The sequence below is a fragment of the Nilaparvata lugens genome, chromosome 5 (assembly GCF_014356525.2).
Source record: "Nilaparvata lugens isolate BPH chromosome 5, ASM1435652v1, whole genome shotgun sequence".
Taxonomy (NCBI): Eukaryota; Metazoa; Arthropoda; class Insecta; order Hemiptera; family Delphacidae; genus Nilaparvata; species Nilaparvata lugens.
In genome coordinates, this window is record NC_052508.1 from 10,946,193 (window position 1) to 11,090,371 (window position 144,179).

The 144,179-nt window shown below is 34.9% G+C and overlaps 5 protein-coding genes and 1 long non-coding RNA gene across 6 annotated transcripts; 3 read left to right on the top strand and 3 right to left on the bottom strand.

The window, feature by feature from the left end:
- The first annotated feature begins 1,659 nt into the window (after positions 1–1,659).
- LOC111050360 lies at positions 1,660–12,600 on the top strand. The gene is made up of 4 exons (XM_022336672.2): positions 1,660–2,030; positions 5,397–5,700; positions 8,213–8,400; positions 12,406–12,600. The coding sequence occupies exons 1-4, from the start codon at positions 1,884–1,886 to the stop codon at positions 12,508–12,510; spliced, it is 744 nt and encodes a 247-aa protein (XP_022192364.2). The 5' UTR covers positions 1,660–1,883; the 3' UTR covers positions 12,511–12,600.
- A 9,500-nt stretch (positions 12,601–22,100) lies between these two features.
- LOC111050366 (nuclear pore glycoprotein p62) lies at positions 22,101–27,633 on the bottom strand. Its single transcript, XM_039427658.1, has 3 exons — positions 27,501–27,633; positions 25,624–26,187; positions 22,101–23,311 (listed from the first exon to the last, which is right to left on the bottom strand). Exons 2-3 carry the CDS (start codon positions 26,099–26,101, stop codon positions 22,998–23,000), a joined length of 792 nt encoding a protein of 263 aa, XP_039283592.1. The 5' UTR covers positions 26,102–26,187; positions 27,501–27,633; the 3' UTR covers positions 22,101–22,997.
- A 9,002-nt stretch (positions 27,634–36,635) lies between these two features.
- Positions 36,636–38,288, top strand: LOC111046501 (sperm-associated antigen 7 homolog). Its single transcript, XM_039427660.1, has one exon. The coding sequence runs from the start codon at positions 37,293–37,295 to the stop codon at positions 37,959–37,961; it is 669 nt and encodes a 222-aa protein (XP_039283594.1). The 5' UTR covers positions 36,636–37,292; the 3' UTR covers positions 37,962–38,288.
- A 3,423-nt stretch (positions 38,289–41,711) lies between these two features.
- Positions 41,712–90,597, bottom strand: LOC111046500 (exocyst complex component 7). The gene is made up of 14 exons (XM_039427661.1): positions 90,313–90,597; positions 89,982–90,147; positions 83,857–84,050; positions 71,987–72,104; positions 65,762–66,024; positions 60,388–60,452; positions 59,132–59,232; positions 56,535–56,719; positions 54,437–54,616; positions 52,122–52,371; positions 50,689–50,905; positions 47,936–48,038; positions 45,373–45,506; positions 41,712–41,965 (listed from the first exon to the last, which is right to left on the bottom strand). Exons 1-14 carry the CDS (start codon positions 90,376–90,378, stop codon positions 41,863–41,865), a joined length of 2,145 nt encoding a protein of 714 aa, XP_039283595.1. The 5' UTR covers positions 90,379–90,597; the 3' UTR covers positions 41,712–41,862.
- Positions 90,598–90,696: 99 nt separating this feature from the next.
- LOC111046499 (enoyl-CoA delta isomerase 1, mitochondrial) lies at positions 90,697–104,465 on the top strand. The gene is made up of 7 exons (XM_022332060.2): positions 90,697–90,925; positions 91,358–91,484; positions 92,431–92,556; positions 94,613–94,759; positions 97,229–97,347; positions 99,523–99,704; positions 103,243–104,465. The coding sequence occupies exons 3-7, from the start codon at positions 92,467–92,469 to the stop codon at positions 103,410–103,412; spliced, it is 708 nt and encodes a 235-aa protein (XP_022187752.2). The 5' UTR covers positions 90,697–90,925; positions 91,358–91,484; positions 92,431–92,466; the 3' UTR covers positions 103,413–104,465.
- Positions 104,466–119,593: 15,128 nt separating this feature from the next.
- LOC120351237 lies at positions 119,594–125,746 on the bottom strand. The gene is made up of 3 exons (XR_005571252.1): positions 125,666–125,746; positions 123,830–124,824; positions 119,594–121,657 (listed from the first exon to the last, which is right to left on the bottom strand). It is a non-coding gene; the product is annotated as an uncharacterized LOC120351237 (long non-coding RNA).
- Between the last annotated feature and the right edge of the window lie 18,433 nt (positions 125,747–144,179).

Genomic DNA, 144,179 nt, shown 5'->3' on the forward strand with positions numbered 1-144,179 from the left:
GCCAGTAGAGCGAACTGCAAAGGATCAGATAATTTTCAAAGTTATTGGAAAAATTGTGTGCTTTCTACAACCCGGTGATTGGTGCACTGGCTACCTACTTTCAAACTATAATAAAACACCATAGGATAATAAAACACCAAAGAAGAAGGAGAAGAAGAAGAAGCAGGAGGTGGAAGAAGATGAGGCGAAGAAGGAAAAGACAGAGAATATGAAGAATATAAAGGAGAAAAATTATAAACTCTTAGAAAAAGAAGACAGAGAATATGAAGCAAATGGAGAAGAAGAGGAAACTAGTAGAAGATGGAAAAGAAGAAGAAGAAACTCGAAGAAAAACAAGAAGGAGGAGGAGAAGAAGAAGAAGAAGAAGAAGAATGAGAAGCAGGAGTGGAAGAAGAAAGAGAATAATATGACAGGAGACAAAGAAGACGAAAAATATCTTAAAGAAGAAGAAGAAAAAGAATGCAGGAAAAGATGCGTTAGAATTAGAAAATAGAGAGGACGAAAAAGAAGAAGAATAAGACGACGAATAATGAAGAGAAGAAAGAAAAAGAATATTGACTGATTTCCTTTATTAAGGGCGGAGTTAGGACTCCAGGTCTTCTCTACAACACAACCCTTTACATTTCATACAAATAGATACTATCGTTAACAAAATCAAGATGAAGAAGGAGATGCAGAAGTAGAAGAAAAATGAGAAGGGGGAAATAAAGAAGTTGAAATAAGAAAAAGAATAAGGAGGCGAAAGTGAAGGAGAAGAAGGAATGAGAAGATGAGGAAAAGGTTAAGAAAAGGAAGAATAAGAAGCAGAAGAATCCGTGGTAGTAGAAGCAAAATAAGAATAGAAAGAGAAGTAGAAGAAGAATTAGGAGGAAGAAGAGAAGAAGAAGCAGTGGAAGAGAAAAAATAGAAGGATGAGAAGAAGAAGGAGGATCAGGATATAAGGAAGATGAGAAGGAGAAGAAAATGGTCGAAAATTAATAAGAAGGATAAGGGTAAGAAAAAGGGAGAGGAGAAGAAGAAGAATTTGGAGGAAAAGAAGAGAAAGGAAGAGAAGAAAAAGCAGTGGAAGAGAAAAAATAGAAGGATGAGAAGAAGAAGAAGGATTAGAAAATAAGAAGGATGATGAGAAGGAGAAAAAATGGTAGACAAATAATAAGAAGGATAAGCATAAGAAAAAGGGGGAGGAGAAAGGAAAGAAGAGAAAGGAAGAAAAGAAGAAGCAGTCGAAGAGAAGAAATAGAAGGATGAGAAGAGGAAGGAGGATGAGAAGGAGAAAAAAATGGAAAATAATAAGAAGGTTAAGAAAAAGGGAGAGAAGAAAAATAGATGGAGGTGTTGATGGAGAGGAATCGAAGTAATAGAAGAAGGCAGCAAATAAAAATGAGGTGAAGGAAGAGAAGAAGAGGGAGAAGAATTGGTTGCTGTAAGAACCAGGATAAGAAGGAAAAATGAGAAAGAAAGTAAGAATACTTTCTTACTTCTGTAATAAAACTTTGACATTGCTATAAATGTGGCAGATGATGTGAAAAATTGTTCAGTTGCTGGAGGATATTTGAACAGATCTTTTCTCTACAAGGAAGATCTTCACTAGATTTTTGAAAATTTAATTTCTAAACATTTCCGACTAAGTCATTCTGACTTTTAGAACAGATACTTGCATTCAGGGTTGATTTGTAGATATTTGATATATTTATTAATAATAATCACTTTCAAAATCATAGATAGTATATTTTTGTACAAATGTTATCAAGAAGGAGCTCTGTAGGCTTCTAGGAATTTCAGAAATAATAATTTGAAACGTTATACAGGATATTTTAACAGATTTTTGCAGGATTGATAATATATCGGTTTTTTAGAAATTGGTTATTGATTATTTGAAAACCATGAGCGAGTTGTTAAGTTTTGTTTGTGTGTCACTTGCATTTATGTTTGGTATTAGACCCACTGATTGCAGCCAACATTTGACAGCGGTTGATGAGAATGATTTGAATTTGTCGAATAATCACACTGATGTCGATTTGGAAAAAATGGTGAGTGAAAAATATTATTTTCTCAATTATGGTTAGATTTGATCATTTTATTTGTGTGATGATTTTTAAATCGTTTATTCAATTCTATTTGTTAATAAAAATACGTTTATTCAATTCTATTTATTAATAAAAAGAACAATGGATGAAATGTTTCTTATTGATCTTTGTTATGACAATAACTCAACTGAGTTCTTAATAACAACAATTCCATTTGAATAAAAAAACTTGATATAGTTTACCAGCGATCTATTAAAAATCGAAATTTCGGTTTTGGCACACCAAACTGTTTACCAGAGATTAATAATCTAATAATGGTGTAGAAACTAAAACTGATATTTCGCTTTTTAATAATTAATCTGATTTGACAATATCCAGTATTTTTATTGAATGTGGATATTTACCACAATATTACCTTCACAGCTATTCAGAAACCAATGTCAGTGATAAAATGTTTGCTTGGAAAATGCTGTTACAGTATTTTTATTTCATTATTTGATAAAATGATCAACTATTTGAAGTATTTCTTCCATATTAATAAATTTTCTTTCTCATTCTGCTTTACAAAATTGTAGGTCTTAATGAATTTATTGTGAACCTGCCGTCTGGGGATTTTAAAGAATGATGATTATTTTGTTACCTATTTATAGAGTTTCCGCTTGCACATTATTGGGGATGTCATTATTATTTTTTGTCGAGGGTGATGCTCACGTGAGATTTAGGCTTGTGCATGGATTATGAGACTGATGTTTCCTTTTTTAATTCCAATTTATTATTTTTCCATAAATACTTCTGACCTGCTCCTCACAGGTTTTCTTAATTTTCGAAAATCAAGGAAGTATCAAAAACCTATTTGTAAGATGCTTGAGAATTGTCCATTGATCCTAAAACTCTTTTCAATTGCTTCTCTTTTGTTTGCTTATTAAACAAAAAAAAAATTAAACATACCGTGTAACCTATCTATATCACTAACAGTAGAAATAAATCATACACTCTTCATTATGTCAATTTCCATTACTGGTATTTCTTTTTTTTAATTTCATTTATATGTATCCTTATTTCAACTACCATTCACCTACGGCCTTCCTAACTTCTTTATAACATCAAGATAAAAGTTGGTGACGTTCACTAATATTAGTGAATGATACTAACCATAGAAAATAATCACAATATTAATTCCTCTAATATTTTTATTTTTATCAAAATTAGGCTGAGAAACAGTTTTGGGTTTATCCTGTTGGTTCTCTTTAAATCATTAACCTGATATTGCGATTGTGGAATGTAATAAAAAGATAAATAATATTCATCATTCCTTTATTTTTGAATGCTTATTTTATTTATTTCATTCTTGTTCCAGCTACCATTCACCTGTCTCTAAAACTTTTCTATAAAATATCAACTTCACTAACAATAATAGATTGAACAACATAGTGAAGTTGTGTTTCTTTTCTGGTTCAAAATTTTGTAGAATTACTCAAAAATTTCCAATTTGTAGAGAATTAAGTGAGATATTTTTGTTGTTAATTAGTTTTAAAATATCAAAATTTGAAATTTCTAGTTTAGTCATTAGTTTTGAAGTGTAAATTGGACTTTTTGAAGTGAAAAGTGAAATCTAACCTCATTATTTTTTGCAACTTTTATTTGTAAAAATTTGGGAGAAGACAGTTTTGGGCTATGCCTGTTGTCTTCTCCCAATCATATTTTAATTATGATTTGTGATTGTGAATAAAATAAATAAATAAAGAGCAAATCAAACACAATAAGGGTATAATCACATTGGATGCACGTAAATGCAAGTGCACGCGTGGTCATGTATGACCAAGCGCTCAGGTGAGAAACAAAATCTGGAAAGATCCTTCGAAACACGTTGTGACTTGCCTGTAGCTGCTCTCACAGAACGCCACCAGAAAGTACACGCGTTCAGTGAGTGTTCCTATATGGCTCTTTCCAGATTTTGTCTCTCATCTGAACGCTTGGTCATGTATGACCACACTTGCACTAGCTCACGTTTCTTTATTACATCCAATGTGATCATACTCCAAGTTATTATTTTTTACTATTGTATTTTGATAACTTTTAAGTGAAAAAACTCTCACATTCTTTTGGTGTGGCGATGTCCGTTTCGTGCTGGTGTTGCATATTCTCAAGCCAAACAGTAAATCATTATTTTTCTCCTTACTCCCACCATTTATTTATTTTCAAATTATTTTTTCCATTTTCTGAAGTAGCTAAAAATTGCCTGCTTCTCAAACTTCTTTGTTGAAACATCACTAACAATACTAACAATAATCACTAACTGTTTTATTCTCTTCTGACCTACGGTATCATATTTTGGGGGAACTCTAGTCAAGTGATAGACATATTCCGTATGCAGAAGTGGGCAATACGAGTGATTGTTGGAGAATCCATACGTTCAAGCTGCAGACCATACTTCAAAGAGATGAAAATTCTCCCTCTTCCAATCTTGTACATCCTAGAGACCGTATGTTTCATAGATAGGAACAAGAATAAATTCAGAACTGGCGCACATTTCCACAATTATAGAACAAGGCATAGGGAAGAGTTGCGAGATGATGCACACAGGACCACCATGTATGAGAGAGGAGTAAAGAGTGCTGGGATTCGACTGTACAATAAATTACCAGCTAACATAAGAGAAAATACAGGACGTAAATTCAGAGTATTGATGGAGGAGCAGCTTTTGAGCATTTGTGCATACACAATTGATGAATTTGAAGCACATTACGAGATGAGTTAGGCTGCTCAGTATTACTATGTAGCCTATATATTTTTATGTAATTTTGCTATCTAAAATAATTGAAATATGACTTTATTTGAATACATAATATCGACAAATCCAAATACCCCTACCGTGGGTGGTAAATTGGACGAATAAATAATAATAATATAAATAACAAATAAAATATCAAACACAATAAAGCTGCGTTTACACCAAAGTTTTTAACCAGATCACTCCCGTGTTATCGGATGGGCACGTTAAACTGTCGGTCCCGGCTGAAGTATGACAGTTTTAAGGCCCATTGACGGCTTGAATCATTATATTCAGGCGGTGTGACCTTCCCGCAAGGGACTCCCCACCAACAAAACCATACGAATTTACTTTTTTTACACCAAAGTTATTAACAAAATGTTCATTTTTCCGTCCTTATAGATTCTATTAGATTGAACGGAACTTGTCAAACACATGTGTTCATCATGTGTATGATGTGTTATGTTCAATCTAATAGAATCTATAAAGACGGAAAAATAAACATTTCGTTAATAACTTTGGTGTAAACGCAGCTTTAGTTATTCATTTTCCTTACTTCCATTTTTTTTTTTTAATTTTCAAGTTTATTATTATTGCAGCTACCATTCACCTGCCTTTCGAACAGCACTCTCGATTGTCTAAAATCGGGAATCACCAGAATGATGGCCCGTATCGAGAGTCGAACCCCGCTCGAGATAGTTCCCGGGCTGTCTCTCAGCTGGGACCTTCCCGCCTCTCACAAGCTCACCTCCCTGGATGTATTCAACTTTGACACCCTAGTGAAGGCCGTCAACACCTATTTGGGATCAATTTCGCTTAAAATACAACTGCTGGATGAGGCCGTACTGTCTAAGGGAGCCAGATCACTGGAGCAGATCTTCAGTGCTGATAACAATGTCGAAGGTTAGAATAGTAGAATATAATATTCTAGTTTAGTAAAATTACAAATTGTGAGATAATTATGCACATTCAGTGATTAACTAAAGTACAGAAGTCCCATCACGTCTTAGGAACAAAGGTCTACTGCAATAGGTTGCCAGAATCTATAAAAAATTATCCAGTCTCTTTGTTCAGCAAATCACTATTTCTTCTGCGTGCAAACCCCTTCTATTCTTTGGAGGAGTTTTTCACACATTCTTTTTAATTAAGTGTTAAGTGCTATGAATATTCTACTGACGTTGCTGATGACTGTATGGTCCGATAGCAAAAGAATTAAATCTATCTATTCAACTGCACATTTTGTTGAGTGGTATACAGGACTAGAAAGTCCCAACTCCGCCAAATAAAGAATTTTTTCATTCAATCTAATTTAATCAAATCAAGCACACCAGAATGAACGAATGTGTTATCAAATAATTAATAATTTATGAATCAGTTACACGAGTATTTAGAATTTAGTTCTAAAAAGTCTCAACTCCGCCAAATAAGGATTTTTTCATTCCATTTAATTTAACAAAATCAAACACACTAGAATAAATGAATGTGTTTATAATTATTTAATAAACGATTAGTAATTTATAGATCAGTTACATGAGAATTTAGAATTCTTGAAAATTTATAAGGGGAGACAAAAAATTGAACTAGAAAATATGACAGTTTATAGAATTAGAGGTGTTGAATTCTATAGAGAAAATGAAAATGAAAAAATTCATTATTAGGCGGAGTTAGGACTTTTAAGTCCTCTCTACCACTCAACCTCAACGAGAGAAAGATACGCTCTTGTTTGCTTATCCAATGGTATTAATTACTGTGCCGCATTAATAATTTATTGTCATCTCTGATAAAATTTATATAGAATGAATTAGGATTTAGTCTCATGAGAATTATAGCCTGTATGGAAAAAATAGAAATTGGACTAGAAAATAAGCTTATAACAGTCAGTTATGTGCTAGGTAGATTGCCTTATTATTTCTTATCCAATTATATTCAGATTGCAAATGTAAATAAGATAATAAAATTAAGTTTGTTCAAATAAATAGAATGCTCAAAATTAGGTTGAATCCTGTCCCACTTTTAATCTAAGATGGTGAGTGAGATTTTGGATTCGCAGTTGAAAATGGAGTACCGTACCAACTTAATCAATATAATGAATATCTTGATTTATTACTTATGCAACAAAAATGAACTTCTACATCAAGGTATGTTTTGTTAAAACTCCTATAATGACCGGGACACACATATCCGCACCGAGCCCGTGCCGCGATACGGCCGAGTGTCGAATGTACTACGGCGAGTGAGAAAACAAATGCTTTCAGACGTGTAGGGACACATACCACCGCACCGCGTCAGCACCGTCACCGTATTTGTTGCCCGCGCCGTCACCGACTAGTTCAGTTTAATTTTTGACGGAGACGGTGCGGGCTCGTTTAACATAGAGAGTGGAAAACTTATTGAAGAGATACGGAATTTTCCAATTTCTACGATCAAAGTGATGAAAAATATGGTTGAACTGAAAATAAGTTAAACCAAAAGTAAAAGTATAACCAAATAATAAGTCAATATGCCAAAGGTATAGATGTAATAAAATAAACAACAAAAAGTATAAAAGGAGGAAACCGTGACTGTGTCTTAAATTTTAAATTTAAAACTAATTACGTTTAAATACATAAGATAGAAGCTAACAATTTTATTGCTTATAATATTCCCGATACATGACTGATTGTGGTATTGTTATGCACCGAAATATTTACCAGAACTATGATTTTCATCGTCTACAGGTAATTAGTTTAAAATTGAAAAATTTAAATTTAATTCGGATGTAACAAGCTTTAATAGTGTTATATTATTACCAATAGTTTAACACATTCCGAAATCAGACGACAGTAGCACTACAGAACTGAGACACTGCTGCCGCTCGGCTGTCGCACGGATATGTGTGTTCTCCTACCACCATCACCGTGTCGCGGACGTAGCTCGGCCGTACCTCGGCACGGGCTCGGTGCGGATATATGTATCCCGAGCTTAAGTTGTGCTTATATTGAAAATCGAACAATATTATAAAATCATTAAAATATTCATATTAAATTGATTTATTCACCTGGAAACTGTTTTCACATAGTTCATTAGTGTATTCATTATTTTCAAAATAAATCCTGATTAAATTAGACTTCATTTCTCACCCTTATCTCGACCAGTTAGAAAAAAAAAGTAAATTCACACAATATATTTACAAAGCATGTGTATGAAGAATGCAAATTTGAATTTTTTTTGAACGCAAGAGAGAAGCTCTGCTGGATCTATCAAGTCTTCTGCAATTGATATTCGACTTACTTTCTGAACAGAAAAAGGACCAACTTACAGTAATCAATGAAACATTTAGAATTACACAACTCCAGGAAAGTTAACTTTCGTTGAACCCACAAGCAATGCGAAACATTTGTATGATGAAAGAAAATCTTGAAATTTTTTCCTTCAGGTCGTAAGAGAAAAGACCAGAGCGGTCTGATGGGTCTAGCGATGGCAATGAAGGCATCCATGTTGTCTATGGTGATGGCGGGCGTAGCGGCCATGAGTGGAAAGGCTCTTATGGTGTCCATGATGGCATTGGCATTTGCAGCACTGTCTGCCCTCAAGGGATCCGGAGAGAAGAGTACCACTTATGAGGCGAGTACTGTGTTTAGTCATTGCGAATACTTGTAATTTGTTTAGTCATTGACCGAGCGAAGTGAGGTCTAAGATTCTCTTTATTTATGTTTATATGTTCAAATGTTTATATGTTGCGCATTTACGGCGAAACGCAGCAATAAATTTTCATGAAATTTGTTTGACAGGTATGCTCCTTTTTTAATTTCGCATCGACGTATATGCAAGGTTTTTTGAAATTTTGCATTTCATGGATAATATAAAAGGAAAAGGAGCCTCCTTCATACGCCAATATTAGAGTAAAAATCAGACTATAGAATTATTCATCATAAATCAGCTGTCGAGTGGATTATAAATTGCATGCAATGCAATATCTCAATGTAACTTATTGAAAACACTGCTTTTTATCTTATCTTATTTATCACAGTTTATTTATGTGTACAAAAAAATACTTTACATGAGGAAAGGCACAACAGACTCATGCCCAAAACTGTTCCATTTCCAATTTATACTGTACTGTCCAAATCAAAATGTTGGTTATGTCACTTTCACTTTTCAAAATGCAATTTACGCTCTTCAATATTTAGATAAACGAGCAAATTTTGAATCAAATAGATAATATTAGAGTCTAGAATCAAAAAATCTAGAACAGTAACTTAATAATTATTCAAAAAGTCTAAATTTTGAATGAAACTAGAAATTTTTGATCTAAAAACTATACAGAAAACCACAGTCTGTTGTGTGGACTATTAATCGCATGCAGTGAGGCATGCAATTGATAACTTGAAATAGCATAGTATTTTCTCCCGACTTTTCTCTGCTTTCAACTCGGTAAGCTTTTGATGATAGCAGCATAGCTGTTTACATCAAATTATTAGCATTGTCGATACAACAACCTAAACAGCCATTAGTCGCGTCTATACACTGATATCTCGCCAACAGGACAGAATTTACTCTGATGGACAGTATTAGAGGACAAGGCTGTAGTTTATAACTGCGCAAGGTTTACTGGTCACACAACTACTAGTAAGTAGCTGTACTGTGTTTAGTGGTTACTATGTACGGTACTTCTAACTAAAAGAAATGACGCTGATGGTCTCTCATACTGTGCCGCTCTTACACTCTCACCCGGCCAAAACAGTAATATAGGATAGTAGTCGATAGTAATCGGTTTGAGTTGACAAAAATCGGTTTGAAATTTGGAACATAAATGACCTATACAATGAGATATTTTCTTATGCTATATTCTCTCTATGCGTGTACTGTTTTAAAACACTGTGATAATCATTACTTTTACTGTGTCCAGTCAGCAAGGAACCCATTACATGATATCACTAGCAAATGTAGGTAGGAGAAGTATGTTGTAGAAAGCACTTTGATGAAGATCTCAACTATTAATAATTAGATTCACAATATAAAGTCACTTGAAATGCATTGTTGCCACCGCCTTATATATAGTAGCCTACATAGCTGTGATTAAATTTTATTGTGGTATAGAAATATTAAATGTTGATTATTGTTAATAACACTCAATTCGATCTTAAATAATTATATTCTACACCTTTTCCAATTTTATTTGAGAAACTATCAAGTTAATTTGAGAAAGTACCTATATCATTTGTATTTGAGAATAATCACTTGTAATTGAGAGAATGTCAGATGTAGATGAGTATAGTCAATTGTATTTGAGAAGTCATCACATGTAATTGAAAATAGCGAGTGAATTGTATTTGAGAAATTGTCAAATGTAAATGATAAGATATCAATTGAAAATGGGAACATTTTCCAATTGACATGCCGTGACTTTTCTGTAGCCTATATTACAGGTTTTATTCCACAATCAATTTATAAAACTAATAATATTACAAACGTACACATAATTTAAGAAATGTCAAGTTAAAAAAAATGACAGTATATGTTTACATTATTATAATTTTTCAATTTTTGCTGGCAGAAGTTTTGAAATTTTCCTTTTATTGTCACTGCCGCCTGCCTCAACGATAAAAATGTACTATTACTTGTGTAAAAAAATTTTTCCCTTTTCCTTATTATTTCATTCCTTTCTAATAAATTTTCATTTTTCCATTTTTTTATTAATTCTGTATCAAAATCTGATGTATATTTCTTATTTTATTTTTTCATTTTGCATTAGTTTTCTTTCATTTTTTACTTAAAATCTTTGAAGGGTAATATTTTTTTTTGTCTAAGTTCATTTATCTTTTGTAACTCATTTTTTTCCTGTAACTGGGCACCCGCCGAAAAACCATTGGGTTTGGCAGGACCCTCAACTGTTTGTATTGTGAATAAAAAATTTTGATTTTTTTTTTGAGCAGGAAAAGATACTGTACTACGTACACAGAATTCCAATTACTATCATAGGCTTTGCATGAGTGAAAATTAATATTTTCAATGGTGAAAGTATTTCCCCTGTACTGTTTACGAATGATTAATCTATATATATATAAAAGCGAAATGGCACTCACTCACTGACTGACTCACTCACTCACTCACTCACTCACTCACTGGCATAACTAAAAATCTACCGGACCAAAAACGTTCAAATTTGGTAGGTATGTTCAGTTGGCCCTTTAGAGGCGCACTAAGAAATCTTTTGGCGATATTTTAACTCTAAGGGTGGTTTTTAAGGGTTTAAAGTTCGTCTTTTAGCATGTATATTCTTCTTCTCCCAATCTCTCAATCATAATTGAAATTTCCATATCATATGCTACTATAGAACTATAATCTAGATAGAGTACCTCTTCGAAACAGTTGTTAACTGGCAACTAAATTAATAATTTTGTCAGGTTGGCATTAAGTTGAGTTGACTTTGTTAGGTTGGCACCAAGTTGAAGATTTAAATGCATTTATCGCGGAAAAATTGATTGGGCACTGCTACTTCAATCCTGGAAATATTATATTACTAGCCGTCAGGCTCGCTTCGCTCGCCATATCCGTTTAGCCAGACGCTTAGTCTGGACCCCCGACTGAATTGTCCTAACATATGATAAAAATGCAGGCGAGCGAAGCGAGCCTGCTGATCTCATTCTTGGACGATCCAGTCGGGGGTCCAGGGGGCGGAGCCCCCTGGCTAGACGGATATGGCGAGCGAAGCGAGCCTGACGGCTAGTCAGTATATATTATTCTTTTTATGTATTGGCAACGCGGCTTTTGTCTCCAAACATTTTGAAACATTGCACTTGATGAAGATCAAATTCTCTGTTTACGGCGCAATTGAACTTCATCATCAATCAATTGAATCTCTCGATCAAACAATTCGGCAATCCTTCAATGGATTTTGGGGCTTGAAAATAATGTTTTATTCAAAAATTTAACGTTTTATTGCAATATTAAATATATTATCATATTATTTTCTATGAGTACAGTTATGAAAAATGGTATGAGTACGGTACTGGAAGTACTGGTTTTTAAAATCATTTCCCAATTACAGCTGACAACTTCTCGATTTCAAATCGTATGTTCCCAAATTGAAATTATACTTTCTCAAATAAAATTCACTATTCTCAATTACATGTGATGTTTTCTCAAATACAAATGATCATTCTCAATTACAATTGATACTTTCTCAAATACAGTGTAAAGGTGTAGTCATCAAGGAAATTTATCTTTCATGATTTAGGCTAACAATGTATTTCAATACGGTACGGTAATTAAGAATACTGGTAACATCAATTTGTTAGTCCTTTATATTTCTCCATAGCGAACGTTTTAGCTGCGTTGGAAAAAGATAGAGATACCGTATCTGCTTTGTCTAATGACACAAGGATAGCAAACTAATGTCAATCAGGTTTGCTGGATTTATAAAATGAATCTCACTGTAATACAATTTTACACTAATGAATCTATCAGATAATCTATGAATGAATAGTGTAATGAATCAAAATTCGGGGTAGAAACAGTTTTGGGCTGTGCCTGTTGGTCCTCCCCCAATCATTTAAATGGATTATTGTGTTTTGTGTATCATTGAATAGATAGATAAATAATGTTTTGATTTACATTTTTTTACAGATAAAACATGAACCCTCTCATCACGGTCATTATAAGCGCAGCTTGGAAGAACTGAATCATTATGAAGCAAATGCTTTCAATGCCTACAAAAAGGATACAAAATAGTGCGTTTAAGTGATTTCAATTTAACTTACTAAACTTCAAGAAGAATACAGAATAGTGCAACTGAGTGATTTTAATTGAATCCTTTAAACTTCATGGAGAGTACAGAATTATTGAAAGTCGATGATTTCAATTGAATTCACACCATGTAGAAAACACAATTAGTGCAACTGAGTGATTTCAATTGAATTTAATAAACTTTACGGATCATAGAAGACTTCTTGGACTTGTGCTTGAGTTCAATATGGTATTTATAACATAATAATTTGTATAAATTGATTGTTAATTTGTTTGTTTACCTTGTGATTTAGGAAAGTTCCTAGCCACCGTAAAGCTGCGTTTACACCAAAGTTATTAACAAATTGTTTAGTTTATTTTGTTGATTCTATTAGATAAATCGGAGCTTGACAAACACATATGCACATCATGTGTATAATAAGTGATGTTCAATCTAATAGAATCTATAAGGACGGAAAAATAAACATTTTGTTAATAACTTTGGTGTAAATGCAGCTAAAGGGTAGGCTACTGTATTGTGATTTTAGAAGATACATTCTATAATATAGTCCAGTCATTATATACATTAGTGCATGCAATTTATATTGTAGTTCTGATTTTTTACAATAAATATTTTGTTTTAAAAAATTTTGATCTTTGAGATGTCCTTCAGCGCGCCTCTCCACTAGGAAATACTGAAATGAAGTGCATCTAACGGGTGATTCTCATAGAACATAATCTCATGAACTTATGTCATTGTGCGAAATATCAATGTGAGGACAATGTAGTTGGTGATGATAGTTGAAGCTGAAAATGAGGTGTTTTTTACAATACAAGGAGCATTGTTGTCAGGTGTACCTGAAAATGTATATGAGATAGAGCGCTCTACCTGATCTCATATTGTAGAGCACAAAAATACGCCCAGAGGGATTTTGAATTATACATCTAAATGGTAACAATCGGAAGATATTGTTTATCACAAACTAAAATTAATCAAAATTGATTTTTTTCTTCAAATTTCACTCATTTTTGAAAAATGATAGCTCAGTACTCATTGGAGATAGAGAGTTCCGAATGATCTCATTTTATTCAGAATTTTATAATCTATAAAAAAGACGAGAGCAAATGTTTCTGTCCGATTACGAGATTTGGCAGAAATAGCTGAAAACTGGAAAATGAGCCGAAAATACGAGGTTTTTGAGCCATTCTGTATTTAGCAGAAGGAAATTTTGCATGAAGAAATTGGTTCTGGACTTCTCTTATGCACCCAAATAATATATTAAAAAATCAGAACTACGATATAAATTGCAAGCACAGCTCCTGTCTATATTGAGTCGACTAATATGCAATATTGCAAATATGCAATATTTATTGTTAAAGTTTAAGGCTGCATATTTTCTAGTAATTTACATTAATATAAGTTTTTACTTGTCTACTATTAATCGAATAGCATTGGAAAATGTAATTAATTTATAAACAGTTTTATCATTATCAACGTGATTCATAAAAGAGAACATTTTTCAACTATATATTGAAAATATCTACCCCCCCCCCCCCCTTTGAACTGGTAAACCAGAAATTTCAACAGTGTTTCTTCTCTGGTATTGTAGGGAAAGATTATAGTCATTTAATTCAGATTTTAGTTTATTAACGCTGCACTTCAGGATTCACATTCTCGTTTTTCAAATCCTCTAAGAAATTGGAGTTTTCAGACAATTTCGCTTCTTGAGAGTTCAGATCCTGTCGAAAGGCAGCAACAGAATCATGAATTTCCTTGATACTTGTTATCTTATACTGGTATACTGGTTATCATATACTTTGATATCTTATCACAATACTCTTCTGCTCTTATACTGGAGAATCAAATTTCGTTTCAACTATTTGTAATAGTTGGTAGAAAATACCAATTGACAATAGTCGTCATAGACAACAATTACTATTCTAAGATCTCTGTAGCCCTAAATAAAACTCTGTTGACTCTAAATTGATCAGCCTTCAAACAGTCTGTGATGATCTTTTTTCTTTAGGGCTACGTTTAGCACAAATAAAAATATTAATCTGAGATTATAATAGATTATTGGGCATTTTCTAGCAAGGCGTTGAGGATTTTGTTTCCAATATATTTAGGATTCAGCTTATAATAGTTTGTCCTTTGCAGTTCAGTACGAATTTCATTTCTGTGCCTTGTGTTATTATTAATTAATATAATTGTGTTATTATTAGGAATATACAACCACATGGTAAACGTAATAAGACTTGGGACTGTGAGTATTGTATACCTTGAAGAATACTCTATACCATAGTGAGGTCCACGTTATAATGGCAGTGTTTAATTAGCAATGGTATTGCTATATCCTTGTCTATCATTCAACAAAGCGGATAGCGCTATCTCTTTCTCTATCTCTCTATCTTTCTCTCTCTCTCTCTATCTTTCTCTCTCTCTTTCTATCTCTTTCTCGCTTTGCTCTGCTGCCAGATCGTCTTTTAACAATGTAGAATAAATTGATAACTAATTCACAAAATATTTCATCTTAATTTATTATGAAAATTTAGTATGAAATTATTGAAAAATGTAATTTCTTGCTTAATAAAATATAATTGATGTGAGATGTGAACAACTCAGAACAAAAATTAACAAAATCGATAAAAACTCCAATTTACAGCCGAATATGAACATGAAAACACCCTCAATTTCCTAGATTCAAGTATCACAAAACACAACCAACAACACTCCTTCAACATATTCAGGAAGCCAACCATGACAGATACCCTTATTCACAACTCCTCAAATCATCCGGTTCAACATAAACACTCAGCTTTCCTATCTATGCTACACAGACTTCAAACTATCCCCCTCTCACCTGAACACTACAAAGCAAAACTCAATACCATAAAATATTTAGCACAACAGAATGGATACCAACACAACCTAATCGACAAACTACTCCAAAAAATCAAAAATAAAAAACAAGAGAAGGACAAAACTGAGAAGTTCATAACACTGGCATACATAAACAACAAATCCAACAGAACAGGAAGTATGTTTGGAAAATCTGGGTATAAAGTGGCATTTAGAACAAAAAATAAAATCTACAAGCAAATCAATAAAAGAGAAAAAATTCAAGACAACAAAAAACTCAAACTCCCAGGAGTATACAAGCTAAAATGCTCTGAATGTGATAAATTCTATATAGGACAGACTGGCCGTTCTTTCAATCAAAGATACAAGGAACATATACAGGGACTAAAAACAAAAACAGAATCTACATTTGCCGACCACCTAATTCAAGAAAATCACAAACACACAAACATAAATACTGATCTACAAATCATACACATAAAAAACAAAGGACCAGAATTGGACACAATAGAACAGTTTGAGATATACACCCAATTTAAAAGCAATAGACAATGTATATTAAACGAACAAACCAACTTCAAATCCCACATCCTTTTTGATTACCTTCTCAGCCACAACAAACCCAATAGACACCAACTGGCACTAATCCAATAGACACCAACAGCACACTAAAAATTGCCATTCTATCCTTCTACTTGTCTATGAGTACAACCAAGAAGATGGCGAACCTGCCGAAAGATCTCGTTGTCAAAGTGAGTGATTAATTCATTTATTGTAAAATATCGGACTGCTAGTCATTTTTTGACAAGAATGAACAGTTAATATTACATCAATAAACCTGTATCAGGGTGACCTACTGTATCAGGTGACCTGTATCTTTAGACCTACCGTCTAAAGAAGGCATTGACAAGACAGAGGATCTGCAACGTTTTTCTCTCATCTTTCTCCACTGCCATTATAAAGTAAATAATAATACTGAGGGTGAAGCCCACATAAGCTAGGTGGGTAATGAGTGAGAGGGATGTTGATGAGAGATGACAACTACTTTTTAGGTAGTCAGGACCGACGGCTTATCTTCTCCTCCGAAAGACGAGGTGGCCATATCTATGTGATTGTGCTGTGGTCAAAAACTCTTGCCCCGGTCGAGATTCGAACTCGGGTTCTCTAGATCATCAGACCGGCACGTTATCACTTACTCCAACGAGCCACCAAAAGCAGACCTCACTATATGAATACAAGAATGATGGAATACTAGAGAAGCGTGGAGGCGTTTGAACATGAGCCTCAGGAGTTTATTCTGGGAACGAAAAAACAGGCAATGCATGCCTTGATCCTCCCCACAACAGAATGCCATGCGAGCAATAAATGGTAAAATCCATGGTAAGCCACATAATCACAACATCCAACATCAAGACCCTTGAAATTTTTGTCAGGACAAAGGCTGCTAAGTTTCAGAAGAGAGTCAGCATGACATCACCGTGATAGACTACGATCATAGAGAAACAATAGCGTAAGGTATTATTTCTCTATGCTACGATCCATGGTAACTCCCAATTTACAGAGTGTTTCAGAGCAACGGGAAATATTGAAAGTTAAATAATTTCAAGAAAAACAAATCTTTAAATAAAGTTGATCATATCATTCAATAGTAAAAATGATGCCATTTTAGAATAAATAATACCGTAACAATCATTTTTTTGAAGATGACATCTTGCCGGTGTATTCCTTTTCTACGCAAACATTCATGTTCATCTTGGCTTTCAATTCTACAACAACGGAAGAATTTGAAGCCAGGATTCGAGAAGCGATTTAAAATTCCAGTTGTAATGTTACGTCAAACCATGGACAATGTGATGAAGAAACTACAAGAATATTTGCGTAGAAAAGGAATACACCGGCAAGATGTCATCTTCAAAAGATAAATGTTAAGATATTATTTATTCTAAAATGGCATTATTTTTACTATTGAATGATATGAAAAACTTTATTTAAAGATTTGTTTTTCTTGAAATTATTCAACTTTCAAAATTTCCCGTTCCTCTGAAACACCCTGTATTATGTTAGGTATATTAATATTCCCCTGGCACTTTCAGCTACACAAACTACTATTTTGACCTCAATAATTCTCAAAGTAAAAAATATCTTTAGATCTCAATTTATTCTCGAAGTAAAATGCATAAAAATCTGGTGTGGCGCACTCACACAACTTTCCTTGCCGTTATGAAAATTGATCACCTGACGCTAGTGTTCCCGCGCATCTCAAGTCTACTATTCAAAGATTTGAGCCAGCTGGTAACAGGGCAATAACGCTGGAGACACACATGAGGTCTGCTATCTCTTCATAGTGAATGATTTAATAGAATCAACAATAATTTGCAATTGAATAATCACATTTTCTCGAATTTAAAGCTTATTTTCAATTTTAGGTGAAAATGTTACTGAACATTAATTGTAGAGATTTTCATGCTCAATCTACTCCACTTGATTTTTTTTATTCCAATTGTATCTGAAGCCTGATAATTGGGAATCTATCTGCATTGATGGGGCGGAGCTCCTGAAATTTTTACAGATATGGGACTTGTGGCAGTTGATAGAGCTTATCGATGACTATTTTAGGTATGAATTTGATCAAAATCGTTGGAGCCGTTTCCGAGAAAATCACGAAAAACCCAGTTTTTGACAACATTTTCGCCATTTTAGCCGCCAGATATCGTGTACACAGACGCACATACACTCATACACACACACACACATACAGACCAATACCCAAAAACCAGTTTTTTGGACTCAGGGGACCTTGAAACGATTAGATATTTAGAATTTGGGGTACCTTAATTTTTTTCGGAAAGCAATACTTTCCTTACCTATGGTAATAGGGCAAGGAAAGTAAAAATAAAGGATATTATGGGAGAAATTAAAAAAATCAAGGATACTTGAAATAAACAATATGTTTATATTATCATATGAAATAATCTTAGGTTAACATTTAAAAATATATATTTCTTAAACATGAGATTGGAATAAATCGTTGAAAAGAAACTAATAAAATTATCACTATACCTCAATACAACTGAAAGAAACACATAATTATATTAGAATTATTACAGAAATGAAGATACATTCAATGAATTGAATGTGTATTATTGAATACAATTATATTATATTATTGATGATCATATTCAACATAGAAGACTTGCGTAACCTTGTCTAATATCGATACAGTCTTTCATTCTTAAAATTATTTTCATTTTAACAGTAGATAATTATTTACAAAGTTCGATTCATTTTTTTAGATTCATTGTACTGTAATTTGAAAGAAATCGAAACTCAGTCTATAGAAAACTAGACTGGTATATTTGAAAATAATGAGTGTTACAGGATTCTTGTATATATTATCCTGTAGTAATCATTATTTTAAGGAATATAAAAGATACTTACGTAGCAATCACAAGCTATTATACATACATTAAAACACGTAATGCATAATATTACAATTCCTAAAACGGAATTATGAGAAATTATGACAAAAATACAAACATAATCCCTAGAACGGTATTAGGTGTGGAAGTTTTCTAAAAGCTGCAATGTTAGTTTTACAATAATTGTCTCCTTAGTTGGAGTATTTTCAAACTCTAAGGGCCGGTTTCCGAGCTCGAGATTTAGCTAAGTTCTAGACTTTAAACAGCTGGAGTCAGAAAATTAGCTTTCCAAAACGGGGCGTAGAACTAAGTCTAGAACTTAGCCAAATCCCGAGCTCGGAAACCGGCCCTAAAATTTCTTAGAAAACCATCACAATTCTAGAAATTATCTCTTTTTCAGAATTCTAAAAAGAGAACTGTTAACTTTAAAAAGACCTGCTTTTCCATGAATTTTAGCTCAGCTGAGGAGAATTAAAATACCACTTTTCTTATGGGTTTGTTTACACATTTGCAGTCAATGTGTGAAAAGTCCCATTTGAACCAATTGTATTATTCTTCTGCTCAGTAGAACAATGGAAGCAGAACTTCAGAATATTAAACTTTGAGAAATAAAGCAAATTTTTAATAACGATTTCAACACAGATAAAATATATAGGCCTATTAGGATTGTTGAATGACTAATAGCTTTGTCAGGAATTCAATTCCGCTATTTTCATACACATAATAGGATAAAAATAGAGACATTTTTGGATTACAGTTTGTAAATTAATTAAAACATGATCAATTATTCAAATTGAATTATCAATCTACATGATAAAAAACACTCACACACCGGACAACTACAAAGTAACTAATTTTGCAATCAAGTATGGATGGAAAATTTTAGAAAATTATTATAATACTGTACTTAAAATTAGATCAGCACCATGCATTAATGATTAAAAGCGATTTGAGAAACTGATGGATATCAATTAAAATTGGTAACAACTCCATCCATCGCTTACCTTACGCTTATTTTTGCATTAATGAAAATTAACTAGGCTAAAACTTAGCTATAAATTGTAAAAAAACACAAAAAGCTGTAGTATACTGGTACTAACAAATCAATCTAAAACTCGAATCAATCGGGATTCTATGTTGATTCTGGATTCTATCCAGGAACTATGTTGAAAACTAGTAATTTGCAACTATTCAAGAAAAATCACCATATTATAAAAACAAATAGCATTAACTTCATGTAATTATAATCGAGATCGAGGATATCCTACCAAATATTCAGGAATTTTCATGACAAAATTGATTCAGGAACTTAATAGTAAATTATTTCAAACGTATAACTTGTAAAGAAATATACAAAAACATATTTGTTCATTGGTAAGAGATGTTGATAAAAACGCTAAGAATTGTCAAAAACCACAAATTTTATTAAAAGTAGATAAACTGAAAAAAACTTGATTTGATTTGATAAACTGAGAGTTTATCAGAGATTGACAATGGTGTAACAACCGAAACCGGTCTTTCTACTTTTAATAAAATCTGTGGTTTTTGACATTTTTCTATTATTTTTATTTAATATGAATAATTACCACAATATCAACTTCTCAACTACACAAAAACTTAAGAGATGTGTTCCTATATGTGTTAGACATCTCATTCGTATCAGATGTAAACTATGATAAGACAAAACATGTATGCACATGTATCTGTTCATACATTTTGAATGATCGACAATAACAGGTCAGTGGTTCAACATATTTATCAGTAAAACAATAGTTTTTGGAAGAACTTGTCAATATTTACGCGCAACACACTTGTCCTTAACCTTCCGGCAGTCGCGCTGTTGTAAAAAGTACAACAATGTCTGTTTTTTTGCTGCACAAAACTATTGAATGGGGTGGTGTCAGTGAATGAGTCACCTATGCATTCCAAAACTTTCCCCCCATCACTCCACTGAGTTGCAGCATAGAGAAACAATAGCGTAAGTAGATATCCCATGGTATAGGGAATTTATGTCGCAACTTTTGCTGTTATATCAAGCCACACACATCACACACCTTTTTGGGAAAGAAAAACGTGAACTATCGGCTTGGGATAACAGTAAAAGTTGCGACATAAACGCCCTATACCATGGGATATCTACTTACGCTATTGTTTCTCCATGGTTGCAGTATCAACCGAGCAATAGTTCAGTCTTTAGGTGCCATTTAGTAGCGACAGTGTATAAGTCGCACTGTGCATAAGATAGGGAAAGACTGTATACGGGGACTGTAAACGGACCAATAACACAGAGTTGATGGCTCTGCATGATGTACCTTATTGGGCTATGAAATGGTAATCATCCAAATGTTCATAGGCGTAAAATAATCCAAGAAGATGGAAAAAGTAATTATACAATCAATTAATATGCTTTGACAGTAAACAGAGTACATAACACTTGGAAAATGGGATGTTGTAAAAAATACAACACGCGACTGTTCGTGTGATTGAGTAGGGCGCGACTACCGGAAGGTTAAGGTTTGCTTTCCAATGAGATTCTGCTGTAATGGACAGAAAAAATATTAAAAAAAAACTCAAATAGTTTCTAGAATAATTATAAAGCTGGATTCGCAAACAACAGTCAACAGTAGACAGACATATAATTCCCATTTGGACTGTTGTATAAATTAGAATTTGAACCGTTTTGGGCGTAAGCCTGTGGTACTCTTCTGAAACTTCTGTAATTCTGAATAATTAAATAAGTTCTAATGTGAGGCTAGGCGCACACCAGTTAGTCAAGTCAAGACAATACATGATCAGAAAAAACGTTTAGTCAAAATACTTCACATAGCTGCTTATGACGCAACTCAAACTGATTAGTCATTGCAATTAGACATGTCTTCATAAGCAACTATGTGAAGTATTGAGACTAAACGTGTCTGATCATGTCTTGTCTTGTCTTGACTAACTGGTGTGCACCCCGCCTTATTATTCATACTCACTCGGCCGGGCTATAATTTAATATAATTGGAATATAATATAATATAATATAACCGAATATAATCGGAACTTATATTGGAACTTATGGGAATTATATTTTTTCTGGCACTGTTGTGTGCGTAGTTTAAAAAAGCTTTCAAGTTTTAAAAATTATGTTACAGATTGTTGATAACAGTTAATAAATATTGACTAGTTACATCTCAAATATTAAGGCCGGTTTCCGTGCTCGGGATTTGGCTAAGTTCTAAACTTAAAAAGCTGGAGTAAGAAAATTGGCTTTCCGAAACGGGGCGTAGTCGTAGTCATTGGCATAGTCACGTTTGAATTAAATTTCAAAAAACTGGTAAATTGAACCTAAAATAAAAATAAAAGAAAATAGTGTAAAATTTCAGCTATTTTGAATTATTTAGAAATGTTTAATTTGGTCAAGGAAAAACGTTTCTAATTATAGAAATGAGAAAATAGAAACTGCGACTACTATTATAAAAACTGCCCCGTTTTGGAAAGCTAATTTTCTGACTCCAGCTGTTTAAAGTCTATAACTTAGCTAAATCCCGAGCTCGGAAACCGGCCCTAAGTGTATTCAACATAATAATACCTGTATACATTCACCAATCATGCATCTCCATAATAAATTAAACTGTAAAATAATAGTCACATTTTTCGCAAGAAGATATGAATTTGAAACAGCGTTCAGAGAAAATGTAAAAAATTGAAATTTACAACTTATGGCAATATCATTAGTTTTCAATTCAAAGTTCAATTAATAATAAAATAGCCACTACAGACAGATCCTCTTAAATCACACCTCTTAAAACAATCAATCTCTCAAACAATTAAATCAATCTCTTAAAAAACCTCTTAAATCACAACAGTTTCGGTAAACATTCAATTATAGTTTCTTTAGTTTATCCGGTTTTACCCACGATGATTCCGAGAGAAAAAATTTAAAATGTTGAAATAAAGTGGACTACATTTTAAACATTCTGGCGGGTTTGGAAAATAAAATTAAAGCGCGTTTTTTTCACATTGTAAACATTGTGACAGTTTCGGTAAACATTCAATTATATTTTTTATAGTTTATCCACGCTGGTTCCGAGAGGAAAAATAAAAAAATGTTGAAATAAAAGTGGAGTACATTTTAAACATTCTGGCGGGTTTGGAAAATAAAATTAGAATGCGTTTTTTCATATTGTAAACATCTGACAGTTTTGGTGACGCGGACAGAGCGCGGCATCCTAGTCGTTATCAAGGTTGATGACGCCGTTTTCCTGCGACTGACCGCTAGCGTCCAACAGCCGCTTGGCGAGCAAAGCGACTGCGTCCGGATCGGCAGTCGCCTGTCGCTTGCGGCGTGTGGGTGTGACGCTAGCGGAGGCAGCGGGAGAGGAGGCGGTAGCGGGAGCGGCAGCGGAAGGAGGCGGATCGTCGTCGTCCGAAAGGTCGATCACTGCCCCCGCGGAGGTGGTAGCGGCCGCGGAGGCGGCAGCGGCTGGAGGCGGTGCGGCGGAGGCGGTACAAGGTGCGGTCAGGAGTGTCAGGCCGGATTGTGCTGCAAAAACGAGATTATGGTATTTAGCCATTTTTTAGAATAAATGATTTAATAACTGTCTCGTTCATATTACATACAATAGTGTATTTATAACTTCAACCACAGCTGTTAAGCTATTAAATTTATTTTCTTTTTTTCCATCATGATACTGTTTTCCCGAATAATTGCATTGTAAAAACATTTGTAAAACATGTTGTGAATAAATTTCAAATTCAAATAGTAATAGGTAGATTGATTATTAATAAATGGATAAATAAAGCAATCAACTGTCACAAACATCCACGTAAGTTTAAATATTAATTAATTTGTGAATACCATTATTACAGACTTGCAGGTAACCCGTGCTCCGCAAGGGTCTAATTAAAAACTTGACGAAATGAAATCTTCAAGAATTGGAAATAGGCATATAACCATGCTCGGTAAATCAAGAATCTATATGCAAAAAGTTATGAGTCCAGTAGTTCAGACGTGATGATGCGACATTCGTGAATTTCCTATCCCATACGTGTATTAGCCGATTCTTTCTTTAGATAAATATGATTGGGACAGAACAATAGGCTTGGCCCAAAACTATTCTTCTCCCTTATTAATTATTCCCTTAGGTTGGCCAGTAACGGTAGACATGCATGCTTCACATTTCATCATACATTGCTATCTCATCACAGCAGAATGTTTGCTCATTGAAATAATAATTAACTCTTGTCAATCAAACTAAGAGCTTTAATTAAATCGAAATTCGTGTACATTACATAACAGAATAGACTTACTGAATAAGGCTAATAACATTTAAACTGTTTATTATTATAGCTTGTCTCCATAGAGACTGATTGGTCATGTGATATTTATCATAATCACTCATCAATTATTCAAGATGAACATGTGTATGTGCATGATAAACATGTTCATGTCCAAACGTTAGTGGCCAGCCTTATACTTATTATTGTTTAGTATACGAATGTGAATACACATTCCCTTAAAATTATTCAACTGTACATATTTGAAAAGTATTTTGATAAACTATAGTGAGGTCCACGTTATAATGGCAGTATTTGACTAATATTGGTGTTGCTATCATTGTATATAAATCAGTAAAGCAGAAAGCGCTATCCTTTTCTAGCTCCGCAACGATGCCACATCGTTTTTACAATGTAGAAATATAATTAATTAACAAAATACTTAATCTCAATTATGAGAATTTTATTGAAACATTTAAAAATATATTTTCTTGAAAAATCAAATATTAGGCTATTGATTAAATCAAAGAAGAATAAACAGTTAATCAGATATACCGGCATCAGTTATTTTCTATGAAGACACTTTGAAGTGTCATATTTATTTTGTCTAAGTTTGATTATCTTTTGTAACTCGTTTTTTGTAACTGGGCACCCGCCGAAAAACCCTCGGGTTTGGCAGGACCCTCAATTGTTTGGATTGTGAATAAAAATTTTGATTTGATTTGAAGGCCTAAAAAGCAGTCGTTAGGTCATGTCGGAGGCCCTGAAATTGACCAGTTGAGACCTGAAAACTCTGACACCAAACCTAAGCCAGCCAGGTCACTCGATATAATAATAATACACTGTCGCGATCTAGAATTCCTTTATAACTTGGACCTCACAATAACTCAAATTATTGTTTTGTGGCACTTGACAAATTGTAACATGATCTAATTGATTCAGACCCGGTTTCTAGGATACTGATTTAATTTAATAAACCATTAAACCTATAGATTTAATGGTCCATTAGACTATTTAATATGTGTCCTAGAAACTGGTCCTGGATAATTTAGATACAATGGTCCATTGGATTTAAAAAGTTTCCTAGAAGCTGGCCAGTGAACCATTTAAACCATGGCTAATAAACCACTAAACCTATAGATTAAGGCTAGGGCCACACGAGCGCACAAAGTGCGTCCGTTGCAACTTACTTTTTTATGTCCGTTGAAGAAATACATAGAAGTGAATTGGTGACAGCACACAAGGTACATGCGTACCAAGTAACGGACGGTGATTTTTGAACTGCGCAGAAATGCTACAACGCACGTCGATACATGCAAAAGTTATTGCTTCGTCTGGTTCAATTGCGTAAAGCCAACTGACGTTGACGCACCACACTCAACGCTCGTGTGGTGTCATTGGCGACGGCCGTCAAAAAGTAAGTTGCAACGGACGGACTTTTTGCACTCGTGTGGCCCTAGCCTTAATGGTCCATTAGATTCAATGTGTCCTAGAAACTGGTTGTGGATCATTTGAATTTAATGTTCCATTAGGTTTGATAATCTAATTTGATAAATGTGTCCTATGAGGTGAAATTACCTGCATTATTGGCATTGCATGCAAACAGCTGCATTGATCCATCAGGCTGCATTTGACCTCCCGGCGTTAGGTTGGCAAGCGCCACCAATCCTCCCCCACCCACCACACCAGTCAGGTTGGTAGCACTGGTCAACTGTTGCAAATCCAACGCTGTGATTGGCACCACTTGCAACAGCTGTTGATTACCCGCCGCCTGCGCGACAAAGGTTTTGTTCGGCGACAAGGCGACACCGTTTACGGACTGTGCCAGAGTGGCACCGTTCATGGACTGGGCCAGAGTGGCACCGTTCATGGACTGGGCCAGAGTGGCACCGTTCACGGACTGGGTCAAAGTGTTACCAAATTGCGTCAAACCGTTGGCTGACTGTGTCGAAGTGGACGGTTCCACAGTGTTGGTGCTGACGTTTTTCGAGGGAGAGTTGTTGTTGTCGTTGTTAGCAACAGCTGTGCTGCTGTTTGACGACATCCTCTTACGCATGATAGCTTCTGGATTCTGACTGAAGGAGCTGACCACATAGGGGCCATTTGTTGCGGCAGCCGAATCATTGGATTGTGGTGGAGGATCTGAAAATGAACAAAATCAAACAAGGTAAGTAGAGAAATACAAGTATTTATTTATTTTCAAAAGCAATTCTTCACGAGTATTTAGAACAAGCAGATATATTAGAATATGGCTCAACTCACAATGGCTAGACTAAAATCGTCGAGGAGAGTCTAGTCTCTCGACCTTACGACTTACTTGCTCATTGTCACTACTTCAGTTCTATGCCACTCCATTTTCTAACCTTATTTTATTTAAATATAAGATCTAATTTGTCACTACTTAGCATATAAAAAAATATAATAATAATTATTTATTTAATCATTCATTATGAATATTACTGTCTTATTCAACTCTTATTATTGTCTTATCTAAAATGATAAAACATCACGTTCATAAAATAGACAAAATCTGTTAAGCTCTCTATTTTTCATGCGTTTTGTATGTAATTAAGGATTATTTTTCCAAGGTTGCGTTTGTCTATTATAGACTTATTCTACATCTTTCTCTTTAAAATTAAATTTTCTACAAGTTTTGTAAGAAAATATTTTGTGTTTACTGTACATTTAACACAGTAAATCTGCTTCAAACCTTAAAGGAACTTGTTTTTCGAGATCAAGTTTCGCGTATTTTGTCACATATCTTAAAAAATACTGTAGCTAACAGTCTGGAAACTGTTTTATTCAATTTCTCAGTTCATTTTACATAAAGTACGCTGAATTTAACATATTAATTTATTCATTTATTGCACAAAACACTATAACCTTAATACAATTATGACATTGGTGGAAAAACTAGGCTGAGCCTGTACTATTTCTCTCCAAAGATTTTGATAAAATGTTAATGTTGCCATAAGCCAACAAATACCCGTAGGGCAGGGAACTGGAATTCAGACGAAATCTTTCACTCTGTATAACTTGGTAAGTAACCAAGCATTTGGACCCATGTTAATTAGAACTCTTTTTCTTCTTTTGATGTGAGGAATCACCCCCTGGCTTATGAGCATTTTTTTCAGAACACCCTGTATAAGCACTTTAGTTCCAGGATCAGAAAGACTTCTATTTTTTAAAGGAAAAAATGAACGACTACTTTTTAACCCGTAGGAAGTTTGGCGACGTTAGGTTCCACTTTGAGACCCTATTAGCACTTATGTAATATTGAATGAAAAAGACTAAGAAATTGTCAAAAAACCACAGATTTATTGATACTTGGAAAGACCGGTTACGGTTATTACACCATTGTCTATCTCTGATAAACTGATGTAATGTTAATATAATTACATACGTATTATGTTAATGTATGTTTATAATTATAAAAATTATAAGAAATCACTCACCATGATTGACCACCGATGGTTTTGCCGGTTCAGGTTCGTTCTGTAAATTTCAAATTTAATTTATTTTATTTATTCATATACAATAATAAATTTCAAATTTTATTTATTTCATTCATAATTTATATATTTTTCATTTCATTCATATATATAATATAAATCAATAATTGAAAAAAAAACAAAAACAATTTCATTCAATTTAGTAGAATATATTTTAGACTGAAAGAAAATCAAAAAAAAAAAAAAAAAAGTTAGAAAATAGAGTTATAGGAAATTTTTTTAATTTTTAAGCAAGAAACAAGAAAATTTCACGCAAACACACACCTTCCACACAAGCAAACACACCACGCATACACACCTCCTCATCCTATGCCCCGATCGCCCTCCCTCAGCCACGCCAAGACCTCCGCGCCGAACAGTGTCCGCCTCTCCACACTCCTCAAAGATGCGGGTAAGCTATTCCACAGTCTGCAAGCGGTCACACAGAACGACCTATTATATGTCACAGTGCGATGGATGGGAATGCTCAACAGGCTCGCACCATGCCTCGTATCTCTTCTGTTGATTCCTGCGAGGAATTGAAATTTCTGACTCAAGTAGAGAGGAGACCCAGTTGCCAGAACCTTGTGGAGGAGCATCAGCACATGATAAATTCTGCTGTCTCGAAGCTTCAAAATACCCATCTGAGTGATGTAAGGGCTTATGTGGACGTCCCTTTCAAGGCCAAAGACGAATCTCACGCAGTAGTTCTGAGCCCTTTGCAGTCTTTCAGAAAGAGTCACTGTCATGTCCTGTATGACCACATCTCCATAATGGAAATGCGGAAATATCAAGGTCTTCACAAGCATTATTCTCTCCCGTAAGGGGATAACAGCTCCAATTCTCTTCAGTGAGTGAATGCCTGCAAAGACCCTGTTGCAAGTCTTTGTCACTTGTTCAGTCCAGTCTAGATGTCTGTTAAATGTAAGTCCTAAGTTTGTAATGTTTTCACTATAATCCAGTCTATGAGAGTTAATTTCAATGAAAGGTCCATGGTTAAAGTCAAGTTGGTTCAAAAGTCTTCTATTACCTATAACGATTGTTTTGGATTTTGATTCATTAATTTTCAATCCATGTTGTGCTGTCCAGAGTGAGACAGCAGTCAGGTCCTCATTCATAAGAGTAACTGCTTCACCAAAGTTATCAGTCTTGAAATGTCTATAAATCTGTAGGTCGTCTGCATAAAGATGATATCTGGAGTGTCTGAGTCGGTCAGTTACGTCATTTACATACAAACTAAACAGTAGTGGTCCCAAAACTGAACCCTGAGGTACCCCCCTGTTGACCACCCTCCATCGAGACGTGCTGTCCAATCGAACACACTGCTGTCTGTCAAGAAGGTATGACCTCACCCATGCCACACTACTCTCAGAAAAACCATAATTTTTCAGTTTTTTCAAAAGCAGCGGGTGATAGATACAATCGAATGCCTTGCTCAAGTCAATCAACACCATCAGTGTAGACTGTCTCCTATCCATAGCCATTCGAATGTCATCTGAGACACAGAGCAAAGCTGATGTGGTGCTGTGTCCTCCTCGGAATCCAGACTGATGTTCGCTGATGATTCCTTTCCGAGTAATATAGCCACTTATTTGCTTATGAGCAAGCCTCTCCTGACCCTTAGACAAGACAGACAGTATGCCGACCGGCCGATAATCAGAAGGAGAAGTGGGATCAGGAACTTTGTTGAATGGAATGATCATGGAAAATTTGAATGCAGATGGGAAGCTGGAGGTCATAAATGAAGTATTGTATAAATGTGTGATAAACGGAGAAATGAGAGGCAGAATTAGTTTGATGAATCTCACTGGAAGTGCATCGGCGCCGACAGCATTACTCTTAATATCACAGATTGATCCAATGACATCCATCTGCGTTACTGCTGCCAAGTGAAACTCATCATCACACCGTAACACCTCATAATTATTGGAATACTCGTAGGCCAAATCCAAACTCACCGGAACCTGAGAGAAGTGACAGTTCAATTCTTCAACAGTATGTCTGACCACCAACTTGGACTTATCCTTGCCTGCCCCGAGAGACTTTAAAGCGCGCCATTTGGAAGCCATTGATCTATTAGAGTTTAACAAATTTTTGAAATATTGACTTTTGGAATTTCTAATTAACTGTTTACATCTATTTCTTTTTGCTTTGTATTCGTCAAAAGTATTTGTATTCTGAGTTCGTCTGGCCAGTGTACATAGTCTATCTCGTTCTTTCATCAATTGTTTAATATCCTGGGTAATCCATGGAGCTGGTGTCCTGGTGACACGTCTTTTCCTTAAGGGAACATATTTATTGAAGAGATATTGTAGATTATTGACTATTATTAAAAGGATGTTATTGATATTATTAGTGTAGTAAATTCCTTCCCAGGGCATGTGAATTGTCTCTTGGAATAATGCTGTACTATCTATATTTTTGTAGTCATAATACTTGATTATTTTTGGCTTCATTTTGGGGGGCTTAATGGTGTACACGCAATATATTAGATCATGTCCAGAAAGTCCGGGAGCTGGGATCTGTCCATGAGTTCTTACCAATTTGGGATTAGAGACTACTATTAGATCAAGGAGGGTATGGGATGTAGCCGTATGGTGGGTGGCCTCCAGAGGGAGCAGAGTCAGGTTGCATGAGTCAAATATTGTCGTCAGTTGTGTTCTGTCAAAAGTAGCCGGTCCTAACAAGTCTGTGTTGAAGTCTCCCATAACAATAACATGGTTATAATTGGCCATACACTGCGTAAGACCCTCTTCAAACTCGTCCATAAAGCCTATGTGAGGCGGTCTATAACAGACAGCTAACAAAATTTTCTGTCTTGAAACAGTTATTTCTAAGAACAAATATTCTGGCTTATTAGCTCTAGATGTATCAGATTTGAACTTCGAGACTGGCTTCAATTCGCTTCTAACATATGCCGCCACCCCTCCTCCACCCTTATGCAATCGGTCGTTCCTAACAAGAGTACGAATGAAAATACAGATTGATTCCAATCGTACCAAATGAGTTAGACGAATCAACAGCTCTCATAAATATCTAGCATAAAATCTCGTACATCTCATAATCTCTCCCACACAAATCTCTCTCACTCATTCACAAACATGACTCAGACGCACCTTTCATACCAATCATTAATGCAAATTCTCATCATTGTGAAAAAAAAAATGTTTTTATGCCATATGCGTATGATATTTTGAATCATACGAAGAAAAACAATATCAGAAAATAAATAAGACGAAAAATATCCTACAATTATAAAGAAAAATAAAATGAGTTTAACCTACATGATCATTGTCCATCAATCACCAAATTATTCAGAGCACTTCAATGCTATGCTTATAATTATTTATTGTTTTAGTGTGCTTATACTATGTCAGTTAAGTCCATCAAGTGTCTGCTCCCATCCGCCAGACATGACATTACCATTCTCCCTCCAGATCACGCGTCCATCAACGGTCCATACATTTCGCACTCCAACTCTCCTGGCTACGCTGCGATAGAAGTCGTTTCGTCTCTGTGTCAGGTCCTCGCGTATCGTCAATCCCGTCCCTTTCAATTTGCGCCGATCGTTCAGGACAGCTCTTTTCGTCTGGTAACTGATGAATTTCACGAGTACTGCTCTCGGTCGTGGTTGTTGTTGAGTATCAGTCACCATACGTCGGCCAACGCAATGACATCTGTCGATTGACGCAACGTCTATCTCCTTATTGAGCCTGGTGCGGAAGAAGTCCATAACAATGTCTGAAACGTTTTCACCTCTCTCCTCTGGCAACCCAAAAATTTGCACGCTATTTCTTTGTTGATACTGCTCCAACTCGTCAACTTGTACTGCAGACAATTTTTTCATATTGTCCACTTGAGCGGTTAATGTGGCAATCTTCTTCTCTGCCTCCGCAAACCTGGTTTCGAATTTAACACTAATAGCTGCTGTCACTGATTCCTCCAGCCTGGCAGAAAACTTTTCAAACAATCGTTCAACAATATTGTCGAGTTGATTGTCCTCTGCAAGAAATTCAGATATTGTGTCCTGAATCAGCTGTTTTCCGCAAGCCGGCCCCTCACTGGTGGATGACGAGGAGGAGCGGGGTTGAGGAGCTCCGGCCGGGCTGTTGTTGCCTTGAGCCCTATCTTTGCCGGTTAGCTGCTTGCTATGCGTTCCTTGAGAAATCATGTCGAACAAGAAAATTATATTCACAGGATCTCTCAACAAAGAAAGGAATAGATGCTCGGCCATTGCAATAGGCCGTGCACGGCCGTCTTTGGCCAATAAATTGCCATGCACGGCTGTCTTTGGCCGATCAATTTATCGATCCAAATTGAATGGGATTTTCCAGCTCTATCCTGCCGAACTAACTAGTCAAGCTGACACAACAAAGAGTTTCTAACCTAAAATTGTTTCACAGTCTTGTTTGTTTTTTTTTTTTTTTTTTGAAGTTGATCTGTTTCATGAAGTTGTATCTATGGACAATGAAAAGTTGATAAGTTTGGTTCCATTGTGGGATATGGGAGACAAAAGATATCATCGTCGTTATGTTCATAACTAGCAAATATGTTCAATTTGTAAACAAAGTAAGATGGCCAGGGTTCTATTCCCAGATTAGCGGGAGAGAGTATTCTGTTTAGAATCAGAACCATTTCTGCAAAAAAACCTGAATCCTTTATGGACACCACAGCTGCCCATTGTGCTGTTGATGGCCCAGTATAAGCACGACACTAGAGTGTCATTTGGGCGAGCCGCCAGGCTTTGACTTCATCTCCAATTCCATATACCAACTATAATAGTTCTCTCATTAAATAATTCCATAAGTCCAATAGACTTATAGTGACTGTGATGGCAATGAGTAATGTTATTCATGTCTCCCTCCTCAGACTTTTCTTTCCTAGGTTCTCTTGACCTTCTTTCCTAGTGGGAGGACGTCTGTACCTGTTGAATGCTGTCTCTTGTCTTTTTCATGAAACTTTTATTAGCAAAGGGAGGTTTTTCCTATTAAACATCCTAGAAACAATTCAAGGGAATGGGGCTAATTATTTGTTTGAAGAGATGTGAAGACATTTATTCTCTTTTCTGGATTTATTCTATGAATCAGATTCAGATAATGAACTGTTTCTAATAACATTGAATTGAACAAATTTTTAAGATTTATTGAATGATAAAATTGAAAGATCAACCCGAAAAGAAATAATTCTTTCAAGGAAAAGTCTTTTATTGGACGGCTTTTTGTGTTTTTGTCACATTGATCAGATGTTTCTCTCCAATGCCTGAGAAATGTGTGTTGCAATCGAAATGGTTTGCAGTGTGTTGTGGACTATCTGTCTCCATGATCAAAGACTGTCATGCACATCAATTCATTGTCTTCTAAAAACCAAAAATCCAATCATTAACATTATTATCAAGTTCATTTACATGTAAATATCCTTCTCCACATTGCATGTAATACTTATTTTTTGTTATCAAATGAGAAACTTTTTAGTATCACTTACACATATAAAAGAGTAGTCTGGCAATAAAAAATTGGTAGTTGACCAGTCATACAAGTTCAGTAATAAATGACCTTGACCTTTTTGGGTTATTGGAGTGCTCCACCACCCCTTCAGCCTCTCGCACAGCCCTGAAACGAGCTGCAAAATCAGCTTCCTGGTTCGGTATACTATCCATTGGAGGACTAAATGGGTCCAGTAACCTTGTTCAATCTTTCCATCTTGTAAAATTCGAATACTTTCTGAGATTCTCTAATATCTTTTCTAGAAACAGCCACCATGTTATCTTGTTTTAAAAAATCTTTTTTGAAATGATTTATTGTTATCTTGCTCTCCCTACCACAGAATATGATAAATATGATGAATCAATATTGAATACATATGTCCATCTTGCGAGAATGAGTAAACATTTTTGACAACTTGATGTCCATAACTGGCAAATATGTTCAATTTATAATACAACAAAGTACAATGGTCATGTCCTGTTTCCAGATTTGCAGGTGATAATTTTTTGTTGAGAATCAGATATTTTACTGCAAAAAACCTAAATCCTATTTGGAGACCGCAGCTGCCCATTGTGCTGTTGATGGCCCTGTATAAGCACAAATTTAGAGCGCAATCTGGGTTGGCCGCCAGGCTCTCAGGTCATTCCCTATGCCGTGACCTATTAGAATAATTGTTCTCTCATTGAAAAATTTCATCAAGTCTTATTAAACTCATAGTGACTGTGATGGCAATGAATATGTTATCTTGCTCACCCTACCACAGAATATGATGGATTTGATGAATCATTATTGAATACATATGTCCATCTTGCAATAATGAACATGAACATTTTTGACAACTTGTGATAGTGTCCATAACTGGAATATGTTAAATTTATAATACAACAAAGTACTATGGTCATATTCAAGTTAATCAGTCCAGCAGTTCAGACGTGATGATGCATCATTTGTGGATTTCCTATCCCCTACATGTATAAGCCAATTATTTCCTTTATTATTATTATAGACTAGCAGATAACCCGTGCTCAGCAAGGGTCTAATTAAAAACTTGACAAACTGCAAACTTGACCTACTAAAATCTTGAAGAATTGAAAATAGGTCTATAATCATCCTCGGTAAATTAAGAAATCCATATGAAAAATTTCAAGTTAATCAGGTGAATAGATCAGACGTGATGATGCATCATTCGTGAATTTCCTATCCCCTATATTTATATATTTTAAGCCAATTCTTTCCTTTATTGACCGAAGCAAAGCTGAGGTCTTAGTTTCGACTCGATTGGCTTTTGTCTGTTTGTAGCGCAGTTACAGTCGCAGTTATTGTCCGATTTGGATAAAATTTGGTATACAAGTACTTTGAAACAAGGCGCGTCGACATATACAAATGGTGTCTTGAAATTTTGCATTTTAAGGATAATATAAAAGAACAGGAGTCTCCTTCGAACGCCAATATTACCGTAAAAATTAGACTATAGAATTATTGATCAAAAATCAGCTGTCGAGTGGATTATTAATTGCATGCAATGACGCATGCAAATAATATCTCAATGTAATTTAGTAAAAAATCAGCTGTTGTGTGTACTATTAGTTGCAAGCAACTAATAACTAAAAGCAACATGGTACCTTCTCTCGACTTTTCTCTGCTTTCAACTCAGGCTGACCTGTTGCCAGTAGGCTAGACGCACACCAGTTAGTCAAGACAAGTCAAGACATAATCAGACACGTTTAGTTACAATACTTCACATTGTTGATTATGACGCAACTCACACTGATTAGTCATTGCAATTAGAAATATCTTCATAATCAACTATGTGAATTATTGTGACTAAACGTGTCTTGTCTTGACTAAATGATGTGTGCGTAGCCTTATGAAGCAACACACACCGATTAGTTATTGCAATTGGACATGTCTTAATAAGCATTTATGTGAAGTATTGTGACTAAACGTGTCTTGTCTTGACTAACTAGTGTGTGCCTAGCCTAAGTCTTGAAGGAGATTAGCTTTTGATGTCAGCATTTTTGATACACCAGCCTCAACAGCCATTAGTCGTTTTCACACCGATATCTCGCCGACACGACAGAATTCACTCTGATGGACAGTATATGGACTGACGAGGCTGTGGTTTATAACTGCGCGAGGTATACTGTTCACAGAACTACTAGTTATATTACAGATTATTTGGTAGAAATAGTAAGTTACTTACCGTAGCCAGCAAAGGACTGACAGAGCCCAGAACAAGTTTGTGCGCGTAGACTTTGCGTCCACCCTTGGCTATCAGCCGTACATCCGTGAAAGTTTCCGATATGGAGAAGTCTCGAAAAAGTTTCATTAGTTCGGCCTTGTGGAACTGGTTGGTGATTGCGAAGCTCATCCTGATGCTTTCCAAAAAGTAGTTCCTCTTGATCTAGTTCTAGAAAAACATTAATTATAATTATTTATTTCATTCCACAATCACAATATCATACTAATGATTGAGTGAAAATCAACAGGACAAACCCAAAACTGTCTCTCTCCCTAATTTTGATAAAAAATGGTCCAAATGAGTTTATAATTATTGTATAATTTCATAAACTTTGGACAACATCAACTTTTTCTCAAAATTTCGCAGAGAAATGGAAACATATATATAAGCTAATGTAATGCATTTACATTCATGATATACATGTGTTTTGGATGGACACGTTAATTGGTCGGTCCCAGCTGCCTGTAGCAGTCGTTAGATCATAACTGATGTGGTCCTGAAATAGATCAGATGCGACCTGAAACACTGATACCAGACCTGAGCCAGCCAGGTTACACTGTCAATTTGTGAATTTCAGAGTGTCTTGGCGAATAATTAAGTTGGTAAAATTCAAGTACGGTAGCTACTATTTTTATGTTTAGTACAATTTTTAAGCAGCAGGTAAGCTACTATGTTAACTGCTACCTGCTAGTGAAGTAGCCTACCCAGCCTTACCTAGCTTAGTTTTAGCATTCAGCTCCAACTTGGGAATCACACACATGTGCTTAATTGGTGTAGGAATAACAACGTGTAGAAGAAAACTACCTATACGACTTTCCAGTCAATTAAAAACAGCGAAAACTCCTGTCTTAAGTCTTAAAAATAAACTCCAACAAACAACAAGAGAGCATCAATATATTTCTAGGTTAGCTTCTGTGCTGATACTTGACTCAAAAGATTTAGATTTTGTAGTTTGCAATTTATAAAATTCAAAATGTGCTATTTTGAATGATTCCTTATTTAAAAAACAAGAATCATAAATGTAGTAAGGTACACATCTATTTCACATCGATTTGCATTAGGAAAGCACTTGGAATAGAATAAAATCATATCTACTCACCTGGCGACAAGCGTCTGCCAAGAGATTCACCAATAATTTCGGCAATATATTCACAATTCACTCAAAAACGTGAATAATCCTTCAAGACACCGTGAACTTTACGAATTGGCTATGTAGAATGTAACAAAGTAAGGTTAAAACTCCCACCTATTGTAGCTTGTAGCTGTTCTCGATTTCTATATTATGAAACATGGAAGATAAAATGTCTGCTCAAACTCTCTACGCAGGTTTTGTTGTTTCTCTTGTCTACAGCGCTACTGATGAATAGAAGTCTATTCAAGAAACGAATAGTAAACAAATACCTCTATCATTATCTAGTACTCTATGCTTGATTGTACAGTTCAGGTTCACAGTTCTCAGCTGTAGCAGCGAATAGACCGCAGTATTCCATTGTACCTCTCTATTCAGTTGTAGCGTCGAAGCTACTATTCAAAATGTTCAGGTTATCAGCTGAGTCAAATGTCATTCATGTTTCATGTTCAGTTAGCTCGTCTGTAACCTAACCTATGGCAGGTCAATTCAATTAATTAGGAAAGTTGTTTACAATAATTAATTATTCATCTTGCTACACAAATTACAAAACTGTAATAATTACATCTATAAACTCTTGGCACGAGTAAAGAGCTAATCTGATTTATTGGTCGTCCAAGTTGATTTGAGTGAAGAGAAATTTATTCTCTCTCTTGCTCTTGGAACAAGTTCAGCAAAAGTGATTGTTTGTGTGTTGTGTGTGAATGTTGTGCTTCTAACCTCCAACTCCAATTTTCTCTAAATTAACATCCTCAACTAATATTTTTCATCAATATAATTCTACTTTGAAGGTAACTTGCGTTATTATACTATGATTTTTGTGCTGTAAGCAGTAGTTTCAGAGGTTATATTTGTTAATTTGAACACTTATTCTTGGCCAAGTATCTTGCAATTCGAACATCATGGATTTACTCAGTTCTATTTTAAACTCAATGGATAAACCTCCGTCGGCCAGTGATGGACAAAAAGAACAAATGAAGAAACAGAGAGAAGCAATGTTACGTAAACAGAATGAAGAGAGAGAAAAGTTTCACAAATTTCGTAAGAGCGTCGAGGATAAGGTGAATAAGTTTCAGCAAAAAATTGAAGAGAGGCGACTAATATTTGAACCGATGGATCAAGTTTTTCGAGGAATTATTCACGATGTAGCAGAAATTGCGGGTATGACTGCGTATTCTTTCGGGGAGGAAGGTTACGATCGATACACTATTGTTTACAAAAAAGACTTTCCGCCCAGTGAAGATGAGATTACAACACTCCGAAACGGCGAAGAATGGAACGAGGAAAAGGCAAAAGAAATTGCACAAAAGCGAAAACTTGAGAAAGATGAGGAAGAGTACGTGAAAAAGAAGCCTGATAAAATTGTGCCGAAATCGAACTACCAGGAAAAGTATCAACATTTGATTGGGACCGAAGTTGCTAAGGATGCCGCGCGAGTCACTCAGACCAACAAGAGCTACGGTTTTGTTCCCAGTGAAAATAAGAAGGATGTTAGGTCGATTGAACAGACTTTGGCCGACATACAATCAAAGAAACGGCAGAAGCTTGAACACAAGACTGACTCCACTTAAATAATATTTCATTAATCTAAGACATTTTCCGTCGAACCGTACAATCAACGATTCAAGTTACTTTTTTAGTTTATTTGTCTTTAAATCTGGGACATCCTTGACAATTATGATTACCGTACTTATTTATTGATTCAACTCGCATGCTGTGGTTCACAACACTACAAAAACTCGATATTATTTTTTACCTAGAAGGGTTTATCATTCTACAACTAATTTATTGTTATTAAATCTTAGAATAAATAATCAATGATATTTCATTGCTAGAAAGATTGTTAATTTTTATCTGTGGAAAAAATCAATATTAAAGTGCATCAGTATTGATCTCAATGCAGGCTTTTACTTTCTAGATTAGTAGAGACCTTGGTACAGATTTCTATTACAGCTCAAACTCATATTACTTATCAGGACACCAAGCTGGGACACTGGTGGGACATCCAAGTGTCCCCATTCCCTGAGTTCTCATATATATTCTTATACTAGGATATGTAATATCATATTAATATTCTTGTATTCAATACACTAGGTGTAAGTACACCAGATTCTGGCGGCCCGCTGGTGTCTCAAGCCGGGGTCACATCTGTCATGCATCGTTCCGATCCTACTCCAATCATACAGGCGGACGACTGTATGACAGCGGAATAGGCAAAGGATTGAATGCGGCAAGCCTTACCTGTCCATCGTATGACCTTTGCTACATCCACTCCACAGAAAAAACGGACATGAGTCGGATCGGACGCTGCATGAGAGGTGAGTCCCGTCCTTCACTCGGGAAGCCAACATTAGTTGGACACTACAAGTCTTAATGCTGGGAGACCAATGGTGTCCTACTGCTTGAAAAATCGGGCATGAGTCGATCAGAACGCTGCATGAGAGGTGAGTCTCGACCTTCACTCGGGTAGCCAACATTTTTGGGATACCAATGGTGTCCTGCTAGTACACTAATGGTACTAATGATACACTAATGGTACGATAATCTCACAGTATCTATAGTGAGGTCTAAGTTAGTTATAAATCGCAGTGGAGATAGATAGGAAAATAACGTTTCCGATCCTCTGTCTTGTCAATGCTTTCTATAGACGGTAGCTGATACAGATTTATTGATGTAATATTAACTGTTCATTCTCGTTTAAAATAATCAAGTATGTTTTATTAAGCAAGAAATTATATTTTTCATAATGAATTTACATAATCAAGATGAAAGATCTTGTTAATTAATTATTAATTCTACATTGTTAAAAGACGATCTGGCAACAGAGCAAAGCGAGAAAGAGATAGCGCTATCCACTTTGTTGAATGATAGACAAGGATAGCAATACCATTGCTAATCAAACAGCCATTATAACTTGGACCTCACTATACAGACTCATTTCCAATATGTTAGGGTGGAAACATGTTGGAGCGGTGGAGGTAACTTTAAGCTAGAGAGTGTTAAAATTTAACCGGCTTTTGTGCAACCGGGCCTAAATCTTCCGCTTCACCATGTTTTCACCCTAAATGAATGAAACATCAGTTGCATTGCCGGTGTGCTCCTTACATATTGGAGGCCATGAGGCAAGTGGATGAATGAATTAAACTACTATAACCTTGAAAATAGTGTATCAAAATTTCATTTAATGAATATTAGTAAGCAAATCATTAGTTTTATGGAACAAACCTCTAGAGGTATAGTGAGGTCCACGTTATAATGGGTGAGGAGAAAGATAGGAGAACAACGTTGCCGATACTGTCTTGTCAATGCCTCCTAGGGACAGTAGCTGATACAGGTTTATTGATATAATATTTATTTATATACATATAAATATAGAGGCTCACAGACAATATTAACTATACATTCTCGTTCAAAATAACCAACTATATTTAAGCAAGAATGACTTAATAATAAATTTTCACAAGATGAAATATTTTGTTAATTATTAATTCTACATTGTTAAAAGACGATCTGGCAACAGAGCAAAGCGAGAAAGAGACAGCAGAGAGAGCTATCAGTTTTGTTGAATGATAGACAAGGATAGCAATACCATTGCTAATCAAACACTGCCATTATAACGTGGACCGCACTATAGTCTCTTTTGACAAGGGATGATAAAGATAACATTATTTATTATAATAGTTTATTGACTGATACATAAATAAATATACATTTTCAAATATACTAATATTATTAACAGATCAATTTTATTAATGATAAAAGCCAACTCATAATAGACATAATCAATAATTCAAATTATATATTTTTTAATATGCTACGATAATTAACAGATCAATATACTCAATGAGAACATATTAATGTTCTTTGAACATCAACTTGTAATGGATATAATATAATAATATTATTTGATGAAATAATAAAGATGATGCATCACAATAGAGTTTCTTATAAGATACGTTGCAACCCTCTCATTCATGAAGAATCTCAATGTTTAGGAAGCTTCCTCTATCTAGGAATGTAGGTACTCTGGAGCCTACTTGGAACAACTCCATGAACCATAGGGCTCAACTCACACTTACGCGACTCAGGTCGAGAAGAGACTCGACTCTAGTCGAGAGCATGTGTTTTCAAATGGTAACGTCGCGGAGACTAGAATCGACTGGTCTGAGTGTCACAACTTGGAAACACATGCTCTCGACTAGAGTCGATTCTCTTCTCGACCTAAGTCGCGTAAGTGTGAGTTGAGACTAAATTCTATCATAGAGAAAATCTGATAGCATAAGAAGATATCCCATGGTTTGTAGAAATCATTGAAAGTTTGGAAGTTTTGTATGCTCTCGACTAGAGTCGATTCTCTTCTCGATCTGAGTCACGTAAGTGTTAGTTGAGCCTTATGCGACTCAGGTCGAGAAGAGACTCGACTCTAGTCGAGAGCATGTGTTTTCAAATGGTGACGTCGCGGCGAGACTAGAATCGACTGGTCTGAGTGTCACCATTTGATAACACATGCTCTCGGCTAGAGTCAAGTCTCTTCTCGACCTGAGTCGCGTAAGGCTCAACTCACACCAACGCGACTCAGGTCAGTTGAGCCTTACGGTTGAGTTGACTCAACGGTCAGTTGAGACGCGTTAGTGTGAGTTGAGCCTACCTTGCCCTTATGCCATTTCAAAGTCAACACGCTGCTCACAGGGACATTAGTAGCAACCTTTAGCTACTATGGAACACGGAATTGAAAATGTCCGGAACTCAAATAAGTACAAGACATTTACAATTCAATTTTCCCGTAGTAGCTAGTGGACATTAGTAGCGCTGACTTGTTGATATCAGTAGCGGCCACTAGCTAATACGGGAACACGGAATTTGAAATGTCTGGAACTCAAAAGTACATGACATTTCCAATTCCGCTTTCCCATAGTAGCTAGTGGATGTCTAGTTGACGCTTTAGTAGCGTTGACTTGTTGACATCAGTAGCGGCCACTAGGTATTACGGGAACACGGAATTTGAAATGTCTGGAACTCAAAAGTACATGACATTTCCAATTCCGCTTTCCCATAGTAGCTAGTGGATGTCTAGTTGACGCTTTAGTAGCGTTGACTTGTTGACATCAGTAGCGGCCACTAGCTACTACGGGAACACGGAATTGAAAATGTCTGGAACTCAAATGTACATGACATTCCCGATTCCGCTCTCCCTTAGTAGCTAGAAGAAGTCTAGTTGACGCTATCAATGTCTCTGTGCGCAGCAAGTTTTACACTAATTGAGATCTTCAGCTATGACCACACTTGTTCAACTTCCAATCATGTGAGATATGCAACTGGTTGCAAGTCTTGAAACCAAAGATAAAAGTATTATTTTAGATATTATTATAGATGAATATTCATGTATTCAAGGATGGATAGAAGAAGAACAGAACTAACTAATTATTGTCTAATTAAAAATGATAAAATATGGAATAAATAGTTGATGATAATTCAGGCAGCAACATCAAAAAACCGTTCAATAAGGGCAGCCACTTGCTCCGGCGTATATTTCACATACTTCTCAGGGTTTTTGGTGAACGGTAAGTTGGAATACCTGAAACAAACAAGGTAAAGGTGAGTTAGTAATTGAAAAACAGTTCAAAACAAATATATCAAGTTTAAGTTGACGTTATGTGAAGGTATATCTATCTATATAAATAAAAATCGAGCCTCAAATTTTGACATTCAATAACTTTTTTTATGTGAGCAACAAATTTGATGATTTTTTAAAGTTGTGTTCGTCATGTTCAGGACCAGGTTTATGGCCTATAAAACTTATAATCCGACTTCAGGACTCTTTCCTACGGTCCTTCAAAGTTTACAAGTGTAATCCTTATAGGAGAAGATTTGTGAGCTGGCCACACACAGAAATAAAAATCTGCTGTTATAATCATTGCGTCATACAACAGCCGTAGGTAAATAGACAAGAGTGTATGCTGCTCCATAACAGCTTTCACTTTTCTCAGTCAGAACATAACCTATTTTTTCGGACATTTTATTATATCAAAATTTGGGAACAGAATAGTTTTGGGCTATGCCTGTTGTTCTATCCCGATCATATTCATATGATTTGTAATTATATCAATAAATAAATAACCGCCCATGTATTTTATTCTAAACGCCCCGACTAAAAACAAAATGACTTTTCTGTGTGTAACCATCCAGCAGTGCGGCCTCAGGTTAAAGACTTACATGATCTAAAGACATTGCTTTGTTTCGAATAATTGTGCTGTCTTCGGTGTTCAGAATTAACTGATTTTTAGTAAATTATTTATTTTTCAGTTGGAAAATTATCTATACAAATAAAATGCCGCATCGCACCTCCTTAGGTGTGCATCAAGCTGAAGTTTGTCATGAGATGCATTAAACTATTTGGCGGTACGAAGTTCGCCGGGCCAGCTAGTAATATAATATAGAAAAGAATTGTCTTATACACGGATAGTAAATTCACGAATGACGCATCATCACGTCTGAACTACCGGACTAAATAACTTGAGATTTTGCATACAAATTCTTAATTTACCGAGGATGGTTACAGGCATATTTTTAATTCTTCAAGTTTTTAATTAGACCTTTGCGGAGCACAGGTTGCCTGCTAGTTTATAATATTCACTTTGAAAATACCGTACAGTGAAATACTAAGCAACTTCTATGCTTCAAAAATAAACAAAATTTAGCCCGTATTACATTAGGAAACAAGGCTGGGTACCCAGTGGGACACCAGTGAGATACAAGCGGTGTCCGTGCGTTTAACAAGCTGGGACACCAGGAATGGTGACCGGACTGGTGACAAGAGTGAGACACCAGCTGGCTTTCGAAACCTGGTGTCCCTACAGAGAGGTCCAAGTTATAATGGCAGTGGAGAAAGATAGGAGAACAACGTTGCCGAACCTCTGTCTTGTCAATGCCTTCTATAGACGGTCGCAGATAGAGGTTTATTGATGTAATATTAACTGTTCATTCTCGTTTAAAATGAACAAATTCCATTCTATTAGGCAATAAATTATATTTTTTAATAATTTCATAATGAATTTACATAATAAAAATGAAATAATTTGTTGTTTGATAATTAATTCTTCATTGTTAAGAGATGATCCGGCAACAGAGCAAAGCAAGAAAGAGATAGTGCTATCCGCTTTGTTAAGTGAAAGACAAGGATAGCAATACCATTACTAATAAACCTGGTGACTAATACCACGGAATAAGCATTTAGTGTTTCTAAAAGTAGTGTTTCACAAAGTAGTGTTTCTTTCCTCTGTGCTAATACTATCGACAATCGATACGAAGGCCGTTCCTCATAGGTCGATATTGTTGGTATCGTATTATGTTAGTTTCTATACAATGAATGGGTTGTAGGAACGCTACAACCATGCGTTCCTCAAAATGCCTTCCGTTGTCATAGCAACCAACTGGTTTGCCAGCACTTTATAGCTTCCAATGTTAGTATCCCATATAAGCGACGCGTCATAGGTGGTTGCAAATGCTATGCGTTCCTTCTTCGGACCGCGCAAATTCAAAATGTTGAACTATCTGTTCTGGCTTTCTGTTGTATGAATTTTGTCGGGATTGAGAAAATAATTTCTAATTATATGACCATCAAATCGAGGTGTTATTAAGACAATTTAAAGGTATATTTCTATTGCCTGATTTGTTGGGGTTGTGCAACCTTAAGAGGAGCCGCCACTGACTCAAGTACTGTTGTAAACAGCTCATAGTGATATTCGTTTCAAACTGTTGGAGTTCCTTATAAATAACATAAGATTAGTGGGACATTGAGACCAACAGAGACTGAGTGGTTGCCTGTGCTTAGTAACATCATGCCTCCAGATCTCAGAAGGTTGGAGAAGAAGAACAAGTTCATTTCCCAGTTGCAACACATTCATGAGGATCTCCCAGTCTCTAGAGATTTGGCTAACCCTCCACCAAGGCGCCTCAAGTCAAGAAGATACTTGAGACTTGACGAGCAATAGGAAATTAGAATTGCAAGGGAGTTATGGAGACAGAGATGGTTGCAGGGAGAGGTCAGGAACAAAGGCCTTGTGGATGACCCTAATGACATTGTTCCTGGCACCCAGCTGAGACGTAGAGAGTGGTGTGGCCTTAACCGGTTCAGGACGCAGGTGGGAAGGTGTGCTGAGCTGATGACAGCATGGGGATACACATCTGATCCTCTGTGCCAATTTGGACAAATCCAATCAATGAACCACCTAATATCTGAGTGTCCACAACACTCCTATCATGGAGGGCTGTCGGCCCTCCATGATGCTGGAGAAGATGCGAGTCAGTGGCTCCAGAACGTTCAAAATTCTATTGGTATTTGAAATATTAAGTGTAAAATTATGTTTTTTTTTAATTTTGGCCTATGTATGCATATATATATATATATATATATAATATATATATATATATATATATATATTATATATATATATATAAACAATATATATATATATATAACATCAATGCTCACATTCAACAAATTCTAGCAGTTGAAAATTATTCCACTACAACACTTGTTAGTTTCAACAGAGAATAGAGATAGGCTACCGTAAAATAATGTTACTGTATGTACCGTACATTTAATTTAAATGTTGAATACCGTCATAGAGAAACAACAGCATAAGTAGATATCCCATGGTATAGGGCGTTTATGTCGCAACTTTAACTATTATCTCAAGCCCATAGTTCATGTAATTCTTTCCAGTGAGGCTGTGTGACACTGGTAGTCTCTCATATTGTACCTTTCATACACCCTCACCCCAACAAAATAGTAAAATTTGACAATAATTAACAGTAATCGGCTTGAGATAACAGTAAAAGTTGCGACATAAACGCCCTATACCATGGGATATCTACTTACGCTATTGTTTCTCTATGATACCGTATAACTACTATGGGTATCTGGTTTCAATAATGATAGTAGCTTACAAATAGTTCCAGTTCCTTTCAGTTTGTACTTACTTGTCATAGAAAGCGTTATATTTGGGCAGAATGTACTCTTTGTTGTCTCTCTTCAAGCTCTCTCTCAGTTCCACATCAGGGATCGAGTATCCGCGCTGCAGCTTTGCCATATCCTCCATTTCTTTGTTGAATCCCTGCAAAATGTATCATTATCACCATCTTTGAAAATTAGCTGTTTCGAAATTGTACTGTACATTAGTTGTAGTGAACGATTCCATACATGTTTTAGTTTGGGAGAGAAATAGTACAAGGTATCCTTAATATTTTTCTCTCCTGATCTGTCCTTTTTTGTAAAAAAAAATTAATAAATTGAAAACTGTATAATAAATTATAAAATTGAGTGATCCGTGGTCTAGTAGATAGAGTGCTTGCGTAGCAACCTAGAGATCCCGGGTTCAAACCCACTCGGAGCCAAAAGTTTTTGAACAGGAAACTCCCGTGTTATCGGATGGGCACGTTAAACTGTCGGTCCCCGCTGAAGTATGACAGTCGTAAGGCCCATTGACGGCTCAAATGATATATTCAGGCGAGGTGGAACTTTCGTCAGGAACTCTCCACCAATAAAAGGCATACGAATATTATAAAATAGCTTCAACTATCAAGTTTGTTCCATGAAAGGATCGCTTCAACAATACAAAAGACCACTCATGAAAATCGTGAATTATTGTGTTTAATCCACAATATGTTAGGGCCAAGCCACACGAAGCGTCTTTCAGACGAGTCTGCAAGGCAGGAAACTCTCCGATTGGCTGATTGGAGTGGCGTTGGGAATCAGCTGATAATATAATCAGCCAATCGGAGAGTTTCCTGCCTTGCAGACTCGTCTGAAAGACGCTTCGTGTGGCTTGGCCCTAAATTGTAAACTTGTGAATCAAGAAAAGCTAGAAGATGCCCACACACACACACACACACACACACACACACACACACACACACACACACACACACACACACACCACACACACACACACAGGGCAAGCACAGCAGTTATAGGACTTATGTGGAACTTTGAAAATAAGTTCTACATAGAAGTAGAACCAAGGTATCTATATTACATTCTAGGTATATTGAGTAGAACTTGATATTTATCTATATAATACTTTACTTTTGTACAAATTTTAACTTGAAAATGACCTGTGGTCGAAACTAGTCGTTAAAATATTTTTAAGTTTTTAATAATAAAGGGTACTACAAGTTTTTATATTGTTTTTATTTATTTATCCATCTATCTACATCTCTAATTTTTCATAGACCTATTATGTAGAACTTAGTGCATTGGTATGAGTGTTAGTATAGCTAATGCTGAGCTAGATCTATATAGAGGTCATGTAGAACTTAGTGCAATGGTATGAGTGTTAGTATAGCTACTGCTGAGCTAGATCTATATATAGAGGTCATGACACCAATGTAAATTTTGGAGCGAGACTCAATATGTCTATTCCCTAATATACCATTATATAAAAATACACTACACTATTTTTACTATAATAGAATACTACTAGACTATATTGTGTACGTTCTGTGTACAGTAAATTGTTCCATCACGTGACTAGTGCAAAATGTTCCCATGGAACGCCATTTCAAAATCGTTGGTCCAAGCTTTTGGCGTGCAAATATAAAGTTGATTTACACTAAAATGTGTAAATGTTTACTAGCTGCGTGAATGAAGAAAGGCTGTTTTACAAACCTACCGTCTAGAAAAGTGTAAATTTCTTTTATTCCATTACTCTCAAATTTTCTATCGAGAAAAATTCATTTAATGAATGGTTATCAAACATCATATTGTTGGTTATGTATTCTATGGCTATGATATGGTAAACAAACTATCAGCGCATGCGCAGAGAAGCAAGCATACTACAATAATCGACCAATGAGAGCTCAGATAGTTGGAACTGTACCAGGTCGGACAATTTACCACGCTTCGACTGTGGGGCAGGAATTTGGAACTGGAACTGGTTTCTGGTACAGAATCTGTCAAAACTCTTCCCATGGAACGCGGAACTTTTTACCTGGTAAATTGTAAATCGGACAATTTACCACATTCCATGTACACAGAACGGGCCCATTCATTCTATAGACCTTACTGCAGAGGTATAATCACAGAATACAATTCAGAATGGAAAGTCGGCTAGTACTCTTACGCCAAAATCCGCCAGCTTGAAAGAAAGTTCAGCATTGTAATAGTAGTAGAGATGGGAAGTTCGGATCACTTTACTGATCTGGGTCAATCGGTCTCGTTCACTGCCGCGACCCGTTCAAAAGACCTGGATAGCGGTAATTTTATTTTTTAACAAGATGGCGCAGTCACGTGACGTAGTCTTGGTGCACTCAAGTCTTGGCGTCATGTAAAATGCATTGTTTAGATTGATACTTTCCATTCTGTATGTATTCTGTGCTATGATAGCTTGAGTATTCGTTGGAATGTTGATCAATAGCTGTAGATTACAACTTGAAACAACACTATATCTATTGAGAGTTCGAAACCTCATAATCAAAATACAATTTCAATTCGCGACATGTGATGAATTAACACAAAATATTGACAAGACAAAATATTACTTACAGCAAATTTCTCCTTAATAACGCTTCTATCCTTTTCCTTGAGTTTGCCAGCAACCAAGGTGGCGTCATCAGTACAAGATATGTGAACCAATACTCGATTCCAGCTGAAACAACAATAATCATCTCATTAGAAATATATAAACACTAGAATGAGTTCTAATTACTAAAGAGACTAAATTCAATATAATTGGATAGGGATTTTGAAAGATACAGTACTTAAAACCAGTCTTCCTATTTCTGTTACTTCAAGCTGTGATGTACAAGAGCATCGCCGTTCAAATACAAACATTTTTCAAGCGCTAATCCAGTGGTACCACAGAGCTCTTTACAGATGAACGGTTCAAGATAACTGATTATTATTAACAGTTCCAAATCTTTCAAAGTCAATCAATTGTAACAGTTCGAAATGATTCTGCCTCAGTCTTTGACATGGCGAAAAACCTAAGCAGTCTGCACACAGTAGCTGTCGCGGGACCGCGAAATCAGAAATTTTCGGTTACAACTCAAATGTGCATGGCATTTCCGATTCGGTGTTCCCGCAACAGCTATTGGAAGCATTGTGACTGCATTGTGCCCAGGTTTAGCATGCTTATTCTAAGACATGAGACTATTTCTGAAAGTGTTGAAAATGATAAATGCTTTCATATCCTTATTCTAAAACATGAGACTATTTCTGAAAGTATTGAAAATGATGAATGAATGAACCTTCCTTCTACGCTCTACTATGTTCCGACACATTTGAATAAATGCATTATGCATTGCATAACACAACGCAATTGCATTTGAATAAGTGCATAAAGGCACTTTTCCACACTCTCAGCTACCATCTCTGAATCCCCCTCTATGATGGGGCCCTAAGGCCGGCCACTAACGATACGATTCTCTGTTGTTTATTTTTTCTTTGCTGCTCTATTTTTGAGGTTATACTAGTAGTTCTGCGAACAGTGGACCTCACTCATGAATAGCCTACAACTTTCAAACTAATGAGAAGGGCCATTAAGAAAGTACAGTATATTGTGAAGATTTATCCATGTCATCTATTATTTTCTCCATTGAAAGTGTTAAAGTCATTGTTTCCAGGGACACCGGACTTAATGTCTCTCAAGGAGGTACCTTTACATCGTCCCCATATTTACAATATTAACATATATTACAAATTTTCTAACAATTAATTATAAGAAATCGGTCAAATGACAGAAAAATGGAATATGCAGTAGGCAATTTAGACGATGAATCGTCTCACAGACGATAGTAGTGAGACGGAAAATGATTCTAAATAAGATGGGTTTGTTGGTGACAATGACAGAAGGTTGCTAATAATGTTTTTCATGGAAAGTGGATTCAGTGTTATGGCGGCTTGTTATGCCTATGCAGAATGTTTATGCTCACATACCGGTTTCCGATCTCATACTAGAACGAAAACAAGAGCTAACTAAGCTGTGATGTCTCCGGCCGGATCGGTAGGTCTAGAAACTATTCATCTATGAAACAGGGAAATAAATATCGTGTTGAAAAGGGAAGAAATAGTGCAATCAAGTGAGAAGTTTTCTTCAATTAATAAATACAGTATGATTAGGAGCGGCTCAGACGTTTCAAGGTTCACCGCTGACAACTCTTGTCCTCTATCAATAGCATTCCAACGATACCATCCATTCAATACAGCACATTTTAGAGCGGCACAATATTTATATTCAATTTATATTGAAACCGGAGGTCTTATCAAAAATCGTTACACATACGTTTCTGCGCCTTGTTTCAAAGAACTTGTATACCAAATTTCATCCAAATCGGAAAATAACTGCGACTGTAACTGCGGTACAAACAAACAAACAGACAAAAGCCGATCGAGTCGAAACTAAGACCTCAGCTTCGCTTCGGTCAATTATTTTTGTATCATTATTATACGTAATTTTCGAGTGGTTAATTCATTGTTATCGGTGGTTTATTTTATGTTAGAGGCTGCTTTCAAACAGCTGTTTTTCGCTTGAAGCTTTTTGCTGAAGACTCAAAAAGCGTGAATAGATAGATAAATATAGATGTATTGCCATAACATTCATAGAATTAAAGACCCAAAGCGATTTCTCCTATTCTACGGTTTTTAGCGTAACCATTCCGGTTCATTCCGGTTCATTGCGGACGACTACTCTACCTAATCTTCGCTACCTAACCTACCCTACCTAACCTACCCCCAACACCCCTAACCTAATTAACCTGCCTTCCCTCGTACAGTCGTAAAAGGCAATTGTGCGGGCGAAGCCCGCCTCCCAGCCGGACCGCAAAGCGTGGAGGCTGCTATCCAACCCAATACAATCATAAAAGACGATCAGGCGGGCGAAGCGCGGAGGCTGCTATCCATCCCGATTCAGTCATAAAAGGCGATTAGGCGGGCGAAGCCTGCCTCCCAGCCAGAGCGCAGAGGCTGCTATCCAACACTATACAGTCATAAAAAACGATTGGGCGGGCGATGCTACCTAACACTTTACAGTCATATAAAACGACTGGGCCGACGAAGCCCGACTCCCAGCCGGAGCGCGAAGCGCAGAGGCTGCTAACCCACCTTTCCGGGGGTGCAGGGGGCGAAGCGCGATTTGTTAGATAAATATAATTGTATTGCCATAACATTCATATAATTAAAGACAACGTCAATACACAATTTCATGTACGTCGAATGACATACACACATGTACGTCGTTTACAGACATATTTGACATGCCTGCAGTATCGTTAGTAGCCGGCCTAAGGAGTGATAAATACCTCTTCTGGTAGGCCTCCTTATGACCGCCAATCATCTGTTGGTAGGAGTGCTGGCAGTCAGGCTCGCTCAGTGTTACTAACTCTAGCAGAGTGGACCGTTGCAGCGTGTTGAGCACGTGGTTGCAGTTGTTCAGCCTGAACAGTGCCTTCACTCCTGGCTCCGTGTAGGCCTCACTCTTAGACACCAGTGCGCAGTTCAGTTGAGAGATCACTTTCTCTGAAAAAAAATAGAAAATTACAGTCCGGGTCCTGAAGGTTTGCCTATTGGCGGAGTGCCACTAAACTACATTTCTACCCGTTCAAAAACATGGAACATTTTTGAAAATGTATCTTTCCATAAGCAACAGTTGTTCGTTTGTATCTTCTCAAAAGCAACTTGATGCATCCGAAAAGATACACAAGGAGCTTTAGGGTAACCGTCTACTGGAACCGTATTCAACCGATCCGTTCGGCCGCTGGATTGGACGAATCTCCCGGCCATTAATTCGGCCGAACACGGTCGTCCATTGGAAACGTTTTTGTCAGTCTAGTTCAGTAGTTGGCTGGTTGCCAGAAAGTGAAGTGGCAAGCTAGTTAGTAGGGAAAGTCATTCTTCTGTGTGTGTTTACTCACAAAGATAATAAAAAAAAACAAAAACAGACAAGACTGAAACAATTTTGAGGTTAGGATGATGTTGTCTCAGCTCGACTTCGGACGGATAGAGCCGGAAAATCCCATTCAATTCGGATCGAAAACTTGATCGGCCGGAGACGGCCATGCATGGACGTATGAACCTTTTACAATGGACGAGCATCTTTAGCTTTCTTTGTTGGGGGATCGTTCGGACGAGTTCGGTAGTTTTCGGCCGATGCTAGTTTGGACGAAATCGGTTCCAGTGGACGGCCCACCTAAAATTTATCTTTCCATAAGCAACAAAAACTTAAATGAGAACGACTTGATATTGTCAAAATATTGATACTGCTATAGTATAAGTAATTTTTTCAAGATATGAAGATTTTAAAGCTGATTGATGTGTATCATTTGTTTTCTTTGTACAGGTACGCTATTATTCAAGTCATGTGACAATTTACAATATAATTGGATTATGAAAGTCACTGACTAGATTTAATATACAGAATTTGTAAAGAATGAAAGAATATTGAAAGAGCAAAAAGAAATGGTAGAGGAGGAGGAGGAGGAGAAGAAGACAGGTGGAGGAGGAGTAGGAGGAGGAAGAGCAAAATGAAATGGTAGAGGAGGAGGAGGAGGAGGAGGAGGAGGGGTGAGGAGGAGGTGGAAAAGGACGAAGAAGAGAACAGAAAGAGGACTAGGAGAAGGTGAAGAGAGAGGAGGATATGGAATCACCTACAACACTATAATATCAAGAGTGACAATACAATAATTTAAGAAGTATTTACTATTACAATTGTGTTGTTTTCAAGTATTTTACTAACTTATGTAAATGCCAAGCAACGCCTTGTTCTTATCCAACTGCGGGCGACTTGCGATCAGCTGATTGAGCTGAGGCGTGTAGTCGGGCGCCGTGGCCAGCACTCGAGCCACCGTTTCCACGTACTCCATCAGCTGTTCGAGGAACACGAGTGTGTTGGAGGTCAACTCGTGCACGGTGCCGTCGCGAGGCAGGCCGTGGCTCGACGAGTCGCCTCGAATGTGCTCGATGAACTCCTCCAGTGCTTGGGCGCCCTAACAAGTTGATAAAATAAAATTACTCAAAGAAAAGACTACCGATTCTCTCCCAAGTTCTCAAAAACAGTTAGTGCTACGGCAATCAGAAATTAACGTTCAGACGGGAAAGATAATGATTAAAGTAATACATATGCTATTAGTTTAATAAAATTAATTAATAGTAATAGTATCAATAATAATATCAATATTAATTAGTAGTTTAATAATTTTAACATAATAGGGCCGGTTTCCGAGCTTGTGATTGAGGTAAGTTCTAGACTTTCAACAACTGTAGTCGGAAAATTGGCTTTCCGAAACGGGGCGTAGTCGCAGTAAATAGTTGCAGCAAAATAAATCTTTATTTTCTCATTTCTATAATTGGAAACGTTTTCCCTTGACGAAATAAAACATTCCTAAATAATTCAAAATAGCTGAAACTTTACATTATTTTCTCTTCATGTTATTTTGTGATCAATTTTCTAGTTTTTCGAAATTTAATTTAAACGTAACTTTGACTTTGACTACGACTACGCCCCGTTTCGGAAAGCCAATTTTCTGAAATCCAAAAGTCTAGAACTTGGCTAAATCCCGAGCTCGGAAACCGGCCCTTAGTGTAATATGCTATTCTTCACAAAATAAGTTCTTATCCGAATAGCAATATAAGAAAATAAACACATATTATCTTTATCATAAGTCACAATTATAAAAATTCGAGAGATAAACATGTTTGGATTTAATCATGTTGATTCTTTTCCAACCATTGATTTGATTTTGTAAATGTATAAAGGGATGGAATTAATAAATTCAATATCCAGATTCACAGTAATCGTCAGCTTTGATAAACACGATGTAATTACACGACTCGATAGCGTCAATCAAGCGTCCACTAGCTGTCGCGGGAACACGGAATTGGAAATTCCATGTATATTCGAGTCGCGGACATTTTCAATTCCGCGTTCCCCTAACAACTAGTAGCCGCTGTCCCTGTGCAAAGGTGCGTACAGATATACGCGCTTCGAACACGCTCCAAACATGCTCTGATTATGAACGTTATGCGAGATGTTACGCAAGGGTTCGCTAGAGGTTTGAAGGATGATGATAAATAAATAAATAAATGATCGCGCGCTCGTCTTATAGTTGACTTCGCTACAACCTAACCTCACTATTGTGAAACGTTAAATCCAGCTGATCGGGTGACAAAACTGAATAAAATATTCTGACCAGGGGATTGCTGGGTAGCCTAATAATACATTATTTTTACATAATAAATTGATGATAATATTTTTATGTTTATTGCATTTATTATGTTGATGTTTTATTACAAAAAAGGTTATGTCTGTCAATGTTTTGAAGGGTGAAAGGCTTGGTTAGGAGTTTGGCTTCTTTCTTCTAAATTCTAATATGCTGGTACCTATTATTAAAAAATATGTTTTTCTAATTTAACATTATTCAATTTTGATAATTTTATATGCCAACAAAGATATCGTAACTGATTCAACAAAAACGTTGACCGCGAATGCGCAACTATTGGTTAGTTCGCCCTAGGAACTTGCCAAGCTCGAGCTTTGTTACACGCTCTGATCGCGTTCCGCTCTTGCTCGACCTGCGATCATCTTGTGATCTGCTCGAGTATCGTTCGTTTGCGGAGCAGAGCGTAAGTCTGTTCGCACCTTAACACATGTCCCTGTGTGAAACGTGCTTGTGTAAACAATTTGACTGCATATCGACAATAAAATGAAAAATCTCGGGTGTATACAACACAGTTCTTCAAGGATCAAGGAGTTGTCATCCTTAATATAACTGTGTGATCACATTGGATGCGTATATGTACAAATGCAAGCTTGGTTAAGCATGACCAAGCGTGCAGATAAGAAACAAAATGTGGAAAGAGCAATAGGAACACTCACACTGAACGCATGCACTTGCTGGTTGCGTTCAGTGTGAGCAGCTACATGCAAGTCACAACATGTTTCAATGGCACTTTTCAAATTTTGTTTTTCGGCTCATGCATGATCTGACGTGTAGTTGCACATTCCATGTGATCTCACCCTTTATATAAAACTATATAGTGGTTCGGAATTACCGTGCTATGCAGTGTGTTGAGAATAGACGTGAACTGGGATCTCACGTTGTAGTCACACCCCTCCACCGTTCGCTCAAACTCAGGCTTCATGTTGAGTAGATGCTTCACTATGGGAAACACAACCAACACGGCACCAAAGTCCTGCCGGCTTATGCAGCGTTTCGCTCGCGTTGCTATGTTCTGAAAACACAATTCATATTAAAAAAATGTTGCACTTGATTTATTCTATTCAAGTATACTTTGAAAAATATACAAAAATCATACAAGATAGATAAATTTGTGGCTCTACCAGCAAACGGTGATTTCAGTTTTCCATTGCCTTCTATAGTGGACTTAGTGAGGTCCACGTTATGATGACAGTATCTTACCAGTAGTTCTGTGAACAGTAGACCTCGCGCTCAGTAAGTTACATTGACCTGTTGTTATGTTTTCTCAAAAATTAATAAATAATTTATCAATTTAAAATGTCTAGAAAAAATCTTAAATAAACATAGAGCTTTCTGTCCTATCGTACCGTGACGTGTCGTCCCGGAATGTGAGTGTGAGCGCTGTTATCAGGTCTGGCTGCAACTGTCTACCACGTTGATGGAAATATACATTTTCAAGATGTTCGATGTTTTTGAACGGGTAGTATTATAGTCAACTGTCTACAACGTTGATGAAAAGATACATTTTCAAGATGTTCGATGTTTTTGAACGGGTAGTATTATAGTCCACTAGACAGCTGATTTATGATGAATAATTCTATAGTCTGATTTTTATGGTAATATTGACGTATGAAGGAGGCTCCTTTTTCCTTTTATATTATCCTTGAAATGCAAAATTTCCAAAAACCTTGTATATACGTCGACGCGCAATTAAAAGAGGAACATACCTGTCAAATTTCATGAAAATCTATTACCGCGTTTCGCCGTAAATGTGCAACATATAAACATTTAAACATTAAGAGAAATGCCAAACCGTCGACTTGAATCTTAGACCTCACTTCGCTCGGTCAATTAACATTGATGTTGCTATCCTTGTCTATCATTCGACAAAGCAGATAGCATCATCCTTTTCAAACTCTGCAATGTTGCCAGATCGTTTTCAACTATGTAGAAATATAATTAATCAGCAAAATAATCAATCTCAAATATAAAAAAAACTCATTATTCAATCATTGAAAAATATTTGTTCTTGGCGAATAAGATAAAATTGATTATTCTAAACAAGAATTAACAGTTAATTTCACTTCATAAATACCGGTATCAGCTATCCTCTATAGAGGGCAGTGGCTAGGCAGAGAATCGGCAACGCTGTGCTCCTATTTTCCTCTACTACCATTATAACGTGGTATCCCTAACTAATGTGCAACGGTGTAGCTGACAGTGTATCAGCTTGCAACGAAAACTTGACGAGCTGAATGGCTCAACTTCCCATTTGTTTCAGTATCTCAGGAAAATGGTCACAATAGGTACGTGATGAGCTGAGAACTTGACGAACTGATACACTCCTGTATCAACCTCAGAAAATGTATCAATATTCAGTAAGCGAACCTGAATATTATCATAGAGAGAAGATACCATTTATTATATCCCATGGTATAGGTCGTTATGTAATGTCAAGCTCATTTTTTGTTTAACTCAAGCCGATTACTGTCGACTCTAGTCTATTACTACTTTTTTGTTGGGGTGAGAGTGACAGAACTGCCAGTATGAGAGACTACCAGCGTCACATATCTTCACAAAAATAATTATAAGGACTACAAAGTGGAACATTTTACAATTAACAATGAAATGTTGGACATAAACGCCCTATACTATGTATATCTCAATATGCTACCTTTTCTCTATGATATTGATGTAGCCTAACCCTGTATAATGTGAGCATGGTTTGTCAAAGTGACTATTTTGGCAACGAACTGTTATCTATGAATAGATAACAAGTTCAAAGAGTTTTGTGATGAACGTTCCAAATTGATGTAATATTTTATTTTTATCTTGTTCATGAATGTAAACTTTTAAATGAATAAAGTGCTAATTACAAAATCACATTTACAACAATATTATTGAGTTGATCGAATTTGAAAAGTTCAGAGGATTGAATACCGATAACTCACCTCTCCATCCTGTACAATGACGTCCATGGAGTCCTTGATGATTTTCTGGAAGACGTAACTCTGTTGCGAGAGTGGAATGATGCCCGCCATCAGATGTCGCTCGTTCTGCATCAGTCGCTGTAGCGCCATCACACACACCAAATAGTTCTCCATCTCGTGTTCGTCCACTACGTCTTCTCTGTTCTCTACAAAACAAATAGAATATGATGCATTTTCATCAATAATATTATAAATAAAGGAAGGAATTGACGTATACAGGGTACAGCAGCAAAACTGAACGCCATTCAGTTAGCTGATGTCGTAGTAGAGCAAATTATTGGTCTCATTAGAGAGGCCAGACCATAAAGTTTTCTTCCCGACATGTTCAGTCGCCATCAGGCATTGGAACAATGAGAAGCATGCATCGGCCTTGAAACTTATTTTTCGAGCGATTTTTCTGAGATCACAACCCAGCGCGCATTTCAAAATCGTTTTAATTTAGCCGCTTTGGTTACTGTCCCGGACCGGAAATCAATTGCTACGCGAGTCACTAGGTTCAGACAAGCTGCAAGTGCGACAAGACGAAGAACTGAAGTCCTGCGGCCCATTAGGTCACCTGAGAACATTGAAGCAGTGAGAGTTTCAATGTTGCGATCACCACAGCATTCTGCGCGCATACATGCGTCTGCTCTTCGACTTTAAGATCGTTCTGTGAGACGAATTCTTCATGATGATCTTCATTTCCATCCATACAAGATGGCAATTGTACAGGAACTCTCTGAACGTGATTCCAATTGAAGGGGTTATAATACAAGGGGTCCAAGTGACATATTGTTAGTTTCGAGAAAATTGAGTCTAAAGTTTACTTACATTAATTAATTCTTCATTCATGAAATGAATATAGAAATTATATTCACCTATTCCTATAACTATTCAGTATAGTTTTACCAAATCAAACGTACAGTTTCATGTCTCAAATTGCTTTCCTTTCTCAGTTATCAGCTACATAGTGATAAGAAGTATCATTTTTTACCAAACAAAACTCTATTGTCCAGCTACACATAAATCTATCAAATTTACCAGAAATTGAACAATGATTAATGACCTCATTGCATTATTATCTGATTCTCTAATTTGTTCTTGAGGTATATTTTGCTTGGTGACATGGCTTAATCAAGGTTAAATTTAATTTAATGGATACGAGCAATCGTTGTTCTGTAAACAAGGGATCCAAGTCACTTGGACCCCTTGTTTAATCAAATAAACAGCTGTTTGAAAATGTAGTTTAAACATTTTACACCAGATGTCAGCACTGATTAGACTTACGCCTATGCCTCTTGTATACTAGATTTTTACCATTTTCAGCTATCTATTACTGTAGATAACTCAAAAAAATGAAAAATGTCACTTGGACCCCTTGTATTCTGACCCCTTAATTGAGGTAACACCAGGAAGCCTCATCTGAATTAGGAGCGATTTGGAGTGGCCAGCCCGATCTCTTATGATTTTTTCTATGGGGGTTTTTGAAATTTCTTATTTATGTGAACCTTCCAAGAATCCTACAAGATTCGAGGACCAATCAGGGGATAAATTGCTAACATAACAATTGTAATGCTGGCAGGAGTCATGACAAACGCCAGAAATCGGTTTACACAGTGTATGATGAAGGGGGGACGTTACCTACCTGATTTGATATACAAACCTAATTGAAACAAAACTTTATGCATGTGTCTACATTACAAAAAATAAATACAACCTATCTGATCCAAGAGTTTTATTTACTTTGAAAAAGGAAGTTTCGCTGCCGCACCCTATACATGTACGGGATAGGAAATTCACGTTTGACGCGTAATCAAGTACGAACTAATGAACTGATTAACTTGCAATTTTACATTAAGATTCTGAATTAACCGAGGATGGTTATAGACCTATTTTCATTCTTATTAATCAATTAATATAAATTAAATGATCAAAACAAATTTGTTCAATTTGTGATTTAAAATATATGTAACTATAGAAACCCAACCAAACAGAGCTTTCTCCAAGTTATTCCTCAACTTAATTGGTAGCACACGCGACTCATGAATTTGAGACCAATAACACTTTTGCTGAGAATTTTCAACTGTAATGAAGATTATCCACGTAATTTGGACAAAATAATAAATAACTATTCTATTTTTTATGTTTCCAAGACATAAGGAGATTGCATTTTAAAACACATAATTTTCCACGGTGCAAAGTACGTGTTACCTGTTAGTACTGTATGAAGTTTGAAGCTTTGGACAACAAGTTTAGGACGCGGGCATATAATTGATTAAGTTGCTACAAAAAAGCTGGTCACGAAATGAAACACAAGCTTTGCTTTAGTGTGCCAAAGCCCCAATTTGGAATCCATTCTACCACCTAACCACGTCGCAATACATACACAATCAAATACAAAGATGAGTAAGCAATTAGAAACAAAAATAACAAACCATACTTCAAATATGAGAGTCCACTATGGGTGAACAAAAATAAAGAGTCTTTCAATGAATTATTTCACTCCTGAAACAGAAGGCGAGAATTAAAGAATCATATCAGTAATAATTGGCAATACAACATGAATTTGAATCACTCACCCAGATGCAAGACTCCTCTGCGATTGCCCAGTGTAAGTCCAGTTGATTGCTCCAAAGTCTGTGAGGCTTTCATCATTAGTTTGTTTGCTTTCTTCTCGAATCTGTAACATAAATTAAGCACTGTTTAAATATGGAATTTGTTGGATACATTAATTGATGTAGTGGAACTTGTCCATAATTGAGAACACGGTTTTAGTTGTCAAATTTACTTTTAATCTAATTACAAGACTGCATTTTCGTTTTGAAATCCACCCAATTCAGATGTGTAGGCCTATAGATGTGTTGGTTTCAACATGTAACTACAGTCCTGTAATTAGATTAATAAGAGTGTATTGTACCACTAAAACAGTTTCTGCAATTGTATAGAGTTGTGTCATAACAAAATACAAACACAGTATGTTGTCTCTTTCTACTTAGTTGTACCATAATTATATGGAAGACTTGTACAGATTACATCAACATAAGTCGTATGTAATATATAAATAATTGCATGTCACGAGTTTATTTGCTTCCACGAAGAGTGTTTCAGGTAAAGTAGAAGTGAATTAATTTCAGTATATGTACTAGAAAAATTACGTATTATTTTTATAATACGTAATTCATGTATAATTTTTAATTCACGTATAATTTACTACCGACATGTATAATTTACTACCGAACCTTAAGGTGCGTACAGACTTTCGCTCTGCTCCAAGACCGAACGTCACTCCAGCAGAGCGATTGATGATCGACCGGGGAGCAACAGTGTTTCGACCGGGGAACGCGAGAAGATCTAACATCTTCCGTAACGTTCATGATGGGTGCGGGGGAGGAGCGACTGTGGTTCGATGATGGTACGAGGGCGGAACGAGGGCGGTACGAGGGAGGAGCGTGCTCGGTGCGGGTTGGAAGCGCGAATATGTGTACGCAGCTTTACGGTACAAACTCAAAAGTCAGTGCAAACCTTAGTTTGCAGAGCAGGGCTTTACGGCCAATGTTATTTCCATACAACAATAGGAGCACACTGTTGCCGATTTTATAGTAATTCTATCAAAAAGGCTCCATTTTAGCTCTTTCTCTCACACAATTATTTCACAGGCTCTCTGGATTCAGTGAAATCTGGCAGCGCTGTACTCCCTAAGAGCAATGTTGCAAATTAAGGTTTTTACAGACTATAGTAACATAACTGGATATAAGAATCACTGGAATTGTTGAAAGAGTAATAACGGGATTGTATAAAGAAATAAGCAAGCTTGAAAGATGCAATGTCTACTCACACATGCTGAAGCCGTTTTGAAGCTCTACGCCCAGCAGCCTCGTGCTTTTGGGGGTACTTGGTTCTCTAAAAAAATTTAAAAACATTTGTAAATAAAAATACATATGATAAATATATTGCAATAGATAAAGATGGTTGCAAGGTTGCAACTCAATAATATATCTCTATAGATCTTGTCTCAACCAAATTTGAACTTTCTAAATTTGTAAAGTATTGAAATTTAATCACAAATCTATTTACATATTAAATTTAATTAAAAATTTCAATAGGCCTACGACAATTGAAAAATATACTGTTATCAGTGTTCATATAAAACGCAGTACATTTGAATGCAGGTCTCTTATGACTACCAATGCAAAGATTTTTGTCAGTAAGAATTCAAGACATTGCTACCCATGATCGTTTCAAAGAAAGCTTTAAATAATTATAGTCTCTTGAATATTTGCCCATAACTTGAAAAATTGAGGAACTTTTGAAAAAATCTCACTGAAACTTAATGCTATAAATATCCTAATCCTATTATATTAAGCGAGCAATTTCTGTATTTATCTCGTATATCTGGTTATTTTTATATCTGGTTATTTATGTTTTACGGGTCTCGAAAACGGCTCTAACGATTTTTACGAAATTTGGAACATAGTAGGTTTATGATATAAAGATTCGATTGCACTAGGACTCATTCTTTGGAAAACTCGCTGAACGACATTAAAGGGATAATTCATCCTTGGAAAACAGATGATAATTTCGTCGTCTCTCGATAACAGACGATGCGTGTGCCTGTATGGGAGAGAGACAGAATTATTTCCAGCTGTGTAATCATAATCAATTTGATCAACATAATCTGATTTGTTGACATGACATGATAATCCTCCTAAACTAGAGTATATCATAATTTTCAAAGTTGATCATTATTTGACAATTTCAAGTGTTAGTGAGTGTTATTCAATTTGGTTTGTATATAATCTAAATTATAATTTTTTTGTTTTCAAATGTTTTGAACAGAAAATTGAACTTGAATTTAAGTGTATGGAACATAACCTACTTTCTGGACTATTTATAGTGTATAAATCAAAATTCGGGAAAGAAACAGTTTTGGGCTGTGCCTGTTAGTACTTCCCCAATCATTTCAAAGAATTTGTGTTCGGTTTATCAAAAGTCAATAAATAAAACGAGCGAAGCTTTGTGCCCCGATATTATTTAGTAATAATATTTAATACAAGTTTTCATATTGTTTTTATTAATTTGTAAAAAGTAGCCCATATGAGTGGAGTGTTTTAATATCTTAATATGTATCATCCATTCATCTATTCATAAATTCTTCATTGTTTCCATTTATATTAACCCTTTAATGCATGGTGATGCAGATCTGCATCATACCATATCTTTCCATTCAGATACTACAGAAAGCAGCGTATATCTATAGATTCATTCTTCTAGCACTCTTCTATATATACTCTATCAATGTAGTTCCTTCCTTTGCCACAAGATAGCATACAAACCTCGAAATTGAATGAACCAGATGCCTCTTTCACCATTCAGAGCTCTACGTAAATTGTCATTTTGAACAATTTTTAAAAAATACTTGGAATTAAAATTATTGGCCAGTAAATTATTTTTCAATTTTCAAATATCATCAATATATTTTCAATTTTAATTTGAGATTTAGAATGAACCTCACAGCTGTTTCAGTAAAAACATGTGTGATGCAGATATGCATCACCATGCAGTTGGGAGCTAGGTTAGGAGTTTGTTTACAAATGTCTACAGGATTGTTGTGATTTCAGTTTCCCAGTGATTTCAGTTTTATTGTGAGTTTGGTGCTGATATTCCGTTATTTGTGAGTTTCAATTCAACTTGACTGTGTTATTCATGAACAATAAATAATATGAATGAAATAATTAGGATAGATACCGAGAACTATGATGATGATAGACTTGTACAGCTAGACTTATTGTGATTTCAGTTTCTCAATGCTTTGAACTGTTTTATTGTGAATTTGGTGCTGATATTCAGTTATTTTATGAGTTTCAATTCAACTTGACTGTGTTATTCATGAACAATAAATAATATGGATGAAATAATAAGGATAGATACCGAGAACTATGATGATGATAGACTTGTGCAGCTGATTTTAGACACCGAGTTTGAGATTCCGATTGACAGTGAATTAGATACAGATGAAGAGGATAACTATGCCACAGACGATAGACAAGTTATCTCTGTGACTAAGTGTCGTGAATTAGCAGAGAACAGTTTAGTTTTTTGTGAACCCACATCTTCTCAGAGCTCAACAACTAAACCCACAAGTGATGCCTCAAATGAACCTCAACCTGGGCCTTCAGGAGTGGTAAGCAGCAACACAGGTAAGAGAAATGTCTCTACAAATAGTAAAAGTGGTCCAGTGAAAACTCTGTGGAAGTGCAAGAAGTTTCAAGCTCCAAAAGACATTGATTTTTCGGGAAGTACAGATCTGCCTTCAAGTATTGCAGAACTACAAACACCCACACAATTTTTCTCTTATTTTGTAAATGATGAATTCCTAGAGTTAGTTGTAGCAGAGACAATAAAATATAGTGTACAAAAAGATCCCAACCGGCCCTTTCATGTTACTGTCCCAATGATAAGAAAGTACATTGGAATTCTCATCATGATGTCAATTGTAAAACTCAACAACATCAGAGACTACTGGAATGGTAATATAGGGAATCCTGTCATTTCTAATACCATGTCAGTGAATGACTTCGAAAATATAAGAAGATATCTTCATTTCAACGACCAGACCTTATGTAAACCCAGAAATCATCCTGAGCATGACCGGCTGTTCAAACTTAGGCCTGTAATAGACCATCTTTGTAAAAAATTTCAATCTGTCCCTTTGGAAGCCCAACTTTCCGTCGATGAACAAGTGTGTGCTACAAAAGCACATCACTATATGAAACAGTACAACCCAATGAAGCCCCATAAATGGGGCTACAAGCTTTTTGTATTGAGTGGCATAACAGGATTTGCTTACAATTTTGAAATTTATTCTGGCCAGGAAAATTCAAAAATGCTGCCCAATGAGCCTGATCTTGGGGCTTCAGCAAATGTTGTTCTGCGGCTGTCTCGGATTGTTCCAGAAAACCAACATTATCAAATTTATTTCGATAATTACTATACAACCCTTCCTCTACTGCTTCATTTGGAAACTAAGAAAATTCATTCTCTGGGGACCATAAGAAGAAATCGCTTTCCTGGCCTCAAACTTCCAGAAGACAAGCTGCTGAAAAAGAAACCACGGGGGACATCTTATGAAAATACAGCTACGATTGATGGGACTGAAGTTTCAGTTGTGACCTGGATAGATAACAAGGTTGTCAATTTAGCCTCCACATTCACTGGGGAAAACCCAATTGGAAGATGCTCTCGATATGATAGGAAGCTGAAACAGAGAATTGAGGTGAGACGCCCACAGGCAGTGGAAGATTACATCAAATTCATGGGAGGCGTAGATCTTTTGGATATGATGATGGCCACACACAAAATTAGTATGAAGTCAAAAAAATGGTATTTTCGAATATTCCACCATTTGATCGATCTGACATGTGTGAATGCATGGCTGCTGTACCGAAGAGTTCATGGCAACACCATGATCCAAACAAAGTTCAGAGAAGAAGTGGCAGTGACCCTGTGCAAAATTGGCCACAAGGATATTCCTAAGAGAGGCAGACCCTCCTCATCAGATGTACAGGCAGGCATGGATAAGAAGAGGAAGAAAGGACCAGCAGCTCCTCAACCAACTATAGATGTCCGCAAAGATGGGGTGGATCATCGGATTGCCTACAACAATGAAAGTCGACTTCGATGCAAACTTCCAGGTTGTCCAGGCTTCTCCTACTTCAAATGCAGAAAGTGCAATGTAAACTTGTGCATCAATCAAGAGAGAAACTGTTTTGACCAATACCACTATGGCTAAAACAGCACATTGCCATAATAAAATCATTCATAAATTTAGTTTTTTTATTATCTGTAAATAATTTTTATTTCACATAATATAGGAAATATTTGAAATTTATTGTTTTTTTTTAATCACACATCATACAGTATTGAACATCTGAATCTTGTATATAAAGTAAAAATTAGGTTTCATAAGTGGAAAAACTAGTGAATGAAACTATAGATCTTCACTCCATGATGATGCAGATGTGCATCATACCAAAAAATGATCTATAAAATATGTTATGGTAAGTGGGATTTTTTTAATATTTTTCCCTTGATATAACTGATATACTAGAGATGAAAATAATTATTTCAGATGAAAGTGGAAAATCATGCATTTAAGGGTTAAGTTGACGTTTCATACATCACTAAGATTTGCTCTTACAAGTGATTTCATGTGAATAATTGTGTTATAAATAGAAATAAAAGATATGTCGCTGGCTACCGCTGGCCTTGATGAGGCACTGGTCACATTGCAGTGTAGATGGCAAGACAAACGCGGCCAAGCTTACCAACATGGTCAATTTACTGGGGCAACGTGTGGACTGGGTATTATAATTTATAATTCAATCGCTAATTTTTACTTTTCTTGCCCTATTACTATAGGTAAGGAAAGTATTGCTTTCCGAAAAAAATTAAGGTACCCCAATTTCTAAATTTCTATACGTTTCAAGGTGGTTTTATGTGTAGGTGTGTGTGTATGTGCGTCTGTGTAGACGATATCTCATCTCCCAATAAACGGAATGAGTTGAAATTCGGAACTTGAGGTCCTTACAATATAAGGATCCGACACGAACAATTTCGATTAAATGCAATTCGAGATGGCGGCTAAAATGGCAAAAATGTTGCCAAAAATAGGGTTTTTCGCGATTTTTTCAAAAACGGCACCAACGATTTTGATCAAATTTATACCTAAAATTTTCATTGATAAGCTCTATTAACTGCCACAAGTCCCATATCTGTAAAAATTTCAGGAGCTCCGCCCAATCTATGCAAAGTTTAATTTCAGATTCTCAATTATCAGGCTTCAGATGCAATTTCAACAAAAAATTTCAAGTGGAAAAGATTAAGCAAAATATCTCTACAATTTATGTTCTGTAACATTTTCACCTAAAATTGAAAATAAGCTCGAAATTCGAGAAAATGTGATTATTCAATTGCAAACTGTTGGCAACTGTTGATTCTATTAAATCATTCACTATGAAGAGATAGCACACATCGTGCTTCTCCAGCTTTATTGTCCTGCCACCAGCTGGCTCATATCTTTGATTAGTAGACTTGAGATGCGCGTGAACACTAGCGTCTGGTGATCAATTTTCATAACGGCAAGGAAAGTTGTGTGAGTGAGCCACACCAGATTTTTAAACTATAATTCAATTCCTAGTTTTTATTCTTACCATGATAGGGGACGAGGCACCCCCCACCCCCTGCACGCTTCCACCACTACCCGTTCGCTGCTGTTCCTTGAGAAGTTGCAGCGATTTGAGCATAACAGTGGCGCGCACACGCGCATACACCGACATGTACTCGCCCCCCTCCACTCCAACGCCTCCTCCGCCCTGCGTCACCAGCCAATCAGCGATGGCCGTCAGCTGACTGCTAACCGCGTCAGGGAACTGGGTATAAGACGAAACTGACGAAGTATCGTCTGCTAACAGCTCTGCAAAATCAAATCAAATTAAAGTTTGAATGACGAAAACACAAATCAAAGAGAAATCAATACAGGATGTCGTCCCACTATAGTTAAAACGGCAGGAGACCATAGATTCTACATGAAATTTGCAACGAAAAACGTTTAGTAAAATTTTCTCAAATCCACCTTAGATACAACATCGTTTTTACAATATTTTTGAAAAACGTCACTAACTAGAAAATTTTCAGTCAGAATCTAATTCTAAGAATATGGTTGGAAAGAGGAAGGAATTTTCAATAAGATTCATATGATTTGTTCCTTGGTTTGACACGTTTTTGAACTTTTTAAGAGCTTCAAACTGTTTGAAAGTATGCTTTGAGCTCGACGAATGTACATTTTTTAATGAACCAAGTTAATGAATTATCGGCCGTGCTGAGTAGGAATATTCCAATCATGAACTCATGGAATAGTTATTTGTATATCTAGAGTGATAAGTATGACTTTTTCTCCCTGTGGGAAAAATTTTGAAGCCCGAGGCAAAGCCGAGGGCAACAATTTTCCTGAGGGAGAAAAAGTATTTTTCGCTCGTGATGTACACAACATTTTTCCTCCATCTACATTATTTTATAGAAACTGCAAATAAAATCATTTAAATAACATACGTATTGGTGACAATGTTTCCTAACAACATAACCTAAAATCTAAAACCTAAAAACCGGTCGTCTGATTGGCACTGCTGATTGCGCTATTCATCGGCAGTAAAATTGTAACAATTATATCAGCTGGGTGGCTACCAAAAATGGCTGACTCCAGATCACGCGTTTCTGATTTGAATTGCAGATCAAAAATATTTGTTGGCTGGTATTTTGAATGGAATAAAATATTTTTTAAATTGTATAAATTTGTATCGTCTACTAATATTAAAAATATAATATCATAGAAATATATATTTTACGAGTTGATCAAATTTCTGGTTGTGGTATTGAATTCAGTTGACTCAATGACAGACACCTCTATTATGCTTTCTCCAGTTCAGTTCAGTTCAGTTCAGTTTCAGTTCTTCGCCACAGTCAATTGAACGGGGAATTGTCAAGTTTTATTATTAATCTCAATATCAAAATTTGATATAAATAAAAAAAATATTTATTTATTTTTAATATAAATAATCTAATTGTCAAATCTTAATAGTTTATTTTCGCAAGTGCTGGAAAGTATGTTCCTCTGTGTATTCAGAAACTGCATAATATGGCCTTATACAATCAAGTATTTTTTTAATTCTGAGAAAAATAATTTTTTGCTCTCAATAGTTTTGAGATGTAGCGGGAGAAGGTTGAAGAATCGTGGTCTTATTTCTTGTGTTGCAGCTATGTTGATTGCCTCTTAAAGGTGGATTTGAGTTTTTTGCTAGTATTATAGTTTCCAAGATGTATATAGATATTACTGTAAAAATTTTGTTTTCCAGAAACAGAGGCCTGCAGTGCTCAATTACATTCGTTTGAAAAATTGTTCTTATTGCCTTTTTTGTATTCTAAGTATTTGGTCAAGACAGTTTTGGGGTGCAGCTCCCCAGGCAACAATCCCATATCGCAGGTGCGAAGTAAACAGCGAATAGTAAGCAGTTAGAGCCGTTTTTTCATCCGTAGTATTTCTTATTCGTCGTATCACATAAAGTGCTGAGGATAATTTCTTAGATAAGTAGTCGCAATGCTGTTTCCAGCTCAAGTTCTTATCGACCATCACACCAAGAAACTTAGTAGAGCCCACCGCCAGCATGCTGTCCTCTCTCAACTCCTCATCCTCTCTATTGCAGTTGTTTGGTGTGAAGTTGATGAGCGTTGTCTTTTTCTTGTTGATATTGAGTTTCAGACTATTGCAGATTGATGTGGCTTCTTCAAATGCTAGGCTAACTCCACTATTGTTTGCTTTCTGATTGGTAGGTAAAATAATGGTAGTATCGTCAGCAAAAAGGATGCACGTTTTGTTTTCTGTGAGTAGCTCTGGGAAATCATTAATATAAATAAGGAAAAAAAGGTCCTAAGATTGACCCCTGAGGTACTCCCCTAGTGACTTTCTTCATAGATGAGTGGATGTTTTGTAAGCTTGTTTCGTTCTGGTATAATATGTCCACGTATTGAAATCTCTCAGAGAAATAATTCTGGATCCAACGTAAGGCCAGTTCGCTTATGTTGAGCTGTCTGAGCTTAGAAATCAGTATATTTTGGTCAAGATTATCGAAAGCTTTTTGGAGGTCCAGAAATAGTCCTGATGCTATCCTTTTATCCTCCCAGATCTCATTTATTGTGCTGCATAAGTCGGCTATAGCTGTGTTAGTACTCCGCCCCTTCCTAAACCCATGTTGGAAACTTGTTATCAGTTTATTATTCTCCAGATGGTTGACTAACTGATCGTAAACTGTTCGTTCCAGAAGTTTTGATACAATGGGCAGGTTGGCTATCGTCCTATAATTGTTAGGATCTTGTTTGTCTCCCTTTTTGTGTGTGAGATGTACCTTGGCTATCTTTAATTTCGTGGGTAAGGCTGCTTGACTAAGAGAAGAATTTATAATATGTAATATGGGCTTGATTATTTCTTTTTTACAGTATCTTATCATCCTTCCCGATAGCTCGTCAAATCCAGTTGAGTTATTTGATTTGAGTCTATTGAAAAGAATGTCCAAATGAGACTGTGTAATTCTTTTGAATGTTAAGAGAGCTGGTATGTTTTTGTTTGGAACTATTTGAGTACTATTCTGTTGGTTAGGATGAGGGTTTGGTGTTGTAAACTGTCCATTGAAAATACTATTGATCAAGTGTGGATCCATAATTTGATTGCCCTTGTCAACAAGGCTGATGTTTTTGGAATGACTGCACTGCTTGTTCCGCTCTTTATTTACATGTTTCCAAATTGCTTTTATTATCAGACTGCATGATTTTGGTTATGGCATGTTGTTTTCTTCTCTTTTTCACTTCCATATCATAGATTTGTTTAGATTCTTGGTACTTTATTTTATCATTAGTTGATCCTGTAAGTGTATATCTGCCTTGGTCTTGTTTTAAATGGGCTTTCAATTGGATAATTTTGCTGTCCCAAAATATGGCTTTCTTAGTTGTATTAATCTTTTTTGATATCCTGGGCATAATCTGGTCAAGAGAATTGCGCATTATCCTTAAAAAGTTGTTATATTTCATCTCAACAGAGGCTGGTGTGTATACTGATTCCCAGTTCGTTGATTTTAGTAGATTTTTTAAATCAGACAGTTTTGCATTTGAAGAATTTCGAGAGTATTGAAATGTTGGTTCCTGAGCTCTGTTCTTATTTTTTATTTTACATATTAAATGGTGATGATCGGATATAGCTGAGCTTTCTGCTAGAACGTGTATGTCTTCCTTCTGTATGTTTGTGTAGCAGCCATCAATACTGGATGCTGTGCTCTGAGTTTTCCTTGTTATAGGAATGTCACAAATCCGGCACCCATATTCAATCAGTAAATTTTGCAGGTATTTTACTCCTTGGTTGCCTGTTTTTAAAATATCAAAATTCGCATCTCCCAAAATAACAATATGATTATTATTTCTTGCTTGGTGCTGTAGAAGATGGGCTAATTTTTCTAAGAATATAGCTGTTGTGTTAGCACTTGGGGACCGATAAGTTCCTATCAGAATGAGGTTACGAGATCCATATTTCAACTTCATTGCTACAGTTTCAAAGATTTGTTCAGCTGGCTCACTTATATCACCTAGTTGAGTCTTTTCAATCTCCAAAGATATGTCATTTTTTACGAATAGTGCAATGCCACCCCACATTTTTTCTGACCGGCAGTACTCACTTAACAGTCTATATCCTTCAATATTTGTTATATTAATTGCTCAAATCTCAAACCATGTTCCGAAATGATCAATATGTCTGGAGAATATTTGTCTATCTCGATAAGCAGTCTGTCTAGTTTACTTTGCAGTCCTCTTTGGATGTTGAGATGGAATATTGTTAATGGTCTATTATATCTAGGTGAGTTTTTTGTTATTCTATCATTCCTATTCTTATGGTCCTGCTTATTGTTTCTATGAGGATGAGTCTTTTGTCTGTCTATTGTATTTGCTTGATAATCTGCACAAGATTCACTGGCACTTATAAAAAATTATTTGATCTGCTATTATATGAATCCAAATTTGAAACTCCAAAGCAGCCAATTTCTACACTATTTACTCTATTTACATGTGATTTACTAAGCCCAGTAACATCCTTATTGGTTCTTTTGCCAATAACGTGTCTTGTAATAAGTTTCCTCAACTTCTCTTTTCCACTACTCTTGTTCAAATGTAGGCCATGCCGAGTATAATCTCCTCTTTCGAATTTCGCTAGGTCCAATATATCTATATCATCAGTACGAGATATTGCCCTGGTCAGCCATTCATTAAATTTCGTGACGTGAAAGTTCATTTGTGGTCTGTCATATCTACAGGGTACAGTACATATTGATAGATTCGTTCGTTTTGCAGTTTCAAAAACAGGTTGCAGGTCAATTTGAGTTTTATGTCTCGTGCACTCGTCGTCCATATCATTGGTTCCGGCCATTACCCGAGTGTTTCTTTCTCATTTTTCAAAGTGGAGTTCTCAGCTTCCAGCACCTCTATTTAATCTTCATGCGATCAGTTACCTCCCTGCACTCTATTAGCTGCTTGTCCACCTCAATGCAATGGTTCAACGCATCATTCCATTGCTGTCTCAATACAGCCATCTGTTCAATCAAGTCTAGATTTCCTTTTTTCAATGAATCAATGCATGTGTTATTGTTTAAATTCAATTCATTCGATTCATTTGGACCAGGATGGAGGGAAGAATTTAAATTTATCGGAGTGCTGCAATCAGTATCCGTCGGCACACCAGAAACGGAGGACAGAACATTATCCGTATCGTTGAGAGAGTCGAGGTCGTCAACAATAGTTGTCTCTTCATTAAGAGAGTCTTCGCCGATATAATCGGATCTGTTGTCAGGAGGGGGGTGATTATGTGAGATTGACTGACTCATTTCTACTATCTTTGTTATTTCCCTGTCTGTTTTCAAAGCAGCCTTACATTTTTTGTTTAAGCAACGCCATTGGCGTAAACCAGCAGCATTAATATTTGTAAGATGAGTTAGAGATATAACTTTTAAAGATACCCAATAACAGAAAGTTATATTCAAGTTATAATGTATACGTAAGTTATATTAAAGTCCAATTTTTTTCTGTCTATGTAACAGAAAGTTATATTTAAGTACAATGTATTCTGTCTATGTAACAGAAAGTTACATCAAAGTTATATTAAATATTACAGAAAGTAATATTCTGATACAGAAAGTGATATTCTGTGATAAAAACGTTTGAGAATTTATTCTGTCTGGTCAATAATAGTGAAAGTTACAACTGATATCAGTCTGCACGGCGTCAGGAATCAAGATAGCAAGTTAAAGTTACGATTTTTTATAGAGGTTAGAGATGCCGGTTTATCTCTTGTTTTGGGACTCTATCATTCAATCTTCTCATCTGAGCTTAGACCTTCTAACCTATTACAATGTAAGTTTTTAAAATAGAGATGCTTCCCATTTTATTTTAATGGAGTCACTTTTCCTCCCTAGGAAGTTTTTCTGTTTTTTACTACCGAGAGCGAAAAAGTGACACTTTAGTATTATGTTTCAGGGAGTAAAGTAAGTACTTGAGACAGTAGGTGGAGGAAAATTACATTTTCACTGCGCCGGTAACTTTTACTGATACTGATATGTGGGATTGTGTTATGTGGTTCTATTATTGTGTAGGTTTTATTATGTAGGTTTTTGAGGGCAGGTTATATGTTAAATAAGTGTTGATTTTATTTAATTAATTTAATTATTTATTCAATCATTAAGAATTACACAACTTACAGAAAAGTACCACAGGCTTATAAGCCCAAAACGGTTCAAATTCTAATTTATACAACAGTCCAAATTTTATTGTTATTGTAAATGTTAATTTACCGTCATCAGTGGCCACCAAATCGAGAAGAGTCATCGGTGGGATCGGCTTGCTATGTTTCAGTAGCAGCTCTTTCAGTTCTCGGTTCAATGAATCTCCTCCGGTATTGAAAAGAGTGGACTGTAACAAAAAAAAAGTATAATTATGATAAACAGGATTTTGAATTTATTCACTTTTGACTATAGCGAGGTCCACGTTATAATGGGAGTGGAGAAAGATAGGAAAACAACGTTGCGCTATCCTCTGTCTTGTCAATGCCTTCTATAGACGGTAGCTGATACAGGTTTATTGATATAATATCAACTGTTCATTCTCGTTTAAAATAATCAATTATATTTCATTAAGCAAGAAATTATATTTTTCAATAATTGAATAATGAATTCTCATAATAAGATGAAATATTTTGTTCAATAATTATTAATTCTACATGGTTAAAAACGATCTGGAAACAGAGCATAGCGAGAAAGAGATAGCGCTATCCGCTTTGTTGAATGATAGACAAGGATAGCAATACCATTGCTAATATTAAATACTGCCATTATAATATGGACCTCACAATAGCAGAGTATTCTCATAATACATATACAGTATGAAAAAATAATCCATTATATTTTATTGAAAAAGAAATTATATTTTTCAATAATTGAATAATGAATTATCATAATAAGATGAAATATTTTGTTAGTTAATTATTAATTCTACATGGTTAAAAGACGATCTGGCAACAGAGCATAGCGATAAAAAGATAGCGCTAACCGCTTTATTGAATGATAGACAAGGATAACAATACCATTGCTAATCAAACACTGCCATTATGGCTTGGACCTCACTAAAGAAGAGTATACTCATAAAATAAATGCATGTAAAAAATAATCAATTATGTTTAATTAAGCAAGAAATTTAATTTTTCAATAATTTCATAATGAATTTCCATATAATATGAAATATTTTGTTAAAAGACGATTTGGCAACAGAGCATAGCGAGAAAGAGATAGCGCTAACCGCTTTGATGAATGATAGACAAGGATAGCAATACCATTGCTAATCAAACACTGCCATTATAACATGGACCTCACTAAAGCAGGGTATACTCATAATACATATATGTAACTTTGTGCTTGATTCCCTCAAATTACTGTCGTTTATGGTTCCTATTTTGACGATTAAATAGGAAAATGTTTCTCAATTTATTAATCACTTACTGTAATCTTCCCGTGTCACTGAATATCTCTTATTGCGCATCAATGAGTTCATCTGCCGAATTTTGTGTTATTGATAAAAACCAAGCAATAAATAAATGATATTTATTACCTTTAACCTTCTGGCAGTCGCGCTGTTGAAAAAAGTACAACAGTGTCAGTTTTTTTACTGCACAAAACTATTGGATGGGGTGATGTAAGTGAATGAGTGACCAATGCATTCCAAAACTTTCTCCCCATCACTCCACTGAGTTGCAGTATCAACCGAGCAATTGTTCAATCTTTGGGTGCCATTTAGTCGTGACAGTGCATGAGTCGCACTGTGCATAAGATAGGGAAAGACTGTATATGGGGACTGTAAACGAACCAATAACACAGAATTGATGGCTTTGCTTGGTGTACCTTATTGGGCTATGAAATGGTAATCATCCAAATGTTCATAGGCGTAAAATAATCCAAGAAGATGGAAAAAGTAATTATACAATTAATGAATATGTTTTGACAGTAAACAGAGTACATAACACTTGGAAAATTGGATGTTGTAAAAAGTACAACATGCGATTGCTCGTGTGACAGAGAAGGGGCGCGACTACCGGAATGTAAAGCTTACATTGTAGCGATTGGTTCGTCAAAAACAAGTACATGAGAACATATAACAAAATGATAATTTATACTGCATTAAGCAAAATAAAGTCGTTGGTGCAAAGCACTACATCACATAAACAAGACAGTATCACAAGCCGCAAGCAACAAGCCGTTGCAATTAATTGAAACTTGTTATTTACAAGATTTACAAATAATATACCCACATGGGAAGAAATTTTCACATATCAGTATCATATCAGTGAACGTGTCCAGTATTATTCCCATATAAGTTCTATTAATGAGACTATTAATGAAAAGATAACACACAGTATCTTAACCTATAGTGAGGTCCACGTTATAATGGCAGCGTTCGATTAGCAATGGTATTGCTATCCTTGTATATCATTCAACAAAGCAGATAGCGCTATCTCTTTCTCTCTCGCTTTGCTCTGTTGCCAAATCGTATTTCAACAATGTAGAATCGATAATTAATTAACAAAATATTTCATCTTAGTTATTGAAATTATTCAAATTTAAATTTATATTATTTCTCCCCATTTTAAAATACCTACAGTTCAATGATCATCCTTTGCATTTCTCATATAGTTGTTATATGAATATCATTCTCTCATATCTCATTACAATATCAAATCAAATGAAACCCATCAGGGCGTATTTCACACAAAATAATGTAAATAAATTATTATAAGATTGAGTTTTTTTTCAATTTCTGCAATTGATTTAGATAATTTTCACCCAATAAATGATCTCAATTCAGTGATTCACTTCTCCATTCCTTTTCGATTTCTACTAATTTAATGTGTAGCAGTGAGCATTTTTATTGTCTCTTATTTATAAAAAAAACATTCGTATTCAATGATCACGACGAAAATGTGAATGGATGTAAGAATCTATCTATATAAGAAACAAATACGAATTTTATGAATTTATAGAGTTTATCTTGATAGTATTGTATATGATGAACATTTTTTATATAATGTATATAATTGTATAGTACTTGGTAGTTTGTATGGATTGATATTGATTCACATGGTAAACATGAAAATACTTGACAAACTTGTACCTATTTGAAAACTAACATCATATTGTTATGAAGATGAATGATAAGGTTTAAGGAAGTATCATTTCAAAAGATCATGAATTATACTGTAACAAAAAGCAAATATACCGTATATATTATTTTATGGCGAGAATAATAAATTATGTTTGAATAGGTGATTTTTCATTTGGAATCCTGAAATTTTTATCTCTATTCCATAACCATCGCAACGGTGAGGGGTTGATTCAATTGTTTACTAAAAGTGATATATATACATACTCAGGGGGTCACCAAACAAAAACGGTTGTGAACCACCGAGTTAGTATTATACCATAGAGTAAAGATACAGTTTCATTAGATTTTTTGTCTCTGATTATACTCAATTGAGTACCACCGTAGAAGAATAGAAACTACAACTATCCTCTTTGGAACTACTTTGTCTGATTAATTGAAATTGGAAATTATCGTTTTCAATGTCATTTTCAATTTTAGAATTGAATTATCATTCTCCATAGGGATAACATAATTGCATCATTAACTTTTCCATGCGAATCCCTAAGGGAAAGACATGCTCCAAATTGCAAAGTGCATGTAATTTTCCAGTATCATTAGAGCAAGCGATACAGAAGCAGCAAAGATATCAACAACGTAGCAGTGATGAGTTTTTAGCTTTAGTTGAGCTTTTTACTACTTCTGAAAGTAACTGATTATCAGTCTAGTAGTACAGTAAAGTATTCAATGCATTCGTCAGTTGTTTTATGAAGATTTACAACATTGTAGCAGGCAGAAATCAATGTTAAAGTGAAATTCAAGAATGAGCGTGTCTACTCCCGAAATTTTTGCACATCCTAGACTGAAAAGAAGAAGAAACGTGAACCCTCATTTCAAGGCATTTCGTCAGAATACATCGTTGCATGGCGTGAAATACATATGTGATCCTTCCCGTCACTGGATAGAGCGATGTTTTTGGTGTTTAGTTTTAACTAGCTGCATCATCTCGTTGTATGCAATCTACCAAATGAAGATGTCCCAATGGAGAGAAACGCCTATGACCATTGAAGTGTCAAAAACTCCTCAACACATAACGACCCTTTCGTTCCCCGCTCTCACAGTGTGTGGTGCATTATCTATATCAAACGAAACAGTTAAATCTTTCCTCAATAATACTGGAAATGATTTTAATTTTTTGAAAACTATAGCGGATACTTTAGGTATGACTATTGAAGCGTCTGATAAAGAATACAACATGACTTCCGATCGTGGAAAGAGATTCCTTATACCCGATTCAATCCTAGAGACCATTTTCCACTCTTACGATTTTAAATTGAGCTTAGTCAGAATTATAGATTATGCTGAAGCTATGCTCTGTTTTCCAACGTACACCTTCAAAGGGTTGTGCATGTCTTGCAAAATGGCTCCGCCCTCTGAAATCTACAGAGTCAACACAGTGCGAAATTTTTTCCGTAGAGATAATGATGTACTACAGTTGGATAATGAATACAAGTTCCAAATGAACACTGATGCGATACACGGCTTCCCTTCGTTTCAAGTGAATAGGACAGATTCACTAAATATTTATTCCTGGCAAAGATCGAAATATCCACCCACAGTCAATCATCGAAGTATCGTATATTCTGTTCATATAAATATGAGATCGACTTATATGAAAAGGGACAGTGTAAAACCCATGTTTACAATCCACAATGCTTGGGACATCCCCAGCCCGTTTATGAGATGGCATCACCTTGACAAATTTAAACATTTTCAGTTAAATATAGAGCCGGAAATGATACTACACTATCCAAAAGACGATGGAGATTTCCTATACAATGTTGAACCCATCCGTCAATGCTATACTGCAACCGAAAAATCTCTGGACTACTTTCAATATTACACTTATCAGAACTGTTTGATCGAGTGCTCCACAAAAAGAGCTTTGCGAGAATGCGGTTGTGTTTTGTTTTACATGCCACACAATGAGACAACATACATCTGCTCACATGAGGACAGTTCTTGTGCTTTGAATATTGCTTCAAACAGTTTTTACAACACAAATAACGGAAGAGACTCATGCAACTGCCTGCCATCCTGCAACTTCACTGAATACAAGGTGATATCAGTTGACACAAAATCTGGCCTGGGGCCTATTTTTTGGACAGAATATAATATAATGACCAGGCTTAAAATTCTATTTAGGGACGATTATTTCCAACCGAAAATTCGGGCATACACGTACAACAACTATAAGATGATCGATGCCACAGTTGTCTACTTGGACGTGTTTTTAGGGATAAGTTTAATGACTATGACTGAAATATTCTACTATTTCTTGTTATATGTTATTGACTATTTGAAAGAAAAATTGGGCAAACAATTGTAGAAATGTGGCAAAATAATGAATGATAACTATAGAACACTTGAGTCTAACTATAGTGAGGTCCACGTTATACTGGCATTGTTTGATTAGCAATGGTATTGCTATTATACTAGTCTTTCATTCAACAAAGCGGACAGCGCTATCTCTTTCTCGCTTTGCTTTGTTGCCAGATCGTCTCTTAACAATGAAGAATTAATTATTAATCAACAAATTATTTCATTTTAATTATGTAAATGCATTATGAATTATTAGAAATATTATTTCTTGCTTGATTGAATAAATATTACTTATTTTAAACGAGAATGAACAGTTAATATTACATCAATGAACATGTATCAGCTACCGTCTATAGAAGGCATTGACAAGACAGACGTTCGGCAACGTTTTTATCCTATCTATCTTCAGTGACATTTTAACGTGGACCTCACTATTAGCATGTAGGAAAAAAGGGCGATGATTGTAATAGAATGAATTTGATGACGTGGCGGAGTTTGGATTCCATTCTACCAATTTAACAAAAATAATTATTAATTGATTTGATTAATTACAATATCTCAGTAATTTCCATCTGTACAAATAATATGGTTGTATGGAAAGTCATTTTCTAGAAGTATTTATTGGATGATGTAAAATTTCAGTTGTTTCTAGCTGGAAGCTCTTGAGAATGTTTGTCAAGTTTCATTTTGATAGTGGAAGTATGTAACTTTCCTGTTATTTTGAGAACTGCCCTAAGAACATTCTACTACTTAAAGAATATTTGCCATGTAAATGTATTAAGGTTGATCTATTTTTCCATTATTGAAAGTAAGCTACAATATGGGATCACTTGTTGGGGAGGTATTTATTTCACAAATATCAATACACTTTTAGTTGCACAAAAGAAAATTATCAGAATAATGGCGCGTGTACCTAGAACGGAACATGCAATGGTTTTTTTTTAAACATTTCATATTTTGCCATTAAGATATTTATATGTCTTTAGAGTTTTAAGAATATTTTTCATTAGAGGAGGAAATGTTCAAAGTAATGCTAGAGTTTACTCTAGTCGTTTGAGATTTCAAAATAAGGTCATTCTGTTGAAGGCTAATGTTGAAGCTTTTCGTAGGTTTTTTACTTTTTGTGCTTTAAAGTTTTATAATTATCTACCTTTCCATGTGTCCTCTAGTTTAAATTTAAGAATTTTTCTCAAGGAATTGAAATCTTGGTTGTTTTCACTAGAAGATGTTGAGTTCTGTTTAGATAGTATAGTTACTTTTATATTGTATTTTTGATATTATCATATTGCAGTGAATGATACATTATGAAGGGACAGTTTATCTCTTAGTACTCTTCAACATATTTTTTTTCTCTTTATTATAAACATTTATCAAGTTTTTATATAATTTTAGCTAGGCTCTAAGCTACTCTTTCTTTATTTTCAGTGTGATGGTGCCTCAACACGTTTTTTCAAATGAGGTTACCTAACCACTTTATATTATTGTTTTGTAATGTTTTGTGTATTATTTATTATTGTAAATTGTAAAGTGTGTCAATAAATGAACTTGAAATGAACTTGAACTTTTATGAAGATTTACAACATTGTAGCAGGCAGAAGTCAGTGTTAAAGTAAGATTCAAGAATGAGCGTGTCTACTCCCGACATTTTCGCACATCCTAGACTGAAAAGAAGAAACGCGAACCCTCATTTCAAGGCTTTTCGTCAGAATACATCGTTGCATGGCGTGAAATACATATGTGATCCTTCCCGTCACTGGATTGAGCGATGTTTTTGGTGTATAGTTTTGACAAGCTGCATCATCTCGTTGTATGCAATCTACCAAATGAAGATGTCCCAATGGAGAGAAACGCCTATGACCATTGAAGTGTCAAAAACTCCTCAACACATAACGACCCTTCCGTTCCCCGCTCTCACAGTGTGTGGTGCATTATCTATATCAAACGAAACAGTTAAATCTTTCCTCAATAATACTGGAAATGATTTTAATTTTTTGAAAACTATAGCGGATACTTTAGGTATGACTATTGAAGCATCTGATAAAGAATACAACATGACTTCCGATCGTGGAAAGAGATTCCTTATACCCGACTCAATCCTAGAGACCATTTTCCACTCTTACGATTTTAAATTGAGCTTAGTCAGAATTATAGATTATGCTGAAGCTATGCTCTGTTTTCCAACGTACACCTTCAAAGGGTTGTGCATGTCTTGCAAAATGGCTCCGCCCTCTGAAATCTACAAAGTCAACACAGTGCGAAATTTTTTCCGTAGAGATAATGATGTATTACAGTTGGATAATGAATACAAGTTCCAAATGAACACTGATGCGATACACGGCTTCCCTTCGTTTCAAGTGAATAGGACAGATTACCAAAATATTTATTCCTGGCAAAGATCGAAATATCCACCCACAGTCAATCATCGAAGTATCGTATATTCTGTTCATATAAATATGAGATCGACTTATATGAAAAGGGACAGTGTAAAACCCATGTTTACAATCCACAATGCTTGGGACATCCCCAGCCCGTTTATGAGATGGCATCACCTTGACAAATTTAAACATTTTCAGTTAAATATAGAGCCGGAAATGATACTACACTATCCAAAAGACGATGGAGATTTCCTATACAATGTTGAACCCATCCGTCAATGCTATACTGCAACCGAAAAATCTCTGGACTACTTTCAATATTACACTTATCAAAACTGTTTGATCGAGTGCTCCACTAAAAGAGCATTGCGAGAATGCGGTTGTGTTCTGTTTTACATGCCACACAATGAGTCAACATACATCTGCTCACATGAGGACAGTTCTTGTGCTTTGAATATTGCTTCAAACAGTTTTTACAACACAAATAACGGAAGAGACTCCTGCAATTGTCTGCCATCCTGCAACTTCACTGAATACAAGGTGATATCAGTTGACACAAAATCTGGCCTGGGGCCAATTTTTTGGACAGAAAATAATATAATTACCAGGCTTAAAATTCTATTTAGGGACGATTATTTCCAACCGAAATTTCTGGCATACACGTACAACAACTATAAGATGATCGATGCCACAGTTGTCTACTTGGACGCGTTTTTAGGAATAAGTTTGATGACTATGACTGAGATATTCTACTATTTTTTGTTGTATGTTATTGACTATTTGAAAGAAAAATTGGACGAACGCTAATAGAAATGTGGCAAAATAATTAATTCAATGAATGATAACTATAAAAAACTTGAGTCAAACTATAGTGAAGTCCACTAATGGCATAATAATGACATAATGACAGAGTTTGATTAGCAATGGTATAGCTATTCTCGTCTTTCATTCAACAAAGCGGATAGCGCTATCTCTTTCTCGCTTTGCTTTGTTGCCAGATCGTCTTTTAACAATGTAGAATTAATAATTAATCAACAAATCATTTCATTTTAATTATGTAAATTCATTATGAAATTATTAAAAAATATAATTTATTACTTAATACAATGTAATTGATTATTTTACCACAGTTAATATTACATCAATAAACCTGTATCTGCTACCGTCTATAGAAGGCATTGACAAGACAGACGTTCGGCAACGTTTTTATCCTATCTTTCTCCACTGCCACTCACCATAGGTTTAGATACCTGTTCTAACTATAAGCATGTAGGAAAAATAGGTGATGCATTGGAATAGAATGACTTTTTAATTTGATGACGTGGCGGAGTTTGGACTTCATTCTAACAAATTAACACAAATAATTATTAATTTATTTGCATTTGTTTAATTGCAATATCTCAGTAATTTACATCTGTACAAATGATATGGTTGTATGGAAAGTCATTTTTCTAGAAGTATTTATTGGATGATGTAAAATTTCAGTTGTTTCTAGCTGGAAGCTCTTGAGAATGTTTGTCAAGTTTCATTTTGATAGTGGAAGTATTTAACTTTCCTGTTATTTTGAGAACTGCCCTTAAGAAAAGTAATTAGAATGCTTTAACAATCTCACTTTTGTAAGGTACATGTTATTTTATACCTAGTAGATACTTTATTTATTTCTGTTAGGCTTCATGTTATTTTATACTTAGTACTTTCAAGATATTTCAGACTGACTACTTAGGTGTGATATAGTGGAAAATGTGTTGTTTAGTATTTTGTGAAATATATTATTGAATTTAATGTACAGTGCATTATTTTGAAGAATAAATTGATTTGAATTGAAAATAATATATATTATGCCTACTGTGACTAATTTATCATTTTTATGGATTTTTCAAACTGGAGAGTCAAATTGAATTTGTCTTTGAAATTACAATACCAAATCAAATTAAATCATCAGAGCGTATTTCACACAAAATAATATGAATAAATTATTATAAATAATTAAGTTTTTATTATTCCTGAACTTGATTTAGTTAAATAACTAGATAACTTTTTAGGTAACTTTCCTCCAATAAATGATCTCAATCAAGTGATTCCTTTACAATTTCTTCTAATACACTATGTATAATATATAAAATGTAGTGAGGTCCACGTTATAATGACATTGTTCGATTAGCAATGGTATTGCTATCCTTGTCTATCATTCAACAAAGCGGATAGCGCTATCTCTTTCTCGCTTTGCTTTGTTGTCAGATCGTTTTCTAACAATGTAGAGTTAATAAACAAAATATTTGACTTTGCAAGAGGCAGAAGCCTAGAAAAAAGAAACTCTTTGTCTATTCACAGAAAACGAATTGAACGGAGTGAACATTGCGGAAGTTATTTGTAGAAACCAAAAAGTATAATAAAATTGTTGAACTCATGGAAATTATTTTTTACTGTACCGGTTGCTGAAACTGATACTAATATGTGAGAATTCGAGAATTGAATATTAAGGGCAGAGAAATCTTTTATAATGTATGCTGTATTTTTGGTAAGGGCTATAAGCCTGTTTTTTTTTTTCATTACCATTCATTCTATGATAATGGGCCAGTTTCCGAGCTCGGGACTTATGTAAGTTCTAGACTTTAAACAGCTGGAGTCAGAAAAATGGCTTTCCAAAACAGGGCGTAGTGGCAGTAAATAGTTGCAGCAAAATAAATCTTTATTTTCTCATTTCTATAATTGGAAACGGTTTTCCTTGACGAAATGAAACATTTCTAAATAATCGAAAATAGCTGAAACTTAGCACTATTTTTTCTTTATTTTAAGTTCAATTAACTCGCTGAAGGACATTAAAATGATAAATACGTCCTTGGAAAAACAGCTGGAAATTTTGTCCTCTGTCGATATCGTAATGGAAGAGAGTGAACGAGTGCATGTGTGTGGGATCATTCAGCTGATCTCACGAGAAGAATAATAATTAAGCAAGAAAAACTTATTCTCTTTTATTTCTTTTTTTAGAAAACATGTTTACTTTAGAAAGTCCAAAATAGTAACTAGATACTGTTAGTGTAGAATAGTACATTGTATACTAGTAGTTCTGTGAACAGTAGACCTCGCGCTCAGTAAGTTACATTGACCTGTTGCTATGTTTTCTCAAAAATTAATAAATAATTTATCAATTTAAAATGTCTAGAAAAATCCTAAATAAATATAGAGCTTTCTGTCCTATCGTACCGTGACGTGTCGTCCCGGAATGTGAGTGTGAGCGCTGTTATCAGGTCTGGCTGCAACTGTCTACAACGTTGATGGAAAGATACATTTTCAAGATGTTCGATGTTTTTGAACGGGTAGTATTATAAATATAGTCAACTGTCTACTAACGTTGATGGAAAGATACATTTTCAAGATGTTCGATGTTTTTGAACGGGTAGTATTATAGTCTACTAGACAGCTGATTTATGATGAATAATTCTATAGTCTGATTTTTACGGTAATATTGGCGTGGGTATGAAGGAGGCTCCTTTTTCCTTTTATATTATCCTTGAAATGCATAATTTCCAAAAACCTTGTATATACGTCGACGCGTAATTTAAAAAGGAACATACCTGTCAAATTTAATGAAAATCTATTACCGCGTTTCGCCGTAAATGCGCAACATAAAAACATTTAAACATTAAGAGAAATGCCAAACCGTCAACTTGAATCTTAGACCTCACTTCGCTCGGTCAATTAGCAAATAGTGTAGCAAACATTCTAAATCGAATTCATAATATATCTATTTGTAATTGATGATGTGTTTGTTTTTTGAAGTGTGAATAATTTATTTTGATGAGTGATAGTAGCTTAACCTAGATTTTGATTTGGACTGTAGTATAAATTAGAAAAGGGACAGTTTTGGGCATAAGCCTGTTGTGCCACCTCATATAACTGTAAAAATAATTGTTCGACAAAAAATGAATTAATAAATATAAACTATAAATTCAATCTATCGTTACAAATTTTCTATGCTTTTACACTCCAGAGCGAAGCTAGGTCCCCCGATATTTTAATTTGAACGCGACTTTGACTATGACTATGACTATGACTACGCCACGTTTCGAAAAGCCAATTTTCTGAATCCAGCTGTTTGAAGTCTAGAACTTAGCTAAATCCCAAGTTCGGAAACCGGCCCTATGTGTTTTATCATGGTTGGATTTAAATTAAATAACAGGCTATGCCTGTTGTCTTCTCCCAATCGTATTATATATTATAATTATGATTCGTGATTGTCACTGAAATAAATATATAAATAAATAAATATGAATACTGACAACATTCTCGAGCTCGACCGACTGCGGGTTGTTGTTGTGGAAGTAGGTGAGGGCCGACTGCAGGCGAGTCATTGCGGCGAGGAACGGGTCGAGGCCGGCCGAGGATGGGCCAGCCCTCACCACCGGCTCCACCTCCTGGGCCACGCCGTAGTAGGCGATCACGTGGTCCAGCGCCACCAGGGTCTTCTCGATGTCTGGTGTTGCGAGTCAAGGTCAAACAATGAACTCGAGAAAGACACAAATAAATAAAACATAACATAAGGTACAAAAAAATGTATGAGTTTGAAAAAGTCAATCAATGAAATGAATCAATCAAGGACAATGTTCCTACTCTAGGAACGTGGTAGAGTTTGAGGAAATTTAATCATTGAAATGAATGCTCAATTTGACTGTTTTTTGACTCAATTGTTGAAAATTTTACTGGTGACAGAGGTTTATGTATTTATTTGTTATTTATTCTTTTTATGTTATATATTTACTGTATAAATGGTTAGGTACTTTGAGGAATTATATATTTTTTGTTTTTTTCAGGTTTTATTATTATTATTTTTTGTTTTTTACTATTGCTCTATTTCTGTTTGTGTGGAATTGACAAAGACTTATTCTTTTTTTTAGTTAACAAAATTGAGTGACTGTCTCGTTCATATTATTATAGTACAATAGTGTTGAATTTCAACCACAGCTGTTAAGCTATTGAAGTTCTTTTCTTTTTTCCTTCATGATACTGGTTTCCCTAATAATTGCAGAGTAAAAACATTTGTAAAACATGTTGTGAATAGATTTCAAATTTCTATTTCAATGAATCAGTATCTGGTGGGGATTCAGAGTCAAGTACTATAGTGAGGTCCACGTTATAAGACAGTATTTGATCAACTTTAGTTTTGCTATCCTTGTCTATCATTCGACAAAGCCGGTGATACTATCCTTTTATAGTTCCACAACGATGACAATTATGTTTTTGACAGTGTAGAAATATAATTAATTGATGCAGAGAATCGGCATCGCTATTCTTCTATCTTTATTCACTGCCATTATAACGTGGACCACACTATAGATAGTCTACCTTATAGGGTGATGCCTCTGAGGTAAAAGATTCAATTCAATTCAATTTTTCTTCCGTCTGTGACCAGTGCATAAACTGGATGGACATAGTCTATTTATAAAACACAAAAGTTCAAATATTTACAATTATCTCAAGATGGCCGATCAAAGAGACTGACAAAGTTTACAATCAGAGAGACTGCTGGTGCAGAAGAACTGCTGGCCAACCGGATTCTTTGTGCGGCCCAATTTTTAGCACATTGCCTCTCTTTGTGAGTGAGAAGATTCTCACTGTTTTCAATCTTTTCATTTACAGGTCAGTTATAAAGGCCTTCCACAGTGTCCATACTTTGCCTACCAGGGGTGATGTGCATGACCATGGCACCAGGAGCAGGCTGAGGTTGGACCTGCCATATTGTAGATTGGGGAGGACCCAGAGCAGCCTCATCTACAAGCCAGTTAGAATTTTGGACAATCTACCAGTTTCAGCCAGGACTCTGCCAGAGACGGTTTTGAAGAGGAGACTAAGGGCTTTCGTTCAGGAGAACCCCTTTTATTCTCTGAGTGAGTTCTATGACTGTGGTCCTCAAACTGTGAGGAGACTGGGAGCTTTCCTTCAGGAGAACCCTTTTTATTCTCTGAGGGAATTCTATACTATGACCCCCAAACTGTGAAGAGGAGACTGGGGGCTTCCCTTCAGGAAAACCCCTTTTATTCTCTGAGGGAGTTCTATGACTGTGATCCTCGAACTGTGAGGAGACTGTGAAGAGGAGACTGGGAGCTATCCTTCAGGAGAACCCCTTTTATTCTCTGAGGGAGTTCTATGACTGTGATCCTCAAACTGTGAGAAGACTGTGAAGAGGAGACTGGGGGCTTCCCTTCAGGAGAACCCCTTTTATTCTCTGAGGGAGTTCTATGACTGTGATCCTCAAACTGTGAGGAGACTGTGAAAAGGATACTGGGAGCTTTCCTTCAGGAGAACCCTTTTTATTCTCCAAGGGAATTCTATACTATGATCCTCAAACTGTAAAAAGACTGTGAAGAGGAGACTGGGCGCTTCCCTTCAGGAGAACCCCTTTTGTTCTCTGAGGGAATTCTATACTATGATCCTCAAACTGTGAGAAGACTGTGAAGTGGAGACTGGGGACTCCCCTTCAGGAGAACCCCTTTTATTCTCTGAGGGAGTTCTATGACTGTGATCCTCAAACTGTGAGAAGACTGTGAAGAGGATACTGGGAGCTTTCCTTCACGATAACCCTTTTTATTCTCCGAGGGAATTCTATACTATGATCCTCAAACTGTGAAAAGACTGTGAAGAGGAGACTGGGGGCTTCCCTTCAGGAGAACCCCTTTTATTCTCTGAGGGAGTTCTATGACTGTGATCCTCAAACTGTGAGGAGACTGTGAAAAGGATACTGGGAGCTTTCCTTCAGGAGAACCCTTTTTATTCTCCAAGGGAATTCTATAATATGATCCTCAAACTGTGAAAAGACTGTGAAGAGGAGACTGAGGGCTTCCCTTCAGGAGAACCCCTTATATTCTCTGAGGGAGTTCTATGACTGTGATCCTCGAACTGTGAGGAGACTGTGAAAAGGATACTGGGAGCTTTCCTTCAGGAGAACCCTTTTTATTCTCCGAGGGAATTCTATACTATGATCCTCAAACTGTAAAATGACTGTGAAGAGGAGACTGGGGGCTTCCCTTCAGGAAAACCCCTTTTATTCTCTGAGGGAGTTCTATGACTGTGATCCTCATACTGTGAGGAGACTGTGAAGAGGAGACTGGGAGCTATCCTTCAGGAGAACCGCTTTTATTCTCTGAGGGAGTTCTATGACTGTGATCCTCAAACTGTGAGAAGACTGTGAAGAGGAGACTGGGGGCTTCCCTTCAGGAGAACCCCTTTTGTTCTCTGAGGGAATTCTATACTATGATCCTCAAACTGTGAGAAGACTGTGAAGAGGAGACTGGGGACTCCCCTTCAGGAGAACCCCTTTTATTCTCTGAGGGAGTTCTATGACTGTGATCCTCGAACTGTGAGGAGACTGTGAAAAGAGGACTGGGAGCTTTCCTTCAGGAGAACCCTTTTTATTCTCTGAGGGAATTCTATACTATGATCCCCAAACTGTGAAGAGGAGACTGGGGGCTTCCCTTCAGGAAAACCCCATTATTCTCTGAGGGAGTTCTATGACTGTGATCCTCGAACTGTGAGGAGACTGTGAAGAGGAGACTGGGAGCTATCCTTCAGGAGAACCCCTTTTATTCTCTGAGGGAGTTCTATGACTGTGATCCTCAAACTGTGAGGAGACTGTGAAAAGGATACTGGGAGCTTTCCTTCAGGAGAACCCTTTTTATTCTTCAAGGGGAATTCTATACTATGATCCTCAAACTGTAAAAAGACTGTGAAGAGGAGACTGGGCGCTTCCCTTCAGGAGAACCCCTTTTGTTCTCTGAGGGGATTCTATACTATGATCCTCAAACTGTGAGAAGACTGTGAAGTGGAGACTGGGGACTCCCCTTCAGGAGAACCCCTTTTATTCTCTGAGGGAGTTCTATGACTGTGATCCTCAAACTGTGAGGAGACTGTGAAGAGGAGACTGGGAGCTTTACTTCAAGAGAACCCTTTTTATTCTCTGAGGGAATTCTATACTATGATCCTCAAGCTGTGAGAAGACTGTGAAGAGTAGACTGGGGGCTTCCCTTCAGGAGAACCCCTTTTATTCTCTGAGGGAGTTCTATGACTGTGATCCTCAAACTGTGAGGAGACTGTGAAAAGGATACTGGGAGCTTTCCTTCACGAGAACCCTTTTTATTCTCCAAGGGAATTCTATAATATGATCCTCAAACTGTAAAAAGACTGTGAAGAGGAGACTGGGGGCTTCCCTTCAGGAGAACCCCTTTTATTCTCTGAGGGAGTTCTATGACTGTGATCCTCAAACTGTGAGGAGACTGTGAAAAGGATACTGGGAGCTTCCTTCAGGAGAACCCTTTTTATTCTCCAAGGGAATTCTATACTATGATCCTCAAACTGTAAAATGACTGTGAAGAGGAGACTGGGGGCTTCCCTTCAGGAAAACCCCTTTTATTCTCTGATGGAGTTCTATGACTGTGATCCTCAAACTGTGAGAAGACTGTGAAGAGGAGACTGGGGGCTTCCCTTCAGGAGAACCCCTTTTGTTCTCTGAAGGAATTCTATACTATGATCCTCAAACTGTGAGAAGACTGTGAAGAGGTGACTGGGGGCTTCCCTTCAGGAGAACCCCTTTTATTCTCTGAGGGAGTTCTATGACTGTGATCCTCGAACTGTGAGAAGACTGTGAAAAGAAGACTGGGAGCTTTCCTTCAGGAGAACCCTTTTTATTCTCTGAGGAAATTCTATACTATGATCCTCAAGCTGTGAGAAGACTGTGAAGAGTAGACTGGGGGCTTCCCTTCAGGAGAACCCCTTTTATTCTCTGAGGGAGTTCTATGACTGTGATCCTCAAACTGTGAGGAGACTGTGAAAAGGTTACTGGGAGCTTTCCTTCAGGAGAACCCTTTTTATTCTCTGAGGGAATTCTATACTATGATCCTTAAACTGTAAAAAGACTGTGAAGAGGAGACTGGGCGCTTCCCTTCATGAGAACCCCTTTTATTCTCTGAGGGAGTTCTATGACTGTGATCCTCAAACTGTGAGGAGACTGGGAGCTTTCCTTCAGGAGAACCCCTTTTATTATCTGTGGGAGTTCTAATACTATGATCCTCAAACTGTGACAAGACTGTGAAGAGGAGACTGAGGGCTTTCCTTCAGCAGAACACCTTTTATTCTCTAAGGGATTTCTATGATTGTGATCCTCAAACTGTGAGTGGATAATTCTTGCATTAGTCTTGCTACTTGGTATGTCTCGTTGCATGCTAAGTGTGTTTTGACTCGTAATTTCTGTTCTTGAAATGTCTTATAAGAGTTTTTTATTGTTCTTGACTTGTTCACTTGTGGCCATACCTATGACCACGCCAAGAACAGATACACATTATTATTATTCTAGCTCTAAGCTAGAGGAGCAACAAAACACTTTATGTATATGATGCTATGTAACTTTAAATGAGATAAATAAATTGAAATTGATATTAATAATATTTTTCATTGAAAATTACTCAATTTCGAAAGTATTAAATGAAAAACTACTTGAAATTGTCACAACCACTGTTTTGTTCAACACTTCAAGAAACGACTTTCGGTTTTAACTCATTCATAAATATCTTTGCATACACTCAACTTACTTTTATAGAGATAAGTTTCAAAACACGATATGATGTAGGGTACTTTTCTGAAGAATGAAAATGAGTAGGTGTAGGTAAGTAATTGAAGAGGTGATGTAGTTGGATGAGAGGGGAGGAAATAGTGTGGAAAGAGAAACAGGATGAGATGATGATGATCAGAAGAGTTATAAGTACGATAATGTAAATAGAAATAAAAGGGAATGACGATAAGATGGGAGATGAAGAAAAGATGGAAATTATAGGATAAGGGAAAGGAGAATATAAATAAGAGGGAAGAGAAGACAGAGAAGAGAACTATATTATATAAAAGAAAATAATGAAAGAAAGAGTTATAGGAGTACAAGGAACAAAAGAGGATTGAGTGTATTTTTTATGAATAAGACTTCATAAGAAATAAAGTATATATCAAGTTGAATTTAAAGAGAAGTGGGAGTAGAATGAAAAAGAAGGATAACAGAATGATATACATAGAAGGAAAAAAAGTTAATCAGGAGTGGGAGACGGAAAAATAAAAAAGAATAGAATTGTTTAGAAAGAGAAAAAGAATCAGAAACAAACGAGTGTAACCTAATTCGGTTTTTATTATAGTACGGGCCTTGGCCCTAGGATTGTTTTATTCACAAAACAAATTCATCTTTAGTAGCAGAGAGAACTACTATAATGAGAAAGCAGCGTACTGAATTCAAAACATGACGCATAATTTATTTCTGCTGTATTCTGTGGTAGTAGGTAGTGTAAGTTATAGCACAGGTTTAATAAAGACTAACTTATGATCTAAACTTGAATAACATGTTAATTTATATGCTTGAATTGCAATGGAAGGATACTTTGTTGACGACGTTGTAGATTTCCTGTTTCATTGTAGACGGGCAAAATTGTTTCTTCCAATCGTGCAAGTCTGTGCTCAAAAGAAGACAGAATTCCCACCATTCCTTTGGTTAGTTGACTGCTTCTATCAACATGATCCTTCAAGTCTTTCAAACTTTGAATTTCCTGGAAGGTAATATAGGATATTATAAAAGATTTCAAAAGTTCAACTTGATGTGACAAAAACGGTTTCTGTTCTTTGTCATAACCTCAAATCCAATTTCAACATAAGCAAGTGTTTCTGTGTAAAATCGCCAAAATGACTATTGTTGGGGAATGTATTTGACTTACCTTTTGAAGTTTATTCTCAACTTCGAATTTTCTTTCGGCAGAATCCGTGATTAACGGTAGCTTCATTGTTTCTTAAATTCTTTTAGTACCGTGCTGTAAACAAATAATTGCCTACTTGAACGTGGTAAATTGCACCAATTTATTGTAGTGGGATGTTGCTATGTTATTTGTATTTCAATTAAAGTTGTGAATAAAACGTTAAACCAATACAAATTAAAACTTTTTACATTTCCATCAACATGAAAGTTGAAGAAAAACAATCAAACAGCCATAAGCAGACATATTTGATCAGCTGACTTTGACTTTATTCAGAAAGCTGACCCTGGAATCATCTGTTGCCAACTTTTCATGAATCAGCTGTTTTTAAAGCATGTCATTGTCATGGATTTCTGTTCTGCCTTCTGCCGACTGATGAAAATAAATTGGAACTGAACCAGTTTTCATTAATAGGCTGCCAATTATTAAATTAAATCGTTCTTGAAAGGTTATAAAAACTTCTAGATCGGTGTTTTGTAATACTGATCTCTGCTATCATTTCCTAGTTTTTGTAACAAATATTGAGCAACTTGACAGTTGCTTGTTGATCGGTTTTTTGAAGAGGTTACCTACTTTTGTAAGTTGTTTACAAATAATTTAGCTTTTTATTGTTAATTTTATATCAAGACAAACCGGAAAGGTATTTAATTGATCTTTATTCTTATGAATTATATGCTGTTTGTTTATCATTAAGCCAAGAGCAAAAATAACATAATATAACATAGATTTGTGATTTTGCTCAGCATTGACATGTAGGCTATTTTATTTAACTTGTCTAATCTAACATCAACTAGAAAAGAACAATAATTATGTTAAAAATTGTATTACTCTAGAAGTAAATTAAATTATTATTATAATTGCACTGGAAGTGCCAGTGCAGTGAGTGCTCACATAATAACATTTGGTGTTTACACTCTATCTTTAAACACAAAATTCTGTACAACCCCGAATCCTATTTATCAAATTTTAAAAACAAAAAACATTTAAAATTTATAAATATTATTTTCAGATTTAAGAATGATGTTCAGAATCTATTCTTCTCTTCAGAGAAGTGCTTCAACAGCAGTGAAAGAGGCCAAACGTTTTTTATTCCGATGGTGCCAAACTGGTTACAGTTACCACAGATGATAAGACTGGTAAGTTGACGGTATAACTGAAATTATTATATCAATTATTTACTTATACTTACTTACTTGTATACTTGTAGTGATCCCACTGGAAGCCTTTACAGCCGTGGTCGTCATTAACTTTTTATTTTATACTATTATTTTAAATAATAATAAAATATTATATTAAAATAATTATTTTTATTATACTATTATTTTTCTTTTTTATACATATTGCTCAATTATTTAAGACTAAATCTACGCCACAACACCAAACGTCGATCGATTAGTCAGATTTCATCACCAAATAGCCTGCACACAAGAGATGTCAACCTATGTAAGCTGATATCGCATTTAAATTGACCCTATATTACGGGATAAATGACGGTTATCAATTAGGCAAGTCTCAATCTATGTCTCTACCTATCTCTAACATAGGTTATCTATGTAAGTCTCTTGTGTTCGTACTGCATTATGTCATCATTGGGTCGCCAAGTGTTTGATTTTTTTGACGCTATTGATCCCACAAGTGTGGGTAATGGATGAAGCAGGAGGTATTAAAGTGTCTTAGCAAGTCGCGGGGCAATAGTTCTTATTACGCTCATTACACTAGAGTCGGCAACACGGCCACCAATCTTGGTGTCACACTGGTGTCCAAGCTTCCTTCACTCACAGTTGCCAATGGTTGCTCTCTGTTGACCCACTACTGGTTCAGTGTAATATAAAAGCCTTAATATTCAAGAACTAATCTCGTATTTGGTTGATGTAATTTTCTATCACAGTTGTATGTCAGTTTAGATAATACTCTTTTCATAGAATTTTTCTACCGATGATATGATACACTTACAACGGAGTAGAGAACACCACTTACGTGACTATACCATGTTTATCGATTGTCTTTATATGTAATTTCCTTCTTTGAAAACTATACTTATGTTTTAGATGAATGTTTATTAATAGATTGTTCTTTTTTTAGGAGTGAGCACACTTTCCCTCAACCGCCCACCTGTCAATGGACTCAATTTTAGATCTACTTCAAAGCATTTCAACTGCTCTCACCACTCTTGAAAAGAGTAAATGCAGGGGAATGATCCTCACATCGGTAAGAAACTAGTCAACAATGTTCTTACATATCAAATCTATAACATGAACTTAAATCTACTACATAAATGCTAACTTATAAATTACTTCAATCATGCTGTTACTATTATTGATTGAGTGGTGGCGAAGACTCTAAGGTCTCAACGCCCAATGAAGATTGTTTCCCTTTTAAATGATATTTTGTATTAATTTTATTTACTTTTCCTAAGTTAATTTCACTTTAAATTGGATTGGAGCTCTTCAAATGAGGTTTCATAGAAAAATTATTATTAATTTCGTGTAAAGCTATCAAACTTACATCAATGAATATGGAATTTACAGGGCTCATGGAAGTGAGCCTTGTAATTCAGTCACAGAATACAATCATAGAGAAACAATAGCGTAAGTAGATATCCCATGGTATAGGGCGTTTATGTAGCAACTTTTACTGTTATCTCAAGTTGATAGTCCACGTATTTCTCTCCCAAAAAGGTGTGTGACGCTGGTAGTCTCTCATATTATGCCGTTCATACACACTTACCCGGCCAAAACAGTAAAAATCTTCAATAGTCGATAGTAATCGACTTGAGATAACAGTAAAAGTTGCGACATAAACGCCCTATACCATGGGATATCTACTTACGCTATTGTTTCTCTATGATACAATACAGAATGGAAAGTCGGCTAGTATCCTGACGCAAAAATCCCCCATCTTGAAAGAAAGTTCAGCATTGTAATAGTATAGATGGGAGGTTCGGATCACTTTACTGATCCGGGTCAATCGGTTTCGTTCACTGCTGCGAGCCAATCAAAAGACCCGGATAGTGATAATTTTAATTTCTAACAAGATGGCGCAGTCACGTGACGTGGTCTTTGTGCACTCAAGTAGTATTGGCGACATGTAAAAAGCATTGGTTGGATAGGCATTCGATTGATACTTTCCATTCTGTGGTATAGCTGTTACGGCAACGCGAAATTGAAAACTCATATGACATTTCCAATGTTCCCGCGACAGCTAGTTGACGCTACTATTGTCCCAGTGTACAGGCAGTTCTATTTGAAAACTCTCTGCTTATGTCCCTTCTCCGTTTTAACCCTCATAAAGTTTAGATCAGACCGAGTTTCTGGCACTTACTGTATTGTAATAGATCAGATCATTGTCAGATTCTGGCACTCCACTCTAAGCCAACTGTAATTTCAATTCCATTTCCATTTGATGAATTTCTCTTATAAATAGGCAGGCCTAAAAGATTCTGCATCGTTCTGTATTATTCAGCTTACATGAAAACACAAACATCCTTGTAAAACCGACTCCTCCAAACATCATTCATGAGTCGCTTTCCAGTTGTTCGGAACCCACCTAATGAGGTCCAATCATACGCCTCATCACTCACGCACAAGCCTAGATCTCATGTGGGCATCACCCTTAACAAGAAAGTATTAGTAATTTGAGGAGTTCACAATATGTAATATACAGGTGTCAGAAGTAGTGTCAAACATTTTAGGGTATTGTTCCTGGATGATAGGAAACTACAAATGTCGTATTTGAAGTGTCCAAAACTCAGCGATTATCCTAAAAGCTGCCATTTTTGAGCAAAAGTTTTTGACCACAGCACTATCACATGAATACGGCTACCCCGTCTTTCGGGGTAGACGATAAACCGCCGGTGCCGACTACCTAAAAAGTAGTCGTCATCTCTCATCATCATCCCTCTCACTCATTACCCACGCACAAGCCTGAGAGCTTATGTGGGCATCACCCTCAGTATTGCAGATGGAAATTACTGAGATATTGCAATTATTCAAATGCTAATGAATTAATTATTATTAAACGAAAATCCAAATTAAATACTGTAATTCACCCCGTAGACTTCTGCTACTGCAAATATTGACAACTGGGTAAACAGCTAAACGGAAATTCGATGAGCGCTACTATTCAAAAATTATTTGTCAGCCCCGGAAAAATACAGCATTTAATTTGGATTTTCGTTTAATAATAATAATTTACCCTCAGTATAATTATATGAAATAATTATTCATTCTTAATCACGATAAATAACCAATTTCTCTCTCAACAGGATAATCCGAGTGTGTTCAGCGCAGGACTTGATATTCTAGAAATGTACAAGCCCGACCCAACTAGAGTAAAAGACTTCTGGACCACGCTTCAGGATACATGGATCAAGCTTTACACCACCAGCTTTCCCACTGTGGCTGTTATCAATGTAAGTTGCCGTATAAATTTAGTTACTATGGTAAGGTCCACGTTATAATGGCAGTGGATGAAGATAGCATAGCCACTGCCTCCTATAGAGAATAGCTGATACTGGTATATCTGATTTAATACTAACTGTACATTCTTGTTTGAAATTATCAATAATTATTATACACCGTGATTCAAAAAGAATACCACAACTTTGAAAATTGATAACTCTGCAGAGAATAAACGGAGAGTAAAGCACTATCTGTCATCGATTTGAGGAAGCTCTGAAGTTTTTTCAGTTCCTTATTTAGTCCCATTGGCACTCATCTGTCCGTGCCTATTTGAATGAAAACTATCCGAGGCAATGGATCTGCTGCTAAGCAGTTCGAGACAGTGCACTTCATCACTGGCCTCCAAGAAGCCCTGAACTCACCCCCTGAGATTTTTTTCTATGGGGGTACGTTGAAAATAAGGTGTATCGACCGTCTCTACCAGCTAACATTGAGGAGCTCAGACAAGAAATAACAGCAGCTATAGTGAGGTCCACGTTATAATGGCAGTAGATAAAGATAGAAGAATAGCGATGCCGATTCTCTGCATTAATTAATTATATTTATACACTGTCAAAAACATAATTGGCATCGTGTTGGACCTAGAAAAGGATAGTACCACCGACTTTATCAAATGATAGCAAAACCAAAGTTGATCAAATACTGTAATTATAACGTGGACCTCACTATATACAAACTGTTACGCCCGATATGCTACTGAGGGTGTGCAACGAGTTCGAGTATCGTATCACTCGAGTGTCTGGAGGGGGTCACATTGAACATTTGTGAACTTGTTTTCTAGTAGGTGAAAACTTAATTTAATACTCTTCATTTTGATTTACAACCCAAGTTTCTATTATGTTTCCTTGATTAAATACAGATTTTCAAAGTTTTGGTATTCTTTTTGAATCACTCTGTATTTTATTCGTCAAGAAAATATTCATTTTCAATGATTAAATAATAGATTTTTCAATTATTTAGATTAAATATTTTGTTAGTTAATTATATTCCTACATTGTTGAAAAGCAACCTTGCGGAGCTTGAAAAAGATAACGCTATCTGCTTTGTCGAATGATAGACAAGGACCAATCTTAAGGCCCGCCGCAAAGTAGACCCACACTAATCCACTAAAAGCAACCCACGCCTTGGGATGTTTTGTAAACCATTCCTAGGCTACTCCAGACATCTGTGTAATGATAATAATACATGCAATGAATAATCCACTTGTCAGCTGATTGATTATGAATAATTCTATAGCAATGGTTTACAAAACATCCCTCGGCGTGGGTTGCTTTTCGTGGATTGGCGTGTGTCTACTTTGCGGCAGGCCTAACACCAATCTTAATCAGCTACTGCCATTATAACGTGTACCTCACCATAGTTCCAACATCAATGCTCTAGTTTTTTATTTATTTACTACATCAGCTACTCACAAACCATTAATTTGTGGGCGTCATAGAAATAATGTATAAATTTACTTTCATCAACTGTTACCCTCTCTAATGATGATCTATTACAATAATATAATTTTGGTAAGTTGCGTACTAGCTGCTATGTTTTTTTGGATGTATGAATTTACCTGTGTATATTACTTTCCTTGCCCTATTACCATAGGTAAGGAAAGTATTGCTTTCCGAAAAAAATTAAGGTACCCCAATTTCTAAATTTCTATACGTTTCAATGTCCCCGTTCAAAGGTCCAAAAAAGTGGTTTTTGGGTATTGGTCTGTATGTGTGTGTGTATGTGCCTTTGTGTACACGATATCTCATCTCACAATTAACGGAATGACTTGAAATTTGGAACTTAAGGTCTTCACACTATAAGGATCCGACACGAACAATTTCGATCAAATGCAATTCAAAATGGCGGCTAAAATGGCGAAAATGTTGTCAAAACAGGCTTTTTCGCGATTTCCACAAAAACGGCTCCAACGATTTTGATCAAATTCATACCTAAAATAGTCATTGATAAGCTCTATCAACTGCCACAAGTCTCATATCTGTAAATATTTCAGGAACACTGCACCATCTATGCAAAGTTTGATTTTAGATTCCCAATTATCAGGCTTCATATACAATTTAAACAAAAAATTTCAAGTGGAAAAGATTGAGAATAAAAATCTCTACAATTAATGTTCATCATTCTCACCTAAAATTGAAAATAAGCTCGAAATTAGAGAAAATAAGATTATTCAATTGCAAACTGTTGGCAACTGTTGATTCTATTAAATCATTCACTATGAAGAGATAGCAGACTTCGTGTGTCTGCAGCGCTATTGTCCTGTCACCAGCTGGCTCAGATCTTAGAAAAGTAGACTTGAGATGCGCGGGAACACTAGCGTCAATTGATCAATTTTCATAACGGCAAGGAAAGTTGTGTTAGTGCTCCACACCAGATTTTTTTTTTATTATTTATAATTTATTGACTTTTTTTATTTCTAGGGTCATAGCCCTGCCGGTGGATGCTTATTAGCACTTAGCTGTGAATACAGAATTATTGTCGGACCAAAGAATACAATTGGCCTCAATGAAACGAAACTTGGAATCATTGCACCAAGATGGTAACTTTATTAGTTGTATTCTGGTATAATATAAGGAACAGATTCAACTTTCATAGAATCAACGATACATTGAGTACATTGTTGTATATACTTATAAATATCACAGCTTCATCATGAAGCATAGGCTTGAGAAGTTTTCTGTGTTGTTATGGTAAATATCCATATTAAATAAAAACGACTTGATATAGTCAAAACCACTGGTTTATTAAAATATTTTGATATACTAGTTTCGGTTGTTACAACATTATCAATCTCTAGTAAACTTGAGCTGTTGTATTCGACTAATGATATTGAGAAATTTTTGTTTTATATGATTGAATCCTTGTTAAACCAGATCATATCATAGGCCATAATATCATATCAAAATTATTATGAATTCAATATTATTGCTTATTTGTAATGATGATTGAATTTCTATAGAAGGCAGTAGAAAGGCATAGACTCGCCAACGCTATTCTCCTATCTTCTTTATTTATTTATTTATTTATTCGTGTACAGAATCACAAATCATATAAATATGATTAGGAAGGAACAATAGGCTTGGCCCAAATCTATTCCATTCCCAAATTTTGATAAATTAATAAAATGTTCAAAAAATAGGTTATGTTTCTATTGTAAAACGTTCAAGTTCAATTTTCGTCCAAAAATATAAACAAGCTAAACATTTTGAATTTATAGAAATTAAAACACCAAACTATATTTAAATATAACACTTAATTATCACTTCATATTGAATTAATCAAGTTATTTTATACAATTTTGAACCCAAAAATACACACAACTTCTCTCACTGCCATTATTATTTATTTATTTATTGGATAGAGTAAACAATACAGCTGTCGGAAAAGAAACGTGGACCAGGATTCTAATGTTTTATTACTATAAATCTAATATATCATTACGGCTGAGGGGGGGGGGGAGTGATGCCCACATTAGCTCCAGACTTGTGCGTGGGTAATGTGGCGGATGATAATTAGAGATGAGTGGACCCACAGTTTTAGGTGGGCTCAGAACCACCGGGAAGCGATTTTACAACTCATGCAGAGGAATTGGATCAATCGGTCACCCTTCCAACGGGAGTAGCAGGAGCATGATTCTCAACTTAATTAAGTGATAGCTTATCAGCGCGACCACTGAGGCAACCCGCTTCCCACTGAATCTACACTGTGTCCAACGAAGAGGTTACACGTTTAATTTTATATTACGTGCCCATTCATGTACCGAACTTTTTTAAAGTTTACAAAGTAGGTTCTGAAAATATTCTGGTAAAATTTTAGCTCCCCAACCTTCGTAGAAACAGAATGGCGACATATTGAAAATTTTACCAATTCGCTTCCTATAAAAACTACTTTGATGAGTTATCTGATTTTTGACTTCGTTGCGGTAGTATTGGCTCATTTGATGGTACCAGAAATGGATCAAGCAATCTTCCAACAAGATGGTGCTCCAACTCATTTCGCAAATCAATTACTAATGACAAACCTCATGGCCGTTGGATTGGTCGTGGGAGTGATTTTTTAGATTGGCCACCCCGATCACCAGATTTAACCGTTTTGTGACTTCTTTTTATGGGGGTTACTTGAAGGAAAAAGGTTTATACCCATAACTTCAATAATGATGAGGAACTAAAACGATCAATAGAAGATGAACTTCTCCTGTTAGGGCGGAGTTTCTTTGTAAGAGCTTATGAATCATTTCTTGAGCGCTTTTATCAGTGTGTTGCTGTGGATGGATTTCAATATGAATAATTTTAGACTTTAAAGTCTTTCATTAGGCTATGTTCTAGTATTTTTATTTAAAAGTCATATTGCCCTAAAGTGCAACAATAAAAATATTTTATAAAACCAAAAACACCTTTTTAATGTTCTTAAAGTATCGTTTTTTAATATGCCGCCATTTTGTTTCTACGAAGGTTTAGGGAGTTGAGTTTTTCCCAGAATATTTTTAGAACCTACTTTGTAAACTGTAAAATTTAAAAAAGTTCGGTGCATGAATGAACACGCAATATGAAATCAAAAATGTAAACCTCTTTGTGGGACACGGTGTATATTAAATCTATAGGTTCAATGTTCCATTAAATTTAATACTAGCCCTACAAAACGGTCCTAAGAATGATAGTATAATAGTTATAACAATGAATGTATAATATAAATTATTATGTAAAATGAATTGCAGGTTTCAGGACAGCATGCGTAACGTGATAGGCGAACGACAGGCTGAGCTGGCCTTGACCACTGGCAAGATGTTCACAGCTGACGAGGCTCTCAAGGTCAATCTGGTCGATGAAGTTGTCGCATCCAAGGACGAGGCAACTGGTCGAGCGATCGCCTTCCTCTCACAGTTCGCCAAAATACCTCGTGAGTAGTCTGCACAATCATAGAGAAAATATAGCAAGAGAAGATATCCCATGGTTTGTAGAATTCATTCAAAGTTTGGAGGTTTTGTATCAAATTATGGTGTTGTGTAGCAAGTCGAGATGATATTGTATCATATTGTGTTGATACTGTATTAAGTTGAGATGATACTGTGTCACAGTGGTTCTCAAAGGGGGCGCGATGAATGCTCAGGGGGGGGGGCGCAAAGCTTTGTTGGAAAATGTTTTTAATTTACTTCTAAAATAATTACGATAAGCAATCTTTCTATTTCCAAAATTACATTTTTAGTATTTTTTACTCATAAAATATATCAACTGTATTGTCAAATTCAAATTCTCAATCAATAAGTGCTCCCTCAACATGATAGAAAAAGAAAACCTCATTGATCTCCAAGGTGACTTTGCACTTAAAATGAAGTTTGAAGAATATTCTCTTACATCCTTCTGGATTGGTGTGCAAAAGGAACACCCAATTTTTAGTAAAAAGGCATTGAAGATATAGACTCCATTTGCTACAATTTATCCGTGTAGAACTGGGTTTTCTGCTCTAGCTGCCATGAAAAGTGAATATAGACCAAGACTGGATGTGACCCAGGAACTTAGAGTAGCGTTATCGGAGCTGACACATCGTTTCAACAAACTTTGTGCGAAAAAACAAGCTCATCCTTCACACTGACGCTCTTTGTATTGTTAATTTCTATGAGAAACAAAAATAACAACTATGTACTATAGTAGCTGTAGTACCTGAATAAATTATAATTTATTGTTTATATAGAATTTGTTGTTTTATTATGATTGAAACTATTGCAACATTGGGTTATGTATAGAATGTGCAAAACTCAACTAAATAAATATTGAGTGTATAATATGTAGGTATATACATACGTACACATATATGTACAACATGTATAGTAGTCTATGTTTATACATGTGGGGGGTCCGGCTTACAGCTGAATTATGCAGGGGGGGGGGCTTGAAGTAAAAAGTTTGAGAACCACTGCGTGTATCATATTATTGTGTTTATTTATTTATTGTGTTGATACTGTATCAAGTTGGGATGATACTGTATCAAGTTTAGATGATACAGTATCATGTGTGGTGATATTGTATCATTTATGTTTATTACAAGAGAGAGAAGATATCATAGGAAGATATCCCATGGTATGTGTGTACCCTGTCAATAGTCTGCAGACAGTCTGTGGCTGCTTGCTATAGGCGCATGAATCTTTTACCATAGAGAAAAGATAGCATAAGAAGATATCCCATGGTATAGGACGTTTATGATCCAAATTTCACTGCAACTCAAGCCGATTGTCCTAGTAGTTTTGTGGAGCTATGTAACACTGGTAGTCTCTCATACATTAATTTAATTCAATTTAGAAGTACTTTTTCAATTTAAAAATGATTTTTGTATTTATGGATTGTGAATTGAGTGTGTAGTTGAAGAATTTTGAAGTGACACAACATAACCGTAGCTAGAGGTGGACTGTTGTATAAATTAGAATTGGAACCGTTTTTGGCTTAAGTTAGCCTGTGGTACTTTTCTGTAAGTTGAATAATTCTGAATGATTGAACGAATAAATAAATACTGTGCTGTTCTTACACTCTCACCAAACCAAAACAGTAATAATTGACCGAGCGAAGTGAGGTCTAAGATTCAAGTCGACGGTTTGGCATTTCTCTTAATGTTCAAATGTTTATATGTTTGAATGTTGCGCATTCACGGCGAAACACGGTAATAGATTTTCATGAAATTTGACGGGTATGTTCCTTTTTAAATGGCGCGTCGACGTATATACCAGGTTTTTGGAAATTTTTCATTTCAAGGATAATATAAAAGGAAAAAGGAGCCTCCTTCATACGCCAATATAAGATTAAAAATCAGACTATAGAATTATTCATCATAAATCAGCTGTTTAGTGGACTATAATACTAACCGTTCAAAAACATCGAACATCTTGAAAATGTATCTTTCCATCAACGTTAGTTGTAGACAGTTGACTATAATACTACTCGTTCAAAAACATTGAACATCTTGAAAATGTATCTTTCCATCAAGGTTGTAGACAGTTGCAGCCAGACCTGATAACAGCGCTCACACTCACATTCCGGGACGACACTTCACGGTACGAACAGAAAGCTCTATGTTTATTAAGGACAGTATGATTATTCTAGACATTTTAAATTGATAAATTATTTATTAATTTTTGAGAAAACATAACAACAGGTCAATTTAACTTACTGAGCGCGAGGTCTACTGTTCACAGAACTACTAGTAGACAGTAGTCGGCTTGGGTTGACGAAAAATCGGCTTGAGGTTTGTAACATAAACGACCTATACCATGGGATATCTTTTTATGCTATCTTTTCTCTATGGTGGTACGCACTGTTCAGTTCTTTACAACAACACAGTTTCAATCTATACAGAGTGTTTCAGAAGTAGTGTCGAACAGTTTAGGGTATTGAAGTTACAAATGTCGTATTTGAAGTTTCCAAAACTCAGCGGTTATCCTAAAAGCTGCCATTTTGTTTTTCATTTCTCAAGAACGAAATGTTGTATTGATCTGAAATTTGGCATGAATATTTATGCTATGAAGACTCAACTTTAAAAAATAAAAGTAAACATTTTCTATGTAAATTTTCGAAATGGCGGCAATTTTAAATTTTTGATGGCAAATTTCACGAAAACCGTTTACTTTACAGAAAACTCACAAGAGATAAAAAAGTTAGCAAATTTTATGATGATCTCAACGATACCTTATTTATTAAGATCGGTGAAAGAATAACAGAGAAATTAATTCTTCTCTTACTGCAAGCATGACCACTTTCCACCATTCAAACATTAATATTACATTTTAAATTCCAATTGTATTTAAGATGAAGCTTTGAAACTCGGTATGGCTCCATATGGACATACAACTGATTTTACAGTGTTTTTCAGATCATCTTGTTTATCTTGTAAAAGTATGATTTTACAAAAAGAATTAATTTCTCTGTTATTCTTTGACCAATCTTAAAATATCGTGTCCTTGAAATCTTGATAAAATTTGATAACTTTTTGTCTCCTGTAAGTTTTCTGTAAAGTGAACGGTTTTCGTGAAATTTGCCATCAAAAATTTAAAATTGCCGCCATTTTGAAAAATGTTCATATTATTTTTTTAAAGCTGAGTATTTATAGCATAAATATTCATGCCAGATCAAATATTCAAATTTCAGATGAATACAACATTTCGTTCTTGAGATAAAAATTACAAAGTGATAAAACAAAATGGCAGCTATAAGGATAACCGCTGAGATTTGGACACTCCAAATACAACATTTGTAGTCTCCTATCATCCAAGAACATGTTCGACACTACTCCTGGAACACTCTGTATATCTCGAAAGCTAAGGTCGATATAAGAAAATCCTACTAGTCATTTGTGTTGCAAATTCCATTGCCTTCGGCTGTTACACCTTTCGTGGGACACCCTGAATATCCAATAATCATCGCAATTTTTCATTCCTAATTTATTTTTTCAGCACTGCCAAGAAAAATGACAAAACTGGAGTTTCGCGAGGCAACCGTCAACTGGCTTGTCAACAACAAGGAGAAAGATTTGCAGATTTTCCTCAGCTACATCAACCAGCCCAAAGTCCAGGAGGGACTTGGCATGTACTTAGAATCTCTGAAGAAAAAGTCGGCCAAGTGAGCAACTTGAAGTTTAAGAACTTAGTGCTTAATTATAAGCGCAACTAATTAACTTGATTATGAGCAATTGGAATGAGTTCAATATCAAGTCTCAATGAAACTTGACAATAATTGAAGCATAAAACCTGAAAGCAAACGAGATAAAACTACAGTTAATCTTGAACAATATCACCTCGTAAATCGGTTCAAAAACGTACAGAACCAGGAACATTTGAAAAAATAACTGTATACGTTGTTCTATCATACTTTTTCTTTCGAAGGGAACTGAATTTGATAATTCATTACTTTCTACATATTTATTTTTCTTTGGAAGATAACTAGCTTTTCAAATGCATGTCAGCGTTCAAACAAGTAGGTACTATAATCTTTATTGTAAGTCTTTCTTGGAGCATATTGTTTCAGATTATAAATGTGTTGAATATCATTGGATTTCAAGGTTTCTGTCTTCTTTATTTCAAATAGTTATTTATGTATACAATATTACAAATGATATTGCTGTATGACTGTTACAGAATTTTTATAACGCACACACATGATGAAAACTTCTAGTTCATAGCTTTATAAAGTGTGACATGAATTTATTGAATCATAAATATTTGAAATTATATTGCCATTATAATCTAGAGTGTATACTACTGAAAATATTTATATTTTTATACGATTTATAAAATTGTATTGGCATATTTTTATAGAAATAAAGTGTATTCATGTACTCAAACTTACTTTTATCCTATTTTTAAAATTCACTTTTTAGATTCGTATCTGGAATAAAATAAATCTCAATTTTACTCTTATTTCTTAATCTACAAATTATTCATTTCACTTCTTATTTTAACTTATCTCTTTATTGTAATTAGTAAATGTGTCATTCTATTACTATAAATGCACAAGTTTTAAAATAAAATCTCTATCTGATAAATTGATTCTGACATTTTATCATTACTTGAATATTGTTTTTACTTAGTATTTCCGTAAATTATTTGTTGTACGTTCCCCAAGGTATTTTGTTATATTGTATTTTGTTTTCAATAAATGGATTATCAACTTGTTATGAGTACTGTCTTTTCTTTTGAAAAGAATCCTAATAATATTCCTGACAATATAGATCGATCAAGTCACAAGGAAAAACTTGCTTCGTTCTATTAGACGTCTGCTATTTCCAGCTTTTTTAGTGAATGAACCATCTATAAAAGTACTGGTTTGTATCACTGTTAAGCTGCGTTTACACCAAAGTTATTAACAAAATGTTTATTTTTCCGTCCTTATAGATTCTATTGGATTTAACGGAACTTGTCAAACACATATGCACATCATGTGTATGTTCAATTTTATAGAATCTATAGGGACGGAAAAATAAACATTTTGTAGACAACTTTGGTGTAAACGCCGCTTTACTGTTAATATAGTAACTGTAGTTTTTATGTACTGTAGGCCTATCAAGCTACTTGAACTAGGCTTGTATAGTATGTGCATATTTTACTGTTAGCTGTTTCTCTTTTACATTTATTCTATATTTTTATAGAAATTACCCCTCAAGGTGCAATTCCGTGGTTAGAGCCGCCACGGCTTGAGCACATAACCTAAATTTCACATGATTCGATGATTCATTAGATATAAATCGTAAAAGCAATATAGTAGCCAACACTTTCAGTTCATCTGTCGTCATAACGTTCATACAACATAAAAATCCAATGAATTATCGAATCTGATAAATTAATAAGTAGACTACTTTAACCGCGCGGCTCGAGTCATCGCTATAAGGAATTGTACATTTAGGTTAAAAAGAGGTGCCGATTAAAATTAAGTTTGGTCTCTCTACTGTTGCTGAATTTAATTCATTAGACACAAGATGTTTGAAAAATATAATAACAATTCCAGTCTACAGTAAAAAGATTTTATAATTTAATATTCACCTCAATTTTACCTTATTCAATTTATTCAGCACATGATGATTTTAATAAATATTTGAAAAATTTAGATTTATTGATTGAAAGAATAGCCGCTCAATATTGTCATAGAAAAAAATGATAATAAATGCTATATTTTCTTTAAAACTCAAATAAATTTACTGAGCATGAGAAGTCTTTTTAGAATATATTTTATATTTGGACTAGACACAGTAATATTATGAACTGAAATCATAAATCATAATCGCAGTAATAAAATGAACTCAAATCAATATTCATTGAACACAATTTAAGTTGAGTTTGTAATAATATGATCAAGACTACCTAGATTTCGTCATTTGAATACCGTATACCTAAAATATGAGGAAAAGCCTTGGAATTTGGAAAACCCTAGCTGTGATTTATAATGCAATGAAATATCATGTTTACTCCTATAACTATTTGGTAGAATATAAATCCCTGCAGATGAGGATAAAATGCAGAATAAAAGAGATCCAGAACGTTGCCCTTTCGATAAAGTGAAGAAAACTGGTTTCGAATCATATAGAATCGAGCAATCAAGTTATGATGAATGTTAGATTTCTCCTTTTTCTCTTCCTGCTTGTTCTTCATATTTATTTTTCCATTTTTTTTTTTACTTCATTCTTATTTTCTCTCCTCATCCCATGTTAAATTATCAGATTTTTAATGCACAAAATTACCTCCACTTCAGAAGTACTTTTTACCTCTACTCTGACTCTTTTTATGTGGTAGTCAGTTATTAAATCCTCCCCACCTCAACTACAGAGTTGGTGAAAATTATGGCAACAGCTAAATATTTCTGCTACAAAGATAATTTTGAAAGTAGGTCTGATTGGTAATCCTATTCTAATTAAAAAAACTACTTTCCAATAGCATCAAAATTTTGGTCTGCTATTTTAAATCTAACTTCATTTTGTTATGGAAAGGTAGTCATTGTGGTACATGATTTCGATACAGAATTCCAAGAGAAAATAAGAGGCAAAACACGCACATGGACATCTCAAACCGTTTCAAAGATATTCACATTTGAAGATAGTAATATAATATATTAGTATGATAATATTATCATACATTTATCATTATGAAAAAATTGACAGATCAGCAAAATTTCTGTTTAAAGTGTTCAATATATTAATAAATTCACGGTATATAGAAGAAGTATTTCATCTAAATATTACTATTATAACTATTGCTACTAAGTGTTTAATATCACTTAAAAAATAAATTTGATAGTTTAGTCTATAAAGTAACATCATAGTACCCTTTTTTGAAAAGTTTTCAATATATAAAATAACAGATTAAAACCACAAATTAAAACAACTAGTTTCAATGTTTCACATCATCATATTGTTTTGAATAAAATAGATGAAACTAGGTAGGGTAGTTGTTTTCATTTATGTGTTTTTATTCAGTTATTTCATATGAAAAACTTATCAAAAAAGGTTACTATGATGTTATTTTTTATAAATAAAAATAAGTAGCCCTGAATAGGTAAATACATTTTAAGTTGATAGTTTAGATATTTTAGATTTTTATTGAACTTTTTTGCACGCTAAATATTGGTTCAGAATTAATTCCTGAAACGACATGTTTTCTGGTGACTGGTAATTAACCTGGTAATTATAATATTATAATCTATCTATCTATTAATCTATCTTCAAAAATAAATATAATAGGCCTATCCACTGATTAGAAAATAGTTATCATCTGATCTGAAAGTACACTATCTTGAATCTCGTGTAACAACATGACAAATTTACAAATTTTGGTTAGCCTACCTACGAGTGTAAATAAATCCTTGTTTCTTCATGAGCATACTAAACAATAACAAGAATTAATATACGGTAGCCCAATTCTAATTAGCAAGAATGAAGCTGATAAGTTAATTTTGCTATAATATTGATAATATACTGTAAGTTACCAAATACCATTAGTAAACCTGTGTTAGTAGGGTTGTGAGAGAAATTTTTGTTTTTTTTTAAGTGGAGAAATAAATATTGATTTTCAAAATAAATACCGGTAATAATGCCTTCTCTACGAAGGGAAACAGTGGCTGTAAGCCAGGATATGTTTGATAACATGTGGACAGACAGTAAAGAGAGTGATAGAGTTTCAAAAAAATACAGAAGGAGCCGCAATAGTTTTTCAACGAAATTGAAGAAACAAAAATGTTCATCAAAAGTTGGCAGAAAGTTGCGGAAATTGAAAGAAACTTGCTGCCGTCTTTGAACTCAATTGTGGCTGAAAGAAAAATGTTGCAAGATAGAATGTTCAAGAATCTAGAGAAGGAGACAAATAATCTAAAAAATAAACTTGGGGATAGTTTAGAAAAAATATTATTGAAAAGCACCCCACAAATCGCCACAGCAAAAATGAATGAGAACTCCTCGGGAACGTTTTTTGAAAAAACTCCTGGTAAATGTTATACGTCGATGTTTCGTGGAGATAGTAATGCGACTGATATCATTTTTGGCAACGACAGTAAGAAACTAGAAGCGGAAAAAATTATTGATGAAAATATGGAGCATGTCATACATTCAATTGAGCATTTAAGGCAAGTTTTCCTTGGAACAAGAAAAAAGTCTTAACAATTTAGAACAAATCTTGGCTAAAATCTTAGAAATATGCGTCTGGTTTTTTTGGAAATTTAAAGTTATAACTGCGGTACATCAAGCTCTACTTGTGTCCTACATGTTTTCATCAATCTTCAAACAATTCTTGTAACTTTGAAAATAAAAAAATGTGTTATCTATATTCTATGTTTTTTTTCTTAGTTGTATACCGTACAAGATTTAGATTTAATTATTTGAAAATATTCTGTGATCTTGAATAATAAGATTCAATGTATATAGTTACAATATATAGTAGAAATTTTAGATAGGCTACTATACGAAGTGAATATAAGTTTTATCTATATATATAAAAGCGAAATGGCACTCACTCACTGACTGACTGACTGACTCACTCACTCACTCGCAGAACTAAAAATCTACCGCACCAATAACGTTCAAATTTGGTAGGTATGTTCAGTTGGCCCTTTAGAGGCGCACTAAGAAATCTTTTGGCAATATTTTAACCCTAGGGGTCGTTTTTAAGGGTTTAAAGTTCGTCTTTTAGCATGTATATTTTTCTTATTCTCTTAATTATAATTGAAAAATGTCCATACCATATGTTAATATAGAACTATAATCTAGAGAGAGTACCTCTTCGAAACAGTTGTTAACTGGTAACTAAATTAATAATTTTGTCAGGTTGGCATTAAGTTGAGTTGACTTTGTTAGGTTGGCAACAAATTGAAGATTGAAATGCATTTATCGTGGAAAAATTGATTGGGCACTGCTACTTCAATCAGAGCTATCCCTGGGAATATTATATTACTACCCGTCCGGCTCGCTTCGCTCGCCATATCCGTTTAGCCAGACGTTTAGTCTGGATCCCCGACTGGATCGTCCTAACATATGATAAAAATGAGAAATGCAGGCGAGCGAAGCGAGCCTGCTGATCTCATTCTTGGACGAATTCAGTCGGGGCCCAGGGGGCGGAGCCCCCTGGCTAGACGGATATGGCGAGCGAAGCGAGCCTGACGGCTAGTTATGATATACAAACATACAATTTACTACGATAAGTGTAGCCTATGTAGGTCTAGTACATATTTTTCGAATTATCTTTCTGTACTTTGATTTGATATTTTTTATAATCATAATGTTGTATACGGTACCATAGCTATGTCATATACCATAGGTGGCTATAAGCGTATACCTATTAATTGTTATATTCATTCTATGTTATTTAATAGGTGGTAAATTTTATGGTAAATTTTATATTTAAACCCCGAATTCTGCAAACCTTGTTTAGATAATACGACTATTCAAATTTTCAAAAAAAGTTCATTTCATGATAATGTGAAGAAGTTTTTTCAGAAATCAATTTTGTTATTTGAACCCGAATTCTGTGCAAACCTTGTTTGGATAATAAGACTATTCAAATTTTTAAAAAAAGTTCATTTTATGACAATGTGAAGGAGCTTTTTCAGAAATTAATTAAACTTCTTTGTTACATTCTATATCTTACTTATTCTACCATTATTTTCAAGGTGAAGCCATGAAGATTATGATTATAAAGCACTTTATAGACCTATAAGACAAGTCAGTAGGAATTAATCGTATAATAGGTATTTATTTATTAATTCACAATGCAAATGACACTATTAATGTAATAACATTGGTAGATAGAATAATAAGATAGGTAGTCCTTGTTCTATTTTTCTTCTTTTTTTAAATATTATATCACTATAGTATTCTAGGCTATTATTTTATATAATAAAAAATAATAGCTAGTAAAGCAAGAAAAAATAAGCAAATGAATCTTTATTATTAAAAAAAATCTAATAACAGCTAGAGAATATCTTAAGGTGCGTACAGACTCTCGCTCTGCTCCGCAACCGAACGTCACTCCAGCAGAGCGATTGATGATCGACCGGGGAGCAACCGGGGGTTTGACCGGGGAACGCGAGAAGATCTAACATCTTCCGTAACGTTCATGATGAGTGCGTGGGCGGTCCGACTGTGGTTCGATGGTGGTACGAGGGCGGTACGAGGGAGGAGCGTGCTCGGTGCGGGTTGGAAGCACGAATATGTGTACGCAGCTTTACAGATTTTTAATTCTTGGAAATAACTCAAATAGCCTAATACAAAGTTGAACTTGGAAATCCAAGTTTTCAATATTTTTTTAAGAATAATAAATTCCATTTTCTAACTGTTCTTATAGAATGTATCAGCAGTAGCTTACGTTATCCTATATTGTAATAGAAAATTCAATTATCAAAGTAAGTTAAAAATTGTATCCATCCTTGCAGCTTCTTTTAAAATGAATAGTACCTTAAATGCACTACCTTAGAGGAAATTCAAAAGGAAACTGACTTTCTTAGAATTTTTATTCCTTATATTGGTATTGATGCGATAGACAACTGAAGAGGTCAAGCATACTGTTGAGAACGTCTCTTTGTAAGATTCCGTCAGAATATTATTGAAAATTCTACGAAATAAATTGTCCACTCCACTAGTTTCTCGAGAACCATCAGATTCATTTTAGTATTCAAACAACAGATCGTTTATAATGAATAAACTAATTAATCTAAACTAAATGATCTGTAAAAAACTGAAGAAATTAATGTGGCATAAACTTGATCTACTGTATACAATACAGTGTTGCTACCGTAGCCGACTATAAAGTAGGCCAATACTGTCGTTATAGTTTTCCTGTTTATCAACTGGATTTATTGACAAAGATCGCTTTTGATGAATCAATATCAATCAATCCGTGAAATGAAACCGAGAAATTGATTGTGGCATGTTCCAACCCGATACCTATTCAATACGAAATAGATTAGAATATAATAAATAAATTTGTTTTATTTTATTAGCCGCTTCTGAGATCTTTTCTATATTATTCTAATAAAAACTTGATAAACTTAAAACTTGACCTACCGTACTGAAATCTTGTAGAATTCAAAATAGGCCTATATTGCCATCCTCGGTAGATTGAGAATCTATACATGCAAAATTCCAATTTTAATCAGTCCATTAGTTCAGACGTGATTATGCGTCAAACATAATTTTCCCATACCTTACCTGTAGAGACCAGCTCTTTCCTTTATTATATAGTATAATATTAATCTGATTTATGGTTTATAAAATATTGAATTATCTTATAAAGGTACTATAATAATAGTATTAACAATAAACTATAGAATGACTAACAATATGTTGAAACTCCCAAAATATCTGTTTTCAAAAATCTTCTGTGTTTTAGGGCCAAACTTCTTCACCATCTACCCGTTTCTAATAAACAAATTTAAAATTATCATTCTTTTGAAAAGCAAATTTGTAAGTGGCTGCTATCACAAACGCCTGATGCAATTGAGAGTTTGTTTACTGTTTTGGGTTTACTCTTTCACTACCTATAGGTATAAATAAATTAAAAAAGGAATCTAAATTAAAAGTGTACTAACTCCTATTCATGGAGTTAAAGTTGTATGAGTGAATGAAGCATTACATTTTTTTTACTTTCCTTGCCCTACTACCATAGGTAAGGAAAGTATTGCTTTCCAAAAAAAATTAAGGTACCCCAATTTCAAGTTTTCTATACGTTTTCAAGGTCCCCTGAGTCCAAAAACATGATTTTTGGGTGTTGGTCTGTGTGTGTGTGTGTGTGTATGTGTGTATGTGTGTATGTGTGTATGTCTGTGAACACGATAACTCCATTCCTAATTAACCGATTGACTTGAAATTTTAAACTTAAGGTCCTTATACCATGAGGACCCGACAATAAGAAATTCAATAAAATTCAATTCAAGATGGCGGAACAAATGGCGGATAATTACTAAAAACCCATGTTTTTCACGATTTTCTCAAAAACGGCTCTAACGATTTTCTTTAAATTTATACCATCGATAGCTATTTATAAGCCCTATCAACTGACATGAGTCTCATTTCTGGGGAAAATTGCAGGAGCTGCGTAATATTCTCGAGAAAAATGGCGGATAATTACTAAAAAACCATGTTTTTCACGATTTTCTCGAAAACGGCTCTAACGATTTCCTTCAAATTTATACCATGGATAGCTATTTATAAGCCCTATCAACTGACATGAGTCTTATTTCTAGGAAAATTGCAGGAGCTGCGTAATATTCTCGAGAAGAATGGCGGATAATTACTGAAAAATCATGTTTTTCACGATTTTCTCAAAAATTACTCGACTGATTTATTTCAAATTCATACTCCGTATAGTTATTTATCAGCCCCATCAACTGGCATGAGTCTCTTCTCTGGGAAACTAATGGGGGGTTCACCCCATCCTTGAGAAATGTACTTTGTAACCTCCTTCTCGTGCATGAGGTAGGTAGGTAGAGCAGTCTATAAAAATAACACATAGTCGAGATATTTTATCTGTAGAACAGCTGTTTTGACGACTTTTAAAAAATCATCGGATTTCACAATTTACACAAAGGAAAAAGTACTCTGAAAACAATAATTATATACACACATATACAGTAGTCCGATCGTAGTTTCAAATAATTATGTTGCCGCCAATCGTCATTATGTTATTTCTCTAAATTATTATCGTTTAAGAATGAGGCTCCCAGTTCAATGAGCAAGGAAAGTTGTGTGAGTGTACCACACCAGATTTTTTAAAGCTGTGCTGCTACTTGCATGCGAATTATATTATATAATTCAGCAAGTAGTACTCTTATTGTACCAGAATCAGCTTTTTTTTCACTTTTTTGCTATTAAAAAGAACGACTAGCAGTCAAATTTTTACAACAAATAAATTTATTCTCTCACTGTGACGAGATTTTTCGGCAGGTCCACCCAAATTCTTCTTCCTCATGTCTATTAGTTTTAAAGCTCACTTTTTTTAAAATTTAATTGTTATCTGAAACTTAGGATGGATTTTATTGTAATTGAAATTAAAATGCCTTCTTTTGGTCAATAGAAATTATTTGATTCGATTTAGTAAGCTACATCACCGTAATGTTTTATTTCAATGAACTGCATTTGAATATCTATTGGAATAGGTACCTCGTTTATTATTATACACATTATTATTATTAAACACACATTTATTATTAAACACATTATTGTGTATATTGTAGCATTGTGTAGTGGAGGTAGGTTATAAGTTAGGCATGCTTTATATGCTAATAGAGCCTTCAATATTGTGATAATATCTCTTATTCTGGTTGTTCTGCGAAGTTAACACAAGGATGACTTCGAGTGACTTAATTTTATCCTGCTACGTACGACTGGAGAGAGTGAGAGAGAGACTGAATTCCTTTTATAATGATGTCGCAATCAAGGAGACGCTCTCTGTCTCCTTCAATGTCAGCTTTGACAGAACAATGATGCTAAAAGAAGTCCACATATACAACACACGTTGTTTGTACAGTGGCAGATTATACAGTATCAAAGAAAATATAAATATTACCTTCTCTTATCCTCTTTGATAGTATCTTCTCATTTTATTTATTTTATAGTTTTATTTTAGTTCATTATAGAGTATAGGACATCATACCGTATATAGAACAGGCCTAGAGTCATAAAAATAATGATATAGGAATATCAAATAATAAATAGAGCCTAGGAATAATGAAAGTATTGTATTTTTTATTCTTTCTTCCTTGCCTAGAATATAGTAAAAAGTAAAAGTAAATTCGTATGGCTTTTGTTGGTGGGGAGTCCCTTGCGGGAAGATCCCACCGCCTGAATATATAATTTGAGCTGTTAATGGGCCTTACGACTGTCATACCTTAGCCGGGACCGACAAATTAACGTGCCCATCCGATAACACAGGATTGACCTGGTTAAAAAACTTTTGGTTGTGAGAGGGTTTGAGCCCGGGATCTCTATGCTGCTACGCAAGCACTCTATCCACTAGACTAGACCACGGATCACTCCTAGAATTGGGGTGGGACCTTCCCGCAAGGGACTCCACACCAACAAAAGCCATACGAATTTACTTTTTACTCATAGAATATAGTATAACTTACTACTGTAGTACTGTATTAGATACTAGTAGATATCACGTGCTTCGCAAGTTCGCAAGGGTCTAATTGAAATCTTGATCAACTGAATTCTTGTAGAATTTGAAATAGGCCTATATTAACCATCCTCGGTAAATCAAGAATCGTTATGCAAAATTTCAATTTTATCAGTCGCCAGTAGTTCAGACAGGATGATGCATCATTCGTTAATTTCCTATCCTGTACGTTTAAGCCAGCTCTTCCCTTTATTATAAGGTAATAATATAGATTATAACAAATAATAGATGAAGATACAAAACCTACAACTCTAAAATATAGGAGAACTGCATTGCTGATTCTCTGCCTTGCCACTGCCTTCTATAAATAGAGGATAGCTGATACCGGTATATCTGATGTAATATTATCTGTTCATTCTTGTTTAAAATAATCAGTTATATTTTATTCGTCAAGAAAATATAATATTTATCAATAATTAAATGATAAATTTTTACAATTGAGATAAAATACTTTGTTATTCAATTTTATTTCTACATTGCTAAAAAACGATCTGGCAACTTTGGGAACTAGAAAATAATAGCGCTAGACAAGGAATGATAGACAAGGACAGCAACACCAATGCTAATCAAATACTGTCATTATAACGTGGACCTCACCATACGGTAGCCTATTGTTAGCTTAGCTATATAGATTCCCTAGTAGCAACTATGTACGTAATTGTGTGTCGTGGAAATTTGCAATTATTATTTTACATATACTACTAAAGCATTAGATGATTATTATGTAAGCCTATTCAAAGAACCGGTGAGATTCAAGTTAAAAATGGCAGGAAAATGTATAAAGGATTAACAATAAATGAGAATGAGATTAAAATGTATGGGCGTATTTAATTTCCTTCCAAGTAGTATCCTTTTTCCTTTAGATACGATCAAAAACTTATATTTTTTTCTCTTTACCGTACTAGAATATTTTTATACGGTATTAAAAACTATGTCAATCTAGCAATGTAGGTATCATTATAATAATTAGTTCAATTTTGATAAGGTTTGCGCCAGAAAAGGTTACCGTATTGTAACTTCTCCCATATTCATGGAGATTTTTTCAAATATTCTATAAAATGTGGGTCAACAGAGATGAATATAAGTTTTTGTAAAAATACAGCCGTTTTACACTGTGACTGGACTGGACATTATAAAAATTATGTGATAGTTATCAAGGTTTCAAAGAAAGCAGTTCAACAATAATTTTATGAAATTTAGAAGTTTTTCAATTTGGATATTATCAAAACAATTTAAATAAAAAGTTAATTTCTTTTATAACTTTTTGGAATATGATCGATTAAATTTGAAACTTGCAGCAATACCTATAAATCTTTTCAATTTTGGTAAGAGTTATACTTTATTGTGAAAGAAAATACAATATTACAAATTAAATTGAATACAGTCTTATAAAAAGCAGTGAATGCCATTCAGTCATGTATTGAGCAGTATTATTATATTTATATTATATTATAGTATATTTTATATAAAAACACTTCACTTATATGGGCTATTTTTGTTCAAATTAATAATTAATTTAAGTTAATTAATTCTGTTCGCTTTAGGTCTTGAAGTATGGTTGATTGAAACTAGTTATTGTTAAAATATTTTAAAGTTTTTAATAAAGGGTACTAACTTACAAGTTTTTATATTGTTTTTTTTTTTATATTTTATATATAGAAGAGAAAAGAGAAATTTGTGCACTAAACAAGAAGTTTATAGTGCAATAAATAAATTCAAGTTATATAAATCCATGGAATTTTGAGCATACATTCTTCAATGTATTGTCCTATTGAATAATATTTTTTCCCAAATTAGCCTACCATTTTGAGCTAAATTTCAATTAAATAAAAAACGAAATTTGAGTCATTTTTAAAAAAATGAATATTTTTCTCAAAAATTGGCACCTATTGGTGCCTATTTTATAATGAAACCGTATTCAATAAACAAAACCGTGGAGTAAGGCCTCCATAGTTACTTCCATGTTATAATGGCAGTGGAAAAAGATAGGAGTACAGCGTTGCCGAATCTCTGCCTTGCCACTGCCTTCTATATAGGATAGCTGATACTGGTATATCTGATGTACGATAACAATTATTTTTCTTTCTTGTTAAAAGTAATCAATTATATCTAATTCGTCAATAAAATATATTTTCCAATTATATTCTTATAATACATTCTATAAATAATATTGAATATCTGATATAATAAAATAATAAAAATATCGAGTGACCTGGCTGGCTCAGGTCTAATGTCAGAGTTTTCAGGTCGCAACTGATCAATTTCAGGGCCTCTGACATGACCTAACGACTGCTTTTTAGGCAGCCGGGACCGACGACGGTTTAACTTGTCCAGTATATGATATAATAAAATAAATCTATGGTAAATGTGATGTAATGTTAACCGTTCATTCTTGTTAAAATAATCTATTATACTCCATTTTTCAAGAAAATATTTTTTGATGATTTAATAATAAATTTATATAATTGAGATTGAATATTTTGTTAATTAATTATATTTCTACATTGACATCAAACGATCTAACAACGTTGCGGAGCTAAAAAGGATAGCGCTATATCTGCTTTGTCGAATGATAAACAAGGATAGCAAAACCAATACCAATCAAAGACTGTCATAACGTGGACGTCTCTATATAGCATACGACATGTAGGACTTAAATTCATGTCATCAAAATGTGCAATAAGTCCCTACTGTACATCACAGTACATACAATACCTAGGTACGGTACTTCTTTTGAATATTAAGTATGGTATCGAAGAGATGGTATTCAACAAGCTACAGTGATTCATTATGATGTCAATAAAAAGGAAAAGTGTGAAAATGATCACCAATAATAAGAACTAGAGGAGTATTTAGGTATTCAACAAACTAATACAGATGATGTCAACGAAAAGGAAAAGTGGAAAAAGGATAATCAATAATAATAAGAACTCGAGGAGCATTCAAGCTAATTTTATTTCTGTTTAAGCACTCTTCTATGAATACAAAATCGACGCTCTTTACATTGAACTAATGCATACGTTAATTTAGATAATATCATGTTTGAAAATGATTAAGTTGTTACTTCTATTACATTCTATAAATACTTCCAATTTTCTCTCAATGTAATAGTCGTTGATAATGTAATAATTTTCTCTCCATGTTGCTATATATATATATGGATCAAATTTTGATTTGATGTAGTTACTACTTATGTAGCTACTATACTTATGATTGTAGTATATATAGCTACTTTTCTGTACAAGCATTTTCCTTGTACTCCAGAGAATTAATATCAGTAATTACGTAGCTGAGATAAATTGTGCAGGCATTTAGGCTACTGTAAATTACTCTCTCAATTCTTAAAAAAACTTCTTCCAATTGTTATAACCGTTACTTGAAATGACTTAATTGTGATTTACTAATAAATTCAAATATAAATATTGAAATTCTCTAGATAGATGAGTCAATTTTCATATCTCATAGCATATATATGCTTTTTTATATTATTTTATCGATTCCATTATTGAAACCATTCTAGATGAACTTGAAATAAATCTATTTTTTATGAACTTAATTGCATCTTTTTAATCAATTAGGCCTACTGATATAATTTTACTTGCATTATACTAAAGTATTTAGTTGATTAACGGTTAAGAAGCAGCACAAATCATAGGCCTATTTTGAATTCTTAGTGCTGGTTGCACAAAAGCCGGTTAAATTTTAATCGAATTTCCACGAGAACCAATTATTTAGAAGATTCCACTGTGATGTTTGGTTGATCGGAAAAGCCGCCTTTTCAAAAAACCTTCTCTGATTGGTTCTCGTGAAAATTAATCACGGTTAAAATTTTAACCGGCTTTTGTGCAACTGGGCCTTATTATTACTCAGATACTTAGGACTATATTATATGAAACCAATACTGATATTACCAATCCTGATATTGATCCTTGATGAGTTGGTACTTTATTTATGAGTATTAACTCAATTATTAATGAGTAAGCTACCGTAGTATACTCTTGATCTATGAGGGCCTACCTTTATTTTTGTCTTATAATATAATTTCAGTAGAATAGACAATGTAGAACATATTATTATGTTTTTATTTCATATGGTAATGGAACAGTATTAATTTTGTCTGTACTGAATATTATGTAAACGGTACATCGCTTACATATTTTCCTCTGTCTCTATCGTCTTTTATTTCTGGTGTTAATTTGAATTTTTGAGGAATTCAATCATTCTAAAGAGTTAAGGCTGTGCAAAGGCTAAAAATAAACTTTCCACTCGTGATATTTATCGAAGTTTTTCGATTCGTATATTATCATGAAGCTATCAAAATGAAAAAGTTTTCTCAGGAAAAAAATTTTTCCCAATCATTACTTTTTGAGATATGAGCGCCTGAAGTTCGAATTTTTGGGACAGAACATTTCATATTCGGTACAATATAAATCCATGAGATTTAGAGGATGGATTATTCATGGTATTGTTGATCTATTAAAACAAGAATTTTCTGAAAATATCAATTTTTGAAAAAGTTGTTCAATTTACCAAAAATTACTCAACTGAAAGTTATTTTTAGTAAATTTAATAACTATCTTGAAAATTGATATTTTCAGAAAATTTTTGTTTTACTAGATCAACAATACCATGAATAATCTATCCTCTAAATCTCATGGATTTATATTTTACCAAATTTGAAATGTTCTGTCCCAAAAATTCGAAAGTTTATTTTTAGCCTTTGCACAGCCTTAATGAGTAAGCTACCGTAGTATACTTGATCTATTAGGTACCTTATTTGTCTTAGTATCATTTCAGTAGAATAGACAATTTAGAAGATATTATCATAGAGAAACGATAGCATAAGTAGATATCCCATGGTATAGGGCGTTTATGTCGCAACTTTTACTGTTATCCCAAGCCGATAGTTCACGTAGTTCTTTCCCATGCAGCTGTGTGATGCTGGTAGTCTCTCAAATTGTGCTGTTCATGCACTCTCACCCCAACAAAACAGTAAAAATTGACAATAATCGATAGTAATCGGCTTGAGTAAAAGTTGCGACATAAATTCCCTATACCATGGGATATCTACTTACGCTATTGTTTCTCTATGATATTATTGTGATTTTATTTCATCATTAAACAGTATTAATTTCGTCTTTACTGAATATTATGTAAACGGTACATCGCTTACATATTTTCTCTGTCTCTATCTTTCATTTCTGGTGTTATTTTCAATTTTTGAGGAATTCATTCATTCTAAGGAGTTATGGGTTGCTGAGTGAATTTGGAGTCCTAACTCAGCTTTCAACAAGACAACATATATTTATTAATCTTGAGACCCATTTTACGATTATATTCCATGAAATTTTGTCGAAGATGTGTTATTAACACACTTTTTCCTATGTATTTTACACGACATGCAGTCAAATGATTATGTACATAATAAATGTAGCTATTTGACTGAATGTCGTGTGAAATACTTTGGAAAAAGTGTGTTAATACATCGCAGCTCGGAATCGATCAAGAAGCCATAATGTTTTATTAATTTATTGTATAATGGAACTGATGGTCTCTCTACTTTTTAATCTTCTCACATGCTTTCCTTTCTTTCATTTCTACCAATATCAGTAAATTTTGGTCGAAGGATAAGGAAAATCAAAAGAAGGTATTAAAATTCAGTGTTTTTTTAATAAATATCTTTAAAATATCACAGTGTAGCATCTACAATACATGAAAAATTTGTACTAAAGTGTGATAAGTTCATCATTCAATAAATAAATTATTATTATTTCATAAGTCTACAACAATGTTGATGGATATTGTATTTACATTAGTAATTTTATGATAAAATTTGAATTCTCTTGATACCAATAGAGCATCTACAAGCAATAAATAACAATCTTTCGATTTTTGTTACAAGATAAGAGATATAATAATAAATATTTGTCTGAATCACCAAAAAATGGATTTAATATTTTTATCAAATATGAATTTTCATGATACCAATAGAGCATCTACAATCAATAAATAGCTTTGTACAAATGAATGAATATAACAGATAATAATACATGAATAAATAAAGAATCATATAATAATTTTTGCAGCCTTAACTAGTGAGCAATTTTTTGAAGGAAATTCATGAATAAAAAGTGAATTTAGTCATGGAGAGAATGTAAAAAATATTATAAAGACATCGAACTATTAAAAATATCAATAGGATGCAATTGAAAATAAATGAAGAATTTATCTGTATTAATAAACTCAATGAATCCTTAATCAATACATAGATCTGAATAGACGAATTGAACAGATAAATATTGGGGCAATTATGATAATGGAAATATATATAATAAACAAAATAAAACTAAATAAATAGATCTAATATGGAGTAAGCTTCAATACTTGACAATGAAGCAAATAAATACAAAGATAATGGATGGAATAGACTGAACAAAAAATAAATAAGATAAATTATAGTAAAAATACTTTACAAACAAAATAGAAAGGATAATCTAAATATCTAAACTATTATCACAAATTCAAATTCCAATTCAAGATAATATTTTTTGTGTTTCAATAAAATGCCTCTGATAACAAAAGTAAGTTAATATAGAATCGTCTCAAGTGTTTCATATAAATACAAATTACAAATAAATATTTATATTAAGTATAAATAAATAAAAATATATTATTAACAACTTTATGACAACAGTTGACTGTTGTATGTATGTTTGATTGATGGAGAATAAATTGATTCAAATTTGATTAATCAGTAAAATGAGACAGTATATAGATGCATCATATAAGATGATAAATAATATATACCGTATGTGCAACGGTCGCCGCCACACCAATAGAATGTGAGTGTTTTTTCACTTTAAAGTTATCAAAATACAATAGTAATAATATTGGTGAAAACAAGATGGATAACCAAAAACTAAATAATATATGCTCAAAAACAACTACCGTACTTAAATGTGAATTCGTTTTAAATACTATCAGCATATTTATAACGATTCTACTCCTATAGCTAATTAACTAGCATCCTTAATAATCCATCACCTTTTGCTAAACCTTCAGATTCATCATACTATGATTAAGCTTCTATTATGTTGAAAACATTCTCCCACTGATTGAATTGATTAATACTTTTTTTTTACTTGAAACTTTGAACTCATACATTTTTTATAACATTGATATGTGGTATCTAATGTGAATTCTCATATTTTTTTTCAAATAATCTATATAAATTTCCTATCAAGTCGGTGGGAAATGTGAAAGTTGAGCATCTAAAGTGAATAAAGGTTGTGATTTATAAATAAGTTGATAAATAAGTTCTTTGGAGATGATGGTAACTCGAGGCACTAACACTTTACCGTCACATCGATGCGTCGATATGCGAGTTGCTCGATATTTTGTTTCACTTTATGTCAATAAACCAGTGTCTCTAAATCCGACCATTTCTGCATCCTTGCATTCATGTTGAATGTTTGAGTCCATGAAGATGTTAATTATCGATATGTAGATTATTGAGATTGATGAACCCCTGGAGTCGATGGCCATCAATGTTGGTGGTTAGACATCAATATATTGATGAGCTCTTCTCGATATTGATGAGGATTATGAACATCAACGCTGGTGAATTCCCGGATAATGAACATCAAAGCTGGTATTTTCATCAATATTGATGGAGTCTCTGAGTTCAATGCTGGGTAGGAAGACCGGCGGTATCACAGTACTGGAACAACAGAAAAAAAAACAAAATTATTGGTTAGTTGCAAAATTAATTGAACTCTTTTTAATAGTGAAAATTTTAGGAAAATGAAATTATATATTCCAATGTATATAACTTGAAGAGTTCAAGGCTGTATTATTTATCATGTATTTGACTAGAATAATATATAATTTCATAGAGTTCTTGATTCCAGTTAGTACTCAGTAGACTATAGAATTCCAAGAACTTATATTAAACTAACGGTAAATTACTCTCAATCTCTATATTTTTTCCTGACTTATTCAGGAAATGATGAGTAAGTTATATGTGAATATTATCAATTTCGGAAGTTTTATTAGTGGAAATGGAGTTCTATTTGTGCATTGTGTGTATTGTACACGTTATAAATAATTTAGTATTCATGTTGAATTCTAGTCCTTGTGACATGGCTATGATGAGTAATAAATCTATTTTGTGCTAATCTCGTCCTCAATTTCCTCGATTAAAATTTAAGCGAATTGGTGAGAAATCTATAACAATTTGATGGAATAAAGTTCAATCAACGTGAAAAATAATTTGTGTTTTTGATGAAATAAATTGTATTGAAAAAAATTGATACAACATACAGAATTGGAAAGATGATCAAAGTTGCCGAGAATCAATATAAATAAACACCATATTATTATTCATAATCCGTAATATCAATTAACTGCCTTCCTGGTTGTAATCAGTAAAATTTAATGGAGAAAAATCTTCCATCAAGTCCAGTTTGTATTATTATTTTTCACCATCCTTGTTTATAGAGTAGCTCTCATGATTTTGAATAATGTCTGCTCATTAAAAGCGTCTACTTTCGTGATGAGAAATAATTATTCTTATGGTTGTATCGTAACGAACCACGCTGCTGTTTGAAGTTCATTTTTATGAGATGAAATAAAACTAAGATAAATCTAGATTTAGCCAAATGGTCATTAACAAGACTAGAAAACACTCTCGGCTCCAATGCATGCAATTTACAAGCAGACAGAAATCAATTTATTATCACTATTGGAGTCTCCAGTCTCCAGTCCAGAGAAAGACAACAGTATAAAAATACTTCTTGAAAAACATGTTTACATCTTTTGAGGTAGTAATAATTCAATGGGAAAATAGTAAGTACAGTAATTGACTTTGAAATTTATAAAGCACGTGTGGGTTGTACGGAAACAATACAGGTATTGGAAACCAGAAAAATATTGATCATATTAAGCCTTTTATGGAATTAATGGGTTTGCACTAATATGAGAGTAAATAACGTAGATTGAATTATTGATTAGGGAGTTGATCAATAATAAAATTGCGATTGTTAGATGGAAAAATAATCAAAAAAGTCAATATGATACACAATAAAATAAAATTATTATTCTATCATTTTTATCGTACAGTATTTTACTTATTTTCTCTATTATTCTAACACTGATATAGGCTAAGTTAAATTGAAAATTTAAAGATGAGTATTGTTGCATTTTTAAAATTATAGTAACTTAAGTTCTGAAAATAGCTACAGGTTGGAATAATAATAGAACATTCATTGATTCGGCTACTAATAATTAATTTGATAACTACAAAAGATGAATTTGACACCATGCATTTGTCAAACATTGTTGAGGTGTATAAACTACAGTATACTTGAAATAACCTATATTGCTACGTCTAAATATACTTTAAGTTAAACTTACATGATAATTAAAATATTCACCTTGCAGTTATTGACTCTATTATAAGTGGAATTTATTTGCCTATTACAATCAATAAATAAAACAGCAGCAAGTTCATACCCCAAATTGTGAAGAAAAAATATTTCCTCAACAAAATAACTTAATATTGTAGGGAAATGATTGAATATTCAAGTCAAAAATTATGAAGTTCTTATTATTCCCATTTCAGATTTTACTGTTTGATGTAGGTCTATACAGATCAATACCTATTTTTACTTCCTTGCCCTATTACCATAGGTAAGGAAAGTATTGCTTTCCAAAAAAATTTAAGGTACCCTAATTTCATGTTTTCTATACGTTTCAAGGTCCCCTGAGTCAAAAAACATGATAGTTGATAAAAAGCCTACATTGTTAGATATTAAGTTCACTTACTTATATTAATTTATTGCTATTATATTTTTTATACATATTACATTATAGTGCATGTATTTATATTCACCTTTTTGGCAGTCCATCTGCGACTAGAATAAGGATATCCTTCCAACTTCAGGCTGAAGTTAGACTCATCGGCAGGGCACACAAGCACATTCCAAATGATTAATCAACCGCACCGTTTTCATTTCGTCAGTTTTCTGATTTTTGAACTCAACTAACACCTTCTCGTAATCGATCTCCTTCAAACAATAGCCGTGATCCTTGCAGTAGCCCGACTGGTAGTCACAACGATCCAGAACAACAAAGTCAGGCTTAAAGTTGCGTCCCGTATCCATGAGTTCGGGAATATCTAACACAGAGATGGGCCTCGAGATTGGTTTGTCGTGTTCGAAGTTTTTGAAAGATAAAACGTTTTCATTAAAGTTTATTATTCTTCGATGGCTGCGTCGGTGACGGGAAGGGTGAGCATTACTGGTTGTTGAACACACCACAACTATTGTCACAAAAACGATCAAAATTGAAGAGGAAATCATTTTCGAAGATATTTTAATGTTCAACAAATAAAGTTCTCAAAAATCAACGTATATTAGAATCTATTAAGTTCATAAACACTTCAACTTCTTCACAGTTCACTGATTGTGTCGCGTTCGAAAACTATTTGGAAATCGCAGTAAGAACGTTTGAATACTCCCGCGTAAACTAGCCTTTACTGGCGCACAAATTCAAAAACTAACTTGTTGCTTGGACGGCGTCTGGATTAGAAATGAGTTCCTGCCATGCTGCTTCCAAGCTTTATCCAGCTGAAAACTCACTCGAAACGTAGGTGGCAAACCTTATCATTCTCTCTCTGTTTAGACTGTGTGCGTACGTTGTGGAATCTATCTGGCTGGAGTCTAGAGCATGAAGACCAGTCTTCAACGCAACTCGGCTTTCCCCGTATTATTTTGCTGCTGCTTTTTCCTCTAAGGAGACTCACTACAAATTGTCAGTATTTGTAGAATGTGTGGAGCATCGATAGGGAGTATTGACGGTGTGCAAAGTGGATCCCACAACTGCAGTCTAAAAATAAACCAGACGGACTGTATACTGGGCTGTCAAATTGCATACATTTTAAAACACTCTAGCATATTATAACAATTCACACGCTCCATCATATACCGTAATCAAAATGCAAATCGGTGTGTTAGTCATATCAGTTGAACGATCTATACCTACCCAACTTTACAAAATATAGTAATAAAGCAGAGAGTGATAACATTATCCTGATGTGCTTATATCCTTCAACGACCTTCTCTGGTATGCGTTTGTATTAAACTCTCAAGCCAAGAGCGGTTAGTCATCAGGATTACTGACCTCAAAGGATCAGGTTTAAGTTCGAAAACCACGATCGGATGTTGCAGATTTTTTTCAAATTCAGCGTTGCAAGTTGATGCTGATTCATACTCAGTTTGTTAATTGTTTGGTCGTGAGCGGACGATTTTCAATGTATGGCACGCGTTTTCTCGCTGATTCACGAAAGTAACGATCACTTTTCTTCGTGATTCATTTAATTGGTGGTGCCAGGCGATTAGCTGATGATAATCACGTGTGCTACGTCCTGCCTTCAACTTCCTCCAGGAAAGTGTAAGAAGAATGAGTCATGCGAGTACAGATTCAAATGATCTATCAGTCAATCAATCTCTTTATTTCATTTATTCACTCATATAATCACTCTATTTTATTTATCCACTTATAAAATAACTTTATTTGATTTATTTACTCATTTATAAGGCTTGAAATCAGATAAATCAATGATTAGATTAGAGTTATTTATATTTATGTTCAATATATTTAGTGGCTTTTACACTAATTTACATTAAATGACAGTATTTGCAATAATTATTCAACGAATTTTACAAACCTTACAGTTGTGTTGTGGTACTTTTCCATAACGAAAACATAAGTCAAAAATGTGTCGTCAAAATATATAGTTCAAAAACGAAAATCAATAATCTTAAGTTGTAGAATACTTCTTCTCAGTGAGAAATTAATTCACCTTTATAAGAAAATACTGTAATAAGGTATGTTTCGTCGATGACAATCATTCAATATTATTATATTGATAGGTTTGCCAAAAATTCTACAATAGAAAATGGGTGAGTCATTTCCTCCCAACAGGAGCTATGATGAGCTAAAATGAAGTTCACTTCAGCTGTCAGCTATGTTTGAATAGAGAACGTTTTATAACAGGAATGATAACAGTTTGACCTAAATATCACTATAGAGAGCAGTTTTATTCCGATGGAAATCTAAAAATAGTTTGTGACTAGAATTTTTTCTGGTAATATTTATCAACACAGCATATAAATATTACTAGAAAAAATTTTAGTCACAAATTATTTTTAGATTTTCATCGGAATGATTTTTTGTGATTACCTCGAATTAATATATATTTTTATGATAATTTCATAAATAACTATCACATTAATCCTATTGCTAACATATAACTAAATATCGGGGACCGAGCTTCGCTCTAGAGTACAAAAGCATAAAACATTTTTTACGAAAGAAGAAATTATAATAACATTCATACAGAAATGTTCTATCTAATCACAGTAAATTGAGATTAATTCCCAGAGGAATGCAAAAATTTCCCTCACAAAGGCCCAGTTGCACAAAAGCCGGTTAGATTTTAATCCTGATTAACTTCACGTGAACCAAATTAGAGAAGACCATTTCAAAAAGATGGATCTACTGGGATTAATCAGGATTGAAAATAACCCGTCTTTTTTGCAACCGGCACTAAGTACCTGATTGAATGATTACAAAAGTTCAACAGCTGAGTCATAATTTTGACACAGTCCCACACACATGAGCTCGCTCACTCACTTCCATCACCAACAGACGACGAAATTATTATCATCTGTTTTTCCAAGGATGAATAATGATTATCCTTTTAATGTCCTTGAGCGTGTTTTCTCAGGGATGAGACCTAGTGCAATCGAATCTTTATATTATAAACCTAATTTGTTTTGAATTTAGTGAGAATCGTTGGAGCCGTTTTTGAGATCCGGTGAAATACAAACATATAAACATCTAAACATCGAAACATATAAACAGAATTTGCTCGTTTAATAGTATAGGATAATAATACTTCAACTAGATTTTGCATAATCCTATCAAATCAATTCAATCAGATCCAAAATCAAATCATTTCCATCTATAGTGAGGTCCACGTTATAATGGTAGTGGAGAAAGATAGAAGATCAACATTGTCACTGCCTTCTATAGACAGTACTGTAGCTGATACAGGTTTATTGATGTAATATTAACTGTTGCTTCTCGTTTAAAATTATCAATTATATTTTATCAAGCAAGATATTATATTTTTTATTTTTCAATAATGAAATGTTGATTAATTATCAATTCCACATTGTTGGAAGACGATCTGGCAACAGAGCAAAGCGAGGAAAAGATGGAGCTATCCGCTTTGTTTCATCATAGACAAGGATGGCAATACAATTGCTAATCAAACATTGTCATTATAACGTTGACCTTACTATAGATTTTGTCTAATTGGTTTAAAATCATATCATCTCCATCTATATGAATATATTTATTTATTTATTTATTCATTTATTCATATATTTACTTATTTATTTATTATTTATTATTTATTTCATTGACAATCGAAAACTAATTAAAAACAAAAATATTCCACTCAAAACTTCCCAAATTGGAAATTTTTGAGTGATTTTAAAATTTTGAGCCAGAAAAGAAACACACAACTTCACTGTATAAAAAGTAGTCGTTAGGTCATGTCAGAGGCCCTGAAATTGATCAGTTGCGACCTGAAAACTCTGACACCAGACCTGAGCCAGCCAGGTCACTCGATATTATTATTATTACTGTATGAATCTCCATTGTATTTCGTGCACAAATATGTTTGAATTGATGTGAAAAGGTCATGTTCGAAAGTGTGTTTTATTTTTAAATTCCATCTCCCGAAAATATTTCTGAGAAAGTTACTCGAGGAGGGAAATATTCTTTTAAACAGCAAATATATCTACTGAAATAAAGAGGGACTGAATGAACAAGGCTGCACAGTGTTACTAGTTTAGATAAGTAAGGACATGTCTCTTAAACCGGAAGTCTATGAACATGTCATAGAAGATTCATAAAATTCATTTCTTATCATTCTTGAGTCTTCCAATATCAAGCGAGATTGGAATAGACGGAGGATATAGTAGTGGAGTGAATATGACAATGTTTGGTTTTGAAGCATCTGAATTGAAAAATCTAAGTTGTGAAAATAATTAAGGACTAACAATTTTGTTAAGTGGAAAACTACAAGACTTAGCCTATTTCGGACTATGTGTAACCTTATCTAAATTTGGGAGAGGAATAGCACAAGGATACCTTATATTATTTTCTCTCCCTATCATTTTGATGATATACTACTTATTATGATTGTATCAATCAATCAATAAAGAATAAAAGAATGTTATCTAAATATGAAACATTCATTTGAAGTGAAATAATGTTGTCTTTCAACTTCAACGGCTTCAAGATGTGTCCGTGCTATAAATATAACGACAATATTTTGAGAACAAGAAAGCTATGAAATTCAGGCGTCAGCCTGCCATGACCTGGAAACGAAATTATTCTAGTTCGTGTCAATAAAGTTTCTATGAGTGAGGAGACTTGGATTTTACTAGGATTTGAGACAATAAGATTGATAGCATAAAAAACACTTCATATTCAATATTTTATAAGTTAATTTATTGATAGTTATATTTTTATAAAAAAAACACACAGAACGGGAAAGTAAAACTAAGTATACATTAAAGTTAAAGTATTGAGGTAGATTTAAAAGAAAAGGTAAGATGAGAAAATCGTTATTCAACTTATTGCATTACGGTACTCTTTTCTTTAAATTTTGTTGACTTTTTCCAGGACTTCCTTCATACCAGACTTACGCCTACAAGAAAAATGGCCGCCGTAGGTGGTGGCCGGCATTGATATTTTAAACGGAAACTAGACGAACTGAGATTTCGACAGACTGAGACGCTCTCTAATAGCTGAATAGTAATATTTTCTCAGTAGACCACCACATACGGCGGCCATTGTTTTCTAGGCTCAGGTCCGGAAGCAAAGACCTTAAAGATGCATTCTATCTAATGCATGCTATCTTTATAAGGTCTTTGTCCGGAATATATAGGAGGTCCTGCTTTTTCCACCCCGATAACCTATTCGATGCAATAATCAGGAACGAGAATATGAGGTAAAGAAGAAGAAGAAGATGCGAGAGAAACGAGAAGGAGAATAATATTGAGGAAAAGATATGGAATAGGAGAGAAGGCCATACACTTTATCCCTTATCGCCTTATCGTATTTAAAAAATTGAGATCTTCGAATATACTGTATTGCTAAGCTAAAGGTCAAAGTAGAGTAGCAATAAGGAACAAAGAAGCCAAAAGAAGAGGATGAGAAGAAGAAGAAGAAGAAGAAGAAGAAGAAGAAGAAGGAAGAAGAAGAAGAAGAAGAAGAAGAAGAAAAAGAAGAAAGAAGAAGAAGAAGAAGAAGAAGAGAAGAAGAAGAAGAAGAAGAAGAAGAAGAAGAAGAAGAAGAAAGAAGAAGAAAAGAAGAAGAAGAAGAAGAAGAGGAGAGGAAGAAGAATAGAAGAAGAGAAGAAGAAGAAGAAGAAGAAGAGAGGAGAGAAAAATAAGAAGAGAGGAGAATAAGAAGAAGAAGAAGAAGAAGAAGAAGAAGGAAGAAAAAAAAGAAGAAGAATAAGAAGAAGAGGAAGAAAAAGATAAGTGGAAAAGGAATGTAGGAAGAACAAAAAAAGTAGAAGAATAAAGAGAAGATGATGAAGAAAGAGAAAAAGATAGGAAAAGAAAGAGAAGAGAAAAAGATAAAAGAGAAAGAGAAAAGAGGAAAGAAGAGATCTAAAGAGTAAAACTCTACTCTTCTTATTTTTCTTTTTCTCCTATCAATTATTCTTCTTCTGCTTCTTCCTTTTTTCTTCTTATTCTTCCACTACTTGTTGTTTTTTTTCTTCCGCTCCTTCACTTATATTCTTCTTCTTTTTATTATCTTCTTCTTCTTCTTCATCTTCCACTTCTTCTTTCTTCTTCTTTAAGAAAAGAAGAAAAACAAGAAGAGTAAGAAGGAGAAAAAGATAGAAGAAGAATTTCTGGGAAATCCATGATAATATTAGGCCTATATTACAATGCAATACTGTAATGTATTCTCTAGTGGACTCGTAGACGAAATTCAATTAACGCCAGCTTAGAAGAAGAAAAAACTGCAATTTGCATTTGTAGAAATACGGCAACGAAAAAACACCAGATTCGGTTTGACTGAGCGGCGTTTCATTAATACCTGCATAAATTATGTAACCAGAATCAAGTATCGCTCAGTTCTGGGAAGTCCAAATCTATAGGCTATACGTATACAGCCAGGTCCACGTTATAATGGCAGTATTCGATTAACATTGGTGTTGCTATACTTGTCTATCATCTTTGTATCATCATTGTGTCATCTTCGTATCTTCTTTGTATCATCTTCGTATCTTCTTTGTATCATCTTTGTATCATCTTCGTATCTTCTTTCTATCATCTTCGTATCTTCTTTGTATCATCTTCGTATCATCTTTCTACAGTAAAGTTCAAGTTATAATGCAGTATTCGATCAGCATTGGTGTTGCTATTCTTGTCTATCATTCTTGTATCATCTTCGAATCATCTTTGTATCATCTTCGTATCTTCTTTGTATCATCTTCGTATCATCTTTCTATCATCTTCGTATCTTCTTTGTATCATCTTTGTATCATCTTCGTATCTTCTTTCTATCATCTTCGTATCATCTTTCTATAGTAAAGTTCAAGTTATAATGCAGTATTCGATCAGCATTGGTGTTGCTATTCTTGTCTATCATTCTTGTATCATCTTCGAATCATCTTTGTATCATCTTCGTATCTTCTTTGTATCATCTTTGTATCATCTTCATATCTTCTTTGTATCATCTTCGTATCATCTTTCTATAGTGAAGTTCACATTATAATGCAGTATTCCATCAGCATTGGTGTTGCTATTCTTGTCTTTCATTCTTGTATCATCTTCGAATCATCTTTGTATCATCTTCGTAACATATTTGTATCATCTTCGTAACATATTTGTATCATTTTGATATCATCTTTGAAGCATCTTCCTATAGTGAGGTCGACATTATAATGGCAGTATTCGATTAACATTTGTGTTGCTATCCTTGTCTATCATTCGACAAAACAGATGGTGCTATCCTTTACCAGCTCCGCAACGTTGCCAGATCGTTTTTCTACAATGTAGAATTATTATAATTGATTACGGTAACAAAATATTTCATCTCAATCATGAAAACTAATTATTAAATCATTGAAGAATATATTTTATTGACGAATAAACGTTGCCATATCGTTTCTATATGTAGAATTGATAATTAATTAACAGAATATTTAATATCAATTAAGGAAATTTATTATCAAATAATTGAAGAATATATTTTATTGACGAATAAACGTTGCCATATTGTTTCTATATGTAGAATTAATAATTAATTAACAGAATATTTAATCTCAATTATGGAAATTTATTATTGAATAATTGAAGAATATATTTTATGGACGAATAAAATAATTGAAATTGATTACTATACCGAGTGCGGCATCAGTAGAGTAGATTTTGGTCTTGTTAGAGAGGCCAGACCATGAAGTTTTCTTCCCGACATGTTCATTCGCCATCATGTATTGGAACAATGAGGAGCGTGAATTTACGTGAAGCGTGTATTTTTCGAGCGGATCTTCTGTGATCACAACCCCGCGCGTATTTCTAATTTACTTTAATCCAGCCCCTTTGGCTACTGACCCGGACCGGGAATCAATTGTTACGTAGGTCACTATGTTCAGAAAAACTGCAAGTGCGACAAGACGAAGAACTGAAGACAGTCCCTCGGCCCATTAGATCACCTGAGAACATTGAGACAGTGAGAGTTTCAATGTTGCGATCACCACAGCGTTCTGCGCGCAAACATGCGTCTGCTCTTGGACTTTCCGATCGTTCTGTGAGACTAATATATTCTTCATGACAATCTTCATTTTCATCCATATAAGATGGCAATTGTGCTGGAAATTTCTGAGAGTGATTTCAATTGAGGTAACACCAGGACGCCTCATCTCAATTAGGAGCGATTTAGAGTAGCCAGCCCGATCTCCCGATTTGAACCCTTGTGATTTTTTTCTATGGGTTTTTTGAAATTCCTTGTTTATGTGAACCTTTCAAGGACTCTACAAGATTTGAAGACCAATATCAGGGAAGAAATTGCCAACATAAAGCCTGAAATGCTGGCAGGAGTCATCACAAACGCCAGAAATCGGTTTAATAAGGCTCAACTCTCACTCACGCGACTCAGGTCGAGAAGAGACTCGACTCTAGTCGAGAGCATGTGTTTCCAAATGGTGACAGTCGCGGAGACTAGAATCGACTGGTCTTAGTGTCACCATTTGGAAACACATGCTCTCGACTAGAGTCGAGTCTCTTCTCGACCTGAGTCGCGTAAGTGTGAGTTGAGCCTTAGTGTATGGTGAATGGGGGACGTCACCTACCTGATTTGATATTAAACAAAACTTTCTATATGTGTCTACATTACAAAAAATAAATACCGTACAAACTTTCTGATCCATACAAAAGAGTTTTATTCACTTCTAAAAAAGGAAGTTTCGCTGCCGCACTCTGTATTAACATGAATGAACAGTATTAATATATCATCAGGTATACCAGTATCAGATACATTCTAATACATTCTTGGAAGGCAGTGGCAAGGCAAAGAATCGGCAACGCTATTCTCCTGTCTTTCTCTACTGCCATTATAACGTGGGCCGTCTAACAGCACTAGTAAGATTTACTTCATACTAGCAGCATGAAGTACGGTTGTAAAGTGAGTCTCACTGTATATGCATCAGCTTCATTCACGATTGTACGAAGTACGATTGTAAAGTGAGTCTCACTGTATATGCATCAGCTTCATTCACGATTGTACGAAGTACGATTGTAAAGTGAGTCTCACTGTATATGCATCAGCTTCATTCACGAACAATTATATGAAAACCCTTTTTGGAATTAATAAAATAATTTATTATCAATTTATTTTCAAACTATTATTTTATTAATTTCAAAAAGGTACTACACTTCTATTTTATAAATAAAATAAGTAGCCCTAAATTCATACATTTTAATAGTTATGTGGAGACATTCAACCCTAGTATAAAACTAGAGAATTTTTAATCTCAATTATGGAAATTTATTATTGAATAATTGAAGAATATATTTTATTGACGAATAAAATCATTGTAATTGATTACTATACCGAGTGCGGCAGCAAAACTTCCTTTTTTAAAGTGAACGCCATTCAGTCAGCTGATGTCATAGAAGAGAAAATTTGGTCTCGTTAGAGAGGCCAGACCATAATTTTTTCTTCCCGACATGTTCAGTCGCCATCAGGCTTTGGAACAATGAGGAGCGTGAATTTGCGTGAAGCGTATATTTTTCGAGCGGATGTTCTGTGATCACAACCCCGCGCGTATTTCTAATTAACTTTAATCCAGCCCCTTTGGCTACTGACCCGGACCAGGAATCAATTGTTACGTGGGTCACTACGTTCATAAAAACTGCAAGTGCGACAAGACGAAGAACTGAAGTCCCTCGGCCCATTAGGTCACCTGAGAACATTGAAGCAGTGAGAGTTTCAATGTTGCGATCACCACAGCATTCTGCGCGCAAACATGCGTCTGCTCTTGGACTTTCCGATTGTTCTGTGAGACTAATTCTTCATGACAATCTTCATTTTAATCCATACAAGATGGGAATTGTGCAGGAACTTTCTGAACGTGATTTCAATTGAGGTAACACCAGGACGCCTCATCTCAATTAGGAGCGATTTGGAGTGGTAAGCCCGATTTCCCGATTTGAACCCTTTTTTTCTATGGGTTTTTTGAAATACCTTGTTTATGTGAACCTTTCAAGGACCCTACGAGATTTAAAGACCAATATCAGGGAAGAAATTGCCAACATAACGCCTGAAATGCTGACAGGAGTCATGACAAACGCCAGAAATCGGTTTACTAAGGCTCAATTCACACTTACGCGACTCAGGACGAGAAGCGACTCGACTCTAGTCGAGAGCATGTGTTTCCAAATGGTGACAGTCGCGGAGACAGAATCGACTGGTCTGTCACCATTTGGAAACACATGCTCTCTACTAGAGTCGAGTCTCTTCTCGACCTGAGTCGCGTAAGTGTGAGTTGAGCCTTAGTGTATGGTGAATGGGGGACGTCACCTACCTGATTTGATATTCAAAACTGAATTAAACAAAACTTTTTATATGTGTCTACATTACAAAAAATAAATACAAACTTTCTAATCCATTCAAAGAGTTTTATTCACTTCTAAAAAAGGAAGTTTCGCTGCCGCACTTTGTATTAACAAGAATGAACAGTATTAATATATCATCAGATATACCAGTATCAGATACATTCTATGGAAGGCAGTGGCAAGGCAAAGAATCGGCAACGCTATTCTCCTGTCTTTCTCCACTGCCATTATAACGTGGGCCGTCTGACATCACTAGTAAGATTTATTTCATACTGGCAGCATGAAGTACGAATGTAAAGCGTTAGTGCAATTTGAATAGAATGCTGACGGTTAAAAGTGAGTCTCACTGTATATGCATCAGCTTCATTCACGAACAATTATATGAAAACCCTTTTTGAAATTAATAAAATAATTTATTATCAATTTATTTTCAAACTATTATTTTATTAATTTCAAAAAGGTACTATAATTCTATTTTATAAATAAAAATAAGTAGCCCTAAATTCATACATTTTAATAATTATGTGAAGACATTCAACCCTAGTATAGGACTAGAGAATTTTTGTGCATATACAGATATATAGAGTAAGCTTTTCTCAAATTATTATAATTGACCGAGCGAAGTGAGGTCTATAGGTGCGTACAGATATACGCGTCGCGAACATGAGCAATTCACTTTTAATCAGCTGACTATACCTCTATTTTTACAGAAACGGTAAGATACAGATATAAAAAGCTTGGCTTCAGCTGATTAAAAGTGAATTGCTCATGTTCGCGGCGCGTATATCTGTACGCACCTTAAGATTGAAGTCGACGGTTTGGCATTTCTCTTAATGTTTAAATGTTTGAATGTTTATGTTGCGCATTTACGGCGAAACACGGTAATAGATTTTCATGAAATTTGACAGGTATGTTCCTTTTTAAATTGCGCGTCGACGTATACACAAGGTTTTTGGAAATGTTGCATCTCAAGGATAATAAAAAGGAAAAAGGAGCCTCCTTCTTACGCCAATATTAGAGTAAAAATCAGACTAAAGAATTATTCATCATAAATCAGCTGACAAGTGATTACACAGATGTGTGGAGAAGCCAGTCTATTACTGTATTTGTATAAGATCTATAGTTTCAATCAGGTACTTGTGGATGACAATTCTGCGTGAGGTCTACTGTTCACAGAACTACTAGTAACAAGACATTCAACCTATATAGAACTACAGATTTTTGTGTATACAGTGATAGAGAGACTGCAATCATTATAGTGAATATATACCGAGCTACGCTATGGAGAACAAAAGCCTAAAAAATGTATTACGAAAGAAGAAATTATAATAACATTTATACAGAAATGATCTATCTAATCGCAGTAAATTGAGATTAATTCCCAGAAGAATGCAAAAATTTCCCTCACAAAGGCCCAGTTGCAAAAAAACCGGTTAAATTTTAATCCTGTTTAACTTCACGAGAACAAAATCAGAGAAGACCATTTTAAAAAGATGGATCTACTGGAATTAATCAGGATTGAAAATAACGCGGCTTTTTTGCAACCGGCACTAAGTACCTGATTCAATGTTTACAAAAGTTCAACAGCTGAATCACATTTTTGACACAGTCCCACACACATGAACTCGCTCACTCACTTCCATCACCAACAGACGACGAAATAATTATTATCAGCTGTTTTCCCAAGGATGAATAATAATTATCCTTTTAATGTCCTTCAGAGAGTTTTCCCAGGGATGAGACCTAGTCTAGTGCAATCGAATCCTTATAAACCTACTATGTTCTGAATATAGTGAGAATCGTTAGAGCCATTTTCGAGGTCCGGTGAAATACAAACATATAAACATCTAAACATCTGAACATATAAACATATAAATATATAAACAGAAGTTGCTCGTTTAATAGTATAGGATTCATATTCCTTAGGAGAAGAAGAAGAAGAAGAAGAAGAAGAAGAAGAAGAAGAGAAGAAGAAGAAGAAGAAGAAGAAGAAGAAGAAGAAGAACCTATTATAATAGAGGACTACAGATTTTTTGTGCATACAGATAGAGACAGCAATCATCAATGATTCATATTCACTTGGCAGCTACTGAGTTACCTAACTGAGAGAGAGATAAAAAAAACTGGAATTTAGAACGGACAACGGATACATAAACTTAGTACCTATCTCATGTGTCTCCACATCTCCAATGAACGTCACTAGAAGAAGGAAAGCATACGTCATGGATGTTGTGACGTCAGAGCAAGGAAAGTAGGATATATATGAGGAGAGAGAGAGAGCTGAAAAATAGCTCACTTTTTGTGGCTTCCATTCATGACGTCATATGAGTAGGCTCAAAGAATACGAAAGAGTATATTACTGAATCCAACATTGATAAATGGTGATTCACTCGAAAGTGTTGATGTTTTTATGAGGAGTATTGACAGATAGAAGTGAATTTCAGAATATAAAAGCTAGCAATTTGATAATACTGAGGGTGATGCCCACATAAGCTCATAGGCTTGTGCGTGGGTAATGAGTGAGAGGGATGATGATGAGAGAGGACAACTACTTTTCAGGTAGTCGGGACCGACGGCTTATCGTCTCCTCTGAAAGACTTATTATCATGGAGGAAAAATATAGCATAAGAAGATATCCCATGCTAAAGGTTGTTTATGTTCCAAATTTCAAGACCATTTTTTGTCTAATCAAGCCGATTACTGTCGACTACTGTCTATTATTACTTTTTTGGCCGGGTGTGAGTGTAAGAACGGCACAGTATGAGAGACTACCAGCGTCACATAGCTTCACCAAAAAGCTTGAGATAACAGTGAAATTTGCTGGAACACAAACGCCCTATATCATGGGATACATCCGATGGAATCTTCCTATTATATATTATTTTTCATCACCATAAATGATACAGTGTCACCACAAAATGACATAGTATCACCAAACATGATACAGTATCATCAGAATATGATACAGTACCATCTCAACTTGATACACACCACCATAATTTGATACAAAACTCCCAAACTTTGAATGAATTCTACAAACCATGGGATATCTTCTTATGCTATATTTTCTCAATGGTATTATTTAAGGTTGCTATAGGCCTAATCGTCCTATCAGGAGGAATATATACTCGCTATGTGGTGAACAAATTGAGGAAATTGGTTCAGTTAATATTCGAACAACACCCGTACAATAAAATATCGCAATACAAAAAATATCTACCAAATATATTATCGCTATACATAAGAATGTGCAGGACAATAATTTAGCAGCAATCGCCTCATACAAGAGCCTCTCTGACTTCAATTTGACAAAATACAGACAGTATTTTTCTTCTTCGACTTCTTCTTATTCCTTGCTTCTTCTTCTTCTCCTATCTTATCCTGTCTTCTTCCTCCTCCATCTACTTCCTTTTCTCTTGTCTTCTTCTTCTTTTCCTGTCTTCTTTTTTCTCTTCTTCTTCCTCTTCTCCTCTTCTTCTTCTTTTCCTGTCTTCTTTTTTCTTTTCCTTCTTCTTCTTCTCCTCCTCCTTCTTCCTTGCTTCATTTTCTTCTACTTTATACCGGCTCCGCCATTGATTGGCCATCAACAATGCAATCTGGATTCTATACTGACTGCAGTTCGGAACAGAGGGACGTTGAATCAATTTATATTAAACCACTCCCTCAATATTACAGTATAACAAAATAATGATTATCGGCTCCTTGTGGCCCAAACTGGACGATATATGGAACAATCGATATATTCGATATCAACAAGAGGGTAAAACGTGCCAGACAAATAATTGACATTCTGGATTGTCAATTTCCAGACATGTTTATTTAGTGCAGAAGCGTAGTCAACCTCTACCTCAGTAAACAAAGCCGTAGTACATGGCAGGTGGTTGATGGTAACGTCAGCACAGGTAGGGCTCCTACACCAATAAAAACACTAGCTGATATAGATCAGCTGAAATAAAAAAATTATTGGTGTAGTAGCCCTACCTGTGCTGACGTCACCAGAATACACTTTGGCTTTGTTTACGGAGGTAGTGAGTTAACTGGCCACGATAAAATCGTGTGATTTGACCTACTAAAAACATTTTCTAGTTGGACTGTCACAGGTCTATGATGGCAAATAATCAAAAATTCTACAGAAGCCATCGATGAGATTTAGCCCTATTTGAGTTCCAGATTAATGAAAAATTGACTTTTTGATTTTCTGCCACCCCGCGAAGCCAAATACTGCCGTCTCAGAAACGCCTCATGCCCAGTTGCTCAAAAGCCGGTTAATTTTTACTCGTGTTTAATTTTACGAGAACGAATCAGAGAAGGTTATTTCGAAGAGTAGGCTTCTCTGATTGGTTCTCGTGGAGTTAATCACTACTAAAATTTAACCGGCTTTCGTACAACCGGCACTAAAGGAAGGAATTTGTTTATACATACAATATACGGGATGGGACATACACGATTGACTCATGAACTAATATATACTTATGACTTATATTAACTACCGTAATTAACTTGCAATTTAACATAAAGATTTTGAATTTATCGAGGATGGATGTAGGCTTATCCTCATGGCTATTAATCAATTAATTTTAATTCAATAATCGTGTTATCGGATGGTCACGTTTGTTTGTCGGTCCTGGCTGAAGTATGACAGTCGTAAAAGGCCCATTGACGGCTCAAATAATATACTCAGGCGAGGTGGAACTTCCGTCAGGAACTCCTCACCAATAAAAGACATACGAATATTATTAATTCAATAATTATTCACAAAACAATAAAAGACCAACCAAAAACAGATCTTTCCCCCAAGTGACTCCGTATTGGTAGGCCTAGCACGCGTTACTCATGAGTGAAAGGCTGCGGGTTCGAAAATAGTCAAACTTTTTTTGTTGAGAATTCTCAGCTTTAATAAAGATTAACCAATTTGAAATAGTATATTTCGCACCTAGGGTCGAAAATGTACGTTTTCCGGCTCGAGATCGCGGTTTTCAAGTTCGAGACGAAGTCGAGAACTTGAAGCGTTCGAGAGCCGGAAAAACATTTTTGCCCGTGCTGCGAACGCTATTTTTCGCCACACCAAAAAAAAAATTTCCCAATATTTATAAGAAATTGAAAATTTAATAAAATTCAAACAGCCTATTTTGATAGTTTGAATCTTGGTTATGACAACTTTTACTGTCAATTAATTTCAATATTACTAATTAATAATTTACAATAGTGACCATATTTTTATACTATTAATATTTCGAATAATTTTTTGAATTTTTATAGCTCGCGCTTTGCGCCCGGTGCAATATCTCATGGATAGATGGATGAATAGAATTTTCATTACTATTTTGAAATAATGTGATGAAAAAATTAATATAATTGCATATTTCACAGTTTTGTCTCAAAATATATCTAAAAAATTGATTGAAATTTAAATTTAGTAACTAATATAAAAAATAGCTAATAAAAGTCGAAATTCATCGACAAAAAAAAAGTCATTGACCGAGATTCGAAGCTAGATCATGTTGTTATCCACTTAGCTCTCTGATGTATTACGCCTTTACGCTCTCGGCCATTGTGTAATGTTGAATGTAAGAGACCTGACTGATAGCACTTAGCATACACGTAATACTGTAAACTAGACTTCTAAAAAAGTTTACTTCACTCCTAAAAAGTGTACAACCTTTGACTATAGAAAGAAGGTTGTTCTTTCTATAGTCAAAGTCAGCATTATTAAAATTAATATTATTATCTGTTTCACAATAAAATTTTCACTCTGAATTGAGTCAGGTAATGTATGTAGGCTACTATAATAGCGGCATATTTGAAGCCGGTTCGCCGGCATTTTCACAACAAAATATTGCTCTGAAATCATAGAGAAAAAATTCGAAGATTCAATCTTGAGTGGGCCTAATGTTTTCTCTATATGGTTTAATATTAAAGAAAAATTATCTAAAAGTTTTAATAATGAATTACGGAAAAATTACTAGGAATTTTTTAGTCAAGGCTGAGTTTCACCAGTAGGCTTACCTTAAACTTCAGATCTCTGCTGTATTTTCTTGTTATTATAGTTGATTGTATTGCATTAAGAAGTGGAATTCGATAATAAAAAAGAAACAATTATTACTCTACCTCACTTTTAAATATTGATACAATTATTGTACTTTGATTTCAAATTCGATTCTTCACTTTTAAATACTTGCGATACGTACCTTTCTGACAATGGACAATGCAGCCATTGTATTCATTGTTTGATATCAAAAACACAATAATAAATATTAAATTATGAAACAGTAATTTATAAAATATATTATAGACATAATACCGCGATTCACGATACATAATTATATAGATTATTACAGTCATTATGAGATTATCTCTCTATGATTTTTGTGAGATCGGACACGATCAGCTGTTATTCAAGGTCATTTTACAGCCCTAGGGCCGTAAAGTTTTACCAGCCTGGTCGGAAAACAATCACTTTCGGCCTCCATATGACGAACGTAAACCAGCTCATTACATCCAAGTGTGGCGAAATAGTATATTTCGCACCTAGGGCCGAAAATGAGATATTTCCGGCTCGAAATCGGTTTTTAAGTCCGAGGCCGTAGGCCGAGGACTAGAAAAGATTGAGAGCCGGAAATACATTTTTGCCCATGGTGCGAACACTATTTTTCGCCACACCAAAAAAAAACTTCCCAATAAATAAGAAATTAAAAAATAAATAAAATTCAAACAGCCTATTTTGATAGTTTGAATCTTGGTTATGACAACTTTCACTGTCAATTAATTTCAATATTACTAATTAATAATTTACAATAGTGACAATATTTTTATACTATTAATATTTCGAATAATTGTTTAAATTTTTATAGCTCGCGCTTTGCGCCTGGTGCAATATCTCATGGATAGATGGATGAATAGAATTTTCATTACTATTTTGAAATAATGTGATTAAAAAATTAATATAATTTCATATTTCACAGTTTTGTCTCAAAATATATCTAAAAAATTGATTTAAATTTAAATTATGGTAACTAATATAAAAAATAGCTAATAAAAGTCGAAATTCATCGACAAAAAAAAATGTCACTGACCGAGGTTCGAACCTAGATCATGTTTGTAATTCACTGAACTTTGAGTTCTGATGTATTACACCTTTACGCTCTCGGCCATTGAATATTTTTGATTGAAGAGGCCTGTAAGTCAGGTAACGTATGTAGGCTACTATAATATAGTGTAGGCCTATAGCGGCAAACTTGAAGCCGGTTTGCCGGCATTTTCACAACAAAATATTGCTATGAAAATAGTTAAATCATAGAGAAAACATTCGAAGATTCAATCTTGAGTGGGCCTAATGTTTTCTCTATATGGTTTGATATTAAAGAAAAATTATCTAAAAGTTTTAATAATGAATTACGGAAAAATTACTAGGAATTTTTCAGTCAAGGCTGAGTTTCACCAGTAGGCTTACCTTAAACTTTAGATCTCTGCTGTATTTTCTCCTATTATTATTGTTGATTGTATTGCATTAAGAAGTGGAATTCGATAATAAAAAAGAAACAATTATTACTCTACCTCACTTTTAAATATTGATACAATTATTGTTCTTTGATTTCAAATTCGATTCTTCACTTTTAAAGACTTGCGATACTTACCTTTCTGACAATGGACAATGCAGCCAACATTATATTGTTGAGGCTATGAAGATATCATCGTATTCTATTGTTTGATATCAAAAACACAATAATAAATATTAAATTATGAAACAGTAATTCATAAAATATATTATAGACATGATACCGCGATTCACGATACATAATTATATAGATTATTACAGTCGTTATGAGATTATCTCTATGATTTTTGTGAGATCGGACATTATCAGCTGTTATTCAAGGTCATTAATGTCTTCAACACAGTATTCCCAAAGACCATGAGAAAGGTTTCGAGAAACAGCAGAAGAGGAACTCAAACTGCAAATAGGCCATGGTTTGATGAAACTCTAGCCCAAGTGAAGAACCTAGTAGTACTGCTTCATCATAAGTACAAGACAGCAGCGACACCTGAAGATAAAAACTACTGGTTGAACCAGTACCAAAAACAAAAAAAAGAGTATAGGATTCAGGTTGGCATGGCAAAAAGAAACTACACGTCAGAGACTATAATGTCTGCTGATAATAACTGCAAAGCAGCCTGGGACATTATAAATACCCATCGCCCAAAGAAACCTCAAATGGAATCACCTCTCAATCCAGATGACTTTAACAATTACTTTGTTAGTGTGGCAGAAAACATTCTGCAGGAGTTGCCTGACTGTGGCTCAAATCCCATGAATAATGTAGGACAGGTGCAACAGCAGATGATGGACTGGAAGCTGGTGAGTGCAGACCGTGTGACCAAAATTGTTTCAAACCTGAAAAACTCCAGGTCTCAGGATATCTATGGACTTTCAACCTTTGTGCTAAAGGCAACAGCAAAACAAATAGCTGAACCATTGGCTGCAGCCATTAACAGCTGTTTTGTGGCAGGAAGGTTTCCAGACTGTCTCAAGACAGCAAGAACAGTGCCAATTCACAAGAAGGGGGAGACCAGTGATCCGGCAAACTTCAGGCCAATCTCCATGGTGCCTATCTTCTCAAAGGTGATCGAGACAGAGATGAAAATGCAGATGACCAACTTTTTTGAGGGGAATGGGCTGCTGTCATCATCGCAACATGGATTTAGAAACAGACAATCCACAACTAGTGCTCTCCTGGCTTTGACAGAAAACATTCAGAGAAGTTTTGAGGATGGTGAATCCCTTGCCCTCACATTGTGTGACCTTAGCAAGGCCTTCGATTGCGTACCTCACAGGATATTGGTTGGAAAGCTGGAGAAATATGGTCTGGGTGGCAAGGTCCTTAAGACAGTGATATCCTATCTGGATAATAGAAAACAGGTGGTGCAGCTGAGAGGTGCTGGCTCGAGGCTGAGAGGCGTTAAGCATGGAGTACCACAGGGCTCGGTTTTGGGCCCTCTGTTGTTCATATTACTCATGAACGACTTCTCAAGCAGTCAGGGGGCAGTGCTTTTTGCGGACGACACCACCTTGATTGCCAGAGGTGTCACTGTGGAACAGGCAAAGGAGGAGTCCGCCAGACTCTTAGAAGTAGCTAAGTTGTGGTTTCTTGCCAACAAGCTCAAATTAAATGAGGATAAAACCAACATCTTGGTTTGCTCATTGAAAAGACAGCCAGTCGTATCAGATCCAGTAAAACTATTAGGACTCTGGTTGGATGAGCAATTGAGCTGGAATCATCATGTGAATCAACTATGCAGGAAATTGTCCAGAGTGCTGTACCTCCTTCGTAAGCTGAGATGTGTGGTGGATCAGAGAAGTCTTGTCATGGCCTATCATTCGCTGTTACACAGCCATATCATTTATGGATTGCTCCTGTGGGGTCACGCACCAGCTGTCCACGATGTGCTGCTACTGCAAAAGAAGGCTCTGAGAATAGTGACATTTTCCGGCTTCAGGGATCACTGCAGGCCACTATTTAGGGATCTTGGGATACTCACTGTGTACAGTCAATATGTATTGTGCTCGCTTATGTATATCAAGAAGAACCTGGTGCAGTTTCAAAAAAGGTGTGATATACACAGCCACAATACACGACATGCCACTAGACTGGAGGTACCCCGGAGCCGACTGGCGGGGAATTACAATAGCTTTCCTTCGCAGGCAATAAGATTTTTTAACAGCCTTCCTAGACCAATTCAGGAAACACCGAACTCTTGGTTCTATACCACTCTGAAAAGTAAACTCCTGGAAAAGCCACTCTACTCACTACAGGAGTTTTACAGTGAACCTCTTTTTGGGAGTCAAGCACCTCCACAGCGTGAATGACCATGTAGGTTATTTTTATTGAGAATTCCGACACTGCCTATCTGGAAACCCCAGTCATTGGCAACGACCTCAAGTATCAAGTAAGTAAGTAAGTATCATTTTAAAGCCCTAGGGCCGTAAAGTTTTACCGGCCTGGTCGGAAAACAATCACTTTCGGCCTC

What these genes read in the sequence shown, in the direction of transcription:
- LOC111046501 (XM_039427660.1), top strand. Translation starts at nt 37,293, where the DNA reads ATGGATTTACTCAGTTCTATTTTAAACTCAATGGATAAACCTCCGTCG.
- LOC111046499 (XM_022332060.2), top strand. Translation starts at nt 92,467, where the DNA reads ATGGACTCAATTTTAGATCTACTTCAAAGCATTTCAACTGCTCTCACC. An exon ending in GGGGAATGATCCTCACATCG is followed by an intron (nt 92,557 to 94,612) that starts GTAAGAAACTAG and finishes CTCTCTCAACAG; the next exon opens with GATAATCCGAGTGTGTTCAG. An exon ending in CCACTGTGGCTGTTATCAAT is followed by an intron (nt 94,760 to 97,228) that starts GTAAGTTGCCGT and finishes TTTTATTTCTAG; the next exon opens with GGTCATAGCCCTGCCGGTGG.
- LOC111046500 (XM_039427661.1), bottom strand. Translation starts at nt 90,378, where the DNA reads ATGAAGCTACCGTTAATCACGGATTCTGCCGAAAGAAAATTCGAAGTT. An exon ending in TCATTGTACAGGATGGAGAG is followed by an intron (nt 54,617 to 56,534) that starts GTGAGTTATCGG and finishes TTGTGTTTTCAG; the next exon opens with AACATAGCAACGCGAGCGAA. An exon ending in GTTGCTTGGCATTTACATAA is followed by an intron (nt 50,906 to 52,121) that starts GTTAGTAAAATA and finishes ATTTTTTTTCAG; the next exon opens with AGAAAGTGATCTCTCAACTG.
- LOC111050360 (XM_022336672.2), top strand. Translation starts at nt 1,884, where the DNA reads ATGAGCGAGTTGTTAAGTTTTGTTTGTGTGTCACTTGCATTTATGTTT. An exon ending in ATGTCGATTTGGAAAAAATG is followed by an intron (nt 2,031 to 5,396) that starts GTGAGTGAAAAA and finishes TTATTATTGCAG; the next exon opens with CTACCATTCACCTGCCTTTC. An exon ending in AGAAGAGTACCACTTATGAG is followed by an intron (nt 8,401 to 12,405) that starts GCGAGTACTGTG and finishes ATTTTTTTACAG; the next exon opens with ATAAAACATGAACCCTCTCA.
- LOC111050366 (XM_039427658.1), bottom strand. Translation starts at nt 26,101, where the DNA reads ATGCGTAAGAGGATGTCGTCAAACAGCAGCACAGCTGTTGCTAACAAC. An exon ending in ATGCAATGCCAATAATGCAG is followed by an intron (nt 23,312 to 25,623) that starts GTAATTTCACCT and finishes TCGTTTTTGCAG; the next exon opens with CACAATCCGGCCTGACACTC.